This window comes from Harpegnathos saltator, unplaced genomic scaffold (genome assembly GCF_003227715.2).
Source record: "Harpegnathos saltator strain DR-91 unplaced genomic scaffold, Hsal_v8.6 scaffold91, whole genome shotgun sequence".
NCBI classification, from domain to species: Eukaryota; Metazoa; Arthropoda; class Insecta; order Hymenoptera; family Formicidae; genus Harpegnathos; species Harpegnathos saltator.
The window spans coordinates 552,501-685,000 of record NW_020230719.1 but is presented as its reverse complement, the minus strand read 5'-3'; the positions used below and the strand labels follow the sequence as shown (position 1 = coordinate 685,000).

At 48.2% G+C, this 132,500-nt stretch overlaps 3 protein-coding genes across 9 annotated transcripts; 1 reads left to right on the top strand and 2 right to left on the bottom strand.

The window, feature by feature from the left end:
- Positions 1–61,787: 61,787 nt before the first annotated feature.
- LOC105189617 (sodium-coupled monocarboxylate transporter 1) lies at positions 61,788–83,668 on the bottom strand. 5 transcript variants are annotated; one of them, XM_011151850.2, is made up of 15 exons: positions 83,058–83,667; positions 72,449–72,641; positions 71,785–71,944; positions 71,303–71,368; positions 71,138–71,189; positions 70,933–71,000; positions 67,546–67,700; positions 67,322–67,462; positions 66,334–66,558; positions 65,877–66,060; positions 65,707–65,793; positions 65,453–65,622; positions 65,066–65,224; positions 63,496–63,619; positions 61,788–61,849 (listed from the first exon to the last, which is right to left on the bottom strand). In XM_011151850.2, the coding sequence occupies exons 2-15, from the start codon at positions 72,634–72,636 to the stop codon at positions 61,814–61,816; spliced, it is 1,815 nt and encodes a 604-aa protein (XP_011150152.1). In that variant the 5' UTR covers positions 72,637–72,641; positions 83,058–83,667; the 3' UTR covers positions 61,788–61,813. The 5 variants fall into 5 exon arrangements, with proteins under 5 accessions (XP_011150152.1, XP_025163356.1, XP_019699955.1 ...); XM_025307571.1 differs by lacking the exon at positions 83,058–83,667 and adding an exon at positions 77,365–77,869; XM_019844396.2 differs by lacking the exon at positions 83,058–83,667 and adding an exon at positions 77,618–77,869.
- Positions 83,669–87,935: 4,267 nt separating this feature from the next.
- On the bottom strand, positions 87,936–95,392 carry LOC105189632 (manganese-transporting ATPase 13A1). The gene is made up of 18 exons (XM_011151871.3): positions 95,068–95,392; positions 94,271–94,536; positions 93,948–94,176; positions 93,689–93,842; positions 93,455–93,607; positions 93,036–93,218; positions 92,821–92,958; positions 92,617–92,737; positions 92,373–92,527; positions 92,114–92,289; positions 91,771–92,010; positions 91,436–91,651; positions 91,019–91,208; positions 90,546–90,794; positions 90,144–90,483; positions 89,710–89,890; positions 89,475–89,618; positions 87,936–89,391 (listed from the first exon to the last, which is right to left on the bottom strand). The coding sequence occupies exons 1-18, from the start codon at positions 95,329–95,331 to the stop codon at positions 89,284–89,286; spliced, it is 3,507 nt and encodes a 1,168-aa protein (XP_011150173.1). The 5' UTR covers positions 95,332–95,392; the 3' UTR covers positions 87,936–89,283.
- A 121-nt stretch (positions 95,393–95,513) lies between these two features.
- On the top strand, positions 95,514–112,322 carry spz5 (spatzle 5 Toll-1 receptor). Of its 3 annotated transcripts, none has more exons than XM_011151884.3 (8): positions 95,514–95,669; positions 97,539–98,735; positions 99,470–99,624; positions 105,016–105,105; positions 106,092–106,214; positions 106,289–106,441; positions 108,776–109,024; positions 109,969–112,322. In XM_011151884.3, exons 2-8 carry the CDS (start codon positions 98,706–98,708, stop codon positions 110,138–110,140), a joined length of 972 nt encoding a protein of 323 aa, XP_011150186.1. In that variant the 5' UTR covers positions 95,514–95,669; positions 97,539–98,705; the 3' UTR covers positions 110,141–112,322. The 3 variants fall into 3 exon arrangements, with proteins under 3 accessions (XP_011150186.1, XP_025163355.1, XP_025163354.1); XM_025307570.1 differs by having other exon boundaries at positions 95,630–95,669; positions 97,401–98,735; XM_025307569.1 differs by lacking the exons at positions 95,514–95,669; positions 97,539–98,735 and having other exon boundaries at positions 98,758–99,624.
- Positions 112,323–132,500: the final 20,178 nt, after the last annotated feature.

Here is a 132,500-nt window from a genome sequence, read left to right as displayed (position 1 = left end):
TCTGACTTATTTTATCCAGGAGAACGGGAGAAAAAGGAACGGAGGGGAGCCGAGTGGGAGGAGAGGCAGAGAGAGAGAGAGAGAGAGAGAGAGAGAGAGAGAGAGAGAGAGAGAGACTGTGTACTCGGACTTAAAAAAGAGACAACGAGAGAGCGGCGGGGCTGTGGGCCGCGAGTGCCGTTCGCAATATACGACGCGACACAGCGCGAATTGTTGGCGCGATTTAATTTGATTCCACTTAATTGGTTAACAGTTTGTTTAACAACTTGATAGGTTAGCCCAACACATTTGCAAGCGCGCGTACGCGTGTGAATGTCGAAACGCGCGTAGAGAGAGAGAGAGAGAGAGAGAGAGAGAGAGAGAGAGAGAGAGCGAGAGGAGAAAAGAATAAGCGACAGCGAGCGAGCGAGCGCGAGAAGTCGCAGCTTCTAAATCGCAAGCCCGCGTCCGCCCGATCGTCGAGTAAGGGCTCGAATCGAAGGATTTCCCATTTGTCCAAATCGACGCGACGCAACGCGCTGACGAGCCCTCTGAGGGTGCGCGAGGGTGCGGGCGATACCACGCGTGCCGGGGTATCGAGTGCGCGTTTTATATAGAAAAGCGTTTAAGGCATAGTTGAAAATCATGGAACGAGAACGCGGAGGACGCGAAGTGAGCGAGTGAGTGAGTGAGCGGGAGAGAGAGGGAGGGAGGGAGAGAGGGAGAGAGAGGGAGAGAGAGAGAGAGAGAGAGAGAGTGACAGGGAGAGGGGCGCGAAAGAAGCGACAGAGACAGCTGCGAAAAGGTGCGACGAGGGCAAGGAAGAGAAGAGAGGCTCTCTTTTATTAAACGAAAAATTGGATCGTGCTTGTCGGAATGCAATATTTCGACGGATTCATTTGGTGGAAACATTTCTTCCTCGAGAAAAAAATTCAATCAAATCCAGAAGGTGAGAGCCAGCCAGCCAGCCAGCCAGCCAGCCAGCCAACGCGCGAGCGAGCGAGCGAGAGCGAGAGCGGCGGCGGAAGCAAGGGGGTCGGAGACGTAGGAGACGGCGCGCGGGAGGGGGAGGGGGATAGTGGCGGTGCAAACACGCGAACGGTAGTTGGGAAGTAAGACAGACAGAGAGAGAGAGAGAGAGAGAGAGAGAGAGAGAGAGAGAGAGAGAGAGAGAGAGAGAGAGAGAGAGAGAGAGAAGGAGAGAGAGAGAAGAGAGAGAGAGGATACAGAGTTGCCGGATGCCAAAAAATTAAGTGCTCGCAAAATCAGATGGCCTCCCGCTCGTTGAAGCGCGCGCGATCCAAAATTGACCGGTCTCGTGGCGGCCGGAGCGCGTCGTGGAGAAAAGCGCGTGTGCGCGCCGATCGAAGGTCGCGCCGAAGGTCGCGTCGGATTTTTCCGACGAAGGAGAAACCGATTCGACACGCATTCTCTCCCTTCCCCCCGCCTCCGGCTCTGCGGTACATATTATCTCTGCCGTTGATCCCGCAGCGCTTCGCGAAGAAAGAGTCCCCGTAATTCGCGCGTGTAATAACAACGAGGCGCGCGATAGGGCGTCAGAGGGGGGAAGACGAAGGGGCGGCGACGGAGCCGCTGGTCCGTCGCTCGCTCGCTCGCTCGCTCGCGAGAGAGAGAGAGAGAGAGAGAGAGAGAGAGAGAGAGAGAGAGAGAGAGAGAGAGACAAGGTCGCGACGGAGCTAACCGAGAGACGCGGGTAAGACAGATGCCTGCAGTATCAACGTAAGAATCCTACTGGGTCACGTTTTCATCAACGACGAGGCGGCGCGCGCGGGGAGCGAGAGGGAGGGAGGGGGGAGGTGCGCGGAGCTGCTGCGGGCCATTGTTTTTCGACACACTTTCTCTCACCCCACGCCCTCGCCGAGACAATGCGTGTGCCCGCTCCTTAACTCTTCCATCCCCTCGGCAGAGTCCTCCGCTCCGCTCCCCTCCTGCCCGCCCCTGCGACCCTCCCTCATCCCGCCAGTCCCTCCCTCATTAAGTAAATCACCATCGTCGCGGCTCGTTCCCGGAGCCAAAGTGAAAATTCCCCCATGGACCGGGCGCAGGGTGAGAGCCGCCACCCCCGGCTGCGCCGAAGGGACGCCCTGGGCCCTTTGTGCAGCCGGAAATCCGAGCCGGAGAGATTAAAACATTGAGATACGCGAGAACGACGCCTTTTTCGTAGCGTTCGCGCGCGCGCGCGCGAATGCAATCCGGTTTGTCTCTGCTTCACTCGCTCGTGTCCTTTTAGTCGCGAAATGCTCCAGGACGCGTTTTCCATTGCGACACACGACGACGGGGTGCGCGCGCGCGATTGTCGAGCTGCGGAATACGCGCGGGAAGAGGCCGCGATAGAGTACCGCGAGCGAGTGGTCGTCGCTGAATTCGAAACGAGGATCGCGTTATCGAGCGCGCGTTTCTTTCCGACGCGATTGCGAGTCGCATCGTACGCGAAAACGCGAGGGCTGGCGGGGAGAAAGCCGCGGGCTTCGGTAAAAAGTCGCGATCCTCGAACCGGCGCCAACTAGTACGGATCAATTTGTTCCTTGATTTATGCTCCTTTAAGAATCCCTCGACCGCCGCCGCCGCCGCCGCCGCCGCTGCCGCCGCCGCGGTCGCACAATTTACGACACGTCGCGATAGCATGTTGCATGACTCCGAGATTAACGTCACGCTCTTCATTCATCACGGCCGACTGTGCCTCCGTCGGATTCTCTTTCTTCTCATATCGATATATAGGATTGCAGCATTTCGATGTCCCCCCTTCTGCTTCAGCGTTCTCCCGCCGCCGCCCCTCTTTGTCATCGATGTCGCGGCAGATCGATTTCCACGGTCAGGTGAAACGTTCTCGCGTGTCGCACGGCGTGTTTCGGCCTTTAGACCCTCCGTCGAGGCCTCCATAGGGCTCGCGCGCAGAGAGAGAGAGAGAGAGAGAGAGAGTGATACGCGCGTTAGTAGTCGTGCAGGTACCTCCCGTACGTGTGTGATTTTACGTGCAACGTTTACGCGCGCGCCCGCCCGCGTGTAGGGCCGAGAGGGTTGACTGGCTCCCCGGTCGATCAATAGCACCCCCACGTTTGCGTCCCTAGGTGAATGCATGCGATAGGCACCCCATTGCTATGCCACCCCGAAAGCCACTTTATATTTTAGTGGGAATGTTCTACAACCCTTCGAAAGACACTCTTGAACCGCGGCAGGCGCGAGCGCGAGCGCGCTCGCAAGCGCGCGAGAATGCGAGCGAGCGAACGAACGAACGAACGAACGAGCGAGCGAGCGAGCGAGCGAGCGAGCGAACGAACGAACGAGCGAGTGAGCGAGCGCGTCTCCTCGCCGCGCGCGCCGAACCACCAAGGTCGCCCTCGGCTCGTATTTAATTCCGCTAATTAACGCGCACTCGCGCTCGCGCTCGCGCGTGCCCGCGAGTGTTCGGTGACTCAGTGAAAGCCGAAGAACCGCTCGATAGTCGCGATGCAGCGTATCGGGCTTGTTTTATCGTGCACGGCTCATGGCAACAAGATCGAAGATTATACGCGGTTAACCGAAAAAGAGGTCTATGCCGCCGTCGGGACGCCGCGGTCTCCCGCTCTCTCCTCCTCCCTCCCTCCCTCCCTCCTTCTCCGCCTCTCTCTCTCTCTCTTACTCGCGCGCGCGTCTTTAATTAGCTACGCGCGTTTGGATTTCCCCGTAACGGAAGTGTACTCTTAATTAACATTCGCGACGCCGGCCGCCGCGAGCTGCGCGATGCTCCGTTTCTGCGATTGCAACGAAATCGAGCGGACTGCGCGCGCGATCGAAGGGAGCCGAGGAACACGGCGACGAGAAAACGGGACTCGCGTCTCGTCCTCGTCATGGACGCCCGCCTGGCGTTACGTGTGACCAGACCGCTTCCACGTTCCGTTCCTGCGTATGACGTCGCTGCTCCTTGAGAATTGGACGTGTTATATCTATTTTCGCTCTGTATCCGCAGGATGTGCTTGCCGTATCTTGGACGCACGTTCGACGTTACGTGCGACCGTCCGCTGGCTCTAAGCTGCGTCTTGCTCACACGAACTTGTCTTGTGCATAACGCTGCTTCGACCGGACAGGCATATTTAGCGTTCGTTCGTCGTGGCCTCCAGGACCTCGTTCGAGATGTGGCCGTCTGATTCGAAGTCCCGTTTCTCTCGCACGAACGTCGCGTTTCTCCGCCATTTGAGAATCAGAAAGGCGGAACGGGCGTCGGAGGCCCCGCTTTAAGGCCTGTTTCGAAATCGGTTTGGGAAATTTTGGCTTTGACTATAAAATTGATAAGCCTTAAAGCAGCTTTCCACACAGCACAGCGTCCAAAGGGCGTCCTAAAGATATCCTGAGAAGACGCCTACGTCCTTAGGATAGCCCAAAGATGTACTCTGGAGGTTTCGTGCCATGTGTGGATTAGATATGTTCCGTAATTCATCAGCTGATCAGTCACGCAAGACAACGAGTAATAACATGTCCAGATGTTTCTTTACTTAACGCTGTAAAATTAATGGCTAAAATCAAGTTTGCAAACGAAAACTGGCTGTGACGTCTCCAAGCGCGATCAGCTGGTCAATTGCGAAACGTATTCAAGGTCTGCCAACCTCATGACCAGAACCAAAGTTTCCGAAGCCGATTTCGAAGCAGACCTTTAGACGCATGTCCGACGTTGCGTGCGACCGCGCGGTTCGAAAGGTGGTTTTTCTCGTACAAACGTCGCGAGTAACGTTCCTTCGGCTGAAGAATCAGAAAGGCCGAACGGGCCTTGGAGACCCCGCTTTAAGGCCTGTTTCGAAATCGGTTTGAGAAGTTTTGGCTTTGACTATAAAATTGATAGGCCTTAGAACAACTTCCCACACAGCACAGGACGTCCAAAGGACGTCCTAGAGATATCCTGAGAACACCCCTACGTCCTTAGGACATTCCAAGGATATCTCCTGGAAGGTTTTGTGCCCTGTGGGTTAGACATGTTCCGTAACTCATCAGCTGATCAGTCACGCAAGATAATAAGTAATAAAAAGTCTATCCATCTCTCTCCACCTAATGTTGCAAAATTAATAGCTAAAACCAAGTTTGCAAACGGAAGCAGTACATGACTGTGACGTCCCCAGGCGCGATCAGCCGGTTAATCGCGGAACGTATCCAAAGCCTGCCAACCTCATGACCGGAACCAAAGTTTCCGAAGCTGATTTCAAAACAGACCTTTAGACGCATGTCCGACGTTGCGTGCGACCGCGCGGTTTTTCTCGTACAAACATCGCGAGTAACGTTCCTTCGGCTGGAGAATCAGAAAGGCCGAACGGGCCTTGGAGACCCCGCTTTAAGGCCTGTTTCGAAATCGGTTTGAGAAGTTTTGGCTTTGACTATAAAATTGATAGGCCTTAGAGCAACCTCCCATACAGCACAGCGTCCAAAGAATGTCCTTAGGACATCCCAAGTATATCTCCTGGAAGGTTTTATGCCCTGTAGGTTAGACATGTTCCGTAACTCATCAGCTGATCAATCACGCAATAAGTAATAAAAAGTCCATCCATCTCTCTCCACCTAATGTTGCAAAATTAATAGCTAAAACCAAGTTTGCAAACGGAAGCAGTACGTGACTGTGACGTCCCCAGGCGCGATCAGTTGGTCAATTGTCGAACGTACTCAAGGCCGGCCAACTTCATGACCAGAACCAAAGCGGTTCGCGAGTTAGTTTTTCGCGAGCAACACCGCTAATTCGGCAATCAGACAGGCAGAACAGATGTATCGAGCGTCGTGCGGCTCATAATGCGGCTCGCGCATCGTAAGTCGCCGCCGAGAGTCTCGACGTGTTGTCGTGTCCGCCGCTCGGAGGACATTGCGTATTCCCGCGGCGTTTTCCGCCAGATCGGCGGCAGGCTGCGATAATATTTCGGATAATCCCCGGACATTCTTCGGAGGATACACCGCGACCCGAGATCCTCTCGGAATCGAAGCGCATCGATTGCCGACGCGATCGCGCGCTCGAGAGCTCGCAGTGTGTGTGTGTGTGTGTGTGTGTGTGTGTGTGTGTGTGTTTGTGCGTGCGTGCGTGCGTGTGAGTGAACACGTGTGCTCGCGCGCGCATGTGTGAGCGTGTGAGTGTGCAGGCTTACCCCTTTAAATGACTTAGCAGACAATTTGCCCATTAACTCGGGCAACCTCTACCCGTAATGGAAGCCATTGTTCGACCTATCTTGTCAGTAATACACGCCGTGGCAACGTATGCGTTCACGTCGCGTGCATGTATTACAGGTAGCTGCCGTATGCACGCGTCGGGGACGTCGAGACGCTCGTGATATCGGGTAGACCATATTGTGCGTCAAGATGAGATCGTTCTATTAGGATTACATTAATTAATCTAATATATTACGCTCGATAGTCTCTTAGAAACTTCCCCGGGCGAGTCTACCGCGACGGCGTCGGCGAAGACGAAGACGACGACGACGACGACGACGACGACGACGACGACGACGACGCGCGTCACGCGTTGGCGTGTTGCTTCGCCTTCTTCCAAACACGGCGGAAACCGCCGGCGTGCCCGTCGCTCTACGTCGTCCTGTAACCGTACCGTGAATTGTTCTCATGACCGGTCGGGAGAGAGAGAGAGAGAGAGAGAGAGAGAGGAGGGGGAGGAGAGGTAGCGGTGTAGGTAAGAGAGTTTGACGGCGGCCAGAGAAACTCGGTCGTCGCGCGGACTCGTGATCTAAATATCAGCGTAGATAAGAAAATGAGTCTTCCTACCGCGGAATGATAAGAGGCTATCTCTACGCCGGCTTGCGCCGAGACACCGTCGTGCCCCCCTTCCCCCTATCCGGCGAGGTATCTGGGTCAAACGTTTTACGTCTTTTTGATCGAGCGCTTACTCACGCGATAACAGGATCAAGGCGCTACCGGTGGTGCGAAATCGTCCTATCGCGATTAGGCCAGCAACTGCAACAGGAGGTGGCGCAGGACTAACAATGAGCTAGCTGGCTAGCCGATGACTCCGTGGAAACGTGTGTGTGTGTGAGAGAGAGAGAGAGAGAGAGAGAGAGAGAGAGAGAGAGAGAGAGAGAGAGAGAGAGAGAGAGAGAGTGAGACATAGAACGTGTGAGGCGAGGAGAAACAGAGAGCACGCGTCGTCCTTAAATCTTCGTCGCGGATGGGAAAGATACGGAAATGGTGTGTAATTAAAATTGCATCGGAGAAAAATCGATTTCACGAGCGCTAGCGAGAGAGCCGGTGAAAGGTGTGTGTACGTGCGCGCCTCTCGTTTTTACATTTATTCGTCGTATCTTACGGGATAATTCAATCGGTCGGGTTTTCGTACGGCCGACGGAAATCAACGCTATCGACGCTGTCGATGCATTTCGTGTTAATCGGTCGCGTCTCTAAAATTAGCGATCGATATCCGCGGGGCTGCGAGCGGGCGCTCGCGCACAGGTTTTTTGTCCTCAAAGACACTTCCGAGGGGCATCGCGAGAGGCTTCGGCGGTTATTTAAGAAGAAGACTCGGCCCGCTCGGGCGCGCGCGGACACGATTTCTTTGTGGCGCGGCCGGTTTGGACAAAGCGGTTTAAGAATTTAATTGAACGCGGTAGGAAAAGCCGTGGAACTTTGATTTTCGATCGTCCCGACTGAAACGTCCCCGCTGCGGGGGGTCGCGGGGGGAGGAAAGGGTCGCCGAGAAGTTCACGAATCAAGATTCTTCGCGCAGCGTTTATTGGATCGTGACAAGAGAGGAGAAGGAGAGAGACGCCGAGGGGAGCGCGAGAGGGAACGAAAGAAAGAGACACGGGGGGACAGAGAGAGCGAGAGAGAGAGAGAGAGAGTGAGTGAGTGAGGGGGGAGAGAGGGAGGCGGCAGGAGGCAGAGGGCACTCGCACTCTATAAGAGAGGAGGTCTCATTAAAAGTCGAGTATTAATATTTTAACGGACGCTCGTCACTTAAACTTGGTTGCGGTGCCCAACCGACCTTTCGCCGTCCGTCGCGGAAAATGCCGTCGCACTCGTGTCCGAAATCCGGTTCGAAATCGCGGCAATTTTCGTGAACAGCCGAAACGAAGCGCGATAAAAAGAAGAAGAGGAAGAGGAAGATGAAGACGAAGAAGAAGAAGAAGAAGAAGAAGAAGAAGAAGAAGAAGAAGAAGAAGAAGACGACGAAAAGAAGCGGCGGAGCAAATGTTGAGATACCCGACGAGGCGGTTTCGGCTCGCCGAAAAGCGGACACCCGATCGAGCTCGGCGAAATATTTAAACTTGAATCGCGCGAAGCGATGAAAAAAAATATCGCCAACTAGAAACTCGCTCGTCCCTCTATCCCTCTCTCTCTCTCTCTCTCTCTCTCTCTCTCTCTCTCTCACTCTGTCTCTCTCTAATATGTTACGGTTACTTTTTATTCATCATCGGTCGTTGCGTTTCGACCCGCGTCGTCTCGCGTTTAAAAAGCGTTCGTATCCAGTCGCTATATTCCCTTACATACGCGGGATCATACATATATACATATATACAGATATTTCATTTGAGTAATGAAAAAGTTTCGACGAACACGGACGTTGCACATGACAGAGTTAATTGCTTGGATACTCGTTCCTCCTCTCGCGGGAGAGAGAGAGAGAGAGAGAGAGAGAGAGAGAGAGAGAGAGAGAGAGAGCGGCTCGCGCGCGCTTGTCCAACGTCCAGTTTCGAATAACAGACCGGCCATTCTTGCGCGGCGGTTGAGCGCCCCTGCACACCCTCTCCATATTACATCCGGGATTAATATTAAATTTCACACGATGATTGCAATTTCATTACCCTCCCACCGGCGGCTTGCCGGCTTCTTCTACTGTCGCCGTTCGTGCAGCCGTGTAATAAATTGCCCCCTTGCAAAAATCGCGATTCAAATTGCCGTACCTGAACGAACGGACGAACGAACGAACGAACAGCCGTTCGTTCGGTCGGTGGGGCCCGCAGGTGTCTCTATTGTTGCCGGTGGGATAGCGATAGCGGGATAGTTCGGCCCGATAACGATCTCTCTCCGGCAAGTATCGAAATGACGAGACGACGTAATAGTGACGCGGTGACGCGGCCCTCCGCGTCGGCGGAGGGGAGGAAGAAAGGGTTCAAGTTTGCGAGAGCCGCAAAAGCGACGCGCGCGCTGCTGGCGCTCGCTTGAACCGCGCGCGCGCGCGATAAAAGGAGCGCGCGTAATAAATATTTGAAGTAATTCCCTATATGTTACGCGAGGAGAGGATCAATCGTAATTTAAATTAATTTATTATGCATTCCACCCCTCGCGCTCTATGCTAATTTATTATACATTCAAAGTTCCGATGTAATATGTACGTACGCCGGAGAGAGCGAAATCGTAACTGCGAAGCGCGGAGGGGGAGGGGGGAAGAGGATAGCGGCGGGGAAGGGGGGAAAATGCTTTGATATCGCTAGTTGTGATATTCCATCGGTATTTCAGCGAAACAACTTTGCGCTTGATTCGACGCGTCACATTTTTTCGTTTCTTTTTTTCCCCTCTTTTTCCATCGCTCCTCTTCTTTTTCCAAACTGTTTATCGCGAAATATCGAGGAATCCGGCGAGGGGCCGAGCAGCGCGCGCGGCGGGGCGGGGGGAGGGGGGAGGGGGGAGCGGCAGGGTGGCGGATCGGGCGAGCGGGAGGGGAGAGCGGAAAAACATTTCGCGCGTAATACAAACGAAATTAGCGCTCGTCGGAATTAAAAGGGTCTTTAATTAAACATTTATGCGCGTTCTTTCGCGCAAACCGCTATCTTCTGTTTTTCAGCAAATACCGACTAATAAAGATGGCCGGAGCAACGCGCGAGCGAACGCTCACGCTCGCGCGGATCGTGTAGCTCAATAAAGGTTTTTATTTTGCGATACGTGCGGATATTTATTGAGTAAACATGCAAATACATTTTTCACATTTTTTATTAACAAAGATATTTTTTCTATTAATTAAACGTACCATATGCGGAATTAAATGGTGTTTGAAGGATATGTTGTACACACGATGTAATAGAAATTACGACTGTTTGAGAGAGAGAGAGAGAGAGAGAGAGAGATAGAGACAGACAGAGAGAGAGAGAGAGAGAGAGAGAGAGAGAGAGAGAGAGAGAGAGAGACGTGCGAACGCAAAAATGTACGTACACGGTATCGCGGATTTATTGGAATCTATTTTTCTTTTTTCCCCTCTATTTTCTCTATTTTCCCCCCGTCCGTTTGTCCACGTGTGTCGTGTGTGGTGTGTGTGTGTTGTGCATTTGCGAACATGTGTATCTGTGCGTGAGTGATACTCACTTCGGCTCGCAGGATCCAGGCGATCCAGACGATCGAACGGCGCCGCCGCCACCGCCGCCGCCGCCGCTGCCACCGCCGCCGCCGCCGCCGCCGCCGTGAGTGATTCCCGTCTGTCACGTCTCTCGCCTGGCTCGATGGGCTGCGCTCTCGCCGATTCAACGGCCGCGAGTGCGACAGTTCGGCAAGTGTGTTCGGCGAAGTGCGTCGAGGAGAGGTCCGAGAGAGTGCCCCTCGCACTCTCCGCTTAGCCGGCCGTGAAGCTTGCTGACGCCGATGATCTATGCCGCGAGATTATCTATAGGGCGTTTGTGCATACGTCGATTATTCGCGACATCGCGCCATTCCCGACGATCGGGGATCGCGGATCGGAGTCTCGTGTGTCAACGACGAAGCACTTTTTCCTTCCCGCCGCGAAAGCTCAAAGAGAGTCTCCCCCTCTCTCTGTCTCTCTCTCTCTCTCTCTCTCTCTCTCTCTCTCCTTTCGGAAGCGTGCGAATCTCGCGCACAACTTTCCGCGAGAAGCACACTTCGTTCGTTCGTTTGTGAGATGAAACTCGACTCGAGTCTGCTGTCAGAGTTCGTCTCGAGGTGTGTGATCAAGGTGGTCGAGCACCTCGTGGTCGCACGGACAACACACCGGCAACGCACTCTCTCTCTCTCTTTCTCTCTTTCTCTCACGTGACTCCACGCTGGCTGAGGAAGCGTGTTACGCGCGAACTTTCCGGGCTATTGAAACGTTCGTCTACGAGCAGCGCGTGCCTTCACACAGCTGGCCGTGAAGGACCTGTCTGATAAATATTCAGAGTTTCGACCGATGTGATCTCTCTCTCTCTCTCTCTCTCTCTCTCTCTCTTTCTACCTCGCTGCCTCTCTCTGGCCGGCGCGTGCTGACGGAATTCGCGCCTGCTGCGGACGACCGCGCGGTCGGAGAGCCGCGAATCGACTGCGAGGAGCCGCGGTAGGTCAGCTAGGCGCCATCTAGCGAGACCCGCCGGCAAACTGAAGGCTTTTTAAGCGCCCAGAGAGCTTGGGAGGAGGAGGTGGGGCAGGCTCGTGGGAAGTCGTCGGGGGATGCGAGAGCGGGATATACGCTGACACAAGTTCGAAATCTTCTCTTTTTCACTCGTCCCGATGCCTGTGCTTGCTAACGCGAGAAGGAGGGGGAGTGAGAGAGGAGGAGGAGGAGGAGGAGGAGGAGGAGGAGGAACGGTTGCCGGTCGAAAGGCGACGTAAGGAATTGGTTTGCGGCGAAACGCGTGTACGGAGCAGGGAAGCGGAATCTCTCCCGACGAGACGAGTCCGTTGGAACCCGCCGGGACGTCATCGATGTCATCGTCATCGCGCGCGATGACACCGTCGGTCGTCAGCGGTCCCTCCTTGCTCGCTCCTGCTGCCAAGGAGAGCTGCAAAGTCTCTCGCGAGTCCCTCCGCGAGAGAACCCAGCGGACTGGGTGGCGCGTCTGACTCGCTTTACGCGCGGCATCTCCGGCGAAGAGGACGACAGGGAGATGAAAAAAAGGCAGCGCGACTCGCCGCGTAACGATGGCAGCCAATGACTCAGCGGGAGCAGCTCGCGCCCGACAGTCATCCAGCTGCGCTCTCTCGCGAGAGCGCTCGCTCGGCGAGAGCGCGAGAGCGCGCGGCTTCCTCACGCCGCGGTCCGCAAGGACGTGTAGCTCGGGGTCCGGCTCCGCGGGATAAGACGATAAGTGACGTCACGCGGATGCATTAATAGATTCCATCGTGGGTGCAGGAGCAGCGGGACGGCGGCGGGGAGGGAGGGGGGGCGCGGAGCTAGATGGGACACGAGGCCAAGCAGGTGAACGGGGTCGCCAATCGCGGCCAACATCGCGGACGGTGTTTCGTCTCGCTCCTCCCTGCTTTAGCTCGCGGAGGTGTGGTTTGCACCTGCGCTTGCGCCGGTCGCCCCGCCTCTCCGCACCTGCGGCTTTTCCTCGCTTCCGCGTACTCTTTCCGCGGGCAGGCAGGACGAAACGGGAAACGGATATCTAAGGACGCGCGCCGCGCACGGACTGAGCCCCGTGAGCTCGCGAACGGCTCGGGACAGGGCGGCCTTTCTCTCTCTCTCTCTCTCTCTCTCTCTCTCTCTCTCTCTCTCTCTCTCTCTCTCTCTCTCTCTCTCTCTCTCTCTCTCTCTCTCGCCGCTGCACGTGCTGGTCTCGGCTGAAATCTTGCGATCTCTCGCTTCTTCCGCCTCCTCGTCCACCTGGATCCGCGATCGCAGCCGCCAGCTGCGTGGGTCAGGTCCGCATGGCTGGTGGTGGACCTGTGTACACTCGAGAGAACGACACGCAACCCCAATAGGGACCGTCCGGTCCAACCCGCCTTCGATAACTCTCTCTCTCTCCTCTCGCGGTGGATGAGATTAGTACTAGTCTACCTGGTAGCTCCAGGACGGGTTTAAGTAACTCGTTTAGGCCAAACTGAGAGCGCGGTGGTGCAGTCAGCTGAGGCTAGATCCTCGTTAGAATGAGACCATCTCGTGACAGCGAGCGGTTGGTCGGTCGAGCGGGGTCCAACAACCAGCCGATGAGCGAAGACCGAAGGTCGAGCCGTTTATCGCAAGGACGGCCGAGAGAGCGCTCGGCGAGACACGAATCCGGTCGGGTGGACTCGCGAGAGCGTCGGGCTAGTTCTTGTAAAATGAGAGACAAGGGGCACCAGCCAGTGGCGATTTTTGCTCATACTCAGGCCCCCCTCCTCCCTTGCCGCTGCTGCTCCTCCGAGGACGACATCGTCGACGTTGAAAAGATCGGCGGGCCGACGCGACGGGGAGAATTAATTAACCAGGAAGCCGCGCACGGCACTTTGATGTTCGACGGGCTTCCGGTGAGCCCACGTAAGGTCCAAGGTAATCGACTTTGCTCGCTCGAGTTGTACCTAACCTCTCGCGCGATGCTGGCTTATCTGCTGGCGCTCGCTCGGACCGAGTCTCGCGCGCGCGCGCGCGCGCGACAGCGCGTCCTTTTCCCTCCTCCTTTCCGCTCGCGCTCTCAATCGCGCGCCGAGAGACCTCGAGCACCGCTCTCGTGAACGTCCTCCGCGTCAACGCTCCGGAATTGCCAGCGTCCACGTTTTCGCGCCACCGGACGTGCCGAGGGTCCACCTTCTCCCCCTTCCCTCACCCCCGGATCTGAATGCGCATCGCGTCAACACGTCGCCGAACATGCCCAGCTCGAGCGCGCCGGGTAACCGGCGCGGAAACGGTCCTCTTGTTTGCTCTATCGATTACGAGAAATGTGCATGTAAGAAGGAGACGCCAGGAGAAGCCAGTCGAGGCGCGCGACACGCGACGGTGCACTGATCTGATCCACCAGCTGCCCTCCGACCCCCCTGCCGTCATCGCCGCCACGGAGGGCAGATCGCCGCGAATTTCAACGGGAGAGCGCGACGCGGGCGGGGACGGAGGAACCGGCGGCTCCAACTCTTTCAAGGTTAAGCTTCCCGGAACCGCGCGCGGCTTCCGAAGGCGAGGCTGTCGCGCGAGAAAAGCGCGGCGAACGCTGCTGAGAGCCGCCGAGATTAAATGCAACGCGCGGCCGAAGTCCGGCCCGGCCGAAAATCGCGGAGAGCGATTCCGCGATATCCTCTAGGGGAGAGGGGGGGACAGAGGCGACGGTGAAGGGCTCGATCGCGAGACCGATGTCGTCGCCGTCGCCGTCGCCGTCGCCGCCGCCGCCGCCGCCGCCGCCGCCGCGAAGTCGGCGACGGGGGAAAGAACAATGGCAGATATAACGAGGAGGAGCGGCGAAATAACACGCGGAAAACTCCCCGCCGGAAATCCGGCTTTCCTCCGGGGACGAAATAATTACCCCGTGCAAATATTCGTAGGCGCTTACGTAGGGTATCCCTCTTCTCGGTGCGCCCGCTTGCCCCCCTCCCTCTCCGGCACTCTGCTCACACTCTCTCACTCTCGCTCTCGCTCTCGTTCTCGTTCTCGCTCTCGCTCTCGCTGCCGCGCTCTCACTTCCAGCAAACTGGCTTGGTCAAGATTTACATAAGAATAACCTGGAACAACAATCCCTCGAACAATTACCTCCGTATTTAGCCGGCCATCGTTCCCCTGCGCGACACGCGGACGGTGTATTATTCTAATAAGCCGAGCCGTGCCGTTCAACAATGATATTCAGCACGTGGGTGCACGTGGAGGAGCAGGGGTGGAGTTATTTTTCGAGCGGGTGTCGCCGCCTCGGCTAAGCCGCGCAACTCTCGCAGTCGTCGCGGCGTCGCGCGCGCCGAAAGTAACGTAAGGTGCAGCGGCCGGCGAAGAAGAGCACCGCGTGCTCGAGCAGGTGTATCTCGACGTGTAAGTCGACGAAGCGACGCGCCTTGTCGTTCGGCTTTTCCCTTTCTCTTTCTCTCCATCTCTCTCGTGCGTTTACCTTTAACCCCTTGCGGGCGGCAAACAAATGAGAAGCGCCAGTGGGGATGGGCGATGCTAAAAAATACATCGATGTTTGAAATATCAATTAATAAAAAAAAGAGATTGAAATAACATTGGTAACTTTCTCCGAAAAGAAAAAATCAATTTACCGATTAATCGATTAAAGTAAACATTTTAATTGGTCAGCGGCAGATCGAACACTGCTAGGGGTGCCTTCGGAAACATCACTCGGATGCTCACCTTGCTTACATGTTCTTAAATTCACAACGGAGCCGGAGTGATTCAATTCTGATTTAATTCAAGACTGAATGTTAAGCAAAGATGGAATGCCGCTCGGAGTATTACTAGAAATTCTCCTGAAGGATCTTGCACACTGGACGCGATTAACGACGTGCTATGAGCGATATCTAATAAGAGTTCTGTTTTAAGAAGAAGCTTTCATTTCTTCTTTAAGATAGAACTCTCACTGGGTATCGCTCATTGTTCGACGCTAATCGCGTTAGTGTGCGAGGCCTTAAACTCGGCATCTCATTTGATGTATTTTCCATGTGATAAGAGAACTAATCTTGATGAGTGCCCTCATTTGGCCATTCGACAACGTTCCGAAACTTATCAATAAAAACCGGACAAGCCTATTGTCCATGACTGTATAATAGATGTAATAAACTTTAAATCTTAAGAAATTATTCAATTCCAACCTATTTTTACGAGAATAATTACAAGAATAATTACGAGAATAATTGATTGTGGTTGGCCAATTTCTTAAGACTTAAAACTTACTACACCTATTGTAGATCCGGACTTAACGTTGATGAATTTTTTGTTCACCGTATCTGAAAGACGATATTCGAAAAATTCTCTATTTAAACAAAAAATAAAAATCGGTTGCCGATGTTGAGAAAACATCCATCAAACATCGATTAATTGAGTAAAAATAAAATCATCCGGAAACATGGATCAATTGAAAACAAACTATCGGTTCTTTCGATTAATCGATGAAAATCGCCCATCCCTAGACGCCAGTGCGGAGTTTAATCAGTCGTATTTTGTTCGCTCGTTAATAAATTTTTCATAAAATGATATACTTTTCTTTGTCGCTTTCTTCCAATATTCAAGCCTCTAATGTATAATCTTGTTTTATGTGGAAAGTATAGCCGATCTGCCGGGAGTCAGAGAGACAGAGACAGAGACAGAGAGAGAGAGAGAGAGAGAGAGAGAGAGAGAGAGAGAGAGGAAGAATTCTCGTCCGCGAAAGGTTAACCCGTTACCGATACGGAGTGTCTTTTGTGAAACGACCAGTACAATGAGGCGTCAGGCAGAAGCCGGTCGACACTCTTCACTTGTTCAATTGTTAACGCGCAAGATCTTTATGTAAAGATTTCGATCATAAAGATGCGAAGGGCGGGAGGAAGGTGGGAGGAAGTATCGGCGAGCGAGCAACGCGAGTGGATTGGCGATGATCGCCAAAGTGAAAATCGCGGTAGCGATAAGCGCGTTCGTGAACGCGCGATTCACGCGCGTTTGAATTCCGAGAGGCTGCGACGAGTGTCCTGCGACGCCAAGCTGCGCGAGGCCCGGCATCGGCCGCAAAAAGTCAATTAACTCCACGCCCACTCGTCTCGCTCGTTCCCCGTCATTAATTAGCGAATCGTGACGTCGCGTCGTCTAACGAGCCGCGTCCTCGGCGCATTTTAAGACCGTATCACACCGTAGCGACTCGCGGCTGCGACTGCGACTGCAATTGCGATTGCGATTTCTTGTTTTCCAATCACACTTGCGATTGGCGATCGCGGCTGCGGCTAAATATTGTCACACGTCACAATCCCAAAGGAGGGGTTTACATTCTACGAGATCTACTAAATAATAGTCTATCTCTTTATTAAATTGTTTCGATATTTAAAAAGAAATATGTAACACATAAAACAACACCAGACATAACCTTATTCTAGTGATTTCACCGACTTCTACATACTATTAAATCAATGTGATTATGACGAGCGGGTCACGTGATTATACGGAGTTTTGTGATTGGTTGCGACTGCGGCTGCGACTCGAAAAATGGACAGCCGTCCAGACGATAGTCGCGAGTCGCAGCTTTCTGATTGGTCGAGGAAGAGTCTCAATCCGCAGCCGCAGTCGCGAGTCGCTAGTGTGATACGGCTATTACGCGTCGAATAAATGAATAGCGCGCGCGCGCGCGAGGAGACGCTCGGCGTCAACATTCGGCGGGATTTCAGCGCAGCGCGGCGCGACGCACACGAAATATGTACCGAATAAAGAAAAATTGACCGGGATATATCGCAAAAAACGCCAGAGGGACTCACTTTGACGGGCGCGCTGCGCGGCGCGGCGCGGCGCGGCGCGGCGCGGCGCGGCGCGTCGCGCGTCGTCGCCGAAGGCTGGATGATGCGAGCAAACTCGCGCGGTGTTATATTTCAATCACGTTTGTACCGACTTTGATTATTCGCGATTCGACCGGCCGACAGTAACGCGTGGCCTAACGAACGATCTGTCCGATGCGATTGATCGGGTTATCGAATCATTTTCCCGTATTCCTCTGCAGCGTGCGAGAGCGCCCGCGCGCCATCTCTCCGTCCCTCTCGCGCGCTCGCGCCATTTTTCGCACGCCATAAAAGCTCTCTTTGCGGATGCGCTGATATTTGCGAATTGTGTCGTGTGTGCGTCCGTTAAATTGCGGCTTCATTTGCTCACGTAGGAGCGCGCCGTCTGCCCGGCGCGGCTTCTCGCCTCGAGCGAACGGCCGCGTTGTTCGACGCGGACAGATGAGCTTACCTGTTTGCGAAATTCCTCCTCCGTCTCATTGGCGCGTGCTTTTAATCTCGGCCGGACCTAAAGAGCAAGCACCAATGAGCGCAATCGTCGGAGAAAAACCGTGCCTCGCGTGGTCGCGCGCGTTCGCGTTGCTTCTCTTCTCTTCGGCCGTTGTCTTCAAAATATCGCACTCTCGCGCGCGAGTAATCGAAAAGGAGAGAGAGAGAGAGAGAGAGAGAGAGAGGGGAGAAGGAGAAGAAAATAGAAGAAGAAGAGAGAGAGAGAGAGAGAGAGAGAGAGAGATTGGGACGCTTTAAAGACGCGGAAGAACGCAAGCCCGGCTCTCGTCGAGTCGGCGATGACGACGCGGTAAATCACCGACGGCAAAATCCCGCGGGAGGAGGATTTTGTTTTCACCGGGGGGAGGTGGCCGGCAAATATCGATTTCATTTGCATCTCCCTGTACGACTGTATTTTCTGTGTCAACCGTATAGATTTCCCCGGCACGGCTGAATGCGCATCAGCCGTCCATTGTGCGGCGCAACCCTAAAGAGCGGCGGCCGCGGCGCGCGCTCCGCGCCGCCGAATAATCGTCACGGCCTCGCGTCGTCCAAGTTGGATCACGTCGATTAATCGCGCGGTAATTAATCAACGCGGCGAGGGCGCGACAGAAGTCGTCCCATTTTGCGCTGATTACTCGGAGCGCCGCGAGCTGCTGCTGCTGCTGCCGCCGCCGCTGCGAGCAGGTGCGGCGCTCCGGCGCGCGAGCTTTCCTCCCTCTCGAGAAGGGGAGGGGGGCATCCTCGAGAGGGATTCTTCGTCGACGTGAAGAAAAAAGAAGGAAAGGAAAAAACACACGTTTCGCTGCCGACTTGGAACGAAGAATTTTGGTCACCGCTACTCGTAAAATATCGTTTCCTCACTCTCTCTCTCTCTCTCTCTCTCTCTCTCTCTCTCTCTCGTTCCTCTTCCTCTTTTTCTTTCACGGACGTAACTCGCGGAATCTCGGGAAATCTCCGCCGCGCCGCCTCACTCGCGGCGCATTAAAGCGTTTTCCAAATCTCGGCGAGTCTCAAAGCGGCTGCTAAGCCGATAGTCGCTGTCGGCTCTTCTTTCGCGGACCGCCGGGAACAATGGAGCCTGCCTACCTGCGTTACACGTCCGAGCACGGTCCGGTTACGGGAGTTAAAATCAAGTTAAAACCCTCTCCCGCTCCGCTTTTTGTTCCTACTTACGTCCCTTCGCGTTCGCTCCGCTCCGCTACGCTCGCGTATTTATTCACGTAGTCATTCGTACACGTATGTGCGCGCATATCGGCCCGAGCTTCCTCCGTTAATGGCACCGTTTTCGGAATCCGCCGTATCGCGGAAGAATGGGAGCTCCGGCTTTTCGCTTCGCTTCGCGACGAACGAAACGCCGTCGGACGCCGTCGCCGAGTCGGACGGGACGTTGCCGAGAAATATAAATCGATCCGTCGACCGATGACGATCGAGAGAAAGTGGAATCACGTTTTCCGAGATGTCTCGACGACAACGACACGAGGACGAGTCGCGCTCTCCCTCTTCGCCCCTCCCTCCCTACCTCCCTCACGCCAAGTCGCAGATCGAGGCGACGGGAGATTCTCGTCGCGACGGTCTCGCCGGCTAACATTTTCGCAGTTAAATACCTGCGCCGCGCCCGACCATTGCCTTCCGTTCTCCTACGGAGGGATGTTACACGCGAGAAGAAAGAGAGGGAGAGTAAGAGGGACGGAAGGGAGGAAAGGAGCGAGAAAGTGAGACAAAAAGAGGGTCCGCGAGTATATAGATTCGACATGCACGCGAGCGAGTTTTTTAATCTTTCAATGGGCCTCCTACGCTCCGGAAAGCTCCGCTCTTCCTACCGCTCCGCTATCACCCTCTTCCACCGCCCCCCTGCTCTTTCCCAACCCCTCCCTCCCCCCCCGCCCCGCCGACGCCCGCTGCTGCCCTGGCCACTCGATTCTCTGCACAAACCCCTCTCGAACCTTCATCCCACTTCAACCCTACCACCCGCTGCCCGCTCGACTGCCTGTCTCTCGATATATTTACATATTTTCGTGATATTTCGCGACGTTAATCCCTGAGCCTTCCTATCCTCCTCCCCCCTCTCGCCCACCCCCTTGCTCCAGCGAGCGCGAATTAAATGTGAAAACTCGCCTCCGGCTATTTTCTCTCTCTCTCTCTCCCTCGCTCTCTTTCCCTTCTCCTCTCTCTCTCCCTCTCCCGCTCCCCCCCCTCCCACTACCAGGGCTTTATTGTCAAATTCGCGCTCGGCAACGGCTTCCTCTCACTCGCTCGGCGATTTTCTCTCGACGTTTTTTTTTTTTTTTTTTCGTCGGTACTTGGTTGTCGTTGTTATTGTGTCGTTGCACCGTGTCGTTTTGCGCGCTCTCTCTCTCTCTCTCTCGCCTTTTTCTCTTTCTTCCCTGATCGGTGTCGGCGAGATCGGTCGGTGACGCACGCGGCGCAGCAAGGAGGGCACTTGGTCGGACGATTCTCCGAGCGCTCCGAGGCTGTTCTCTCGCCCGAACTGTATCGCGACGAACTCCACCTTCTGCCTCGTCCTCGTCCTCCTCGTCGTGGTCTTCGTCGTCGAAATTTTTTAGGGAGCGCCAACGCGACCCAAAGGGATTCAAAGGCGCGGAAATTGTGTCAGCCGTTATGAAATATGCAGGCGCGTGCGCGCGCGCGCGGGCGCGACGCGGCTGATCCTCCGTTTTACCTTCCTTCGTGTGGATGAAGCAACGAGAGGCTGATACCGCAAGCCGAAGAACATCTCTTCATAGCCGGAACTCGCGTCAGATTCCTTACATGAAGCATGAGCTCCCACTGGGGCCGGCCTCTGAGATACCGAACGCGCGCGTATATAAGATGCGCCCCGCGCCGGGCCGACGCGAACGACTCTGAAAAAATCCAGCCGGGACGCGTAATATGTATATTTGAAAATGACGCGGACACGCTCGCGCGTCAAATTACGCGCGCGGCGGAAAGCGAGCAGACCGGCCGCGTATAATACCGTTAACCCTTTGAGGCACGTATTTTCCAGAAAATCCGAATCACTTGAAAATTTATATACGGGGGTTTCTGGGATCGCTGATGATGAATGCGTTATCAGATTCTCGAAATTACCAAGATAGCAGATCCAAGATGGCGGATGTAAGAATGAAAAATCGCGGTAATTTCGGTGACAGTGGATATTGTGGGGTTTTTGGAGTCGCTGATTACGAATCCGTTATCAGATTTTCAAAATTCAAGACAGCAGATCCAAGATGGTGGCCACAAATATGAAAAATCGCGATAATTTCGGTGACAAAGAATTTTGGACCTCAGATTCGTAATCAACGACCTCGAAAACTAATCAGAGTACAATTTTAGCTAATTTAATAAAAATTCTATGATCCGCCATTTTGAATCCGCCATCTTGGAAAATTAATTTTGGAATTTGGACCTCAGATTTGTAATCAGCGACCTAAAAAACCCCCAAATCTTGATCTTGAGCAAAAAATTCCCTCATAGTTTGTGGAAAATGATTTCTTCTGCAAAAATGTGTATTTTTCACATTTTTTTTATTTGTAATAAATGGACAACTTATGCGAAACACTTTTCAACCTTTCATGTATGTTCCCATATCATATAAGAAGCTAAAAAACGCAAAAAACTCGACAAGAATCCCTCAAATATGAAAGATTTCATGAAAATGTGGGAATAAATAGGTGCTAAGTATACTTACCACTATGTCTCAAAAGGTTAATCGAACTCGAAATGGGCGAGACGCGGGAACGCGACGGCTGCTCGGCGGACTCGCACTAATTTTTTCGGGACGTCCGAGGGCTATCGGAACGAAAGCCGGCAATCTGTCCTGCGATCCATCTAGCTTTCTCTCTCTCTCTCTCTCTCTCTCTCTCTCTCTCTCTCTCTCTCTCTCTCTCTCTCTCTCACTTTATCTCTATCTCTTTCACCCTCTCCCTCGCTATCTTTCTCTCTCTCTCTCTCTCTCTCTCTCTCTCTCTCTCCATCTTGCCCCTACCTTAAGAGAGGATCTGATACGGCGGTGGATTTGGAGGAGCGTGCGCGGTCAAAGAGCGATTTTGAAGGGTTTACTGCGGAGGATCCAACCTGGGACGCAATCCCGCAAACACAGGAGCGAAATCGATTCTCTCGAAGCGAACAACCCGTGGAAGACATCACTCTCTCTCTCTCTCTCTCTCTCTCTTTCCCTCGCTTGTCCACGCTCTCTCTCTCTCTCCTTCAGCACGCTCGATTTACGAGCGATTCGACACCGAGGAGACGGACGAGCGGGACAACGAGATAAGATTAGACATGGTAGGAAAGCCATCCTGCTTCCCGACGAGCTGCTCTCTCTCTCTCTCTCTCTCTCTCTCTCTCTCTCTCTCTCTCGCGCGCGCAGAGTACGTAAGCGTCCCGTCGACGAGACGCTGGACCGAGCTTAATTACTTTGGAGATACGTCGACGTTACTTTTGCGTGTGCACGTAGCGGATCGCGGAGCGACACTTCGGTACACAGTTGAAAAAGGAACGAACGAAGAAGGATTCTCTCGCTGCGCAACCCCTTTTCCAAGCCCCGGAGCGGCTGCGGGGGATGGTCGATTGGCCAGCTCGAGCTTCACTTGTACCGCAAAAGTCCACCGATGTGCCGCGATGTGCCCTTTCGCATCGCAGAGACGACCGGAGAGGCCAACGAGAGAACGAGTCGAGGCTTCGCAGCGCGACTCAAGGCTCGCGCGAGCCCGAAGCCGAAGCCGAAGCCGAAGCCGTCCCAAAAGGTCCTCGGCGGAGCAGCCACTTTGCAGCTGCGCGGCCGGCCGCGGAGGAGAGGGAGTTGTTCTTTCTCTCGTCAAAGTCTCGGCCTCCGCCAGGACCCGTCCGCCAGGACTCTCCGTCGCGGTGACGCCGCGGCGCGAAATTATTCGATAGAGGCGTCGCGCGCGCCCTTAATCGCGCGCTTTATGGCGGCCGATCGCGGAGGGCGGAGAAGGGGAGAGGGGACCCGGCGCGATCGCGTCGCGCCGGAAACCGCTTCCTCTTTAGCGTCGGCCGCGCGATACCATCTCGGCGCGCCGCACTCACGAGGATCTAATACGCCCGGAGTCCCTAATCTGATCCCCGGGAACGCCGGGAACGAACCGTTCGCAGTTATTACGCGCGGCTACGTCCTCGATAGGGAGGCCGCACACATACCCGCGCGCGCGCACACACATACGTGCGCGCACACACTCGGCCGTTATGGATACAAGCGCGTGGATGATAGTTGGAGAGATCGAGATCGTCCCTCCGGGCGCGCCGGTTGCGACGGGCGGCGGGGGGGAGGAGAAATAGAAGGTGGCGCAGGTGGGTGAAGGAGCGGCGGGGCGGGAGAGGGGGAAGGAGGTGGAGGGCCGCGGAGGAGAAGGAGCAGGACGTCTATTCCGTAAGCGCGCAATTTCTCACACGAGCCTCGAACCTCTATTACACACCTGCGATTCTCTCTCTCTCTCTCTCTCTCTCTCTCCTCTCTCTCTCTCTCTCTCTCTCTTTCTCGATGTGTGCCAACACCGTCGTGAAAGCATCTCGCGCCCGCGATTGGCCGGCCGTTCGTTCTCGCGGCGCGGATGATTGTCGGTCCGACTGCGAGAATGCAGCTGCGATTTACGGTCGAGCGACAGCGCCGCGCGCGCGCGCGCGGACTCCTCGGAGCTTCTTCGGACGCTCCGCCGTGGGCGCCCCGCGAAAAATTCATTCCGCGCCGGCGAAAGCGGCTGCGGCGCTTTATGCGCGTCGTGATGCCGACGGCGGCGGCGGCGGCGGCGGGCGGCAACGGTGGATACAAAATACGGAATGTGATACACGCGGGATATACCGTGTGGCTATCGAATCGAGCTTTTCCCTCCCTGGCGCCCCGGCCCCTCCCCCCTCCGCCGGCCGCCACGGTACGCACTCCGGAATTACGAGGTCCAATTTCGGACGGAGCGCGGTCGATCGAAAGGTCGCAGAGCGCGGAAAGAGAGATATCCTCCCCGGTTGCTCGGCCGTGTGTTGGCTCGGCTCGTGCACTCCTCTCCGAAGGTTGTTGCAACTCGCACGGTTACATGTATATAGGTATGTGTATGTGTGTATGTGTGTGTGTGTGTGTGTGTGCGCGAGCGCAAGGAAGGCATAAACCGAGACAATAGCCGCCTCAGGGTATTCGAGATGACCGCCATTAGGAGAGCGCGTCCCTCATCTCCCTCTCGTTGCTCCGTTCCTTGTCGAGAAGGTTCGCTCCGGACGACGACGACGACGACGACGACGACGACGACAAACTCGGCAACGACGGAATTTCACGCGTGCGCCGGCATTATGCACCCGCGAGAAAAGCCAAGCGACGTCTAATCGCGTTACTCCATTATGTCGCACGCCGGCATTCGGAAATGCAGGTACAGAGGAGGCGCCTGTGATCAGCTTAGCGTGTGGCTTAGCGCGCGGAAATTCGAAGACGCCGATTGGGAGGAAGCGCCCTTCGGCGATCGCGCGCGCTTCAACTACGCTGAGCCACGGAATTTCGGACGGCGAGGACGGCTGTCGGACGCGCGACATTTCTTTCTCGCGCGGATCCAAGGGCTTCCTCCCCCTCGCCGCCTCTTCTTTTCTCGTCCGGTCTCTTCCGCTGCTCCTGCGGCTCGGCAGGCTCGAAACGCGCGGCTGCAGCCCCCGATCGAAATCCGAAACGCCGGGGAATCCCGAACGCGGAGAGAACACACTGCGCAACTTTCGGCTATCTGCGGTGATATCGGAATCGGAATCTGGAATTTCCGCGGGAAGTTGGCGCTGGACTGCGAGCATTATTCTCACGCGCGATAATCGTGAGCTTTGCGACGAGGAGGAGAGCGACAGTGTGTGCGTGTGTGTGCGAGAGAGAGAGAGAGAGAGAGAGAGAGAGAGAGAGAGAGAGTGAGAGGAGGGGGGGGAAGGCGAGATTTCCGAGGTATTCGAGGCGCGAACGATAAAGGAGGAGTTTCGGGCCGAAGCCGGAGGGCGAGGGAGGTTTCCGCGCGAGGATATATGGAGAGAAAGAAGGGGGAGGAGAGGGTGGCGTACGTGGCCTCTACGAGTGAGTAATAAGCACCTGCCCGCCTTGGAACCAGCGACTTGATTCATTTCGCGGTAAGTACAGAGCGCGCCGAACGCGCCCAGGCCGGCGAACGCCTTAGGCCGAGTTCACCGGGAAAGAGAGACGGAGAAAGAGGAAGAGAGAGAGAGAGAGAGAGAGAGAGAGGGGGGGGAGAGACCCTCCTGTTCTTCTTCTTGTCCGCCTTGCCCATAATACCTACGCATTCCCGATCCGACAGGCCCACGTTTTCTCGCTAGCGATTTCGTCTCAGCTCTCTCTCTCTCTCTCTCTCTCTCTCTCTCTCCCGTTTGTTCACGTTCGCCATTACACGTCTCCATCATCCCCTCGGCGTTGCCGTTCTCGCATGAGCCACGAGAGAAGAGATACCGGAAGTGTCGGCGGTCGAGCCGAGCCGAGCCAGGGACAGCGGCGGGGAGGGGCGAGGGGGGGAGATGGCGCGCTCCGATGGTCGCGCTTATCAGTCTCGTACTCGGGGCGTGCTTGGAACCGCGGGGAAATTCCGCGGGGGAGAGATACGCGCGCGAGGCACTAAACACCCCCGCAGGAGGAGCGGGGAGGGGGTGGCGCGTCGTTGGACGATTTCGTCGGTATAAAGAGAAAGGCCGCCGGGCCGTAACGTCTCATAACGGAAGAGAGAAAAAGGGATGTTCCTCGCCGTCCGAGGCGCGCGCGAAACGGCGCAAGGCGGCGGCGAGAGGGGCGGGAGAGGGTGGAGAAGCATATCGCGGGTTTTGCAAAATTCAGCTGCGCCGCCGAGGCCTCGTTTCACGCGCAGTAAACGCGCTTCCAAAGTGCACTTTCCGCGACCGCCCCCGCCGAAACTCGGGAATATTTCACGATTTCGCGAAACGATCGGCGGGCGCGATAGCGCGGCGGCGCGGGCGGCGGAGTCTTCGCCGTAAACTCGGTGAGTAAACAGTCGGATCCATAACGCTCATCCCGCCGTTTACTACTCGGCCCATTATAGCTCGCGGCCGCCCGGCCGCTAACAGCGCTCGCGGAAAAACCGCGACGCGGCCGCGCGCGTTTCCTCGCGCGTGAGATCGCGCAAAATAATGCAGCGAGCGGGAATATGTAAACGATATTAATCGCGCGAATTGCTATCGCGTGCTCCCTGTGCATCCTCGCCCCAGGGCGAAAGCTCGCCGCAGTCTAAGTGAGAGAGAGAGAGAGAGAGAGAAGAGAGAGAGAGAGAGAGAGAGAGAGAGAGGGGGAGAGTTCAGCGGATAGCGAAAACACGCGGCGGGAAGGACGGGCGTCTTTCGCTCGAGCTTACTGCTCGGCTTTCGCGACGGTGCACAGTGGGGGGGGGGGGCCAGATGACATTCTTTGGTTCAAAATTCTCTAGAGACTTGAACTTCCAACCGACCATCGACACCATGATGATGAGGGGTTGAATAAATTCCGAAGAGATCTGTCTTGCCAAAATAAAAAAAATTTTTTTTCTCGAATTATTAGCCCCAAAAGAGGCAAGATTAATCGCGAGAGAAACTTGTGAAATATTCGACATAGATGATATGTATCATTATTCGACACTTATTTCTATGTAATAGCGTATTCAGCGGATTGAAATTGTGAAACCAATCAACAGACACTTTGAGATTTATCGATCTTGAACCAGAAACCCATTAACCCAAAACTCATATGCCCAAAATGCGAAAACATCAAATATAGATTCGTTAAGCGCGGAAAACCGAGGGACTTGGAGACTTAAGCCCATCAACCTAGGAATCTATCAATCCGAAAACTTTTTAGCTCGTGGATGCATGAAGCCGTATATATTAACCCTTTAACGCCCGACTTTTTTATTTAAGTGTTTTAAGAATAAAATTTGAGTTTTTTTGAACTGAGACTATAAGTAGTGATGACCAAAAAAGATATCAGAATTTTATATTGGTTTCTTTATCGTTCGTTTTTTGTTTATTAAATATGACTTGGTAAATATGACTTGGATCCTAAAAGCATACACGAAATGAACAACCTATACAGAGAAAAATGAAGGGTAATCTATACGACGTAACTCTGATAGTCAGCTTGACATTTTTCAGCTGAAACTGTACTATATTTGTGAGTGAAGTTTGTCATTCAGAGCGTCAAGCTTACTATTTCAGAAGAATATCTTGTAGATCACCATTTAGATAGTCAATCGTCCCTTCATTTTTCCGCATAAAAGACTGTAAGTCACCAGGTTTCACGCAAATAGATTGATTTCTTGATTTTCGTGTTCACCATATTGGATTCGCCATTTTGAATTCCTGTATTCTTTTAATTTCACATTTCGCATCTGAGAAAGCTTCCAAATGTATAAAATTCTAACAGATACCAATCTATTCATTTATAGTGCACTTCTAGATGTCAGTAACAATGCCTGACTATGCCTACTTGGAATTTGACGAAACTGAGCTATTGTTAAAACTGAGCTAAAAACAAACTAAACCGAATCTACATACAATCTATATACCATTTTTTAGAAGAAGAATTCACCTTTACGGTGATGCAAAGAAAACGAAAATGTCTTCTTTTTTGACTAAGTTACGGATTCTTAAATACGTTTCTGGTAACTATAGTTGCCAGTAGGCGTTAAAGTGTTAAAAGCCCCAAATAGTCCAAAAATCCAATCTAGCCATAGCTCGAGAATCTAATAATACTCAATGTTGAATATTCAGCTATAAAACATTAAGTTCGAGCCTCGAAACTTTTAAAACAAACTCTAAACCCATGAACCCTGAACCGACAATTTTTTCAAAATTTCGACTAGACAGATCTCTTTGGAATTTATTCAGGATCAACCCCTTATCCATTGGTGTCGATGATCCGTTGGAAATTCAGGTCTCTAGAGAATTTTCAACCAAAACATGTCATCTGGCCGCACTGTGCGCGGTGGCGAGTTTCAATCGACTAGAGCGATCTTGCGCCTGCACTGATAGAAAAATATAGTTGAATTAACTATAATCTCACTATATTTTATAGTTCATTTTGGCGTCAACCATATTTTTATAGTTCGTGGAACCTGCAAAATATAGTAGAATAAACACAAATATATAGTCAATGACTGTCTTAAATAATTGTTTAGTTACTTTTACCAGATATATGATAATTTCTCATTCACAAATATAGTGAGATCTTTAATATTCGTATAGTTACATCTATCATCATTTGGCAAATATTCTGGTAATAAAGAGTTACTTTACCTACCATTTTATATTTGCATCCATATAATAATTTTAGTTTAACTTACTATAATTCTTAGTAAAAGTATTATATGATTTGTTATACTATGTCTATATCGTAATTATTACCGATATTATGGTAACACTTACTATAAATATGATATTTCGGACTATAATTTAGTTACTATATCATTATAGTTCCAAATATCATATACTTTTCTCTCAGTGTGTGAACAAGGCGGGACACGTTGGGCTCATTTTTCAATTCCCGGCGAAAAGATTCGTGGCGGGGAGGCCCGCATGAAGATCACTCGAGGTCGAGCGACTCGGTTTCACTGGGAGCTCGCCGCGAGATATTTAGAGGGTAACTAACTAACTATTCTCTCGATTCCTCGGGGTGAAATTTCACTCGAGGAGCGGAGCGGCCGGCCGAGTCACTCCAGGTCGAGCGATTCGGTTTGAGCGAAATTTTGCCGGTGGGAAAGGACGGCGGCCATTTTCTCGCCTCTTTTGTCCACAAATGAAGTAAGATTCGCTCGAAGGCTGTGCTGGTAAATCAACGCGGCCGGTGTCAGTCTTCAGTTTGCGAGCAATGCGGGCGAGAAGTGGAGGATATAAAAACTGGGGCGACGTACAGGACGCTGCTTTTCGCGACTCGCTACTTTCCACGCTTGCAGCCGCGTCATCGAACAGGCTCGCTGGCGGTAGAATACGCAAGAAATGCTTACCATATTCTGCATAAGACTGTCGTAACGCGTGCGTAACAGCCCACTGTGCGAAGAGCATTCTTACACTGACAGCATTTCCCCCATTATGGCATCTGCAGCTTCTCGCTTCTTATCGATTAAGGCATAAAGCAGGTACTTTGTGCCAGCAGAGTGACTGTACTCGGATTCGAGCGAGAATATCATATTCTGTCGGCGGCTCAGAACAGTGCACGTTAAACGATAATATAGCATGAATAACAATATATTAGGTGTACAAATGAATATAATCCAAACTTTTTCAAGCGGCTGAGAAAGTTAAGTTTCAAATAATCAAATTTTCCCGCTCTTTTGCGATTATGTAGCGTTGACATATAGTTGTTGGAAATTACATTTGGTATGGCGGAAGGCTGGACATAACCTCAAAAATTATTCAGCTCAGTTCGGTCAAAAGTGGCAGATAAGGTGCATATCCGATACTGTATTCTTTATGAATTCCAATGAGGACAAAATGCTGCAAATCGTTTTGTTTCTTTCTCGGTGAAGATGTTATATCGTACGATGTGTGTGTATTTTGCAGGGTTGGGAAAGTTACTTTTTAAAAGTAACTCGTTACCGTTACCATTACTTTCGGTAAAAAGTAACTCGTTACCGTTACTCGTTACTGATCTTAAAAAATAACGCGTTACCGTTACTTGAAAGTAACGATATTTTATTTCGTTACTTTCCGTTACTTTTTTTTGTTGTAAATCCAAGATTATAAGAAAGGTGCTAAGACAAGATATAAATCGGACATAAGACGATTAGAAATATATATATATATATATTTAAATATTTTTATTATTTTATATTATTAAGTATTGTATTTAATGAAAAGTTTCTTAATTAGTGGATATAAATTTAATATTTGGACATTAGTGCCTGTTGACTTTAAAAATCTTTGCCATTCATCATAGGCAGATTTCTCATTTGATGTTTGCTATTTAAAATTAAAAAAGTCATCGTTATTATTGTGCTTATCAGACATCAAAAAAATTTTAATTGAAGGAATTCCTTATAAATCTTTTAAATACGTTTGCGCAAGTTTTCACTTATCTTCAGCTAACCAACTCAATTTGGGATGCAAACAGCTGGCAATTATCAATTCTTCTTTTTCGAATGTAGTACAAAACCTAAAGTTGAATCAATAAAATTAAATATGAACATATTGATTTTTCTTTTTGATCAGATGAATATTGTTTGATGAACATATGTATTAACCAAATTACACCAACTTAACTTTCTTTTAAACCTTTCTAACTAAGGCCAATGGATGACAATATGTGAGTCCATCTTTATTGGTTCTCATTAAATTCAGCATAAAACAAAAAATGCATAGAAATTAAATACAATTAAGTTTAATTTTATAAAAATTAAAAAGTAACGATTGAAGTAACGGACGTTTTGTTACTCATTACAAAAAAAATGTATCGCCGCTACTTTTTCGTTACTGACACCAAAAAGTAACGGCGTTACCTAATCGTTACTCAAAAAAGTAACGATACCAGTAACGGCGTTACAAGTAACGCGTTACTTCCCAACCCTGGTATTTTGGTATTTGGACGATTTTGTTTAAAAGCGGCGGTTTCAGTCTGAGTGACAAAGAACGTCCTGCAGGTCGTCCTCGAAAGTGCGGCAACGATGATTTGGAGCAACTGCTCGCTGAGAATTCAGCACAAACGCAAAAAGAGCTCGCAGAGCAGTTAGTAACGCAATAAACTATTTCCAAACACCTACGCGAGATGGGAAGATTCAGAAAGAAGGGAAATGGACTCCGCACAAACTCACCGAAGCCAACAAGAATCAACGAGCGACAGTGTGTCTTTCTTTTCTCAATGAGCGGCGTAGAAAGTCTTTCTTGTGGAAAATTGTTACGAGCGATGAGCAGTGAATACTCTGCGACAATCCGATACGCAGAAAGCCATGGATAAATCCCGGCGAACCATCGATGTCGGTCGCAAAACGCTTCGGAAAGAAGATTCTGCTCTGCATTTGGTGGGATATGAAGGGTGTGATTTATTATGAGCTATTAAAACCGAATGAAACAATTACCGCGGGCCGCATACCAACGGCAATTAATCCGTTTGAGTGAAGAATTAGAACGAAAACGCCCGTATAGTGACAACGGAGAATGTCCTGTTCGCGAAGTTGTTGCATGATAACGCTGAGCCACACATTGCTTCTACGACAAAAGACAAATCGTAATGAGTCTTAGCTGGGACGTCTTGCAGCATCCGGCGCGGCGTATTTACCAGACATCGCTCCTACCGATTGCTATTTGTTCCGATCGATGCAACATGCCTTGTCCGATACGCACTTGAAATCAGTGGATGTGATCCGAAAATGGCTTGACGACTTTATCGTGTCCGAAGACGCAACGTTTGTCCGACACGGAATTCATTTCAGCTGGCTGAAAGATGGCTTAAAGTGATAGAAAACAACGGCGAATATTTGGTTGACAAATTTGTTTTATTTTCTTTTAGAATAAACCGAGTTAAGCTGAAACTTTGGTTTGGATTGGTAGTCATTTGTACACCTAATAACAATTATCACACGTGGCGAATGAATGAAGTACACAGGGCAATGTTTTTAGGAATAAGTTGAGTAAAGACTGACAAATAAATATCACCGGAGTCTGAGTTTAGAGTAATATAAAAAAAAGATATAGCAGATTTTTAAGAAACGAAGCAAGGACCAATTTTCCCAACGATGAATTCCCATGGAACCTCTCCCGCGAATACTGCGAGAGAAACTCTCTCGACGACTTCGCGTCAGCACCTTGTAAGAAACAATTATCACCGTGTTTGAACCGGGAAAAGAGAAAAGGGCGGCAAAAAAGTCACCCTCCTCCGAGGAATAACTACCCTCTACATTTCTTCCAAGGAGAAATTTCACTCGGTAAGTAGAGTGACTGGATGGATCGCTTAAATCGAGTGACTGGTTCACCTCATTTGGAGAGGTGAATAATTACGCTTCCATCGCGAAGCGTCGAGTGATATTTTCATTCGAAATTGAAGAGCGAGTCTACGCGATCGTTTCTTTGGGCCAGACTCACCCTGATCGACTGAAACACTCGCTGGTTTTCGATGAGATCCCACCGCGAGGCATGCAAAGGATATCGCGAGGAAGTCCGCGCGCGACCGCCGGCGCTTCCTTCCGCGGCCCGGCAGGCGAGCGCTTAATCGAGCAGCCGGGAATCCCGGCCGCGAAATCTTTCCGCGACATCGAGCACGTTTGTTTTATCAGGCTCGTAATGAGGGAGAACGAGGGTTAAACTCTCGCTACAGAAGGAGGCATGAAACGGCCGTCGGACAAAAGCCGCCGGGCGATAATTGGTTCCGGGTGAATAAGGATGCGGCGGGCGGCGGCGGCGGCGGGAGGTGCGCAAACACGAAAGAAGAAGAGCGGAAGCGGCGAAGGTCAGGAGGAGGATCCGCGGAGGTGGGGGGGCGGAGGGCACCGAATTAACCATTCCATTGGCGGCTGTACGACGGTATTTTTGCCGAATATTTTTGAATTTTCGGCAGGCGGCGTCAAATATTTGACTGTTTGCCTTCCATTGCCAAGATCCCTGTTGACACGGCGCGATCGATCGCGATGTCACTTTTGTCTTTCGCCAAATTATTCACGAGCTGCCGTCGATTCGAGTCACGGCACAGTTCCGCTCGCTCGCTCGCTCGCTCGCTCGCTCGCTCGCTCGCGCGCGCGCGCGCCTATCTATCGCCGCAGGATCGATGTATCGATCTCTCTGTCTCTCTCTCCCTCCCTCCCTCTCCCCCCCCTCTCTCTCTCTCTTTCTCTCTCACAATCGAGGGACCTGATTGTCGCTGCGGGAATTCGCGGAACGTCGTTCTCTCCCTCTTCTCTCGCTCCGGTCACTCACACACACACACACTCTCTCTCCCTCTCTCTCTCTCTCTCTCCCTCCGTTCCCCGAACGCCATGGAAGTCGTCCGAAAATTGATAGGGATCGATCGGCGCTAGCGGCTACATTGTCTAACGAGAAGGAGACAATCTCATCGGCCAAACAACGGTCTATGCGAGATCTAATGACGACGGTTGACTTATTCAAGCGGGATCGATCAGCGGCGCAAGTTCGTTTATCCGCGGTGCTTGGAAAAGACACGACCATTCGCGAAATTCTTCCTCCAGAGGAGCAGAGGAGGGAGAGAAGGAGAGTAGGGAAGAGGGGTACGAGGGAGAGAGACCTCTTCTCGGCGGCCCCAGCGGCTTCGCCGAAATTTCCAAGAGCGCGAACGCGAACGCGAACGCGCGCGGTCGTTTTTAACGGAGCTGCCTCCTCGCAAGCACGAGGCGAGGCGAGGCGAGGCGAGGCGAGGAGGAGGAGGAGCGCGGGCTAATCGGGAGTTTATGCCTTTATTCGACGAAAATAAAGGGATATCCTGCTCGCGCGCTCGCGAGAATATTCGGCGGCATGGAACATTTAACGGCGCGGCACTCCGGCAGGCCGCAGTAAAAACGACGCGGCGCCGCACGCCGGTGCGACTGACAGGAAGAAAGAGGGCTGCCGCGCGCGCGCGCGGGAGGAGGGCGCAAGAAGGGTGAGAGATAGAGGCGGAGAACGCGACCTCTCCACGGCATAGCATTTGTACTCCGCCGCCACCGAACGCCGCTGTATATTTCCCCGCGCCGCGGCGAATTTCACCTGGTTTATATTTTCTGTCGTTCCCGGCGCATCGCGTAATTTTCGCCCTCCCTCCCTCCCTCCCTCGCCCTCGCCCTCCTGCCGCAGCCTCCTCCGCCCGCCCGCTCGTTCCCACCCCCCGCGGATTTTTGCAGGGACAAGCCAGCGTCTCCGCCTTCGCCTCCGCCAGCGATTTCGCGCGGCGTCGTCTTATTCCTCGGTCATCCTCGCCGCGACACTGCGCTGACCAGCTGATCGAGTCCTGTGCGAAGGATCACCGCACCTGCGAAAGATGGCCGACGAAGCAAGTAACCGATTACATCGATTCTTCGGTAATCCCGCGAATCCTGTCCCGAGCTCCCCGCGCAGTCGACGAACATCGACATGCCGCTGTCGCTCTTGATCTCGCGATTCCGCTTTGCGCCGGCTTCGCTTCGCCGCTCATGACGATAACAATGGGGCTGTCGACGGCGCGCGCGGGGGGTGACTCTCGGCGTCGGCAAGAATCGGCGCGGATGCGCAACTTTTTGCCCCGCTCCCGCGCGAATATACAAATACGCTTGCCCGTAAATTCTCGCTATTGCGGGAGAAACGGTGAGTACCCGCGCGGCTGGAGGGCGGGCGAGCGTCCAGGCGGCGGGGGCGGGGAGCGGGGGCGGTAGGGTGCTGCGGGGACACGGCAGCCGCAGGAGCGCGCAGGCGGGAGGGACTCGTGCGTAAACGCTCTTTTATTTTATCGCTTTTCCTCCGTGTCACGTACACGCCGCGCGAGACCCTTCGAAATGCGCGATGCGACGCGACGCGACGCGACGCGACGCGACGCGATGCGATGCGCAGCCGCCCCCCTCCCCTCCCCCGCGTCTGACGTGTGACCGTTTGTTAATTAGCGTCAGCGCGTACGTTCGCGACGAACCGGAAACGGAACGGCGCGCGATCGATTCGGCGGAGGGCGCAGGGGGACCGAAGGGTGCGATCGTACTCCGATCGCGGCGGCGTCTTCGATCATCAAGCTGCCGGATCCGCGGGCATCAGGTTAGGCGGAAAGAATAGCGCCGGATAGGGGGAGGGGGACGGCCCTCGGTGGGGTATCAGCGGTCACGTAGCGGGTTTTGACGTTGTACCGACACTACGACGTCGCCGAAAAAGAAGCAAGAACGCCCGGGTCGACCGCGCGGGCGACCGAGGGAAAACGAGAACGAGGGAGGTAACGCGATTACGTCAGGTACACGAGACGGAGGGCGGGTGGAGAGGAGGGGGGGGGGGAAGTTCGTGAAACTCGTACGTGGCGCGACGCAAAGTGGTCGGAAACGAGGTTATCATTTTCTCCGGGAAGAGCCGTCAGCTGGACTGGCGGAGGGAGATGAGAGAGAGAGAGAGAGAGAGAGAGAGAGAGAGAGAGAAGGAGAGAGCGCGTTAGACACCGCGAAAGTTGACGGGAAAAACGTTTGATGGACGAATATTCGAAGTTTTGACGGGGCCGTCGGCCCGATCTCCATGAATTACGAATGAATTCGACCCTCTTCCCCCACCGCCTTCCCCCTTCTCCACAGGCTCGCCTTCCTCCTCGCCACCGAGTGCCGCCTTTCGTGTGTTGCCGTTTACTCGTCTTTCCGCGAAAACTCCGGCTATCGGGCAAAGTTATTTGTTCTATCCCTACGAGGCGTCTCCTCCTCCAAGTTCCCTCCTGCGAAGTGAAAACGACGAGACTTGTCCGGCCACCGTCGCCATAAACGAGTGACTGACGGTGCGCGAAACCATTGTGTCCGGAGGTGAGGTCCATCGGATAAATATTTCAGCAAAGAGCACAGAAAGAGAGAGAGAGAGAGAGAGAGAGAGAGAGAGAGAGAGGGCGAAACGCGAGACACATCTCGCCTCTGCGAGCATCGCGATGCTCCGTGAGAAAATGGATGTGAGTAGAGGGCGAGCGAGTGGAAGGAAGAGGAAAGGAAGGAGGAGAGATCGGCAAAGTCGGACGAGGCCCGATATCAATCCGTATAATTAAAAAGCCGAGTTGAATTGGCCCAAGGCCAATCAGAGGCGACCGACCGACGATGATCGGCCCGTCGCTGACCGCGTACTTGTTTTCGTTTTTCTCTCTTGTCTTCGCGATGACTTCTTGGCCTCTCCCGCCAGCCAAACTCCCGTCCGCTCATTCGTCGGGGGATCTCGCCGGCTCGCGCGCTCGCTCGGGCTTACTTTTAATAAGTAATCGCCGCCGCTGCCGCCCGTCGTTGGCGCGCACATAGCGCCGATTAATAATTCATACGGGAGGGATTATTATGGGTGGGCCGGCGCGAAGTGATTAGCATATAGGTAAATTAAGAGTGCGCCCAATTATTATAATTACGTAATTATGACAATTAACGGCCCAACACTCTGGCCGTTCTTTCGCGGCTCGCGTTCGACACGTCGCGCGGCGCGGCGTCGCCGAGGTTCAAGAGGTGACTTCCTCCTCCTTCTCCGACGACGACGACGACGACGACGACGACGACGACGACGACGAGTTTGCGGTTCGGATTCACAAGGCTGCTTCGCGCTTGGATATTTTGCGGAAACGGAAACGCCGCTTCCGGGGACACGCGCGACTTGCCACACGCGATTTGCATCGCGTATTAATCTTCCTTTTTTCGCCGTTCCGCATTATTAAGATATTTTTCATTGGAAATCGCGCGTCGCGTATTTCGCCGCGTCTCTACTTGAGCAGAATTATTGCGCGAGCGCGAGAGCGAATCGTTAATCGCGATTGAAAATTGCGCCCGCGCAGCGCCGACGACCCGTCTTAATTATTTATTTCGAAAACGTTACATCAAACAGGAGCGAGAAATTAAATACCGTTTGCAGCGGTGCCGGGTTTGCGCGTTTACCGCTTCCTCATTTCATTTCATTTCATTTTGCGTATTCCGACCATTTTTTGGCCGAATATTTTTTATGATCGGCCGACTGCCATCATTAACTTTTTCAAATAAATTAACGCACAAAATTCAATACCCACCGCCGCCGCCGCCGCCTGATTCTCTGCGTTCGCCTGTTCCATCCCACCCCCGCTCCCTCCCCCTTTCCCTGCCCCGGCCCCTGCCACAGCCCGTATGCTGCTTTACATAATATCGCTGTAAAACGGGGGAAAAACGCACTTCGCGATTATCCCGATGATTCGAAATTGCAGCCACGCTCGCTGACCTTTTAAATATATATATTTTTTGCCTACCAAAGATATATTATATTTTTAAAAATAATAACTGGGGAGAGAAAGAGAGGGATAATTATCGGATAAAATGCACGTAGCAACGCACGTTGCGTAAACCAAACCTTGCTCGCGTCTGCCGGCGGATCTCCCTTGTGTGTGTGTGTGTGTGTGTGTGTATGTATGTGTGCGTGTGTGTGTGAGTGTGTATGTGCGTGTGTGGCGATACACAAAAGGATAATCGCCGCGACAGACGCGAAATTCATCTCGCACAGGCGGCGCGTATCGCGGCAAAACGCGTCAAATTTTTCGCGAACCGCAACGGGATTTCCTCAGGGCGAAACCTACTATGAGGGGCAAGGGGAAGGGAGGAGAGACAGAAAGAGACCTAAAATCCGCGAATCGCGGCCGACGACGACGACGACGCGCGACAGAGAAAATCCGGGCCGCGCCGCGGGGAAGTGGCCGCTAATTGAAATTACAGCATCGTCGAACATAGTTCGTCGAGCACGATTCGACAAATTCGATCTCGCGTTCGCGCCGACCGCGCGATTGCTCTCTGCGGGACGCGACGCGACGCGACGCGACGCGACGCGACGCGGTGCGACGCGACGCGACGCGGCGCGGCGCGGCGCGGCGCGGCTCGTCGCGCCGCCTAAATCGAGAAGGATCGTAATCAGCCGAATAGAGCGTGCGCGAAATATAGGCGCTGATAGATCAAACAAACGTCGGATTGGATTATTTTTATCGTTGTTAATGGCGATGGCTCGGCCGGGTTTCATTTCACAAAGCCCGGCGCTAAAATCAATTCCCTTCTCCTCCGGCCCCCCCGGCCCCCACGCCGCCCCCGCTCGATACACGCGATACCGAGGACGCGTACGCGTATACACTCGTGCGTGCGTGCGTGCGTGCGTGCGTGCGTGCGAGTATCCGCGCCGCTCGCTCTCCCGTGTGTGATACGGAAAAAATCTATTTCCTACAAACTCTCGGGGGGTGAAAAAAATCCCCGCTCTCTTAGACGACGCGCCTCGCTGACCGAGTTCCTTCGAGTGTCCTCCGCGTGATTTCTCGCGAGCGGTAAGGACGTTCTCTTCAAAGAGGCGAGGGGAGGGCCGAAAGCTGCGAAGCCTGCCAGGTGATTCGCAATTATAATCGCAAACTCGATGTATCCGTTGATGACACGTCATGCCAAGGTCACCCACCGCCGGAAGGAATCCGAGGAGGGCGAAATATCGCAGAGGTGTCTTTGAGATGTGTAAAAGGACGAATTTTTCACGGCTGTTCAATTCATTACGGCTAAATCTTGTACGCGACATCGAAAGCTCGATCGCGCTTGAAAGGCGCGATCTCCGACTAATTCGTTGAACTCGAGAGTGGCTGCGGCTGCTCTGTGCGCACCTCGCAAAGATTCGTGAGGCAGCTTTCTCTCTCTCTCTCTCTCTCTCTCTCTCTCTCTCTCTCTCTCTCTCTCTCTCTCTCTCTCTCTCTCTCTCTCTCTCTCGCTCGCTCGTTCACACCCTCGACGTCGGGCCCGAAGAGCTCCGCGCCGCCTCCATCCATCCGGACGTATTGTGAGGAATCTTCTCGCACACGAGAGGGAGAGCGCCAGCATTGAGACAGCATTTGCGTTTTGGTACGCACGAACGCTGTAAGCCAACTTCAATCGGAAGAAAAGCAGCGTGCGAGCGCGAAAGGTGAATGCGGACGGATGATGTGAAATGAATCGGGCAAACGGACAGACGTGACAGACATAATTCCCCAGTAAGCAGTACTTAGAGGGAGGGCGGCGGCGAGCCCACCCGCGCATCGAGGGGGGACACCTGTCGATTCCCATCGGGAAATATTGGACTGTCTTATGCTCGCGTTCGCGTTCGCGTTTGCGCTCGCATTCGCTCGCAGTCGGCGTTCGAAAAATTCCCCGCGGCCGGAGGAAAAGGAAAGAACGAGAGCGCGCGGGAGAGAGAGAGAGAGAGAGAGAGAGAGAGAGAGAGAGAGAGAGAGGGAGGGAAAGAGGTAAAAAAGAGCTCTCGCCTTTACGCATCGAATCGTCCAATTCGTCCGCCGCGCCGCCGTTGCTTCTTCAAGGAGCGGAATCAGACGGGATCTCCTTGTACGCTCGGGTACTTCAGCTCGCTCTCGAAGGATACGTTTGACGACACGCAGTGCGAGCGAGACAATGAGGAGATCGCGCTCCTTCGGACCCGTCCGGATGTTTCTCTCTCCCCTCCTCTCTCTCTCTCTCTCTCTCTCTCTCTCTCTCTCTCTGTCTGTCGGCGTCTATCCTCATTTTTCATCCTGCGTCCTGCGTGTTTATGTATGTTTCGCGCACTAATTCCGCGTTAGCTGCCGCGAACGCATCCTGGCGTACAAGGCGCTCGCTTTCTCTTCATATTTATATCGCAGTTATTCGGCCGGGTTCTCGAGTCGCCGAAGCGTGAAGACGTGAAGCCGCGCGGAACCGCAAGAACGAGCCATCTTCGCGCGATCGATCCCCCCTCGCGATGTGTCTCGCGCGCCGGCATGTGGAAGTTTAAATGATCATTTGGACTCGCTCTCGGGAGCGCGGGAAAAGCTGCGAGAAAGTCGCGAGTTGTGTCCGCGCGATCCGATAAAACCGTCAACTGCGAGAAATACGAAGGCGCAGCACGCGCGGAGGATGAGAGAGAGCGAGAGAGAGAGAGAGAGAGAGAGAGAGGAGGGGGGGAGGACGCCGCGCTATTGGCGTAGCCTTAATTAAATGCCGTACCATGGATAATTAGCAATGGGTTTCGCTACTTTTGCCCACACGCGGCACACCCGGCGAGATCCACTTTGTAGACAATCGAGGTCGTGAGAACGCCGAGGCAGTCATTCAAATACGAACGGCCGCTCGCTTATGACTCGAGCCGCTAATTATATTTGCAATTAACCCCGAAGCGCGCGGCCGCGCGCGGATTCTCGAGCAGGGTTACGGAAGGCGAAGGAGACGGACGAGGAGCGAACTTAAGGAGGAGAAAGAGCGAGAGAGAGAGAGAGAGAGAGAGAGAGAGAGAGAGAAGCAGTGGAGAAAAAGGAAGAGGGGGGAGGAGGAGGAGGAGAAGAAGAAGTAAAAATGTATACGCGTGCAGAGGAAGGAGGGAGGGCCCGGCCGAGAGAATACGCAAGACGAGAAAAAGGAAAGAAGAAAAGTGCGGGGAGGCTAAGAAGGGGCAAAGGTGCGCGAAGAAACGGGAAAAAATGGCCGCTCGATCACCACGTATGTCCAATGTTTCTCAATCGCGCGTTCCTTCAGAGCGTCGCTCGCTCTTCACTGAGCGGTCTTCCGGTCCGGCCGGGTTTTCGCGCGATTTCTTCGTACTCCTCGAACTGGAGCTTTTCGTGTAGATCGCTGGAAAATATGAGGCTCCCATCGCGCCGCTGTAGCGGTTTTCCGGGTTGCAAGGGATGAAGTGGATGGCACGTGAAGAAGAACGTAGGACGCGGCGGGATGCAAACGAATCGAGCAGTCAAAGTTGCCTGAGCAGAAAATTGTTAAGGTTATTCTCACGAAGCATGAGGCCCCGATAAGGCTGAAAGTAGGATGTCCTAAAAAGAGATTCCTCATTATTACCACATCAGGCCTCGGGATGGATACTTTAGGGATACTTTAGATTTTACGAAATAAGACTTTGATGAAGAAAACTGATGACGACCTTAGAAAGATTTATTAGGAATTCCTTAAATTTAATAAATAAGGCTTTGACAGGGAAAGTTGAGAAGGGCCTTGGAAGGATTTTTTAGGAGTGTCTTAGATTTAATAAGTAAGACTTTGATAGGGAAAACTAATAAGAATCTTAAAAGGATCTTTTAAGGGTGCTTTGGATATACAAGATCAAGTTTTGTTATAGAAAATTAATAACGTCTGAAGCGTATAATAAAATTATTATAATTTAGTATTGTTTTAGTGGGTACCTCTATTTGGTTCTTTCAAAGATTTTTTAATTAAACCGCAATTAAAATCAAATTTTATTAGTTTAATTAGTTGCCGTATTCATTAGTCTCTTCCAAGGATTTTTCTAATATTGTCTTCGCTTTGAAATCGCTACAGCAAATTTTAATAAAAACAGTAGCAAGATTTTTATTTGTAAAGAATGCTATATTTTTAAAATAAAAAATTCTCGCTGTATACTAACAAGGTTATAAAGAAACAAAGAAATTACAAATTTCTAAATTTCTTGGAATAAACTTGGAAAAGAACGAATATTTTTACTCAAACAGTAATAAAAATATTTCTTTATAAGGCACTATTATCACATTGCCTTATACGGACACGTTAAACCATTCGTAGGGCCCTTGCCTTTCTATCCCTAATAAAGCCCGATTAATGTTAGAGAAAAATAATCAGGCCTTTACCAGAGTCCTATTAATTTTTCTACTCCTGGTGAGGACATAAACAGCCGCCATTTTACATGATTGCTTGATTTGCTTGCTGCTTACGTTTCTCTACGTGCCATCCGCTTAGGATCCGACTGTGATCCGCGAGGGAACCCTCCACCTTCGACCGCAAGACAATGAGAATCTCATATTCAGTCTCCTTCCGGTGATTTCCTTCTCCTTTCCACGAACGAAAGTCTACGGCGGATCGACATTGGAGTCGATCCATTCGATTCCATTCGTCCGTATAAAATCCGGCGCACAGCTCGATTATTTCGATCAGCAGGTCGCGGGCGCTCGCGCTCGCGAGCGCGTAAGGCCGAACAACGACCAGAACTGGATGATAACGAAAAGTCGATGGATTTATGAGAATGCCCAGAGGCTGCCGGGAGGGTGGGCAAGGGCGGCAAGGGTCACGCGGGGTCACGGCGGACCGCAACGACAGGCTAACACGATTAACTAAAAAAATATTTCATCGCGCAAAAAGCTCATAAATGAATTTTTCGCTCTTGGTCGGGTCGATCCTCTGTGAAAGCGCGCGGGCCGTGCACGTGTGTGTGTGTGTGTGTGTGTGTGTGTGTGTGTGTGTGTGTGTGTGTGTGTGTGTGTGTGTGTGTGGGTATGTGAGTATGCGCGTGTGTATGCGCGCCCATAATTTGCATAATTGACGTCGGTTCGGTTCCGGCATAATGAAATATCCGAATGTCTTTTTCGACGTTGCCTTTCAGTCAATCACGCCGCGGCCCGGCAATTTTATTCGACACTAATTAAACCTGTATTTGAGTTCATTTTTTACGCGCGCTTGAAAGCCAGACAGTATAAATCTTTGGACGGTTCCGGGGGATCAGTTTGCCATTAAATCGATTTGCGACTTCCGCCCGTCGCGCCGCGCCGTCGCTCGTATTCGAGATAGATCGAGCTGAAATAACCGCCGATCGAAGATGACAATCACACACATATACGCGCACGCAATCGCATACTCCTCCGGCGACGTGTCGTCCGATTAATTCTCCGAGTAATTAGAAATCGCTAATTACGCGCTGACCGACGACGCTGCGGCGGCGGCGGCGGCGGCCGCGCGGTCTCTCTTTCTGCGCGACCCTCTCCGCGAGGCGTCGTATAATGAGAGGCCGCGCGCTGTCCCGAGACTCTCTCCAACTCTCGAAATCGCGCGACGCCAAGAGACACGTGTTATTACTTCCTAATTGGGCCATTATTCGCGAAACTAAAGCCACGGGGACTCGTCGCGCGGCGGACGTCGTCGACGATGACGACTGTTGCAGCCGCGGACGCACCGCGCGTCGACTATTTATTCTAAAGCCGTCGGCCGCGCTGCGAGAATCGTCGAAGACTCAAGAGTGTATCGCTTCCTGATCCCTTATTTGCACATCAGAGAGCGAGAGAGAAAGAGAGAGAGCGAGAGAGAGCGAGAGAGAGAGAGAGAGAGAGAGCTCTGGCTGGTATCGGTTGTCATGTCGTAACGGGAAATTCTAACACATGAAAATACAGACGGGGGCGGGTGGAGGCGCAGCGGGGGAAGCTTCAAAGGAGGAGGACAGCTCGCCAAACACAAGGACGACGACGCCGATGACTGCAGCAGTAGCAGCAGCAGCGCGGGAGCGAGTTCGGAGTCCTGTTTACACGCGTGTTCGCAAATATAGCCACAGGTATCGGAGCCAACCGAAGCGAAGAATTGATAAATTAGTTATTCCGTCAGAGAGTCGGCCCTCGCCACGGCGCTGTTTCCGCCGTGGCCGTGCGTTTGATCCTGAGCTACCGAATAATCGTGTCCGTTTATATCGAGCGCACGACCACCTGAGCTCTCTCTCTCTCTCGTCCCTCTTCCGTCCTACCTTCTCCTCCCCCCGATATCCGCTCGCGAGTCAAACGCGCCGCTCCTCCGGGGGATCGCAGCTTTGCGCGCGAATTCGCGCGCGAGCCGATTCCGGCGAAAATGTACTCGTTTGGAAAATTGATCAGCGAAGACACAGGGAATGCGGGAAGCATCGAGCAAGCGAGGACAATCGACATCGTCGGCCAGCGGATCGCCGTGGCGTCCGCAGCGGCATCGCGGCGAGACGCTTTCGAGACGCGCGCGCGGTCGCACGAGATCCTTCGCGCTCTTCGACCTCTCTCTCTCTCTCTCTCTCGCTCGCTCGCTCGCTCGCGACGAACGCCGGGATTTACGCGGCCGCCTCGCAAACGGCGAAACGGAGTCTGCATGCGAGCGGACAACGGCGCGACGCAGCGCGGCGCGGAGGCAACGCGTTGGCGGTCGATAACACGTCGCTGCTGCCGCTGCTGCTGCTGCTGCTGCTGCTGCGACTCGAGCCGTGACGAGGCTGCGACATCGGGATTGTGATTAGGGGCTGGTCGGCAAACAATGCCTAATTACATAATTATTGTGCCGCGGGCCGTAATTAAGACACATTACTCCGCTCGCTTGGTAATTCATTACGCTTAATGCCTTCCCTGCCTCCGCCGTTTCATCGCGGATGACAGTCGCGACGGTTCCGCTAAATACCGTTACCGTGAAATATCACTCCGGGTCCGCCGCCGCCGCCGCCGCAGCTCGGCGGTCTAGATCGCCGCTGATCTAGACGCGCTTTCGATCGTTTCGTTACATCATTCGCGTGGAAAGAGCGCGGCATCCATCATCCGTCGTGCCGTCGCGCCTCTCTCTCTCTCTCTCTCTCTCTCTCTCTCTCTCTCTCTCTCGTTTGCGCCGCGTACTCTTCGTCACGTGTGAACCCGCAAATTAGACGGGCCATTCGGAAGTGCCAACGCTGTCGATGGTGCTGGCGCCCGGCCGTACGAGATGAGGTGTTTGCTTCTTTTCCATGAAATCGTGCAGATATTTTTCTCGTCTTCGCGCGTGTGAAAGAGCAGCGAGCTTGGATCAGCGACGATTCGACATTTCGCCAGATATCGCGCGTTTTTCACTCACAGCTCGACGTGAAAGTCAGCTATTAGGTTGAGCCACGAGAATTTGTGCCGTCTCTCTATATAGGTCTTTCCACTGCCAAACGAAAATTTATTTAACAGAGAACCTGCCGGTGTATAACATTCTTACGGGAATTTATTATTTATCCCTATTGATTAAAACGGCACGAACTTACCTAACCTTGTGACTTAACCTAACCTTGATAATGTTTGCATCGAATATAATTGGAAGAATACAAACAGGAGGAAACGATACGAATAAACTGCCGGATACTGCTCGGCCATTCGAATAATCGCCGGAAGACTCGAGTGGCCGGAATTAACGGCTCTAAAGAGAAATGGCGGCTAAGGGTGACGTGCCATGACACATATTTTCCGCGTAACGCGTAACCAATCAGAAGCGTTGAGTCAAAATTAAACGTACCGTATTATTACGCCATCTTAGCTTGTTTTATGCGCGTAGTAAAACACAGCTGAGTAAAAGTGTCTAAAAATTGCCGGAAAGCAGTCGTGAGGTGATGTGTCAAGTGCCTCCGCTAAAGTAAGTACACGAAAATAGTATAATGTGATTTTCCGTGGAAAGCAATTTCGAAAGATCTGTCACTTTTGACTATTTTCGACTGAATTCGTTTCTAAATGATTACTAACCTACGAAGTGACATTGTACCTTATAATGTGATAAAATGAGATATTTTCGGGTAGTAATATAAAATGTTTTAATTTTGTACAATGAAAACATAATAAAAGATGATAAACAGGTATAATATTATAAAATTATATGGTTTTATATAATATAATGTAATATAATATAGAGTGGTGTCATTTGGTGCGCATAATCAGTGGCGTAAATTGAGACTTACAATTTCAGTGGGCGTAATTCGGGACATTTGTAGTTCACACTTAATTCTTTCCTATAAATAAATAATCTTGTTTATTTCTAATTTGTATGTGTGTTTTCGCTAATTTACAAAATAATAACTTTTAATAAGATTCATAGTCTTATACCTGATACCACTTTACCTTTTTAAAAGTAAATTCTAGAAAACTAGTCTTTGCTTAAAGCGGCGTAATTCGGTATATTTATCTTATGCATTTTCTAGAGATCGCGTATCGCGTTTCAGCGTTTGCGCGATTTTGATGGAACGTACATACATATGTGTGCTGAACTTGTTGCACCAGATACACCTTTCCGTGAATTTCGTCAGAAAAGGAGAGATTCATGTTTGACTGGCCTTGATCATGGAAGGATTTGTAAGTATAATAACTTGTCACATAATGTACAGTATTGTATCGACTATAAAATCGATAAAATTATGCTTGCAAAAATTTTACAAATTTATAAATTTCTCATCGTAGAAATATAATTCTTCAACATGGTTATCGCTTGCGCCACATCATTTGCGATTTTCGATCATAAATACTGGGTGAACCCAATATCTTTTTTTACACACTGATCGTTTTTCACGGTTATGCATCAAAAAATATGAAGCCTATTTTTTAATATTTTCCTTACTTTTACTTGTAATAATCTACGATTGATCTCTTTATGACCAAACATTTTATAATTATGTAACATATACAGGATGTCTGAGAAATTTTCAGCCTGCTAGTTTGTACAGGTAGAACAGGTGAAATTGAACAATAAAGTCACATAAAATTTTCCAAGAATCGCAGTAGTTAATAATTAAGTTATTAATTAATACGTCTGGGCTAATGAGATCGCGGAAAACGGCAGGCCGGACTCGACAGAAGGATACATGCAGGCCGCAAAATAAGGTAATCATCTTTTGTTTATGATCGTCGTGTACGACAATGATTCGACGGACACGTTTTCAGTCGCATGAAATTGTTTGACGCAGTCGTGCTTCTCCGCGACGAAGAATGAAATTTACTCCAGAGGAGTGTGACACTGATATGATCATTACTTAGCGAGCGAAAATGTGCATGCCGCAGTTCGCATCTATGCGGAACGATTTCCCGAGCGTGCAAGACTTCTGCCGAGGAAAATTATTTTACGTACAGTGCAAAAGTTACGTGAGACTGGGTTTAGTGCATAACTATAGAGCACAGCTGGTGCATTTTGCCGTTAAAGACGAGAAAAGGATCTTGTATGTCGACCCGCCTCGTGCAATCAGCTGATTGTCTTTGCTACTCAGTATTCAGAAGTAAGTCATTTTTGTCTCGTCTATTGTCTTTATACTTCTGTCGAGTCCGGTCTACCGTTTCCCGTGCGCTCATTGGCCCAAATGTTTTAATTAACAACTCAATAACTATTACGATTCTTGGAAAATTTTATATGATTTTATTATTTACTTCTACCTGTACAAATTGATTGGTCCCAAATTTCTCAGACACCCTATATAATAAACATTTATCAGACTATGTTTTTTTAATTTTCAAACAGTGTACGCAATTTGCGTTGCGATATTCAGCACAACCCACATTTTATGTTACGTATTTAAATGCTATATTACGCAAAATTATGCGTTCCGATTTCCAAATTTGCGTTCCGATATTCAGCACAATCTACACTTTATGTCACATATTTATATGCTATATTACGCAAAATTCAATTTCCTTATGTCCTATGATGCATATTACAAGTTGGCGTAACCGATGAACAGCGATACTTATCATTTCTGTCGGAACATTTCAATAGAATAAACAAATATAATTGGTTATGGTCGGTACGCAACTTGCTTTTTACGCTTCCACGGACACATTTGAATTGGAATTTCGCGTCCCAGAAAACGCTTAACGCTTCTGATTGGTTATGCGGTTATGCGTTACGCGGACTATGAGACGCCAGCCTAAAGTGAGAAGCACATCACACTTTTGCATAAAGGCATAATACACAACACATAAGAAAATGAACCAATCAGAGTCTTTAATTTTCAGCATGGCAATAGAAATAAAGATCCTAATTGGTTGATTTCTTTGCGCATGTGTATTATGCCTTTATGCAAAAGTGTGTGCTTCCCGCTTAACTCTCTCTCCCTCTCTCTCTCTCTCTCTCTCTCTCTCTCTCTCTCGCTCGCTCAATATTGGCTCCAGGCGCCCGTTAAGGCGAATCCCCCAACGCCGTTGTTCGATGCATTTTGTGAATAAGACCTTAAGTTAAAGGATCTGATTTGTGTGCTCCAGAAATTCTAGAATGAGTTCAAAGAGTTTGAATTTATTTTTGAAGGCAGCAGAGTGTACATCCAAAAAAAAGTTATTTCAGAACTAGCGGAAGCATTTAAATTTTTTAGAAGATTTTATTCTCATATATGGCTTCAAGAGGATTCCTCCAAGATCAAGAGGAAAATATTATAAACACATTATTCTCAAAGTTAGAGGGATTATGTGATTGCACATATAATGCAAATCTTATTGATTTTAATATAAATTTCCTCTTACACACAGATTATTTAATCATTTTTTAAGAGGATTATTATTTACTCTTAGTATACTTTATTCTTACTGATTATACGTTCCTTTATAGGGAAAGGAGAGAAAATTATTATGAAACTGTCTGGAAAAAGTTCTAGTTAGATTTTTCTTACTTTCTGCTGAAAAAGTAGGAAAAAACGTAAATTTGTAGTTTCAAGTACTTTAAATAGCATTTAATGTGGTGTACAACGTGATACGATAAATCGATATATGTATGTACTTGCGCTGAAGCCAGTATGTCTTTAAGTTGATTCTCTCCAAAAATTCTTGAACTTTGTTCATGACGAAACAACCAGAAGAAACAGCACCAACTGAATAACGATCTCTCTTTTTTTTTCCTTTGCTCTAGACGTTGTTCATAAAATAAATGTGGCGACGATCGTCATATGCACAGGGAGAGAGAGAGAGAGAGAGAGAGAGAGAGAGAGAGAGAGAGAGAGAAGCGTCATTTATTGAGCGCTCTGGGACAAGTCCCCTTAAGGGCGTAGACAGAAATTACAAATAAGAAACATAAGTTAAAATTACAAAAAAGGAAAGAAAAAAGTCGTTAAAAAAAGCAACAATATACAAAACGAGAAATCGATTACAAAACCTCAGAATAAAATAAAAATAAAATAAAACAAACGTAAACATTACTCAGACAGGGTTAAGGATAATATAAGTGTGTATACGCATACATGATTATTCGCATGTCAAGAATATGCTCAAGATTTCTCAATTTCAAGGCAGCCGAGAAAGATGTCGGCAGCGTCGTCTTAGTATTCGCATACGTGTGGCGGGCTCACACTTGGCTCCCTAGGAGGAATTCATATAGGACCACTTTAAGTGATTGGACAGAATTTGAGTTCCTGACCACTATAGGTAAACTGTTCCAGAGTGATGCAGCGGTAGCTCTGAAGGAACGCTTAAATATTACCGGTCTGCACTGAGGAACCTGCAACAGGTCAGATGCCGCTCTCGTCCGCCTTCCCGAAACCTCTGCTCGTGAAGCGATCTCCTTAAACAGTTCTTGTGGATATTGTAAATTAATTAGTGAGAAGATGGCGCATCCCACAAAGTATGAGCGACGAAGCCCGACCCTGAGCCAGCGGAGCTTTATGTAATATGGCGAGATATGAGAACCCTTCGGTATAGAAAAGATGAATCTGATGACATGCATTCAACTGCTTTTTGTAGCTGGAACGTTTGCTCGGCGGACATATCAGTTAGTGCCACACAACAATAGTCGATATGCGGGAGGACTAAGGATGTCATTAGTTTTTGTTTGAGCTTGTCCGGATGCAAGTCTTCGCACAGTTTGAGCTGAAAGAGGGTTGAGTGGATTTTCTTAGTCACATTATTGACATGTTGGCCCTATGATACAGCGCTTGACAGAGTCACTCCCAGATAATTGACACTGTCGACGAGTTCAGCGGGCTTTTTCCGTCAACCAGTATATTAGGTAGAGTAGCAGATAGAGATCTGAGATAAGAATCTTCTGGACCCCATGATCATGGCCTTGGTTTTTACGGAGTTGAATAACAGGAAGTTCAACTTGGCCCATGGGATAATCTGTTCAATCTCGTTATTTACTGTGCGAATACCGTTTGCAATATCGCTGGTATGGCAATGCAGATATATTAGCAGTAGGTCGTCCGCCTATATATTGTACTTGCATCGTGTGATTGATTTACCAAGGTCGCTGATGTAAAGTATGAACAGCAAGAGCCCTGGGGTACTACTGCGATCAAAAAATAAGGTGAATTTGTTCATAAAATGAAAAATCTTTATTTATTCTTCCAAGTCAATTTCATCGCCTTCAAAGTACTCCCCGTCCGACACAATGCACTTGTGCCAAGGTTTTTCCAATCCTCGAAACAGTCAGAGAAGTCTTTTTCCGGGATGGCCTTCAATACTTTCTTCGATTCGGCTTTTATCTCCTCAATCGAGTCGAAACGGTGTCCCCGGAGCGGTCTTTTGAGTTTGTTGAACAGCCAGAAGTCGCACGGTGCTAAATCAGGCGAATCGGTGGTTGTGGAACGATATGGGTCGAATTTTTGGTCGAAATGTTCTCGAAGAACCAATGCGGTGTGGGACGGTGCATTATCGTGATGCAAAAACCAAGAATTGTCTGCCCATAATTCTGGCCTCTTGAGGCGAATAGCTTCACGCAAACGACGCATAACACTCAAATAATATTCCTTGTTAACAGTTTGATTTCCTTGACGTGGCTTTCAACATCATGGTAGATGTTGATGGTCGTCCGGGCCGCTGTTCGTCTTGAACTCGTTCTCGGCCTTCTTTGAAGTCTTTGCACCACTTGTAAACATTTTTTTGCGACATAGCTTTATCACCAAAGGTCTTCTGCAACATCCTCAACGTTTCCGCGGCAGAATATTCATTCCGTAAACAAAATTTCATGCAAATTCTTTGCTCAACAAAATCAGACATAGTAAAAATCGAAAAACTCACTTTTGTATGTTTACAAAAGCACGTATAGCTCTGCAACAATTGAATATATTGACACGAAACTCTGCATAGATGTCAAAGACAGTGCTACCAACCCACAAAAAAATAATTTCATGATTTTATTGTACCCGCGAAGTTTAAATGAAAAATTCACATCTTTTGATCACCGTAGTACGCCCGAAGTCGTGAATGCTGGAGAGGAGATCTCACCGCTGACCGGATCGCGAACTGAGTGAGATCTTCCTGACAGATACGATTCAAACCAGCTTACTGAGTTTGTTGAGAATTTTAGATTTCTTAGTTTAGTAGAGAGAGAGAGAGAGAGAGAGAGAGAGAGAGAGAGAGAGAGAGAGAGAGAGAGAGAGAGAGAGAGAGAGAGAGAGAGTATCTCTGTGTGAGTAGATGGAAGAAGAAAAACATCGACAAGCGTTCTTTTTGATATAAGAGAAAAATTCTCGTAATTGATACAAGATGATACAAGAGGAAATCCTCTTGAAATAAGAGGAAAACGGTTGGAATAATATCTAATAAATTTCAGATGAATGCTTCACTTTGGTCGCTTTATCGAAAGAGGGATCCTTTTCCTATGAAAGGCTTCGCTTAGAATACGAGACTACGCGAGAAAATCACTTTACAAATGAAATACCTCTTTTCGGGGGTGTATGTCCACACATGTGAAAAATCCATTGTCACATAACTTGTTAACCAGTCCGTTAGAGGCTTCACTGCGAGTGCAGCCGCAGTGAAAGAGGAAACCTTCCCAACCGCTGAAGGACGCCAGCCTAACGTGTCGCGGCGGTCCGCGCTCGTCGAAGTCGCACGATCGAGATCGAGTCGGGTCGAGTCGAATCGAATCGCGGCGAATCGAGAAGCGAGGCTTCGGCGGGAGATTCGGCCGATAAATCACACACGGCGCGCGATCGTCGAGCGCGCCCCGGGCGATGCATAGAGACTCGCGCCGCGCCGGAACGAATCCGGTGGATTACATCGCCGATATAATTGTATGGAAATAAAAAGCCGGCTATCGCTTATCGCGAGGCGTATCTTCGCCCGCGGAAGGGGGAGGAGAAGAAGGCCTCCTTTGTGGAGGTGGATGAAGAATGGGGGAAGGGGCGGGAGGCGGAAAGGGGGCGCGAGGGATTTATGCCTCGGCTAACGTTACTCTTAACCGCAGCTTATTATGGAAATTTCCTTAAATTGCGGGTTGGAGAGAACGGCCGGGAACAATGCAAACAGAAAACGGATAATTATTGGACTGTGAATTGCACGCGCGCGCGCGCGCGCGGCGAGGCGCGGCGCGTCGTTGTTCCGGGGAAAGTCAACAGTTGCCAATCAAGTCGCAAATATTCGACGAGAAATGATAAATAAGGCGAACGACCGCGGCTGCTCCGCGGATTTATTTCGAGGTGGCCTCCCGCGCCCTCACTCGCGCCCTCGTTCGCCTTACTGCGATCCAAGACAAGGAGAGACAAAGGAGGGAAACGGGAAAGTAAGTGGAGTCAACGTTACAAGTCGCTTTTCCTCTCGGTTACACGTTGACATCGCTCGTCGTCGCGTTACGTTTCATTCTCGCCGTCTCGCGGCGAGAGACGAGGGGGGAGACGCTTACTTGGCGAAGTGCCTCGCTTCCGCGGGACCACCGTTCTGTATTATAACGGCATAATGGAACAAGTCTGCGCGCGCGCGCGCGCGCGAGAGAGAGACGTAAGGAAGCGAATAACCGCGGCGTGTCCCGCGCTGAGGGTGATTCTTCGCGAGCGACGCGGCGCGGCGGGGTGAGATTAACAAACGACCCTCGCGTTCGATTCGCGCCGGGCGGGCGGCCGGCGCGGCGGTTTGTTTAATCAGCAGGTGCGAGCGAAGCTTTCCGGAAGGAGGCAAACAGTAGCCGCTATTAATTGAAGGAGCATCTGCAGGGCGATACGCGATTAGAGTTACAAGCGCCGCGGCAAATATTGTCTCTTCTAATCTGATAGTGCCGGGGCGGGCGCGGGCGCGAGCGCGCACTATCTTGGAATTAGCGTGGGCGAGGAATCGAATTCTTAGAGAGTTAATTGGATCCTCCTCGGGGATTTGGCGCCAAGACAAACGGGGACGGGCCCCCCGTGTAACCCTTCCTTTTGTTTAACTAAGCGACACAATGGATACACTCCGCGCTGCGCCGTCGCCGTCGCCGGAGCCGTCGTCGGCGCCCCCTCCCCCTCCCCCCCTGCTCTCCACCCCCGCTATAACTAATAGTATCTTAACAACGCCCAGACTGCGAAACGAGGCCGGATTCGCACCCCGATATACCCCCCTCCCCTCCCCCTCCTTTCCCCGAGTCCCTCGAGCCACCCCCGAGTTGTATTCTTCAGTCAGTCTCGAAGAAACCCGAACTCACGCTCTCTCTCTCTCTCTCTCTCTCTCGGTTTCGGACATTCTCGCAGAGTCGACTCCACGAGGATGCGAAACTCGTCTTATCGCACCGCGAAGAGGGAGGGTGGGGGAGAATTGATTCCGTCGTGCGAACGTATAGTCCGCGTTACGCTCTTTCGCGAGATGACGTCACAAACAGAGGCGAAAGCATCGGCGAGACAAATGAGCGGGATTTGAATAAAAAGGAAGAACAGAGAGAACGAGCGAGACGGGGAAGATAGATAGAGAGAGAGAGAGAGAGAGAGAGAGAGAGAGAGAGAGAGAGAGAGAGAGCTCGATAGAGAGAAAGAGAGAGACCCCCGCGCGTCGATCGATTCAATTAAATTATTCGTATCCATCGTGCCGGTTCACCCCTCCCTCCGCGCGCGCGCGCGGGCGCGGGCGCTCGCGTCCCCACCAATCCCGTCGTTGGTCAGGGTAACAAACCGAGGCAATTAACAATCAATCACAGGTGTCTCTCGCGTCATTGAAATGACGTCAAACATTGTATTTGTGTAATTGTCCATTTATTCCAGTCTCTCGGCTGTCACCTGACAAATTGCGAGCCTCCAGTTCGCCTCGCCCTCCCTCCATCCCTCCCTCCCTCCCGCCCGTCCCCCCCCATCCTCCCGCCGCCCGATTCTATCCTCCCTCCCTCTCGAAACCCTTTCACCCCATCACGAGCACGAGCTCGGACCGTCGCGATGCCGCGCGCGCTCGACGCATTTTCCTGTCAATCGCGAACGAATTGTCGCCGGTTATATTAATTAGCGGCGGCCCTCCGGGAATCGTTACCTACTGGATAATTGCGATCGTCGGGCCCGATCGATGTAACGTCCTTCCAGGCGTGTACCGCGATTCGGTGCGAGCGATTCGTACTCGCGACGAACAACGGGACAGGAGGAGCAGGATGGACGAGTCGCCGCGGGAAAAGGACGAAAAGAAAGAGAGAGAGAGAGAGAGAGAGAGAGAGAGAGAGAGAGAGAGAGAGAGAGAGAGAGAGAGAGAGAGAGAGAGAGAGAGAGAGACATACAAGGGCTCACCGATTTCGTTGGGCTCGTCGTCGCGACCTGCTGCGGAAAAATCGTCAACCGGCGACGGCGACGACGAGGGGCGAGGAAGCGCGCGACGAAGCGGAAGCAAAGAGCCGGCGAAGGCGAGTCGTCGACGAGCCGAATCTCGAGGAGCGCGCAAACCGCCGCTAAATCAAACGCGCTGCGCGAAATCGGAGCGGCCGGCCGGTGTAACGCCGCTCAGGCTGCGCGTCGGTGTTTGATTGAGACGTCACTCAAACGTGTATGTTGACTGATAGCCCCATTAACACTCCGACGCACTATCTATGTTTGCCGGCGCGCCGGGCGGGCCCGCCCCCGCTGTCCTCCCTCCCCCTCCCCCCCTCCCCCTCCCCCTGCCCCCCGGCTACCGCGTACTCGCGCGATCAAACTCTCGCAGCGATTTCGCAAATATTTCATCGGCGCCTTTATTATTTCACGGCGTCACGCGCTTGCGATCGCGCGCGGCCGGTACATATTTCGCGAGCCATCCGACACGGAGCGGGCTCGAAAAATTCGAGCTCCCGCGAAGAATTCGATCGACACGCGAGCGATACTTTGCTCCGCCGCGCCGGCGGTGTCCGTCGTTCATAATTTCACAAAGAGTCGACCGGCGCAAAAGTTGGCGTAAAAAGTAGCGGCGGCGGCGACGGCGACGATGACGATGTCGTCGACGCTGTCGTCGACGACGACAACGACGACCACATCTGAGCGAAATACCGACATCGGCAGGTATCTCGTAATCGGCAACATAACCGAGGAAAAGTTCGGCGACAGTTCCTGACGAGTGTATCCGTCGTCGTGCTCGATCCATTAGTGTAATTGCAATTTATTTAGTAATTACTTTAATTAGTGAGCACCCACCCGTGCTTCAAGAGGTTCGCCGGAGTTGCATCAACGGGAAGAGAGCGAGAGGAAGGGAGAAAGAGAAAGAGAGAGAGAGAGAGAGAGAGAGAGAGGGAGGGAGAGAGAGAGAGAGAGAGAGTGAATGAGTGAGATAGATAGAAACGAGAGGGACGCCCGAACGCGACGGGAGAGAGAGAGAGAGAGAGAGAGAGAGAGAGAGAGAGAGAGAGAAAGTGGAGGAGGGCGGAAGGGAGGGCTACTACGGTGGTAGGGTACTAACGGAATTAATTAATGAATTAGCCTTAAGGGATAAGGCGTAAAAACAAGCGGAGAATCGGGTTGAGGCGGCGCGGACGAGCGCCCGATTAAAATAAGTGAACTAAGTAAGCGAGTAACTAGCTAAGTGACGACTAACTGCCGTCGCGTCGAAAAAGAAGAGCGGGGCAGCCGGATTCTCCGTGAGAATTAATGTCTCGCGACTCACCGTCTCACTCCCCTCCCTCCCTCCCTCCCTCTCACCCTCCCGGCCGCTCTCGCTCTCGCCCTACGAAATCTCCTTTCTTACCCGAGTCGCTTCCGTACAGGCGGCCGACCTGATGCAAATTAAACTACATTCGGAAATCCTTTATCGCGTCGCCGCGTGCGCCGCCTTTTCTCTCTCTCTCTCTCTCTCTCTCTCTCTCTCTCTCTCTCTCTCTCTCTCTCTCTCTCTCTCTCTCTCTCTCTCTCGCACCGAACGACGAATATTCCGGAGCGGCGGTGAATGGCATCGAAACCTACCTTCCATGCTCCTGCCGAAATTGCGTTATCGATAGTGATATCAAATAATTCTCTTAGTCTCGAATAAAAACGGTATAAAATCGGTATAAAATATCGATGCAACGAGTAAATAATAATTATACCAAGGCGCGCAGAATGAACGAACGTCCCGAAATGTTGCTTCAACAACATTATGCGCGCTATACCGTAACGTATCTCGGGATTCTCTCCCTTCGTCGGTCCTTCAACTTCGAATTTGCAGAATCAACGTAGAAGCGATATTTCGACTCGGGACGTTGCTTGTATTAAATTAGACTGCATTATATTGGATTCTATTGGAATACATTAAGCAGCGTTGAGAAAAGCGCGTCTAGTTTGTATGAAAAAATTCATATCAAACCGTATTGGACCGATATTTACAGTTTTAATATTACTTGACGAATAATTCCGTTCCACATCAGTTTCTGATTATTCGTCAATACGTGCGCGCGCATACGAGCCTGCAAATAATTATATTCTCAATGAGCGAATTTAAATCATTCACAGCTGTGAATATTAATCTTAGATTATATTATATTATATTGCACTTTATTCCATTCTATTTTCTAGTTTTGTATTTTACATATAAAACACATTATGCATATAAAAAGCTTTGTACTATATTTTTGATATCATATTATATTTTATTATAATATATCATGGCCTCGTACTACATTGCACCGAAAGAGGTAAAGGTAAAAATTAATTTAAATGTCAGATTTTTCTCTTTTCTTTGTTTCTTTCACTTTTTCACTTATTATATCGAAAACTGAACACGTCAAGGAAAATTTTTTGAATTTGGGTCAGAATTTGTGCTATCTCCTTGCTAAAATTTGGAGATAGTCGGGAAGCCTTCAGATTTCCTGCCAGAAATTTGAAGTTGCTACCTTCTTGCTCTTATCCTCCTGATACAAAAATGCGAAAAAAATTAGGAAACTACGATAACTGATTTTATAGATTTGTATCAAGAGAACGAAAAAGTGGTATGAAAAGAATCTACAAATTCTTCTTTAATAAGAAGCAATTTTGAATTAAAGATTACGATGTAGTAAGAGAGAGAGAGAGAGAGAGAGAGAGAGAGAGAGAGAGAGAGAGAGAGAGAGAGAGAGAGAGAGAGAGAGATAATAATGCAGCCGCTTTGTATAATAAAATAATATTTATTAGTTTACATATTACAGAGTGGTAAGAATAAGAGTACAACAACATTATACACATTGTTATACATAACCTAACATCTACATGCTGAAAAATTAAGCGTCCGTACAATAATATTACTGGTGTTATGCGATAATGTAAACGCATAGCCTAATGCTAAGAGTAATATTTTATATAGTTTATTTATCATTATTACTATAATATACACTATTATATACCACAATGTATATTACGTTGTTACCTCGCTGCTGCAGTATATATAGTATTTATAGCATACATACATCGTTATTATATACACTACAGAATAATACTACATAATGTTTAACAAAATTATTACTTACAAATATCACAACAATTACATACATGCAATATAAAACAAGAACAAAGTGTGCGATACAAAATATAAAATATAGTAAATCCACACGCGCGTTACGACGAATACAGCTATGAAAATATATCACCGCAAGGGGTGCACAAATATACAATATAAATTTATTTGCCCATTTATCCGCATTAATAGTTTAATATTTGCTTACCGCACACATACCTCATCTACGGTCGAGTAACCGACATAATTGACACATTGCTTGCCGGAGGTGAAAATAAAAATCAAACGGAGAAACAGAAAGTGCCGAGGTGAGCAAATATTGAATAATTCCGAAACGACAATGCCTTCGCCTCGCGCGCGCGCGCGTCCGCGCCAGCGAGGGGGAGGACGACGGGGGGAGCGTCGGCGACAAATATGTCGTCGGATCGGATAATCTTATCGCGTATACTTCGGTCACTCTAATTCGCTTGCAAAGATAATGTTTGACAGTCGCCCATGGGAAGGGGGAGAAGCGAGACCGCCGAGGATGCGTGATTTGCGCGGAGACGATCGCGTCTCCCGTTTATTACCGCGAGAGCTCTTCTCTTCGAGCCGATCGACGGCGAGAGCGGCGATTCGTCCGATACGATCAAAGAGTGTACGCGCGTACCTTTAAATAATACTGGATAATGGCCAGTTGAGTCCGGCTCTAGCGATAATTTCGGCGCGCCGGCTAATAGCTTCGCGCGCTACCAGGGCCGTCTCGTTCCCTCTCGCCGCAATGGCTGGCGCGGACGCTCTCCGCCTGTTTTTTCTATAAACCTGGTCTCCAGCTACAAATCAGTTTCACGTGACTCGCGCGGTCCGCCCGGCGACACACTCGTGCGAAAATAATGCCACTAATGGAGAAAAATCGCCCGAGTGTGATAACGGGATGCCTTCCGTATCCGCTAATGCGCTACACGTTGTGCTACAACTACCCGCGCAATTAAACGAAACATGTCGTCGGGATGCTGCGTGAAAAAGCAAAAAAAAAAGGGAGCAGAGACGAGAGGGTAGGGAGGGACGAAAAAGAGAAGCGAGAGAGAGAGAGAGAGAGAGAGAGGGAGAGAGAGAGAGGAAAACGAACGGACGTTGTCATTAGAGAATCTTCCTCGCCGGCTAGGCGCAGCCAGTCGTAACGCGAAACACAAAGGTGTTGACGGCCGTCGACAAACGTAACAGAACGCGCTGGAAACAACGAGAGCGCGAGCGCGAGCGCGAGCGCGAGCGTCGACCACAGCGGGACAAGTGAATTAATTAACGACGGCTGATAATCGCGACAACTTGCAACTCGCGGAGGAGATCGCCGGCCGGCCGCCTGCCTCGGCGACGGGACGCGATCCGGCTGGCGATCGCGCTGACCTGATTTTCCGCGGGATTAATCCGCGTGATTCACTCTCGGAATCGTTCTGCTCCGGCCTCTCGACTCACGGCAGGCTTTATTTTCCCGCCCCCTCCGACCACCCCTCGCCCTCGCCGCCCTCGTTCGCAGCATCGCGCGCATCAACGTACGCGGCGATCCATATAACGAGGCTGGCGGGGTGGACGGGGGAGGGGGGTCGAGCCGACGCAGCTTCGAGGGATCTTCGGGATCCTTCGAATTGGAGGGAATCGAGAGACTGTGAAATTTTCATTCGAGCTACGCCGGAATGTCGCCGCTGACCACTCGGCGGGAATTCACTCCCGGCGTCGTCTAATAACTCGAGTAGAAGAGGGACGCTCCTCCGGCAGATACGACTATAACAAGGAATAATTAAATCACAAGGACAAACGGCTTGCCTCCCCCTCTCCTCCCCCCTGCCGCACTCTCTTTCGCTGTCTCGCTCCTCGCGGAGAGTGTTTTCCACCGCCCGGAAATATCTCGCGATCTTGGACGTCCGTCCCGAGAAGGACGCGACGCGTTCCTCGAAACGACGAAACGGTCGAAAGTGCTTACCGCTAATTTTAAGGAGGAGCTCTCGATACGTCGCGGAGCGAATCAAAAGTGAGAAACAAGTATCTCCTTTTTCTTTATGTTGACGGAGTATACAAGGGAGAGATGCGCAGCGCGGGCAAAAGTGTGAAGCACGTTCGGTGGGGAAAGATGCAGCTGCGATCTTTTCGGTAAAGTTTTAGGCGCTCTATAACATTAGCAGGGGGAGACACCTGTGAACGTTCCATCGGAAGATTATTTTCGATCGCGATCACAATGGCGCGCTAGTGTAGCCGCTCGCTCGCTCGCTCGCTCGCGTCCGCCGCACCGTATCGCGGCCCGCTCCCGTAAAAAAGAGTACACGGACACTTAATTAATACCCGAGACACACGTAAATTTTATTCCGCCGAGGGTCGAAGCGCGCAAAAACGAAACGCGGGAGTGCAGTTAATTAATTATTCCCTTATTACGCTACACCCTACGCTAGGACGTACGGACGGACGAACGGACGGACGGACGAAGAGGGCGCGGCGAGGGTTTGGGAGGAGAAGACCGAGGCTGCAGTCGTCTCATTTCTGACTACCTAGCGAAAATTTCACTAAAGTGCTGCTCATGTGGAAATGACATAATTCGCGTGCGGCAAGGGCAATTGGCAGTAATTAAAGTGGGGCGGCGGGAGGGAGGGAGAGAGACAGGGAGAGCGCGCGCGTGAGAGAGAGAGAGAGAGAGAGAGAGAGAGAGCGAGCGCACGTGAGAGGACGGGTGGAAGGCCGGAGGGCAGCGGGGCATGAATGAAATTAAGGCGGGTAGCGAAGATGACCGTTTACATGGGTCCACGTCTGCTCGAGTCCGCTCTCTCTCTCTCTCTCTCTCTCTCTCTCTCTCTCTCTCTCTCTCTCTCTCTCTCTCTCTCTGTGCCACGACAATAAAATGAATTTGCATACGGGACAACTCGCCCCCGGACGAATGTCCCGTGTCTGCCTCTCTCGGGCGGAACATTTTCCTCGGACGGACGGCCGGACGGAGTCATCGGCGCGCTCGGAAAGAGCCTGAATTGCCGTGTATTAAGAATTTATTAGTCGACGTTTCCCGAATCCCTCGCGCGACGACGAATCTCCCCGCGGCAACGCTCACGAATTTCGCCTCCCTCCCCCTCCCGGCTTTCGCCCCCGGCACGGCGAGCAAAGGCGACCGAGCTCTCATTAACCCGTCGAGGACACTGTCGCTTTACGACAGTCGCGATCGACTGAAAAATATACACGCATGGACGCACTCTCTCTCTCTCTCTCTCTCTCTCTCTCTCTCTCTTTCCGCGTGCTAATTTCTCCACCCGCGCCGGTTGTCGCCGATAAGCCCGTCGTTGGAGCTCGCGCGGCCCCGGCGGGATGAAATGGTAACGCATAACGGCGCGGCGAGCGACGTCGTATCGGGGCGTTCTGGACTTCAGACGCTCTCAAACTGAAACGGACAAAGGCGAGGCGCAAAAACTGCCGCGCGCGCGCGCGCGCTGGCGAGCCGGCGGGAAAATGAGGCGAAGTGCGAAACGCGTCGCAGCATTTTTGCGGCCGACGACCGCTCGTTGCTATACGCGCTCGTTCTCCCGCTCCCTTCCTCCCTCCCTCCCTTCCTCCCTGCCCCTTCTTTGCTCCCTCCTCATTTTTCCTGCTCCCCTCCCCCCCTCTCTCTCTCTCTCTCTCTCTCTCTCTCTCGTTCTTTCGCTCGCTCGCGCTATAACGTATTTGCGAGATCCGCCGCGTTGATGGACATATAATGCGACGTGTGATTGTAGGCCCGCCAATCGCGGCCGATTGTGCCCCTGAAGGCCCGCTAACTATCTCAAACTAGCCCCATTCAAGCCTCGCGACCTCTCTCTATCCGCCTCTATCCGTCTATATCCGCCTCTGTAGCGCGCCACCTCAGCCACTCTCTACCCCTTTCGCTCCTCTCCGAGCCCCCGGGTCCCTTCTCCGACCCTCCGTCACCGCCACCACCACCACCGCCGCCGCCGCCGCCGCCGCCGCCGCCGCCGCCGCCGCTGCCGCCGTCGCTACCACCGCCGTCGCCGCCGCCGCCGCCGCCACCCACGCGTTTCCGCGCTTCAACGTTAGCGCGCGACTCTACGCGCGCGTCTCCGCACGATTTCTCCACGTTATGTGTGTATGTGTATAATATATGTGTGCGTGTGTGCATGTAGTGCGCGTGTGTGTGCGTGTGTGTGTGTGTATAATATAAGCCACGTAGGACGTATGTGGAAATTCCGAATCTATCAGCCGCCCAGACGAATGCAAATGGCGCATGAAGCGCGCTTAATAAAGCCCGCGCACGCAACTTGCGAATCGCAATTTTCTTTAGGACGTGCCGCCCCGTCACGATCGCGCGGCCGCGCCCGCCGGCGGAAAAATTCTGCACGGGCTCGCGCGACGCGCATCGACGCGGGGATTCATCGGGATATTAAATAAATGCTTCGTCACTTAGCGGCGTCCCGGCGAATTCGTGTCGCGAATGCGTACGTGGCGGGCGCTCGCGCGCGACTTTCAACGACTCAATACCCGGTTTGATCGCGCTCGCGAGCCCGTTTTTTCGGCCGCGCGGGAATGTTCGCGATCGCGCGAATCGCGAGCTGAACGATCAAGCCCGCAAAAATTCGGCCGGGAAGCGGCCGCGGACAAGTCATCGCGACGAGCGCAGGCAGTTTATTGCGGCCGCTGCTTGCTCTGAACAAAGGCTGCTATTCAGAGACAACGTGTGAAACCGGAACAATCTTGCTTTGTTCCTGGTTTGGTTAGTCCTTCGATAGTCCAGCCCGTGGACTGACGATAAACTGGGGCTGCGCTGTTCAGAAATATTTTTCCGAGATGATTGAAATTTGCCATCCGGACCGAGGGAATTAAATTCTTTAAGCGGTGTTCATAGCAGGATCTTACATATTTAATCGTCCTAAATTTTTCCTCAGATACTTCGCAGCCAGTGAAATTCAATCACCATCAGGGAATTGTCGAAACGCGACTTTTCAGGCTCGTGTTTGCATCTTGAGTTTGCTCTTTTATCTTTTAATCTGTGACAGTAAAATTATTCTCAACTGATACATCAAATAAAATGAAGCGAAGTACGGAGGCTAATTCGACCACAGAGGAGAAAAGTTTCCCCGTGGATTCGGTATTGAAAAGAAAGAACAGATGTACATACACGAACACAGGACATAAGGCCGAAGAAGAATGTTGGCAGGAAATTCTTGATGATACCAACAAATATGTCAGGACATGTACACACGCCTGTAGCAGTTTTAAAAGGTTAAACCGACCTCAGACTACCCCAACAGGTAGCTTAAGTTTAAGCTGGGTGTAACGCAAGACTGAGTTACAAAAATGTGTCTTTGAATACAAAAGTGTCACTAGGCTCTTCTTCTTCTTCTGTCGTTGGACTATGACTAAACCAAGCTCGTTTGATCTCCTCGAGTGGCACTTGAGATATATCTACAGCGCGATAAGTCGTATCGTCTAAATTGCCGTGTACAGCACGTCACGCGTATACTGACGTGTATAAAAAATATCACTTTGTGCCTTGTCGTAAGGCTGGCCGCGATCGCTCGGCACGCACGTTGCGTTCGATCGCGTCCCTGGGCGTCCCGCGGCTCCGAGGATCACGTAGTTGTTCTCTACGTGCCCGTCTATATCTCGCCGCCGTAAATGCGCAAACTGATAAAAAGCAGCCGCGGGAAGGGCGACGACGAAGTTCTCGGCTGGATCGGGTAATCTCGTGATTCGGGCTGCTTTGTCATAGCGTAGGCTATCATCGGCCGGTCACAACGGTACATTCGCGAGCGTCTGCTCTCTTGTCTGCGGCAATAGCGAGTTCTCTTAAAATTCCCGGAGCCGAAATTCTCCGGTCGAACGCAGCGCTGAGATGAGATGTGCTCGCTGCTTGCGAACTGTGGTCGCGATAACGAATTGAAATTAATCTTATACAGGGTGGGGAAAGAAGGTCGGACTTCCTGAATAACCTTGAAAATATGCAGGATAGAAAAAAGATTAAATATAGAAGCTGTAAGGTTTTAAGTGACGCATCACGTAGAAATTTTTGTACCTTGGACTTTGGACAGCGTTATCGAGGGAAGATCGTAACAAAACTTTTGTCAACGTGATAATTTTGAAATTTCCAGAGGTCAGGTTAGCAAAAATCAAAGGACTGTATTGTAACGGCATATTGTTGAGACCAAATGGAGTAAAAGAAAGTCCAGTGCCACTTTTCCTTCCGACAAATAATTGCCGAGGTATCGTAAGCCAAACGTTGATAAAGTTACCAAGCTTTCCTTAAATATCTCAAAAAATACTAGGCAGGTGAAAAAATGTTTCAGGCAAAAGTTGCTGAAATTAATTGGTAGAAAAAGACGATGTGATAAAAAATGGGGGTTTCCATTTAAAAGATTCAAGGTGATCTTCCGGTGACCTTGATGACGCTACTCAAGGTCATCTTGGTAGAGCTATGTGATGCGTTACTTGAAACCCTACAACTTTTGTATTTAACATTTTTTCCATCTTGCATATTTTTAAAGCTATTCAGAATGTTGAGGCGTTTTTCGACCCTGTATACATATTACTATTATCTTTTTCTGGGAAAATAAACAAAAATGTGAATAACGTTTGTAATTTTCGAGAGAAATTAACTGTTTTTATATATATATACTCAATGTATAGGGTGTCCGGAATCTTTTGGAAATGAAAAATTGTGAAGGTTGATCAGATCAAACTGAGAAGAAAAGTCAAGTAACATTTTGCAACAATCGCAATAGTTATTAAGTTATTAATGATAGAAAATGATCACATCTAGAAACTATTTTAATTTATAATTGAAAATATTTGAAAATTTACATACTTATTGCAAAATGATAGATGACTTTTTTTTCAAAATGACTTAATCTACAATTATATGACGGCTATTGTCTAGCGAGAGGTTCAATATTAAGGGTTCAAAGTTCAATATACTCATATCCGTCGCTAGACATAATAGTCATGTAATTGTAGATCAGATTGGAATCGTAGATCATCCTGAACATAAAGGTCCTTTATTATTTTGCAGATAAGCACACAAATCAAGTTATCAATTAAAAGAGCCTCCAGATGTGGCCATTTCCAACTAGATTTCTAGATGTGGATGGACATTAATAACTTAATAACTATTGCGATTTTTGCGAGATTGGGGGTACTTGACTTTTCTTCTCAGGTTGATCTGATTAATCTTCACAATTTTTCGTTTCCAAAAGATCCCGGACACCCTGCGTATGAAGCACTCGGTATGAGTGAGCGCTGCTGTAACGTTGCTGACATGATAATGTCTTGGGCATTTTTTGCTGCTACTTTTCTGCCCGGGCGAGCAAAATATGTTATAATTTCGCGAAGATTCAACTCTGAGCGTAGTTTTAGCGATTCAGTGAGACGACCACATCTCTTCTGTCAGCGCGATGGGAAAATACTTGTAACTGTACCATGACAGGGTGCGACTTCCGGCCGCCTTCGAGGTCCTTCAGGAACAGATCCGCCGACACGCGCGAGTCGCTCGTCCGGAGCCATTCGTCCAGCGTGCTCGAATGTTTCTGCTGCGGTAACCACCTGCGAAGCGACAGTGACGTTCATTTCCCCGTGGAAGTTTCAGAGTCGCCGGGCGCCGCACAATGGGGATAAATAGAAATTTACCGTTCAAAAATCGCTAGAGACCACAATTTTATAGCAATCGAGATGCGTTTTTTTTTTTTAATTAAACGTTGATCAATGTAAAAAAAAACTGTCGAGCCCGATTTTTGAAAACATTCTTTTAAATTTTGCAGTATTAAAAGGAATTTGTAAGAAATTATCAAGTTTTGCGAGCCTCTGTTACAAATGGAAGAAACTTTCCATTTTTTCGCTGCGCAGTACAGTGTACTAAGGTTTTCAGCATCGCTGATTACGAATCTGATACAAAACTCAGAATTTGGCAGTTAACAATTGCTAATCTCCTGTCAACATAAATAAAATCATTGTTTTAACGCAGTATGTGCGTTGCGATAGATAGAGTATACAAAGCCGTTCAACATAAGTGTGAAGTCCGATATGAAGTATGATAAAAATAACAAATTTAACGGAAAAAATAATTTGTTTATAACAGAATTGTTCTCACGAAAATCAAATATGTAGCTTTGATCTGATGTTTTCAAATCATCAAGCATCAGGTTTTCAAAACAATAATTTTCTAAATACATTGTTTAAACAATTTTGTTACAAACAAATTATTTTTGCAACTTTTTCTCGCCGAATTTGTTCTTTATACTACTTACTAAGAAGACAAGATTGAAGAATTATCCAGCCAGTGAAGGCAAAATTAAAATAAAAAGTTGTCCGACCAATGAAGGCGAGATCAAATATATTTTCTAAAATACATTAATTCCCATCGTTTTTTAATAAATTTTCTGCTGCGGCATCTATAGTTTTGATTTTTTGTAATTTGTTTTGTAGGGATGTGCGAATCAAGAATTTTTCTGTCGAATCGAATCGAATCGAATCTCATTTTTTAAATTCGAATTCGAATCGAATCAAATCCATGAAATTTCATTCGAATTCGAATCAAATCGAATCGAACCATTAAAAAATTTAACATGAATATTAAACGTGCAAATAATGATGGAAGATTTTAATATGAAAGGGAATATTAATATTGTAATATTATCTTAAAATAAAATATATATTTAAATATTTATAATAATTTATAATTCAGTTATTAATTACAAGTTAGGTTAATTACAGTAATTAAACATTATTAATTAATAATTAATTAAAAATAAGTTAAGGGTTCAAATATACAGGCCCAGATGGCCTGGTTTTATAACTGATACGCACAAACGCTAATATATTTCATTCGTATTCGAATCTTCGCGATTCGAGATTTTCGGATTATTCGGATTCGAATCACAGGGATTCGGATTCGAATCACAGGGATTCGGATTCGAATCACAGGGATTCGGATTCGAATCACAGAGATTCGGATTCGAATAGTTCGCACATCTCTATTGTTTTGTATTTTACCTGTGAATCACCGGCGAGAGCAGGCTCCTGTCGACGCACGAGGGGTCGTTCGCACCTGTTATCCAGGTAACCAAAGCGCCCACCAGCAGCACCACCAGCGTGCCGAGAGGAGCGAACCAATGATACGACAATCGGTACAACGGGAACACGTCCGCCTCGCTGAAAAACAATGGAAACGGCGGTTGATGCAGAGCGACTCGAACCGTTCTCGAGGAAGACTGCGCCTGACGCAGCCGCCATATCGTATGCTAATCGGTCTGTTTTATCGCCCCTCGGGATTTAGCGAAACGTCCCTCGTGCTTTCTTCTTTCTTATTCGCGTGAAGGGCGTTAGCTCCTCGGCTCGGAGGGAACTCGGCGGAGCCGAGTGAAAGCGGATCTTGCTTACTCGTGTTGTTGCTCGAACATCAGCGCAAAGTCGTGACTGACGTTTCCGCAGTGCTCGTAAGGTATCGGCAGCTTCCTCGGCCTCAACACATCTGAACCGATGGCTGCGTTCGCCCCGAAGCTCGCCCAGCCGGACACCGCGAATCCGGCGATGGTACCGATGAAGGCACCCTGAAAAAGTAACGAAGTAGCTGTAGAAAAGCTCTCGTTCGCTCTCCTCCCGAGAGAGCTCGGCTGATATCTCGTCGAGCGTACCTCGGAGTTTGCCCATGGGAACAAGATTCCCAAGGTGAAGACGCCGAAGGACGTCCCGGCGGCGACGGCGGCCAGGCTGTTGGTCACCTGGCGCACGATAAAAGGTTACCAGCAGCGCGCTAACGTTTGTGAATAGCAAGGCAAACGCGAGATACGGTTCAGACACTCACGGACAAGACCCCGCCGAGCTTCTCGACCAGGAACACGAAACTCAGCGCGAGCAGGCCGAGCAGGACGACGAGCAGTTTGACGAAAATGCCGGAGCACTGTTCGCTAGGCTTCATCTTGAAGCAACCCTTCACGAAATCTTCCAGAATCACGACGGACGTCGAGTTGAGGCCCACCGACAACGAACTGCGGCAGAAAACAAGACCGGATCCTGACTCGCTTGATCGAAAATCAACACTCGCCCTCGGCAAAATCAGCTGCCGTAATCGATGACTGATAATTGCATAATATTGTATTAATTCGCATCACGAGGGTATAAATAAGAAATAGACAAGCGATAAATAAGATAAAATATGTGATATTTTACGCGATAATGACACGATAATGACACGACCTGGCCAGTAATAATAATATGCAATTGATAAATCGACAACAACCGGTCGCCCGTCAACGCCGTACCTGAGCGCCGCGCCAAAAATCCCGGCGATGAAGAGGCCGGGTATCCCGTGCAGATGGCGAGCTATCTCCATGACATAAGCCGGCAGCAGTTGATCGTCGGCCGTAATTAAGCCGGAAACTCTTGGATCGCATTTTGGCGGCGACCACCAAGCGAGGAGGACCAGGCCGCACCAGCAGCACAGCGAGATAAACACCATTATGCCGAAGGTAAATAACGCGATGGACCTGCAATCGTAATGTCGTCGCCAAGGATCCGCGCGAGAGAGGGAGAGAGAGAGAGAGAGAGAGAGAGAGAGAGAGAGAGAGGAGAGAGAGAGGAGGAGGAGAGAGAGAGAGAGAGAGAGAGAGGCGACATTTCTCACGGCGTGCGCGCTGACGGAAAAGACGAAGCTGAATCTCGCGAGAATCACGGTTTCTTTCGTGTCTCGGTCTTTTGCTTTTTGCTACTCGAAGAAAAAGAGTAGCGATCGGCGTACAGTATATAATTGTTATCATCCTTCCTCTTCCGGATGTACGAAAATGATCGCTAACCCTTTGCACTCGGAATGCCAGCACAGCTGGCATAGACATTTATTCCGGCAACTCGGAGTGCCAGCTGCGCTGGCATGAAACATATCTAACTTTTTCAGGCTACAATAGGTGAAATTTCGTCCCACGCAAATTTGTGGTCTTGTGAAAAAACTTAACCACACTGACACACACCGACAATTTTATAGGTGTTTGTTCACATCATCAGTAGTGACAACATTGTGATAAAACAGAGCAAAGCAGAGCAGCGACGAAGTACGTGTCACATTTGGAAAAATTATAAGATGCAAAATAAAAAAAAAATGTTGTCAGCAAATTTATGTACGGATGATACAATTATCGAGTTGGTGGGAGGAAATGTGGAAATATTTCGAGCGCAAAGGATTGATATATCCTCGCGGCCGGAAGCACGTCAGCGGCGCGACGGCGAGAACGCGTTGGAACGGCGCGATCGGCGTACCACTGGGACATCCTGGTGCTCTCCAACGACCTGTATCGCTGCACCATGGTCTGATTGACGGAGATGTACGCGGTGCAGTAGAGCCAAGAGCCGAACAGCACCGTCCACACGGTGTGCCTGGTGTAGGGCGACGGGTCGAAGCTGCAACGTAGGGGAAGGTGAGGCAGATCTCGAAGGACACGTGCGCGTGCACGGCTTCCGCGAAATCCTGTCGCGACTCTTACTTGAGGAACTGCACGCGATTGAGTTCGCTGGCCCTGCTCCAGACTTCGGACACTCCCCCGATGTGATAGGTACCCAGGGCGGTCACCGAGATCACCGCCGCCACCATCACGCCGACCTGCAGGGCGTCCGTCCAGACCACCGCCCGAATGCCGCCCTGCTCGAAAGGCCGCCAGTGAAATCGACGGAAATCCACGCGCGCGTGTTTTTAAACCGGGAACGACCTCCGGGGTCGGACGCAAGTGCGGACGCGGATGGGAAATGGATGGAGCGCTACCGCTGTCCAGCAGGAAAATCGCTGTCCCGGGGATTGCGAAGGAACGGACTCTTCTCCGTCGGAGACGAGAAGTCGGATGACGGGGAACACCGGCGGGCGATTTAAAAACGGGCGATTGTTCCGAGCGGCGTAATTACGGAAGATTGCGGAGATTGCCGGCGATTACATCGATCACGCTCCTCGCTCCTCGTCAAGCCGCCGAAACAGAAGGAAGCGAGACGCGACCCGGACGTCGCCGCGCGATTATTTATTTCCGCGATAATGGGACGGAATGGCTTTTCGAGTGCTTAGAGATAACAGGCCGGCGGGCGGGCGGGCGGCGCGCTCGCGCACGCGGCGCATAATAAACAAATTTGTAAAGAGCCACTCAACCACGATAAATTCTCATTAATACGAGATCCAACAAATTGCTCGGATAATTACAGGCGCGCGATCCCGCGATTAATCACTTCAGCGCCGGCTTTGTGATCCGCCGCTACGATAACAACCGCTCGACGTTCTCCGCGCCATTGTTTCCCCCGCGCCATTGTCGGAGGGGGGCTTTCAGTTTCCGTCCATAAACATTTCCAGTACCTAAGGCTCTCGCGTGAGATTCTTCGCGGCATTGTCCACCGAAAATTGTTTCCTACGGCAGACCGTGTCCGAGGAACTCCAGCCATCCCGCGGGAATTCGGCGAACGAGCCTCCCTCGGAAAATTAGCTTAGCCCTCCCTCACCCCCCCCCCCACCCACCCCACCGACGAGACCGTTTTCGTCGCTCACCAGCCTGGCACCCGCGCCACGCGTCCCTCGCTTATTAACGTTCACGAGCGCGAGACACGTGTGCGTGTTGCAATCGTTGGCGCGATCGCGGTTCTTCGATCGTTTTCTCATCATTCCCTTTGTAATTGTTCTCTCTTCCTCTCGCCCTCCCCTCCCTTCACGCTTCCTTGACGTCACGTCAAGACGGACGTGACGTCAAGGAAGCGTGAATTCGAGGTTGCTTATTTCTCGCAACCTGACACCGTACAATTAATTGACAGCTGAAGCGCACAAATGTGTAAAACACGAATTACGAAGCGTCGTTGACGTGCGAAGGAGACGTGAAGAGTTTGCCAATTACTTGGATTAACCCCTGAAGGCTACCCCCGATGACTGACTAAAGTTTCACCCCATGCGAGTTTTTGATCTTGTTAAAGAAACGTAACCGCACTGACAACAGTAATTTTATAATTTTCAATTTTAATTTCAACTTTAGTTTTACGGCTGTTTAATTTATTCGCACCATCAGTAGTGACAACATTATGACAAAACAGATGTCAATTGTCGCATATATTAGATTGGTGCAAAAATAATTGCGGTTGTTATCAGGTTTTTTTTAAGTTTGGCACCGATTCTTCTAGTTATTTTTTGTTATAGTCATGTGTTACATCATTCTAAACAATGAGATTGGCATTACTGATTTGAGTTATTTATGTTTATTGTTTTCATTCTTTAGTATTGTTGTTGGATATGACCTCTTAAATCAGTCATGGAAAAAAAGAAAATTCGCGCGATTTTGTTGTATGAGTTTAAAGTGAGACGTAAAGCAACGGAAACTGCTCGAAATGTCAAATTTGTTTTTGACGAAGAGTCAATTAGTGAACGTACAGCAACAACAGCTGGTTCCAAAAATTTCGGAAACGAAAGCTTTGAAGACGAGGAGGATCGTGGACGTCCTTCAACTGTAGACAATAATGACTTAAGAACCATTATTGAAGCGGATCCACGTAAAACAATTCGAGAAGTGGCAGAATAACTCAATGTTCATCACTCAACAGTTGTTCGACATTTGAGTGACAGTTGAAAAAACAAAAAAGCTGGGTAAGCTAATGTACCGAATTACGTCACTTTAAGCAAAAAGAATTAATTTTTAAGAGTTTACTTTTAAAACAGTAACTTGATGTTAGGTAAGACTATCAATCTTATTAAAAGTTATTATTTTGTTGTTTAGCGCAAACACATATACAAATTAGAAATAAACAAGATTATTTATTTATATAAAGGACTTAAGTGTGAACTGCAAATGTCTCGAATTACGCTCATTGAAATTGTAGGTCTCAATTTACGCCATCGATTATGCATCAAATGACGTCACTCTATATTATATTATATTATATTATATTATATAAAAACGATATAACTTTATAATATTATACTGTTTTATCATCTTTCATTATATTTTTATTTATTATCTTTTATTATATATTTTTATTCTACAAAATTAAAACATTTTATATTACTATCTCATTTTATCACATCATAAGATACAATGTCACTTCAAAGGTCAGAGTAATCATTTAGAAGCAAATTCAGTCGAAAATAGTCAAAAGTGGCAGATCTTTGATACGGGCTTTTGAAATTGCTTTCCACGGAAAATCACATTATACTATTTTCGTATACTTACTTTAGCGGAGCCACTTGACACATCACCTCACGACTGCTTTCCGGCAATTTTTAGATACCTTTACTCAGTGCTGTGTTTTATTACGCGCATAGAACAAGCTAAGGTGACGTAATTCGGATCAGTGGCGTATTCGGTATGTTTAATACCTTAAATGGGTGCTGTATGAACTAAACAAACTGGAGGTGTAATTTTTCTTCGAAGTCTTCGTATTCGAAGCTTCGAATTTCGAAATTTCGAGCATTCGAAGGTGTTCGGGAATCAAACGATACTTTTGTTAGCCACGGAATATAGAATATATAGTACGTGCAAAAACAAAGAACGCAGCCTCGGAAACAACCGCTTCTTCGAATATATCGAAGCTTCGAGGAGAGATATTTTCGAAGACTGGTCTTCGGAGCTTCGGCATAAAAAACTCGAACTTCGAAGTTTCGAAGTTGACTTCGAAGCTTCGAATCATTCGAATTCGGAACTTCGAAGCTGCCGAAGAGTAACAGCCCTAAAACAAACATCAATTATAAAAACCGCAATTATTTTTGCACCGATCCAATACTTGGCTACAAACCTAACAAGAGACGTTAGCTCGGGGTGTGATATTTGGTGGTAGCTTTTAGGGGTTAACAAGGACAATTGTCCTGCGCGCCCAGCGATCGGATCTCTTATCAGGCGGACGCGAGACTATCGGCTTACCAGAACGGTATAGAAGACGCAGACGGTGCAGACGATCGTCCCGATCAAGTGTATGTCGATGCCGCTCACTAAAATTGAACAATGACGAGTTGACAGAGAGAGAGAGAGAGAGAGAGAGAGAGAGAGAGAGAGAGAGAGAGAGAGAGAGAGAGAGAGAGAGAGCGGCTCGAGTGCCGCGCGAATAGCAAACTCCCCGGCGACATACCTTGATTCAATGCCAGCGCGGGGACGTAGACGACGATCGACTGGTAGAGTACCTGAAATCAGTCGGCTGTCTTTATTCACGCGCGAGTCCGCCCGGGATGGACCACGAAGGCGTCTCTCGCGCCATGACCCGAGCCGAGGCGGCCGAGGCCTCTGCGAAACTCACCACGTCGAAGACGAAAATGAAAGAAATGAGAATCCGCACGGCTCGACTGAATCTGATTTCCAAGTACTAAAAGAGGAGGAACGATACACTGTGTGAAGCTGGGCGCTGTTAAACGCCGTACATCGCCGTTCTCTAGATTTCCTGGAGTGGAGTCTCCTCGCGCCGGCGACGAGGCTAAAAAGCGCCGCTTCGTGCTTCTCGCAGCGAAGCGAGAAAACGTCGGTGAGCCGCGAGAGTGGAGTCTCGAGCTCGAGCTTAGAGCGGGTCCTGACTGAGATTTCAATCGATTAGAACACGCGACTGAGCGGGTTCACTCTTTGCTTCCGAGTACCCGCACTCGGCGACTCCGAGCGAAGAAGTCGCCGGAGAATCCCATAAATTCGAGAACTCCGCTGAAATTCCATCCCAAGAAATCTAGAGAGTGCGTCGACTCGCGAGCGCCCGCGGAGAGTCGATCTTGCGAGCTCGACTCGCTCACGCACCTCGTAAACGGAGCTAAGTCTCAGGGTGGTGAAGACCGGCAAGTAGACGGTGGCGACCACGAGGCCGGAGAAGAAGATCGATATGATCGTGATCCAATATTGCGTGCCGAAGTTGTAGATCTCCGCCGGGGTGCCGAGAATCGTCACGCCTGATATGAAGCTACAGTTACGATCGGAATTGATTAAATATCCTGCATGGCTAATCGAGATCGGGCTCGAGAACCGAACGACTCGAACGAGCAACAATCGCGTGCGGTGATGTCAATCGCGTTGACGCAAAATAGAAACAGCTTAGAACGAGCGCCGCGGACGCTTGGAAACGATCCGTCCTCTTCTCTCTCTCTCTCTCTCTCTCTCTCTCTCTCTCTCTCTCTCTCTCTCTCTCTCTCTCTCTCTCTTCCTCTTGCATGGAAGAGAGAGAAAGAGAGAGAGAGAGGGGGGGAAAGCGGAATTTTGCGGAAAATCTAAGAGGGTGAGGGATCTGAGAAGGGAGGGAAGGCAATCGTCAACAGATCGCGTCCTTCCTCGGCCGCTTCAAAATTCCTCGCGTCTCCAAGCGTCTCTCGGCCGTTCGTTTCTTCCTCGCTTGCTTCCACTTCGCTTCGCTTTCGTCTCTCCGGTCGTTTCACTCGCGCTTAATAGTCTGAAATGCCGCCGTACTCACCTGGCAACGAGAGACGCGGACACGGGGAAGAGGCCTAGGCTCTTCCCACCGAGCAGGTAGTCCTGCGTGCTCGACTTTTGCGCCCTTCTGAAGTGCCATAAGCCGGCCGCGGCGGACACGAGGAGCATAAACGCGAACACCAGCCAATCGATCCAATGGAAGTATCCTCTCTCCGATACGGCCGCCATCTTTCCTGCAAGCAAGGAAGGTGAGATCACCTTCACGCAAGAACAATCCGAGAGTCGTTTCCTTCGACCTCTGACAGTCATGACGAAATGCCGATTTATAGGATTCGGACACGCACGCGGAAAAGCCGAAGGCAACACGTAAGCAATAAGCGAGTTGAGCAATCGCAGTCGAATATTTTTGGGCCGCAGAAGCAACATGATGTCGATCGGTCAGTTTCCTTACGGCTTACGTCTTGCTTCAGTCTTCAGTTTTTCTGTGTGCCCGCGCTCTTAAGTTCATGACATGAAGTGGAATAACGTAAGCGACAAGACGTAAGCAGCGAGCTAATCAAGCGATCATGAGTGAAACGCAAACCGTGACTGCTTACGCCCTCAGCTTGCATTGCTTAATTCGCTCATTGCTTCCCGAGCAAAAAATTCTTGGGGCCATCCTGATGGAGCATAAGGCCCCGACAAGGCTGAAAGTAGGACACCCTAGAAAGAGGTACCTCATTATTACCGCTTACAGGCTCCGAGATGGATCTTTTGGGGATACCTTAGATTTTACGAAATAAGGTTTTGATAAGGAAAAACTGACGAGGGAGGATTAGAAGGATTTTTCAAAGATGCCTTAGATTTAATAAATAAAGCTTTGATAGGAAAAGCTGAGAAAGGCATTAGAAGGGTTTTTTAGGGATGTCTTAGATTTAATAAGTAAACTTTTGATAGCGAAAGCTGAGAAAGGCCTTAGAAGGATCTTTTAGAGGTGCCTTAGATTTAATGAATAAGGCTTCGATCTGGGAAAACTGATAAGAAGAAAACTTAGAAGGATCTTTTAAAGATGCTTTAGACATACAAAGTTTTGTTATAGAAAATTAATAAAATCTGAAGCGTGTAATAAAATTGTCATAGTTTAGTATTGTTTTAGTAAGTACGCTCTGTCTCTGGTTTTTTAAGGATTTTTTAATTATACCAATTAAAAACAAATTAAATTAAACAATTAAAAATAAATTTCATTAGTTATATTAGTTGCCATATTCATTAGTCTCTTCCAAGGATTTTTCTAGTATTGCCTTCGTTTTGAAATGCAGCAAACTGCAATAGAAACAGTAGCAGGAATTTTATGTATAAAGAATGCTATATTTTATTGTAAAGTATGCTATATTTTTTAAATAAAAAATTCTTGTTATATTCTAACAAGGTTATAAAGAAATAAAGAGATTACAGTCTAAATTTCTTGGAATGAAAAGAACGGATATTTTTACTCAAGCAATAATAAAAATATTTCCTTATAGGGTCCTATTGATATTGCCTTATAAGGACCCGTTACACCATTTTTTAGACATCTCGTAGGGCCCTTGTTGTCCTTTCTATCCCTACAGGGACTCGATTAATACGAAGGAAAAATAATCAGACCCTTATCAGAGCCCTATTAATTTTTCTACTCGGCTTGCGTTTTCCTACGTGCCAGCCGCTTTACCTCCGCTCGTCCAGCGGTCGAAAGTCTTCCCGGCCTTCGCGATCTAACGAGGAGTGCGCCCGAACAGACATTATTTAGAGCTATTCACGGAACTGAATGCTAATGTCGACAAGCGCAATCACGCCGTCCTTAAGCGGTGGCCGCGCGCTGCGGAACAGAAATCGTAAAGTCCCCAAGTCGTAAGGTCGTAAGTAAATTGATCAATCGCAGTCAATTACTCTCCTCGCGCTTGAAGAGTGATCGGCTGGGATTGGTCAATTTTCTTACAACCTTAGGACTTTAGGACTTTGCGACTTCTATTGTAGGCTTTAAACGCCCGAGGTGCATTCAGGCAGACGCTATAAGCCCGAACGCTACCAACGTTGCTCGCGGAGCCGATGCTAAGGGTGTCGATAGCGTTTGCGTGATAGCAAGCTCCGTGGCGTAGCGTCGACGTTATAGCGTCTGTCCTTCGCCCCCCCCCCCCGCGGTTGCAACACCCTCCGGACATTTTCTTCAACGCAATCGTAGCGAGGTAATAAATACGTCGCTCGACAATCGCCTGCGGTTCTGGGCGTTCACGGGGCTCGCAAACGCTAACGCTAACCCCGAGTGCGTTCGGGAGAACGCTATTAGCGTTACCGAAACTGCCCGTGGAGTCAATAGCGCGATAACGATAGCGAGCTCCGCGAATAATAGCGTTACCGCGTTATAGCGTCGTTTTCGCCGTTAAACACCTTCTCGGTTTTAACGTTTCGAGAATTTATCGCAGCGCCATATTGTCTCCGTTGCGTAAATAAATAATAGTAAAATAATAAGCACAACGTATACCGGTATCGTTCGACCAGGTTTGGGAAATAACTCGTTACTTGTAACGAAGTTACAGTTATTTTTTTTGGTAGCTATAACTTAACTTCGTTCCGTTTTTTTCCATCTGTAACTGTAACTTGACTTGGCTACATTTGTTTGATAACTAGTAACTGATTTAATAGTTACTTTATATATTTCAAACTTTAGTTTCTGGCAGACTAGCGCGATAACGTGACGTGCGATGCTTGATATCCAATAAGCGTACAGTTATATTCTGGTTGCATTTGGAAGACGCGCTATTGCGTCATCTGTCTTCATCGTTCATTAGATGTAAAACAAGGATAAAATGACGCAATAGCGCTGATAATCTCCTCTCCGAACGCAACCTGTATTTCTTTCAAAAAAACTTGTACGCCTATTGGACATTTCCGTCGCCGGTCCTTATTTGTTAACATAACTTGCGTTCAGCGTAAAGTGCGCTGCGTGGTTTCGGTTATATAAAAAATTTAAGCAATAGATAAAATATCTCAATCTTCGGAGAAGGATTGTAAAATGCCATGGCCAGCATATGCAGAAATATTCGAGTTACAGCAAAAACTTGAAAACGAGAACAACTGGACATTTCTCTGCTCAGTTGTTATTAATAATCTTAAAAAAATAAATATAAATTGCTCATTTGAATTAACGAATCTAATTCTAATAAAAATTATATACGATATGAGGAATATGATAATCAACAAACTACTTTTATGCAAAATTGAAGGAATTTACACAATTACGAAACTTAAAATAATGGCACAATTATTGTAAAAAAAAGTAACGACTCGTGACTTTCTAAATAACTATAACTGCAGCATGTTATTTTTGAAGGTCAGTATCTTGTAATTGTAACTAGTTACTTTTTCAATGAAAAAAAAAACTATAACTGTAACTGGATTACTTTTACAAAGTAATTTTCCAACTCTACATTTGACGATCATGTGCAAACAACAATAGCGTAGCGTTAGCGTTACTGCGATGTAACGTCGTTTCCGCAGCGTTTAAACGCCTTTTTGGCTATAACGTTTCAAGGATTTATTATAACGCAATTATCAACATCAACATAAATAAGAGTAAAGCGCTTTGAGCGCTCACGGAGCTTCCAAACGCTAGCCAATGTTTTAAGCAAGCTTCTTAACTCGCCAGCAAATTCGCTGGTCAAAACTTCTTCTAAACGTTCGATTTTTATTCGCTAGAGTCTAAAATTTAGGAGACGCGGCGTCTGGCTCAAAGTCGAACATGTCCAACTTCGTCGCAGCGACTATTGGACGTCGCGCGTCTTCTAAATTTTAGACGCTAGCGAATAAAAATCGTACGTCCAGAGGAAGCTTTTACCAGCAAATTCCCAATTTTAGACGCTAGCGAATAGAGATCTATTGTTTAGAAGAAGTTCTCACCAGCGAATTCGCCGGCGAATTAAAAAGCTTGCTCAAAATGAATGAAAGGCCAAAGTGAAATAAAAACCCTTGCCGAGATCGGTTTCGGAAACGTTTTAGTTATAACGTTTAGTTATAAGTGTAGATATAACGTTTTAATTACAAGTTTTAGTTATAACGTTGGTAGGCCTTCTAAGGATCACGCTTGGACGTCAACAGTTATATACTGTTTCTGTTTACAAATCTGGCTTTAGCTACTAATTTTGTGGTATTAGATAGAGAAGTGGATAGACATTTTCTTACGTATTATCTTGAATCTTCTGATCGTAACGTCGATCGCATCTAATTAATTTCGTACTTCAGTTAGTTTCAGGCCTACCAACCTTACAACTAAAACCAAATTTCCTGAAACTGGTTTCGGAGCAGGCCTAAAAGCAGCACCGTGTGAATTACCCTTTAGTCAGCCATGATAGCGTTTCTTGGCATCTAACTCCGTGAACAGCCTGCAGCGCTAAAAGGCGCCAATAGCGAGCGCACCCTGTCACTGTACTCGACGATTACCGAATAGTAGCGCTACGTCATACTTATTCTTCAGATAAAAAATCTCCAGGGTGTTCGAACTGAGCTTAAGCTGAGCTGGAAACAACGCTACAACATGGCAACCCTAAAAGCGAGAGTCTCGCGAGAGAGAGACAGACTATCAATATCTGCCACTATCTCTCTCTCTCTCTCTCTCTCTCTTGGCTTCTGCTGTTCTACTTTCTACTTCTCTGCCAAGGGGTGAATTCTCCCTAAATATTCGTATTCACACCTAGGCAAAAAAGCAGAAAGCAGAAAGGTAGCAGCCGCGATCAGAACTCGCGCTGATGGTCTGTCTCTCTTGCAAGAGTTTTTCTCCCTGTCATTCTCTTGACTTCTGCCAAAGTGTGAATCCGCCCTAACTGAGCTTGCTATCGCTACCGTTGTCGGCTTCGCGCACAATCTCGACAATGTTACACACTATACGAAACTAGAGTTGCGCCGATTATCGGCTGATCTCTCTCTCTCTCGCTCTCGCTCTCTTACCGGATGGTATCCGAAGAAGCCGGAAACGCCGGCGATCGGCGGGCCGACAGCCTCGATCGCCGCGCGATTTCGGAGCGCGCGCCGGAAGTACGTAGGAAGTGCGTACGCTTGTAAAACAGCGCTACAGTCGCTCAATTACAGCGCGTGTCGGGGCTGTTGTTCGGCGCCGTTGCAACCACGATGACGAGACGAGCGAGATCACCTTCGGGCCGCGCGCGTGCAGGTATTAATTACTAAGGACTTAATGACTCACGTCGCTCTCAATAATCGCCGCATCCGAACGGACCAACTTTTCACGCACGCACCAGCGCGATCGGCGTGTGTGCGGGTCACGACACACCGCGTTGTTATACGCTATATTATCGCGCACCACGTTATTATATGCCGCGGAAGGATACGCGTGCTTAGTCGGTCGCACGTCTCTGACGCTCGCGAGAGCGAGAAGGAGAACCCGTTCCGCCGTCTCGCTCGCCGAGACGGCCGATCTCTCTAAAGCCGGCAGCACACGGTGCTTGTTTTCGCGCCGGATTGCTCGCTGGGATGAAAATACTGCGTTCTGATTGGTGCATTTCCGAAGATGAATGGAAATGCACCGATCAGAACGCAGTATTTTTATCCAGCGAGTAATTCAGCACAGAAACAAGCACCGTGTGCCGCTGACTTTAGATCGCCGACGAATCGTGCCACCTGATGACTCACGTCTCTCCTCACCCCCCCCCCTCCCTCTCTCACTCTCTCAGTATCTCTCGGGTTACAAGATTGCTGCGCCGATATTTTTAATACGCGAGTCCTCCGGCAAGGACTATCAGCTGGCGCGTCGCCAGGGATGTTTCGCGCATCGGTTTTTTATTAGCCCGTTCGCGTCAGCAATCACGTCGAGAGACTGTCAGCGTCGACATAAACGCGCGGCTAATTAAGCGCGCAGATGGAAGCCGCACGCGGAACGAGGATTTATACCGCCGTGCGCGCGCGCGCGCGCGCGTCATCGTCAATTGATCGGGAAGGATACTGGCGCGACGTACCGCGACGTTCGACGACGCGTCGCGAAGCGCATTCTGATCGTCGACGTTCGCTTCTCGCGACGACATCGCGACCACGCGCTGACCCATGGATTCCTCCGCACGCACGTACTCGTCATTTATTCTCGTTAACACTGAATGACAATCGCGGCGACATTCCGCCGGCCGGCCGGCGCGGCGGCCATCGCTGAAGCATCGTGCTCGTCTTTCGGCAAATGCTATGGGCTACAGCGAGCAATTCCAACCTGGAAATCCTTCAGCGTTTCCAATCAAAGGTACTACGTGCAATCGTGGACGCATCATGGTTTGTTTCCAACGAGCAGATACATTCGTACCTACATGTATGTGCACAGTTCGAGAACAGGCATCAAGACAGCAAGTACAAAATATCTGTCGCGACGCAACAATCATCCAAACCTGCTAGCGGAAAATTGCTCCATGATGGGACTGCAATCGCCTGAAAAGTCTAACACCTCGGGACTTATCTAATTAGACACGACCCTGGTCGCGGCGTCGCACAGTGCGGCCAGGTGACATTTTTTGGTTGAAAATTCTCTAGAGACCTGAATTTCCAACCGATCATCGACACCAATGGATGAGGTTGAACCTGAATAAATTCCAAAGAGATCTATCTAGCCGAAATTTTGAAAAAAAACTATCGGTTCAGGGTTCATGGGTTTAGGGTTTGTCTTAAAACTTAATGTTTTATAGCTGAATATTCAATGTCGAGTATTATTAGGTTCTCGAGCTATGGCTAGATTGAGTTCTTGAACTCAATCTGAGGCTCTTGATATATACCGCTTCATGCATCCACGAGCTGAAAAGTTCTCGGATTGATAGATTCCTAGGTTGATTGACCATGGGCTTAAGACTCCAAATCCCTCGGTTTTGTGCTTAACAGGTCTATATTTGATGTTTTTGTATTTTGGGCATATGAGTTTTGGGTTAATGGATTTCCGGTTCAAGATCGATAAATCTCGAGGTGTTTGTTGATTGGTTTCATAGTTTCAATCCGCTGAATACGCTATTAGATAGAAATAAGTATCGAATAATGAGTATTTCACAAGTTTCTCGCGTTTAACGATAATTTTTCCTCTTTTGGAGCTAGTAATTCGAGAAAAAATTTTTTTCTTTTTATTTTGGCAAGACAGATCTCTTCGGAATTTAATCAGGATCAACCTCATCCATTGGTGTCGGTGCTCGGTTCGGTGGAAATTCAGGTCTCTAGAGAATTTTGAGCCAAAGAATGTCATCCGGCCCCACTGTGTGCGTCGATTTAACTGTCTTGATCAATACTATGATCGTCTGTACAGTATTGAAACTTTATTGTAGATTACCAAATCCTGACCCTTAAATGTATACGAATCACCCGCTTATTACCATATTGATAGACCGCGGTGATCTTACCAGCAGATAAAAAAAATCTTTCGGCAAAGATTCGCGAGATCGAGCCGGCGACAAAAGGACACGTCGATCGCCCCTCCCCCGAAGAGGCGACGATCGCCGGAGGAGGAGGAGGAGGAGGAGGAGGAAGAAAACGCTAGAGGCGCGAGGCGGAAAAAACCGCGCGTCGGATATAAAAAGAACGGTTGCAACGGAGGAATCGCTTCGCGATAAAACAAGATCACTCGGGTTAAAAATATCGCGAGGAACAAAGGAAGGAGCGTGTCCCCTCCCGAGGGTGTGCTCCTCCGTGCAAAAGACCGACCGACGACGCGATGCAGTTCCATTGTCGTCGACGTCGACGCCGTCGTCGTGGTCGACCAAAGACGCGCCCGTGCGGAGCTGCGAGCTTAAGGTTCCGTTATTTTCCAATCAATCTCGCCGAGGTCAATTGCTCGTGGGTCGCGTGAGAGCGAGTTAACAGGCGGAAACTGGTCCTCGCGAGCCCGGGCGAGCCGACCGCGAGGACACGTCGAGTCTCGTTGCGGAAGTGAAGCTCGCGGGGCGAAATCAGCGCGTCATACGCAAATGAAATCGTCGCCGCCTTCGGTCGTCTTTACGGCTGCCAGATGCAAACTGATGATTTCCGGGACATTTTTTAGGCGACGGTTGAAAAATAGGTCGTTAGAGAACTTTATTTGAATTTGAGAGATGGAGGGGTAAGGCCCAGTTGCACCGACATTATTTTGGTCTTAAGTGAGACTTAAACATAAGTCTATCTTTATCTTTCTTAATAAATAAAAGACAGAGATGTATTTAAGTCTCACTTGAAACCAAAATAGTTGCTGTTGCAACTGGCCTAAGAAGGGGGTTAAGAGATGTCGTTGTGTACTTGCAATAAATAAATGCGCGAATTAGGTATCGGCAGAAAGAAGTTTAGACATAATAACCCGTGTAATTGAATTCTTTTCCTTGTTTCTTTTTTTTTTATACTACAGAAATGGCTTACTTGACATCAATTTTCTCAGGTGGCACGTCACAAATTTTTTCACTTTATAAATCGCGCTGACTGCTCTCAGATTTCTCTCTAGTACCAATTAGAAACATGAGTATTATGCTTATAATTTTGTTGAAATTCTGATTTTCCAGGACAGAAGACTTAAGTTCCGGGACACGGCTCAAAAATTCGGACAAGCTTAAAAATTCCGGGACAATCCCGAAAATCCCATCTGGCCATCTGGCAACCCTAGTCGTCTTGCCGCTCCTCCTCCTCCTCTTCTTCCTCTTCTTCTTTGACACGACTTGGACTTGGGGGACGAGATTCTTGAAAAGCACGGTATCTCCCCGGAGCGCGACATTATCTCCCGAATTACGGCCGTTCGGACGGTTCTCCGTTATCGCTTACATGCGCGTCTATTGTGACACCGGTCAAAACGACGAGATGACGAGATGATGTGTTATCGGGTGGCATAAAGTTGAAGATGCTTGCATTTCATAATGCTTGCGTTTCATAATCGCAGTTCGCTGCAACCGATAACGCGAGCGGAAAAGTCCGTCGCTTCCCGGAGAGGTAAATTAAACAGCTCGCACCGAGTCCGGCAGAACACTCGGCGATTGCTTCCTCCTCCCTCCCCTCCCCCTGCCCCTCCTCCATCTCGCATCTTCCCTCCGCTTCCTCGCTTCTTCCCCGTAACGTCCCCTCGACGTTACGTGCAGCCTGCAGCACGACGAGTAATTTCGACGGGCGACCGCGTCTCGCTCTGCATTACCGACGGCGCGCGCGGGGCTACGTCGCGTCGACGGACGATACGGCGTGTTTCCATTTGTTATTTAGTTATATAAACGGTCGTCTTTTATATTTAGTACGGCCGCCGCGCCGCGCGCGACGACTCGCTCTCTCCCACACAGGCGCGTCCAAAAGATGACTGTTATCGGGAAACATGCACACATTACTCCGAAAATATGCACATGTTACTGATACGCATTATCAGTAACATCGACCATCGATAAGAACGCTGGATTTTCACCGGAAACTTTCTTTCTTTTCCATCGGTGGGAAAGCGATTTTACTTTTCGCCGGAAAAGCCGCCTCGATAATCTGCCTTCCCGCGAACCGACCATGAGCACGCTCTTCGGCTTCGAATTCGAGTCATTTAACCTTGACCTTGACACGCAGCCGGGAGGGTCGCTTTGTTCGTCAATCACGTCGAAAATCCGACGATCGACGCTGCAAACTTGGACTTTGAGCATCCCGCTCGCGCGAGGATGCTCGGCGGGTCACCTTGCTCTCAGCGATTACGCGCGACGTAACCGGCCGGTTTTGCATTCGCGGAAACCCGCCCGGCCTTACGTCTGTTTCTCGTCGCTAAACTAATATACGAGGAACTGGAAAAGAAATGCTAAAAATAGAAAAATGATACTGGAATAATAAGAGAAAAATAACAGGAAAAAGAGGAAATAATAAAAAGAAGGTGCACAGTCGGGAGCTGGTGGGGAAGAGAGAGAGAGAGAGAGAGAGAGAGAGAGAGAGAGAGAGAGAGAACCTGCGCGAGAGAGGGAGTGCAGGCGGTTCGGCGATGAGAAACAAACCTCTTGCTATTTTTACAAAGTACCCCGCGACAGAGAGCAGATCGCGCAGGTGCGAGTCCGAAACCGCGAGAATTTCACCGCTAAGGGAGCGCCCCCCCCCGCCCCCCGCCGGCGTCCGATCACGTCCAGCCGGTTTCGACGACCGCTCCGACGACATTCGTCGTAAAAATTTGTTGCTGAAAACCCCCGAGAGAGCGGCCACACATCCCTTCTTTTCGCCTAGTGCACACTAGTGCGGTGCAAGTTAGAGCGAGAGAAAATACATCCGTCTCGCTCCAACTTATCGCACTAGTTGAGAAGCACTTCGGAGAAGAGCGAACCTTTTAGCCCCGCTTCTTCCTAGTGCCCCGAAAATAATGAGGCCGCTTGGCTTCATTAGACGCCGGCTGCTCACGAGAGGAGTTCGATGCGCGCGGCGTTCGTGACCTCGATATGTGATTAATAACCGTGAGCGGCTCCCTATCTCTCTCTTCGATCTGACTTGGATATTTCCTCTAACAAATTCTGCACGCGTGACGCGCACGAGATGCGCGCGCCGCGTCCCTGCGCGCGCACTTTTGAAAAACGGTCTTTTTCAAAACAAACATGCAACATTCCTTCCTTGTTCCCTCCCTCCCTCCCTCTCTCTCTCTCTCTCTCTCTCTCTCTCTCTCTCTCTCTCTCTCTCTCTCTTTGTCCATGGATCTGTCTATCTCAACATACCTTTTTCCTTGATCCTGGAGTCTGAGATGCCGTGCCGTAATTCCGGGGATTAAAACTGCGAGACGTGCCCCGCGTCGGATTCGCGAGAGCCACCTCGTCGACGATCGACTTGCTGACGGCAGCAGCTACGGGGAGAAACACACTGAATCGATTCTTCCGAGCGCGAAACGAAACAAAATTCAGCGAAAAAACAGCGGAATCTACGTCGCCCCACTGCTCCTCTCTCTCTCTCTCTCTCTCTCTCTCTCTCTCTCTCTCTCTCTCTCTCTCTCTCTCTCTCTCTCTCTCTCTCTCTCTCTCCTCACGCGGGGAACTGCAGTCACATGGCGCGAAAATAAAGCGTGCGTCACGTTCGCGTAGAAGCGAACTCGCCAGGCGGTTCTCGGCCTACACCGACATATGCCGTCGTTATCGTTAACGTTCGCGGAGCGTGAGGCTCACATACGGCGAAGGTGCGCCGCGTTTACCGGCGTTTATCGCGTCGGAGGAGCGGAAGCGGCTCGCGTTGCGAAGCGCGTGTGAAATACACGCACGCGATGTGTTCGCGAACAGTGGCGACGATCGACTGAGCGCCGCGTCGACGACCACGATGACGATGATGAGACGATCCTGACTCGCCGGACAAATCAGTGCCCGTGCCTTTCGCCGAGAAAAGCCGAGATTAATAGGCAATGGCCGGCCGCGCGCACAGCTTCGCCCGAGTCGATTGTATCGATCGATTGTATCGACACGTCCGCGTCGCGGCCAATCGTAACACGCGGCGCGTGCGCCGCACAGTGGGAACAAATAGAATTTTACTGTTCAAAAATCACACAATTTTGTAGCAATGTTTTTTTAGCAATCTTTTCATAGCAATCGGGATGCGTCTTTCCTTTTTTAATTTTTTAAATTAAACGTTGATCAATGTAGAGGAAAACTGTCGAGCCCGATTTTTGAAAACATTCTTTCAAATTTTGCAGTATTAAGAGGAATTTGTAAGAAATTATCAAGTCTCCTGTCAACATAAACAAAATCATTGTTTTAACACAGTATATACGTTGCAATAGAGTATGCGAACAAAGTTTAACATAAATGTGAAGCCTGATATGAAGTATGATGAAAAATAACAAATTCAGCGGAAAAAAGTTGCCAAGTAATTTGCTTACAACAGAATTGTTCTCACGAAAACCAAATATGTAGCCTGGACCTGATGTTTTCGAATCATCAAGCATCAGGTTTTCAAAACAATCATTTTCTAAATACATTGTTTAAACAAATTTTTTATAAACAAATTAATTTTTGCAACTTCTCTTCGCTGAATTTGTTACTTTTCATCGTACTTCATATCAGAGACTTCACATTTATGTTGAACTTTGCTTGTATGCTCTATTGCAACGTATATACTGTGTTAAAACAATGATTTTGTTTATATTGACAGGAGATTAGCAATTGTTAACTGCCAAATTCTGATTTTTATATCACATTCGTAATCAGCGATGCTGGAAACCTTAGAAAACCTTAGAAAACACTGTACTGCGCAGCGAAAAGATGGAAAGTTTTTCCAGAAACGACCGACCGGCCTTGTTCAAGATAATTCACTGTGGCGCCATTTGTTGTAGAGTATCGCGAAGTGCTGGAGTGTGCTGGACACTATGGCTTATATTCTGAACTCTCTTTTATCGTCAAAATTATAAACTATAAAAGTGGCCTATGAGCCTCTTAATTGCTTGCAAGCCAACTTTAGAGTCACTTTTAGTGATAAAAGAGGAATTCAGGATATGGATTTTAGCATTTTATTGGCATTACGAGAACGTTAGTTTTTGTTAGAGTGAAAATTATCATAATGAGGGCAAAGTAGCTCAAGCGATACGAAGCGGTATTAGTTTCGTATAACTGATATATTAATATATGCTCATGCATGTATGAAAATAGTTTAGAAAGTCAAAGTCATTCGTTCGGAAATAAATGGGACGGTACAAAGAAGTGGGCAATGCTAACGGTTTATTCGAAAGGGATTTAAGCTGTACGACATCGAGAGAGAGAGAGAGAGAGAGAGAGAGAGAGAGAGAACAAAATGATTGTCCGTCTGTTTGAACGTTACGCCAAATTCAAGGTCAGCTTCGTAATAGGGATGAACGTTGGGATAAACACTACCAGACGATGTTTACATGAATTGAAGATAAAATATCTCGTTCCGTGATTCAAAAAGTTCTCTCACACAAAAACATGTCACAAAACGACTGGCGTAGACTCGGGAAATTTTAATAAAAAAAGAACAACATAATCGTTACGGATGAAGTTTCTTTTCGAACCTGGACGCCTGCACAAGGAATAGTAGAATCATCCAATGGACCCATAATTAGGGATCCCAGGCAGAACAAAAACTCATGATGACATCGAAATGACGTCAAAATGATGAGGAAAACTCATTGTTTCGTCATGATTCGGTCATTTTGATGTTATCATGATTTTCCTTTCCGCCTGGATTCCCATACAGCACAGAAGTTGCAGCAATATTGCTACAACGTTGCAGCAGCATTGCAACATTGTGGCAACGTTGCAGCAACATTTTTTTCAACTTCATGTGCTGTACGGGTTTCTGTAAGCGTGATTTTGGCTCGCCTCTATTTGTTTACCGGTAATAATCTAGGTGCTGAAAAATGTTCAATATTTATCAGAAGTGTTCACTGACGTCTGCTGAGAAATTTTACAAGAAGGATAGAGGCAATTGGGAGCTTCGGGGAAATAATGAGCCCAAACATCGAAGTCGCTTTTGCATATAGAGTGGAAATGGCATCGTCACAATGGATTGGCCTGCATCGTCTCTTGATGCGAATCCAATTGAGAATCCTGTGATCCTGTGACGTAAAGAATGAACCAAGAGGGAAAAAATCTTTATTCTCAAGCTACTGTCGAGCAGGATCAGAAGACTATGGCGCTCTCTCCCAGGCGGAACAGAGAATCATGATGACATCAAAGTGACGTTAAAATGATAAGGAAAACTCATTTTTCCATCATGATTCGATCATTTTCTCGTCATTTTGATATTATCGTGATCTTCTGTTCTGCCTGGGCTACTGCGTAAATATGAAATAGGAAAATTGAAACTCCAGTCGAAAGCGTACCAAGCAATAATTGACAATGGAGTCGACTGAACTTATTACTGACAAGGAAAGGTAGGGAAACCGGAAATTCAAAACAAAATTACGAAATTTTGTGTGGAAGTAAAGTAAGTTCATCCGTAATGCAAAACTATTTTTTGTTCGTGCGGAATTTCAGTCTGAGAGGATGAAACCACCCTTCGAAAAAGAAAAATCCTTTTTATTTTTAGCATATATATATATATATATATATCTTTTAAAATACAAGACATATGCAAAAAATGGTTTATATGAAAGTTGTAGTGTATTTCATACTCTTTGCAACTGTGTATTCAGATTTTGCAAAATTGAGGAGGAGGGCGGAGGGGGTTTCAAAAATTTTTCAACTTTGCAAAAGGAAAACAGAAAACAGAAAGGCAGCATCCAATCAAAAGTCGCGCTAATCTGCCTGTCTCGCTCTTGAGAGAGATAGAAGAGAGACAGACTGCCAGCGCGACTTCCGATTGGATTCTGTCTTTCTGCTTTCTTTCCCAGGTGCGAATCCTCCTTTAGACTACCCCTACGGGTGGTTTAAATTTAAGCCGGGTGTAACACAGGACTAAATCACAAAAAGGTGTCTTTGAATACAAAAATGTCGCTAGTCTCTTCTTATACTGTCATTGGAGTACGACTAAACCAAGCTCGTTTCGAACAGAAAATAAACATCGAAGTGACATAAACGTCGAATAACCGATTCGTGATGAAAAAATAAGTTTTCCTCGTCATCTTGACGTCACTTTGATCATGATTTTCTGTTCGGCCTGGGCCTTTGCTTTTTAGGATACTTTCGACGCGCTGCCGTATACTTTTTCGTGGAACAGACTGTGTGTTTCACTCTGTGAAATTACGGCCACTGGGATGATGATGTCCATGCTAATGAGACGACACGCCGAATCCCGACTTAATTAATTTGACAAGCACCAATTCGCGGAAGCGTGTATCGGAATATCGTTATCGGCCTTAACTGGCTCAGAGAGTGCCAATAATATTTCGACACGCTCGTGAGCAACCGTTTGTTTATTTTCAGTTATTGTTGTCGAAGCGTGTTTTTGCGCAGAAACCGTGTGAAACGGGATTGGACAACGACTGATTCTCGATATATTTATCTTTTGCATTCTTTCGCGTAAGCGGTGATAAACGCTCTCGTTGCGCGAAATATCGCGCTCGCAAAGAACCGGCCGTTAGAATTGTCCATGGACGATTCTTAACAATGTATAAAGGAAGAAAGGGAGAAATTTCTTACTTGTTTTCACAACAACAATGTCTAGTCTTCCGTGTCGACTGCTCTATCGACCGAGTCGGTCAGTTTAGTCAGAATCTGCCGATAGCCTCCTTCTCGGGATATCTCTGTATATTCTTTTTTAGATATTCGTAATCATTCGGAACCTCCACGAGCGAGAAGCAAAGGATGACTCTCACATTTTTTGCGACATCTTGCAAGTTCGGCAGTTGATTACAACACACACAGGCGAAAACAAAATCTTCCGATTTCAACGTCGACAATCGTAAGTGAAAAGTGATGACCTTCATCAATACCCTTTCCAGGCCGCTAATGATCCCCTCCATCGGTGCGTAAACATTGCTGATACGACTTTCCTCAGTGCGCGTGAAACTTGCTGATCACTTGCTGATCACTTGCTGCTCGATATATATTTAAATGCTAATTAAACGTATAACGTCAACGGGGCTGATGACTCCAGTAAGCCTATTCTGTACTGCATGATGTGTCGTTTTTGCCATATATTATAAACGGGGCGAGTCGGCTTTCGATCATCATTCTGAACGTTTTATTAGTCATCCTTATAAATGTACAATATAATATTTAACTATACAATTAATGACCAAGTACACGTTCACAATGACCTAAGATACGAGGACAAATCAACGTCCCTTCGAGCGCGGATCACCCAACAGGCTGTGCGTGACCGCGAGGGACAGAGACCAGAATCGACCGGTGCAACCGAACGCACACGCACGTAACGAAAATCACAAGTAAAACACAACTCTACAGGTAGATTTCATCCGGCAAAGGCGAGATGTGTGCCGCGAAGGTGTGTCCCGTACCGTTGGCGATCGACGCCGTCGAAGTGGAATGCAATTGTTGAAACGTATGAAACTGCTGGATATGTACGCACACAGAGTCGTGAAGAGTCGGATAAACGATTAGAAAAGTGGTTCGCACAATCGCACATCGTGAACAAATGTAGGATCGTTGCCGCATCGTCGTCGCTGCGAAATGACGCGGTTCCACTTGTACGCGATTCGCACCAAGCGGTGGTCGCGTACAAGCTGTCGTGATGCGACGTTTGCCATACGTGAGAATCTGTATGCGAACGTCGCATCGTGAAACGAAATTCGTCATCTACATTTTATATACACGAATACACGCGTCTCCCCTCCCTCTCTTTCTCCTTCTCTCCTTCTGCTCTTTCGAGTGCTGCTTCATGAGACTAATATTCGTTGTCGATACGCTGACAGGATTATTAAATTCCCGGGAAAATAAGACCAACGGATGGCCGACGGGGATTTTCGTCCGAGTCGAGTGACCAAAGAATATATTTTCCGCGCCGTCGTCGTTAGATACGCTAATATGCCAAGGCAAATACTGATTTGGCAATTATTACCGTACACAGTGTCAACATCGACAATAAATAGCGACCGTTTTAGAGCGCAGTCTCTTGTTCCACGGAGAAGAGGTTGACAATGTTGATGAAGAGTGAGCAATTTTCCATCCTTTAGGCGAGCCGATCGAGGTGGCCGATCGTAAAACCGTTCTGCGCACATTTATATTTTCCGCATCATATTTCTCTTCGCCTCGTATACGAAACAAAAAGTATTCTGATCTCTCCGATGTGAAATATCAAATGCGATTGCGGACAATAAGTCGTGTATATCGTATGTGTATGCGTTTGTGTGTTTGTGTGTGTGTGTGTTTTGTACATGTATGTTTGTTTTTGCATGCACGAACAAGTGTACGTGTTATTCACAGGAATATCATCGATCCTTAAATATAAAAATTGTCAGCCCTTAACGTGGAACAAGACCAGTAACAAAAGTTACATAGAAAAATCTTTGATACAGTCTGTCATCGATTAAAGATAGTTTCATCACAGCTTGTGTTGCCTTCCCTCACCGAACAACCACAGGCAGACTCTGTCGACGATGTAAGCGAAAGCAAAATCCGCGATTAATACCTGCACCAGCGTCGCACGGAACTGCAACATGCAACAGAGAAAAGGTAAACTTGAGGTGAACGCGTTCGGGGGTGGCGCTCGTCTCACACGACGCAGTCGCTTACCTGGCTTGGAAAGTCCACGATCTCAAAGTGCATCGCCATGTCGGGCAGAAATCCACAGGCCAGCAACAGAATGACGATGGAGTTGCTTAACAAGCTTATCATTAGAGCCTTGTTCTGTCGCAGACTCTCCATGAATGGCAGACCCTGACGGAACACAAAATCGCTCGTCAACGGTATCGTATGACGCACATATCGACATCGATGCGCACGATAAAATATGCGCGGATCGACTCACCCGATAATTAATGGCAAAGGTGGAAACCTGAAGAGACATCGCGATTATATATACAGTGCTGTTTATTAAATTCTTCTCAAAAGGCTCCTCATCGTCGCTGCTAGCTGAATGCATAGCCGCAGCCGCTGAATCCAGTTTTTCGCTGGAATTGCCATGCAACATGGCTGCCAATTTGTGGTCCCTGTGAAACAGTCAGTAGCGAATATAGACGAATTTGTGATTATACCTTCTCAGTAGGGTTTTGGAGATGATTACAAAAAGACAGTTGCAGTCATATCATCTATATGCTATCTGCGTCTCGAAGAAAGAAAATGTGTCAAGATAAACAAAGATAAATTGCCAGTAGCATTTTCTAATCAAATCCTCACGACGTCTCGTAGAGACTATTCGTATAAACTTATATAATAAACAAGTAACTGATTTGTACAACTCACGTCTGAGAAGACAAAGCGGTGGCCTCTCTCACCAAGTAAACGAGGCTGACGAAGTGCACAGTGAACTGCAGTAACACGGTCGCGATGGTGTAAAGATTAAAGATATTTGGCAGCGGTCTCTGGTGCGACAGAGTCTTTAGGGGTTTCGAGCGCGAGATGAAGAGGAAACACGCCGCCAATAGCACACCCTGAAGAGTCGCCTGCATGTCACTGAACTTGATCCCGTCCAAATACAGCACCGACTGACTGTAGGCGAGTATCAGCGCGTTCAACGCCAAGATCTTGAACATCTGCAGGGTGGTGACCAAGGTGCAACGTCCTTGCTTGATCACGTGGCAGACTGCAAAAGCAAATCGTCCCTTGTCCCACACCGAGGTAACGAGTGCCTTGCGAGAGACTTACTGCATTGGATGGAGGACATCTTGCTGGTAAAGGGCGCCGCGATGGAGGCGTCGCCGAGCTTCACGGTCGTGGGCATCTCCTGCGACTCGTTCTCGATATCCTTCAGGATCTTCTGCAGCTTCGTGCGAGTGTTTACCAACGGTGTTTTCGAATTCGCTCTCGGCCCGTTTATAAGCGACATGTCGTTCCGCGAATCTTCCCGCTTGTCGGGAAGCATCTTTCTGGGTGGACTGGAGAGGATCGCGACACCTATTCAGAGAGAAAGAGAGAGAGAGAGAGAGAGAGAAACAGAAAAAAAATAGCATTCGGGATCGGTTCCTGACAGGACGGCCTGATGCTAACACATTGCTGACCGGTCATCGGTTATCTCGCGTTTTGAAAATAGGCCGAACAAGGCCAGGCTGTAGATCATGTTGAAAGCAGCCGGGTCGACGATGTGGTAACAATGCACTTTTCCGTCGCGCTTAACTCACCCACTTGCGCGTGCTTCAAGGCACCGACGTCGTTCGTTCCATCTCCGCACATCAACGTCGTGTAGCCGAGAGATCGCAGGGATACGATGATGAATTCCTTCTGCTTCGGTGCGCATCGCGCGAAGATCACGATGTGCGGCAGCAACTTCCGAAGGAGCTCGTGTTGCTTCTCCTTCAGATATGCTAAACCCTGAAGGACGATTGTTATCAGTGCGCTGGCCGTTAATATTTATGTATTCAACATCGTCTAAGGAATCATATTGAATATAAACGACATGAAGAGCGATAACGATTTTCCTTCGTTTCCTCGCTGCGCGACTACGTTTTCCCTTTTCTTTCCTTCCCTTCCCTCGAATCTTATCTGTATCATAATCGGAGCGAGTGATTGTGGTTGTAAAACCACTACTAAATACGCACCTCGCCAGTCACACAGAGCGCGTAATCGTGCCAGATCTCCTTGCGCGGCGCGACGTTGCTCGTGCACAGAGGAAGCTGCTTCGTTTTGTCTATATTTTCCCATTGCCATTCGTCGCCATCCTCGCTCAATATGAGCGTGTTGGGCTTCTTCGTGAAGTGCAGCTCGCGGCTCACGTGACAAGCCGTCAGCGGATTATCGCCAGTTATCATCACCACCTGAGAAACAGGCCCGTTCAAAATTGCTCGTCATTACTTGACAACCGCATCGCATCGTAAGCGAGATTCCTCAACTACAGTACAGTTGAGATGAAAGTCGCTTAATCAGATATACGAACCGAATGCGAGGAATTGACGATCTCCTTAATGACGGCCTTCGAGTCGGGTTTGAGGGGGCAACTGATAATGACGAAGCCTGCAAACGTGAGATTGTTCTCCAGCTTCTCGCGAGTCAACTCCCTCAGGTCCTGGGAGGATAATGTGCCAGGGAGCTTCCGGTATCCCAAAGCGAGCACCCTCGCGCCACGACGTGAGAGGGACAGGTATGTGGACTCGTAGTTTTTCGGTATGGAGGATAACTGCGGGAGAAAGATAACAGCAGACCCATTATGTCGCTCGACTTGATAGCTGTGAGAAGAGAAGAATAACCGTAAAACGATGGACAATAGTTGCCTCACTCACCATGTGCTTCAGGGTCTCCGGCGCGCCTTTCACCGTAGTCATGTAATGCGTCTCTGAAGCTCCGGAAACGTTATATCCGACCACAACGCTCATTCTCTTCAAAGCCGGCGAGAAATGGTATCTCTGCACGATCTTCAACACCGGGGATTTGCCCTTCTTCGGGATCACAGAGTCACCTGAATCAGATACATTGATAACGTAACGTAACGGTATACGAAATACGAAACGTAATGTAACGCATCGACGAGTCGATACAAACTTTTCGTAAGACACCAGTTGATGGCCTTGAGAGTGGCTTTTTCCAATGGGTCACCGACGATGCCATCGTCTAACTGGACGAGGGAATGGCACGTGGCTAGTACTTGAACGCTCTCCAGAGGTGCATCCGAGAGTTGAATCACGTCCGAGTTACCGCTTAAAAAGGCAAGTTGTGTTAACAGAAAAACAGAGAGCTTTCGATAGGGATTATGAGCAAGAACTACCTCACTGCTATGTCCACTTACTCGATTCCCGCGATACCCTCGACCACCAGGTTATCGCTGGTGAGTGTACCAGTCTTGTCGAAGCAGCAAATATCGACCTTGCCGGCGAAGGGGATCCGGAAGGGTTCGGTACAGAAGACACCTGCAAAAGCACAAGGCGATAGTGACACATATGAGGTCAAGACCGAGTTCTCTTTATCGAAATTAGAGATTTGTCATAAATACCTAACTTGGACAGAGCCATCAGAGACGCATTAACAGCCAGTGACAATTCTATCGGCAGTTCCGGTGGTATCACGGAAGTTAATATCAGTGTGCATTCCAAGAACAGTTTGTACTTGTTTCTTGTGGGATCCTCGCTGCCTGAAACCGACGAAATCCACGTGATACAATCCACCAATTTGCAACTTCAATATCCAACAGCAGCATTAAAGAACTACCTTTTATCCAGACGTACACGGCAGCGGCGACCGCGAAGATCAGCAAGAACAAGATGAAGCCAAAGGTCTCGAGGTTGTTGGCCGTGACTCGTTTAACACCGAACAATATCGTCCTCAAGAGTTTGCCTTGCGACGTGGAGAAGCCAGTGCGCAGCACATAAGCGATACATCCGTTGTCGGCCGCTGAAACAATATCGTCCTGCTCGAGAGAAAACGTAATGGAAAGCGAAATCTGTATTTAACAATGCTGTCAAGACATCATTTGAATAATGTATTAATTCACCTTGATCTATATAAAAATATATCAAGTAATATATCTCGAAACAATGACGGAAAGCAAAATCTGCTTTTAATAATGCTGTCCTAGTATTATTAATAATTGATCCTACTGTAAGTGATAACACATTATCGAGCAATACCTCGAAGACCGGGAGTGTTCTTGCTGGGAGGCGTATGCTGTACGACCCTCGTGCCACCGAAGAGCACATGCAGCTTGTCGTCACCTTCGATGTCCAGAATTCGATTTCCATCCATGTCTTCTATGGGCTCCTTCATTTGCGGAACAGATTCACCTACGCATTTTCGCAGTTGCTACAGTCGTACGCTCGACTCACGCCAAGACTTAAAGACGCTAGTTGGCTTATTTCAAGTACCTGTCAGCATGCTCTCGTCGACCACGCAAGGACCTCGCAACAGCAGCATGTCACATGGCACCAGATTATCCTGACGAGGCCTCGTGATGGAAACGATGTCTCCAGGCACCAGCTGATCTGAAAATAACAAGCGCCATCGCCTATTTCTGTACACCTAAAAGAGACAGAGAGAACAAGCGTGGATGAATTGCTCGCGTGATGGGGAGAACTGAGAGAGAGAGAGCAAGCGCTACTCGCAACAAAGATTCGTCATTCGTACCATGATCATGTACGGCTTGTTGCCCATTTTGCGAATCTCGGCCATGTTCCTCAACTGTTGCTGCACTAGCGTGCACTCGAACATGATGAGCATGATCAGCGTGAAGATGCTGTAATACCAGTACTTATCCAAGCACCAGAGCGCCACGCAGAAGACTTGAAAGACGAAGAACGGCGCGATCGCGCGCTCCTTGAAGAGTTCCCAGAATTCAGGCACGATCATGTTCAAGCTGGAGAGAAATCGTTTTTCTTTTTTAAGTTTCTTTTACGTGTATCACTCGAGGACATTCGATTAGATCGAATAAACAGTTGCGCACGACGTACATGTTTTTGCCATATTTCTCCTCAGCCATTGCAATTTCCTCTTCATCGAGATATCCTTTCCAGTCGCAGTAATACTTGACTGAATGATTAGTGGGAAACTGCAGACCTATGAATGACTTCTTTGACGAGTCCCAAAGATACTTGGTCTTTTGAAAGATGAACCATGGCTCCTGTTGATCCTTGTGATGCAGCTTGATCAGCTCGGTGCTTCCATTATTCGGTGTTGGCACTACCTTGACTATCTTGGCTTTGTAAGGATTTTTTTCCTGGAATGCCATTCATGAAGTAGTAAAATGAAGATCAATCGTCTTCGCTATGTAAGGCCAATATTAGACCACCTATCGGAGTCTTAATTAACGTGCGTCTTCTGGCAAAGTCGATTAAACTTTCAAAGTCCAGATTTTGCTCTGAATACAGCTGAAACTCGTGCTAATGTTCAATCGATGGAATGCTTAATTTGACAGAAACGAGCGGGAAGGCTTAGGCTAAGGAAACCGAAAGCGAACAATGGAGACAAAGCAGCGGGGAAAATCGTGATCCGCCCACGCATTTACAATTCCCTGCCTCCGATAATTAATCCGACGCCAGGCAGAAAACGCGAAGAAAACGCGGAGACATAACAGCGACTAACAGTACAACGCGCCGTTCGAGTATTCCCGCCGAAGGCACGTGACCAGCCTAGCAGAAGACCGGCTCGAATGGCTGCCACGTTACGAGACATATTGCGATCACACACGTAGAAGACCACGTGTCCATTGTTCAAACAAATGGAGTCCGGCGGGCGGAATGGCACTCACCGAGCTGCAGTTAACGAACGTATGGATGTGCACGGACCATTGACAGCACAGACACAGGAGGATCTGCAGCATGCCGATAGCCGCGATGCCGACCAGGCCCGCGTCGTAGTAGTCGTCGATGCCGTAGACGAAGATCCAGCAGCTGATCCACAAGGACTGCATTATCACGAACGGCATGATGTAGCCGTTGAACATCCATTTGCGCGGATTATGCATGCTGACCGACTGCACGAGCTCGTCCACCCGAGGCGAAGTCGCCACCATGATTACGCCGTTAGTAAGTCGTCACGACGAGAGCGAGAAACGTCCTAACGTCCGACGGCTCTTAAGCACCATTCACATCGACGGAGACCCGTGCGTGGAGCCTCTCCACCAGCGATCGCAGCTTCGCTTGTTAACCTCGGTTGTTAACCAGACGCGACACGAACAACGCGCAACGCTCGCGTTGGCACCTGCGTTGGCAAGATATCCAGGATGAACGGCGACGGGGTTATGTGTGTCGCGCTGGAATCCGGCCGTAGACGCTGAGAAGCGTGCCAGCAATGTCAACACGGCAGGAACGGCGGAACTGGTTCGAACTGGTGTCTCTCGAGCGCCTTCAAGTGAGTGTCACAAGTACTACCGTGACTGATAGCCAATATGGCTGCGGAAGCGCCATATTCGAACGTCGCGGTCGGAACTGCCCTTCACGGAAATTCATTATTGGCCGCGATAAGTTGGCCGGTGATAATAAGTAATTTTATCACTCGTGCGAGTAATTTCATAAACGTCAATCTTCAGCATGTGAAGCCAATGTCAGACTAGCTATCGGAGATTAATGTCCGTTTTCTAGCAAAGTCGATTGAGAACCTTCATCAAAGTCCAGATTTTTGTCTGAATAGAGTTGAAGCTTAAGTTAATGCTTGATCGACGTTGACAGAAATGAGCACAAAGGCTTAAGAACAACTGAATGGTGGAGTGATAGAGTCACTCGTACGAGTAATAAAATTATTTATTATCACCGGTCGGTTTATTACAGCTAGCAATAAATTTCTGTTAAGGTGTCAACACTTGGCGGACGGTGAAGCTATCGAACTCGCTGAGAAATTACATCGTGTACTTGCAATCGGTAGAAAACACAACCGTGTGTGTACACATTATACGCATATACCTGGAAGGTAGCCCTCGGCCAAGTATTGAACTTCAAGTTCGCTTTTGAATGCGAATAAAGTTTCCTCGCCTGAAGGATCGATAAGATGAATTCAGCCGAGTCAAAAGCGACCAACTTGATGATAAGGAATTGCAGGCCTATTCCGAAGTCGATTTCGGAAACTTTGGCTTTAATTATAAGTTAATTATAAGTTGGTTGACCTTAAACTAACTTAGATACGTAATTGATCAGCTGATCACGCTGGGATATCACAGCTGTATACCATTTCTGTTTACAAACTTGGTTCTGTTATTAATTCTGCAATATTAGACAGAGAAATAGATAGATTTTTTATTACTTATTACCTTGACAATGGATCAGCTGATCAATTACGGAACGTATCTGAATTACGTAATTTAAGGGGACTGGAGAGTCAGATTACTGAAAAATCGTGCTTGTTTTTGATAATATTCCGTGACGAACTGAATAAATGTGCAAGAATGAAAATTTTAGATATGTTTATATAACATACGAAGGGTAGAAAAATTTTGTTTCTTAACAAATACTCATATAAATATGCGTTCACTTAAATTTTAAACGCGTTTTTCTCGAAATTTTATTGTTCAACTTTTTGCAATGATTTCTCCGAAACTGAGCTTCTTATCAATTTGAAATTTTAAAGCAATAATATTTGTTCATCTGGCTCTCAGATGAACCATGGACAATTCCGTCAAAATATTTCACTTCGAGATATTAAATTTTTTATTGTAAAAGAACCGAAAAATTTGGATTTTTTCCTAATAATACCTGCCATTTTGTTAATTTTGTTCGATTTTTTTTTTGTAGTGGTTCACCGGATAACGATAAGCCTCCTCAAGATTTCTAGCTAAAATTCGCTCTGATCGGATCCACCGAGAGCCGAGATATTACCGCAAAAGCGATGACTTGAAAAAAAAAAATGAGACTATATTTCAGCTATATATATCGTATATTTATATGAGTATTTGTGAATAAACAAAATTTTTCTACTCTTCGTATGTTGTATAAATATACCTAAAATTTTCATTCTTGTACATTTATTCAGTTCGTCAGAAAATATTATCAAAAACAACCACGATTTTTCAGCAATCTGACTCTCCGGTCCCCTTGAGGTCTACCGACCTTGTAACTAGAGCCAAAGTTTCCGAAACCTATATCGGAACAGGGTCTGCGTCAAGGCGTTCTCCACGGTGATTTCTCCCCCCTCCCTTGTGGATAACAATTCGATACAATTGCTCGGAACTGAATCGAACTGGACATTGAAGACTAACGATTGCGAATTCGGGGTTACAACTCGTTACAGTCGCTCGAGCTCGCCTCGTCGCCCAATCGCTCGCGTCCCAAGCTGAAATCAATCTCCAACACTCATGCCCGGCACAGCGAAGGATTTGCGCCGAAAGGAAGTGAAATCGAAACGCATGGATAAAACATGGGCTGAAATCGAGTTTGCAAAGTCCGCTCTGCATATGAACGTCCGTGTCGTAAAATATTCGTCCGACAATTTCCGAGCGGTGGGTTTCAACACGCATATTTCTTCCTCCGAGCAGCGTCGGTAGTAGCGGCAACGGTCGCGCAATCAAGATGTATCGGTGTCATCCGGGTAATCCGGAGAAAAACTCAGCCTCGCGCTGTCATAAGGTCGACGCGAATCCCCCTCGCGCGTGTATGTCCCAGTGAAAGTATGCGTCCGCCTACCCCACCCTGAGGCTCAGCGCGGAACTCGTGCACGCCGCGTGTCCGAGGAAGAAGGGGTCCTTCCCATCACGCATACGTATACCCACGTTGCTAGGTAGAGACTCGCGGCGTCAGCCGTAGGACCGAATCGCGCCAGTGTCTGGACCCAACGTGGACACTTTCGAGTCACGTCGGCCAAAAGCGGCGAGACGTTGACACGTGGTGATCGAGCGCGCGCTGGCAGTCCGTCGTAGTCGCGCCCGCACAGCGGAGTCGTCGTCGTCGTCATCGTCGTCGTCGTCGTGGTAACACCGGACACCCGGCCACCCGGAGGAGAACACGAAGAACCGAAGGACCCGGGCAGCCATTGAGATCCCGTGCCGAGATCCTCCTGGCTTCCTCGGCTGGCGCGACCGAGTCGATGCGGACGGGAATCGGATCGCTCAGCGATCGGAGCGGAGTTACACCGGCTGCCGTTTCTTACGGAACTCGGAGGGAGGGTGTCGGCTCTCCCGCTCATCCCTCGCCTTCACCGTCCTCGCGTGGTCTTCAAGGGTGGTGGCGGCGGTCTCGCTACTCGGCTCCCGCGAGATCGTTCCTCGGGCCTGCTGATATCGCGATCGGGACGATCGGCCGGCACGCGATGCCAATTAAGTGACTTTGCGGTCTCCTTCCTGCCGAGACACCTGCCGCAAGAGAAAGAGGGAGAGAGAGAGAGAGAGAGAGAGAGAAAGGCAGGTAGAGAAAAGGTCCCGTCGCACGCAGGGCTGGTGAATCAAATAACGATCGATCGGAAATGGCGATCGCGTGGCACCTAATGACAATCGTAAGTGCATCTTGATTCGAATTAATGCTAAGAACATAACGGATCTCGCGTCCCTCGGGGAGTCGTCGCTCGCGGAGGAGCCGTATTTAAACCTGATGTAACGTCCTCTGTCGCGCGTTAACGCGCAACTACGCTTGCGCGTGCGCGCGCGCGCGCGAGCTTTGTAGATCTTTTTCATCGCGGTTTTCGTTGACTCATCAGCATCGCTGATGTACGACCGACACTTCGTTTCTTCTTCTTCTATCCGGAGGTTGGGGATTACGTGTAGCCGCGCTGAATCAGAGCCGACTAACAGCATCGCAAAAAGCGCGCGATGCAGGAAGGAATCCTGATAAGCGATCGATTACGGCGACTCTCTCTCGGCGTATTTCATAATAATAAACGGTCCCGCGCGCTGCAGGATAAGAGGCCGCTCCGCTCGGCCGTGATGAGTCCCGACGACGAGCGTCTCGTGAGTTCCGCGCGCGGACTTTCACACGCCACGAGGAGGACACCCGCGCGCGCGGAAGTCTAGTAGACGAAGGGAAACGAAGTCGAGCGGGTGATGGGAAGGAGGGAAGGAAAGAAACAATGCAATTTCGCGCGGTCTCTTTCGCGAGTTACGACGACGACGACGACGACGACGACGACTCTCTTATGATAGCCTAATGATAAAATTCACGTGTGTGTGTGTGTTTCTCTGTGTGTGCATGTGTACACGCGTGTGTGCCTCGCGCGCGCTCGCGCGACGACAGTTGTTCCCGATGGTCATCCGGGGCGAGCCCTGCACGGAGTACGGGTGTCCAGGACGGCCGCCGTACGAGCCCTTCGTCCCTGCGCCCCCGGGACACACCCCCAACTGCGCGGCACCGGGGCAGACTTTCTGCGAGTCTCCGGACCATTATCCACGGCAAGTGCACTCGAAATCTTCCCCGAGACCGCGTCAGCGGTAGGTAGTGGCGGCGGCGGCGGCGGCGACGGCGGCGGCGGCGGCGGCGCAACAAGTGGAAATTGGACGCGCGGACGCAGACGGCGATCGTCGGCGAGGATTCGCGACGGGGTCGGGTCGCGACCCATTTCCAATTGTTGATATTCCTTTCGGCGAGTCCGCGTCGTCTCTTCCGTCTTCCTCCGCGCATACGAATGACCAAAGACGAGCGCGGGTGTGCTCGCGAGCGTGAGCGCGCGCGCGCGCGCGCTCGAGAGAGAGAGAGAGAGGGGGGGGGAGAGAGAGAGACGGATCACACGGCAGGGAAAGTTCCGCCTAGATTCTCCGCGTCGCGCCAAGAGAGTGAGAATCCGTTTCTCGAAAGCATCGCGTGCGTTTGCGTTAGCGGGCTTGCACAACCGACTATACCGAGAATTCTCGCCCATAAAAAGAGATCCTTCACCAGGGTTTAGCCGGAGAAACGAGGGGCAAAGAGAGAGAAAGACAGAAGGAGAGAGAGAGAGAGAGAGAGAGAGAGAGACAGAGAGAGAGAGAGAGAGAGAGAGAGAGAGAGAAACCGGTAGCAGGTCACTTGGTCGTTCGCCATTTTGTCGTCGTTGGACATTTGTTCGTAGACATCTGTCCTTCGGACATGATTTTCGTGATTTTCATCATTTACGACACTTGCTCGCCCGATATACAGGGTGTTTCAAAAGCGGAGGTCAGTCGCTCGAGAGATGATCGGGCAGCCGAAGACGAGGAACAAAGTTGATGATATGGACGTAGATCCGGAAACGCATTGTTTCAAGTGATCGCCTTTCTTACGTTGAAATTTCAAGTTGCTCTGCTTTCGAATTTTTTGGTCGACATTGAAGGAAGAAATGGTTTTTATATGAATTCTAGAACATAAAGTCAAAAGTTGTAGGGGCTGCTTCAGTAGGATGCACCCTAGGATGCATCATGTGGAGCCACAGCCCAATCTCAACATCCTTTAGTAGAGATCAAGATCTCTTCGTCACACCTGTGGCTATTTGAAATTTTGACATAAAAATGGCGATAACCTGAGAACAACATATTTTCCGGTCTTCGTTTGTATCAACTTTTTTTCTCTGGGCCTCCAACCACCTCCCGAGCGATTGACCTCCACTTTCCAAGCCTGTATTACACCGTTTCAGTTCTTTCGGTCGTAACGTTTCTCATTGCGCTGCTATCTTGCTTATCTGTTGCTACCTTAGGTTGAATCAGCGTCTCGCTCATGCTTGTTCGGTTAAGAGGCTGGATTCCCATTGTTCCTCTAGCCGGCGACAGACAGGACTCTGTGAATCCTCCTCGTCGAAACATTCCTCGATGTTTTTGCATCAGACCATTCACAGTATCTCATCGTCATCACATTTCGATCGTTTCTGTCCGAAAAATTTGACAGAATATTAACAGACTTTTATCTACCGCTATCTAGAGACGGACAGTGAGAATCCAGCCTTATATGGTTAACCCGAGCGGGTCAGTCCTACGCCATTTTCCAAATAACCACGTAATGCATTGGAGTGGTCGATAAACGATAATGAGTGCGCGAGAAACGGTAGGACGAGTTCTACAGGCAGAGTCTGTTCTAAGACATTTGTGTCTATTGGCAATCTCTTTGCAAGGGCGGTCGACAATGGAGACGTTCAGTTTGACTACACCAAAGAAAGTTGACGTACCAGAGCGCGCGATGCGATTGGACGAGCTTCGCAGCCAATTGAATGGCTTCTCGCCAGTTTCCAAAACAGCAAGTTTCGGCGAGGTTCAACACATGTGGCAAAGTGTGGCAAAACTGTGGCAGAACGTTTTCATGTATTTTGTGGTCAAAGTGTGACTGACCATTTTACTATCTTTCTGGTTGATATCACATTACACCTTTCGCAGCAAAACAGGATAGCTTTTCCAAGTTTCTGGCACGTAGCAAATAGGTGTCAAATATAGAATAGATAAGCAACGTCCTACATGCCAATTAGAGCTGCAGTCAGAGACCCAGTAGGCATCGGTAAAAAATACTGAAGTTTCAGTAGCTGAACTTTTGTTACGTACCGACAATCACGGCTAACCGATTTTAAATGAAGAAAAAGATTATAATATATTATTACACAAAAAGTGTGTAAAAAGAAATATTTGTCAATTTCAATAAGTTTGCGAAGAATATGATTATATTACGGGGAATTTAAATTATTTGTTACTTTCTGAATTTCTTTCTGTATTGTCAATCGTAATAATTGTTGAAACATTAAACTTCTAAATCCGCAATGCAGAAAAAGGTCACTCTCAGTATGCAAATTTCGGTATCGACATTCCAGAACATAATTCAGGACCACTAGCGTTGTTATTTATTTGCACATAGTGCACGTAGTTTCTCTTTGCTTTTTTCATTTAATAAAATGATGGAACTGTCCATGAAATTCCATCACAGGCATGCATTTCTTCACTATACGTTTTATCCGATAAGGTGTTCTACAACTTATGTTCATTGTTTCGATATTCATACGTAGCAGCAAGAAATTGTTGGAGAAAGTAGCTCGATAGTCACCGAAGTATTCCTTCAGATCTCTGATCGACCCGTAAGAACGTGACAATTAATACAGGAATAATAATCACTAAGCGTTCACCGAACCATCTCCGCTGAACGCAACCGGTATTTTTGAACGGTTTCAAAGTCGCGCGCAAATAGCAAAGGACCAATCCGTTTTAGCGTCCATAGCGATACACGGTAGAAGCGCATCTATCAAAATACGCTACATCTCTGAGCGATGAACCTTGGATCAACTTTGGATACCAAACGATCGCCAAAAGTCGCCTCTCACACCTTTCTCGAACTGTCTTATAGGAAATTGGCGCAACGTGTCATTGATCAGTGATACGACCGTTCTCGGACCATCCAGTAAGCTCTTGCATCTGATCGGTACGTATCTTCTATTGAAAATAACACACCGATCAGATACAAGAGGTCAAGGGCCGCTGATAGGACCGAGAATGCTCATCATGGTGTACGATGAAATATCCGAATAGAGATATTCGGATGTCGATGAATGTACGTATACAAACGTCTCACGAGGAGGTGGCATGTGCTGTGCTCCGAGAACCGAGAAACCGGCTCGTTAGAACGCTTTTGTCGTTGGCACCTACCATGGCATGTACCATCAAATGTACCGGCAAATGGCGTTACAAGCCGATTTCCTAAATTTCCTGCGCGTTTTCGCGCTCACCTTCCCGAAGACACGAAGAGTTACGTAAAGTGAGCGGGGCCCGACGCCACGGCACAATGTAAAAGCGTCCGTGAAATCATTGCTCAGCGTACCATGGACCGTGGCCTTGACGCGGTCATACGCGCTGGTTGGATAATTATCGGACCCGTTACCTCGTTACGCCAAACTCGAATATCGATCGCCGAATGACGACGCTTCCTCGTTGTTAATGAGGAAAACGAGAGGCCTTCGCCTCTCGTTGCACGGAGAGGAAGGCGGAAGAATATCAAGCCGCGTCGGTTATCGGTAACCGGTACGGATCGCGTACTATCGCGTTTTTATTAAGTTACACACAAAAATATAATTAATCGCTCTTGAAAATTGCTCGTGCGATCAACGAGGGAGGGGGGGAATTAAAATAATAGATGCATTCGTCTCTCTCCCCCTTTCTCTCTCTTTCTCTCTTCCTCTCTCTCTCTCTCTCTCTCTCTCTCTCTCTCTCTCTCTCTCTCTCTCTCTCCTCTCTCTCCTCTCTCTTCTCTCCTCTCCTCCTCTCTCTCTCCTCTCCTCTCTCTCTCCTCTCTCTCTCTCTCTCTCTCTCCCTCTCTCTCTCCCTCTCTCTCTCTCTCTCTCTCTCTCTCTCTCTCTCTCTCTCTCTCTCTCTCTTTCTCTCTCTCTCTCTCGAGCAGAATTTCTTTATATCGTAGCAGTACTGCGCTTAGATGATTTCAAATAAGCTAAGCACAGATAAGATAAAAGTTCCTAACGCAAACGCACTTTTTACGTATAAAAGGAAATACTTCAACGTCCTACACATTTACAACAACGTGGACTAAATCATTTATCAACGTCATCTAGATAAATTTGCAGATAAAAGTAATATATGTTTCCATTATACAATTAGAGATAAATTGGCGCTAAAATTCTTCATCTACATGACTTTATCTGGTTAAAAACTATCTTTAATCTAGATTATCTAGATTAAAAGGATAAGATAAGAGTTTCTAACGCACCAACTCAAACGCATTTTTTACGTACAAAAGGATAGAATATTTCAGTGTCCTACACATTTACATTCAATGGCGTCTAAATTATCTATCAACGTCATCTAGATAATTTTGCGGATGAAAGTAATATATGTTTCTATTAAGCAATTAAAGATAAATTGGCGCCAAAATTCTTCATCTGAATGATCATCCACATGACTTTATCTAGATTCAAGCAAACATGCAATCTTATGCTAGATTCATCTCCCGCGTTGGACTCGCGTTTCTCGCCCACAACATTCCGCGGAAATTTCGATTTTCATACACCGTACTTTATTTACCGTGTGTCACTTACCGTGTCTCTCTCGTTATTTATCTTTGATAATCCGATTGTCGATCAAACTTTCGTACAATCAATCGTGAAGCGATCAATGTGTCAGGGCGGCAAGAGTCAACGAGGCTCCAATCAACCGGAACGCTACAGGCTGTATTCGATAGTCGAGTCTTACGTGCGAAAGATCGTCTTTGGTTCACGTTCAGATACTTCGTAACCAATGACATGGTCTGTATAGTCCCAAGATAAACCGAAGATGATATCAAATACAAGATCCGACTACGAATAGAGACCGACGACGCGTTCGCGTGCAATAATTCATCGCGTCGGCCGAAGAAGTTCGCGCGCGCGCGGTGCCGGCCGACGGAGCTGTCAAGTTGGGGACAATCACAGAAGCGTCACAGAAGCGACCCGGCGGTCAATTAGTACGTCAAAAGTATCGAATCAGCGGGTTGCTGTGTTGCGCAACGTCACGTTGCGCTTGTGTGCGTGTTGGCGTTACGCACACGCACGGCGGGCATTCGCGCGAAACATCGCGCGCGTTGCTTCGCCGCGACAAACAAACGCTCCGCCTCGCCAAACACACTCGCTTGAGCAAGCTAACGCGGAGTTGCGCAAGGCGACTCGATTGGAAACGCACCTGCGTAAATAGCGTTTTTGTCAGTCCGCTAGGCAAATCTCGGTCGTGCTCCTCGATCGCTCGCCCGCCGGCGAATGCCCCGCGCTGGTCAAAGGTCTCGGCCCGGCGAGACTCATTACGCCTCTTTTTATCGCGCGCATTGTATTCCGTTACAACGCTCTTTTTCTTTTTTCTATTCTTGTCTCATTGTCTTTGCAGCCGGCTCATCAAGTTTCTCGTGGACAAATGCAGCTACGACTTTAGCAGCGCGTTGCGGGACGAGTCCCGCGACGACTTCAACTCGTACAGGTAGAGCTATTTTATCGGCGCCTCTTCTGCGCAAATTTCGTAAAGGTATAACGCCGTAAAATCGCTGGGAGAAATCGACGGTGTGCGAGTTCCGCCGCGCCGCGCCGCGCCGCGTCGCGATATGCCAATCCTTTTAGTCGAGCTCGCAAAGTCAGAGTTATCAACTGAAACCGAGAGGACTCGGTCGCCTCGATGTTTCAACCCTTAAGTTGACGAGCAAGTTATTGGTTTAACGCCCTTTAACGCCTGACTTTTTTGTAAGTGTCTTAAGAGTAAGAATTAGAATTTTGTTTTAACTGAGACCTATAAGTAGTGATAACCAAAAAAAATATCAGAATTTTATATCTACGAGAAACTACCTTTCCAAGCGGAAACTACTCGCAGAAGCGAAAAATACGCCTGATCGGTTAACTTTTTTAGTTTTTAGTTTTAATAATTTTATATTATGCCTAATGATTTCGAGGAAGAATTCCTCGAAACATAAAACTCATATTCAGAACTTGATCTTTCTTTACCCGGAATGAATCATCGAGAGATGCAGAAGGGAATTTTACAGGTTTTGCAAATTACTTTTGTCCTGCTTTGCTTCCCTTTTAAGCTGCACAATTGACAACGTCTTTTACCGTTTTCTTTAGACAGACATGTGCTTGTTGTAACATTCCTTCCTGATGTCTTCGGTCATCTTCAGTTTCTTGTTGTCAAAGTGAACTGGCCGCTCCATGTTATCATTAAAACTGAGCTCAAAACAGACTAAATCCCGAATCTACGCACAATCTATATACCATGTTTTACAAGAAGAATTCATCTTTACAATGGTGCAAAGAAAACGGAAATATCTCCTCTTTTATTTACAAGTTATGGATTCTTAAATGCGTTTCTGGTGACTATAGTTACCAGTAGGTATAGTTAAAGGGTTAAGTCAAGCGCTAAGTTGATCGCCCGCCCATTTGAGTGTCGCTGCTATCTTCTTTGCTGCCATGTTCAAGTTCTCCTCCGGATTACAATCAGGGCTATGATTACCCACGACAAGACGGCACTCGGTTGTTCCAGCCGACCGGACAGCCAGCCCCGATATACGGACCCCCGGCCAACAGTAGCTACAATCACGGGTAAGACCGCGAGTCGGTGTGAAAGTTCAGCTTCCGTATGGAAGCCCTAGATCAGACTTTGGGTCGGATTGCAGCTACAAATACTCCGCGCCGTCGCCGCCGCAGTCACAGAGGAACCCGTTGCTGCCGGACGTGGCGTTCAAGTACCACCGCAATATCCAACGACAGGCCGAGCACACTTATTCGCAGGAGGCGTTCGGCCCGAATCAATCGTGGTTGACGAATAGGTAATCGTTGAAACGAGGCGTTCGGTTTTTTCAAATTTTATGTTATATCTAACCCCTTCACTGCCGCTCTATATTTTCCTCGACCTCGACACGTCCCAACATGTCAAACGCAAGATTCTCGAAAATTAATGAAAATTTATACGGGGACTTTGATGGGGGGTTTTGATGATACTGACGACGAATTTCGACGAGTGAAATTTAAACATTCTTTGTCACAAACCTAAAGTGACTAAAATAGCAAATTTGAAGTTTGCGCATACACACACGCGCACACATTTTTTATCAAATAAGAAAGATACATTTGAATGTGCAGCTAAGAGATATCTCATTAAAAATTATACTGAGAATGTAATGTCAAACTCGCCAATTAACAAATTAGTTGTGAGAATTTCGCTTCTGTTCAGTTGAATTCAGTTGACTTATCTTGTCTTAATCTATAATCTTGCAATATCTGAACATGATAATAATGTAACAAGAAATATAAAAAGATATAAACACATGTAGAAACAAAACACGTAAAATACGAAACAATCAAAAATAATTTTTAAAATAATTTTTTTTATTTGATCCCTTGTTCGTTATCTCTAGTAATTTTTATTTATCTTGCATTAACTTTGAAAACGACAAGGGTGAAAGAATTGCAGAAATAAGATATATTATATACTTATATAATAAATATATATATAAATCTAAAAGAATATAAAAAACAAAAATTAAGAAAAAGAAAGTACGAAGACAAATAATATTATATATAATATTATATATAATATTAAAACTAAAAAACCAAAAATGTAAAATATTATGCACAAAATTTTCTTGACAATCTCCTAGTTGTATATTTCTCGCTTATATATTTTATTATTAAAATATACTATTATCTACAAGAATAAGAGGACTTTAGCGTTTTAAATAACACAAATTCAAAATCATTCGATAAATGATTGCAAATTTTAATAATTTCTATTTCCATACTCGCCATTTGACTCTACAGACCTCAAAATAATTCAACGCTCAAAAAATAGTCGAAAATCTGTGTTTTTCATTTACTCGCGAGTAAAAGTTTGAAGATTTAATAAATCGAAATATTTCAAGTTCACAAAAATACAGAAAATTAAAAATTTTTTTACCAGAATATCTCTTTAGAAGTAAACACGACTTCAAAATTATATTCAGCAAACTCAGAAACCCTCAATGTTTCGATCATAAATTTATCGTAAAATTTTGATGCAACAAGATATCATGACGTGAATATTCGAAAAAATTCGGAAAATTCTCGTTTTTCTGACAGCCATATCTTGTTCTGCGGCAACATTTTGCAATATAATAATAATTCACGATGTAAAACTGTATTTCCGCGGCAGCAAAATCCAAAATGATGTAAATCCTTGTCTCATCGGCGATGAAGGGGTTAAAATTGTCTCAAACTCAATCTCAAGATATCATATTGCTGATGCAACGGTTCTCACAGCATCTTGAGATGAATTCACGACGATCTTAATTATAAAATCTTAATCATAAAATAAAATAAGACTGCGAGTAAAACGGTCTAATGCCCGGTTTCTTCACACCTCCCAATAGCTATCTTCCATATATATAAATATATGCGTCAGATAACTAAAAGTTCGTTTTCTTCACTGAAACCTCTGGTTACTGGTATCTAGCAGATAGCTGCTATTCTTCATGCTACTAGCTTTTGACACAAAATGTGTTAGAAATTTGCTATAAATCACCATATCACTGCCAACGACATATTCTTTTCCGGGCTAGTATTAACAAATTAAAGTAATTTCCGCAGTATTAACAATCGGTCTTCAATTGCATGTAATAATTCGAACACTATATTCTTTTTCAAGTAAAATCGTTCGAAAAATTCTGTGTCACTCCACACTTGAAAATTGTTCGGTTTATTTCTTATTGTACAGGGTCTTCTTTTCACAAATTCCTCATCGTCGTCATTGTCATCAGATTCAAAAATATTAATATTCATTCAGTGACAAATCCATGTTGTGTTTTCATAAAAACAACAACACCAACAGCAGATTACGCATTATTGTAATTTTTTAATTATGTCAGGACATTGGAATTAATATCCGCCAGGTATCCGCTACTTCAGGTATACCGGATAAGATTTATCTGTCGGATACAAACTTTACAAAGGTAAAGAAAACCGATTCTGGCAGGTCTCATCTCATGAATAAAGTTATCGACGACTTATCCAGAGGTGAAGAAATTGGGCATAAGCCGCGCTTGAGAATATCGCACGGATGACTCGAGCGCGTTAACTCGATCTAAATTGGATATCCGTTTTACGGTGTTTCGTGTGTTGCATGACAGGTACTCGCGGAGCGACAAGATGGCGCCTCGAACTTACCGCGTGAATCCGCTGTTGAGCTACGCGAAATCAAAGTCGAGCGACCGCGTGAAGAGGCAGTCGAATGCAGACACTGTCGTGCTGTGCCCCACACAGGCGCAGTATATCGTGCCTAGAGCGGCCCTAAACAATCAAGGCAACTGGATGTACATTGTCAATCTCTCAGACCAGGATAACAAGTACACGCAGCTCGTCAAGAGCGAGAAATGCTTGTAAGTGGCAAGATCTCCCGGCGAGAGTCTTCAAGTGTGCGACGCTGGCAGCTCGACTTTACGACTCGACTCGACGCTCCCGAATAGAATTCCAGTCTCCTTTTGGCGTTGGGGATTAAGGCCTGCGGATCATAGAATTTGATGAGTTCGTTAATTTCGATCTTGGCTCGCTTTATCTCGATTGTTCCAATTTTTCCAATTTTTAATCCTCAATTTACAATTTACCTGGTCTCTTGATGATACTTTTATATGCTTTGAGAAAGGGCCGAAAGCCCAGTCAGAAGTACCAAATTCTCGAACTATCGAGTTACCTTACAATTTTCACAAGTAGCGTGCAAGAGACATATCCCTGACTATATTCTCAGATGACTTTCCTTCTCGCAAAACTCTGTCCGCAAAATTCTAGTTTTTGAGTTTCAAGAAGAAGCGGTTTGCTTGATAGAAGTTACAAGAGTGGCGTGACGTTAGACGCAGGCGCATGCGCGTCGACAGTTAATAGTTACGCCTCGCTTACTTTCGCCTTTCCTACATGCGAGCCATAATAGGTTCGATTGTTACTTCTCATACCTCAAGGATGAAACTTCAAACGAAATCTTGAGAAAAGGAAACTCGTCTCAGAATCTAATCGGGAATATTTTCTGAAAGATAAGCGGTGGACTGAATGACTCTGTGTACAGCACCAAAGTTGCAGCATCACTGCGATATCGCAGCATGTTGCAACGTTGCAGCAATGTTGCTGTACGGGCATTTCCTTGTCGACGCAAAATCTGACCAGCAAAATCTCGATCAGTATCGTTCGAGCTGCCTTGAGACTTGCGCTCCTAGGTTTCGAAGGAGTTGCCTTCCGAACTTCAAGATCGGAGACTCTCGCAGATCCCTCGACGACCCTCCCTCGAGAGATCGACGACGAAGAGCGCTCACGATTCCGCTCCGTCTGTTTTCAGGAACGACGAATGCAACGGCATATGTTCCCTTCCTATGGGCTACCGCAGCAGGTGTCAACAGCAGTTCGTGCAGAAGAGGCTGGTCGCGCTCGAGGGCAGCGGCAATCGCCTGTATACGGACGTATTCTGGTTCCCGCACAGTTGCACGTGCGAGATCGCGCCGAATTATTGAGCGACCGGAGAGGATCGGGAGTATCACGGGCGAAGTGCGTCGAGATCGCGCGCTCGCTCCCAAGGGTAAACCACTAGACGCACTTGCGGCCAATTAATCGAAGCGTTTTCCCCGCGCGATCAGGACGCGACGCGCGCGTCGCGTCCCTGCGTACCGATAATGTAGCGTTCTGTGAGCGGGACGTACCCTCGCGAGAATTGCGCGCGCGCGCGACGAGGCGCGACGAGGCGCGGCTCGCGTGCGCTTTACCAGCGGTGTGTTAAAAGGCGGACACGAGCGCGCGTTATCAACGTAGCTGCCGTAGTGTGCGTCGCGCGAAATATATCGTCCATCGCGGCGTCCCGGCGTAAATCCGCTCTCGTTACGGACGATATCGAAGCTGCGAGACGCGCCGGCACGGCTCGAACGTTTCCGTCGACGATAAACCGCCGCCGTCGGCGAGATGATCCTCCGGCGGGAGAGGAAGAGCGAGAAAGAGAGGGAGCACAGCCGTATCTCGCTTCCGCTCGCGTATAGCGGCCCGTTCGTCGTTAAATACGGCGCACGGAGAGCGGAGAGCCTTTTTACCTTATTGAGCGGAGAGGAGAGCAGAAGCGCGCCCCCGAGGATCGCCTGGATCGTCGATTGCGAGAACGATTGCGCGCGATTGCGGCTTCGCCTTGATATCGCAGATTGTCAGTTTCCAGTCCGTTTCTTTTTGATTATTATTATTATTATTATTATTATTATTATTATTACGTTCTTTGTTCACGTAAGAAGGTAGGAAGTTTTCACTCGGGAGTGCGCCCCGATGAACGAGCGAGTTGCCCAATGAGACTCAAGAGGGACGGAGCGAGAGTCTCGTACGTTGCGTGATGAAGCTCGGAGGTGAATATTATTTTTTATGTAAGCTATTTATATAAACGATCATACGTAAAACGAAGACAAGACGGAGTCCCGAGGAGTTGAACGGCCCACTACCGACGACGATTCCCCCCTGTATTATTACTGTTACGTAAGGACCAAGCGGATGAACGCGCGCGCGATTATCCTGGTCGCGAGAGGACGAAATAATCCATCGCGAGAGCGCTTGTCCAGATAAATCGTCGTTCCGCGAGTTCCGTGCGATAAGCGTTTCGCACAATCGCCTCGCTCCCGAGGATCGGTCCTCCCGTTATGGCGGAATGTCGCGTGAAGCACGACATCGCGCGCGCGTTTCTAATCGTGGCGCCTTATCGGCGCAAGGTGGATGTCCTAGATGCTCGCAGGAATGCGGGAGCGGCGGCGGCGGCGGCGGCGGCGGAGGGAGCCGGGACGTAAAATAAAGGATCCCAGGACCATCGGTTGGCAAAGGACGGAAGACGGGGGTGTGAGGCCCGTGCGACGGGTGACACAAGGGTGAGGACGAGCGGGATAAAGCCCGCGGCGAGGGGGGGGGGACGCTGGAGGTCAGACACGCGCGAGTGTACCGCGGAAATGTTGCGGGGCAACGCGCGCGCAGCACCCTTTTCGCGGCGTTCCCCGTCGCCGTCGCCCCGTCATTGTCGCCGACGTCCTCTCGTCTCTTCGGGGTGAAACGTTTTCGTATCGTTCGTGCCGCCTGATTCTCTCCTCTGCGCGACCGCGCGACGATCGGCCGCTCGACTCGCGCCCGACGTTCCCGTCGACCTGTCCGGGCGGTCGACGCTGCTGAAAAAGCGCGTTTCCGCGAGCAGCAGGAGGACAGCGGAGAGAAGAGGGGAGAAAGAGAGAAAAAGAAAGAGAGAGAGAAAGAAAGAGAGAGAGAGAGAGAGAGAGAGAGAGACGTTTCACGCGCCCTGGATTCGTGCTCCCGCTATAGATTCCGTTCCGCTCGGAGAGTAGCGCTCCTTCTCTCTCTTTCTCTCTCTCTCTCTCTCTCTCTCTTCCTCTCTCCCTCCGCCGCACGCACCCACGTACGTACGCCGCGCTCGAGAGCCGCCCCCGTACCCTCCGCAGCTCCCCTCGGCATCCCTCGGCGTTTCCAACGGAAAGAGGGGTGAATCGTAGGCGCGCGCGCGCGCGTAAGTGCAGCGCGCGTGTGCGCGCGCGGTGCGCGTTGCACCTATACGGCTCACACGGCATGCACTTGTACCTTACGCGCGTTTCCCTCCACTCGTGCGTGACAGAAGTGTCGGTACACACGAGGTGGATGGTAGAGGCTACTCCAAGGGTTTCCGTTTATATGCACGCGTGTAAGCGTGTGTGAGGCGAGGGGGAGGGGGCGGGGGAGGGGGCCCCGGCAGGGCCACGCGGCGGGGGCTTGCGAGGTGGAAGCGAGGTCGTCCTGCGAGCGAGCGCGCGTACATGTCGCGAGGCGAAGGATCGCGCGTGCATTAATCGAGGAAATTCTGCGAGGAGGGCCTGCCGGCTCGCCGAACACGCTCGGCAGCACACGTCGTTTCGGCGCTGTCACGAGGAGGTGATGACGCATCGAAACCGCCGCCGTCGCGTTTCCTCGGCCGAAGGAGGACGACAAAGCCGAGTCGCTTCCAAGTTGAATGATTTTTCAGTCGCGCGGGGAAAATTCTTCCGCCGGAGAATTCTCGCGCGCGCGCGCGCGCTGCGAGTGAATGCGTTCATTCCGAGTCGAACGGTGAGTTCAATGCGCTCCAGCGTGACACGGGAATTCAGCCTAATCGATTGAAGCGTTCGCTCGCATGGCTGAAGAATCCGCTCATCTGAGCTGGGCGAGACGCGCGCGTTCGTGTAAACGGCGCGGCTCTTCGAAACGGCGTGGTCGATGGCCCCCGCGCGAGGGAACTTGCCGCTGGAAAATTCGCGGAAGTCGAGTCCTCTCCCGTCCCCCGCACCCGCTGTGTTTGCGAGGAAGATGTCTGCTGAAGAAGAAGAAGATGCCGAAGTCGACGTTTGAAGCTCGACGTACCGGCCGAATTCCCCCGACGGAGCTCCGAGTCGCTGCTCCAAGTCGAGAGAGAGAGAGAGAGAGAGAGAGAGAGAGAGAGAGAGAGAGAGAGAGAGACTTGTCGCGTCTCATATGCGTTTCTCCGCTCTGCGTCCATGTGCGAGCGGATATCTTCATTCAACGACGAAGAGCGAGGCTGACGCAGCATCTGCTCCCGGCGACGAAGATCGCGCCGCCGATCGAAAGCGCTCCGTCCGGCTTCGCTCCGCGTTTGAACGAGGCGTTCGCACGAGGCCTCGCGGACTGCGCTGCGTGTCTCTCTTGCGGTTTCGCGCGACATTTCATCAGTTTCGAGTGCGCGATCGCGCACGCTTAGAATCTAAGGGTTTCAGCTGAGGAAAAAGCGGGCCGCGCCGCGGGCGCATCAGCCAGCCAGCGGCCGCGCCGTTTCAGCGGCGATAATCGAGCGGCGATCGCCGCGCGGTTGGCCTCTCGCATCTGGAGCCTTCTCGAGATTAAATCGAGATTCCGGGTCGCTTCACGGCGTCCAGATGTCACGCTTCGGCAAGAGGAAGCCCACCTTTGATCCCTGCCAGCCGCAAGATGACGAGCGCGCCGCGCCGTCAGGAGGAGAGCCGCCGGCCCGTACATCGCGTCGCTCTCATGATCGAATTCATGAAAATCGCGAGCCGACCAGCGCAACGTCCACGTCCACGTCCTCTGAACGTGGAGGAGCCTCGCCCGCGTCGCATTAAATCCCGTTTGACCCATTTCCGCTTCTGTGATGTGTCCTAAACGCGACGCGCGGTCAGATAGGTCAAGTTCGCGACGCGGCCTCTCCCGCCTTGCCTCGCCTCCCTCACCTCCTCGTCCTGCGCGAACCCTTTCCTCCTGGCCTGGCCCGGAAATATTCCAGGCTCCTGCGGCCACTTTGCCTCGGATTATCTCGCTCCCTCTCCCTCTCCCTCTCCCTCTCTCGGTCCTTATCCTTTCGCTGCAAACAGTTCTCTCTCTCTCTCTCTCTCTCTCTCCCCCTCCCTCCCTCTTTCTCCCTCGCCCTCTATCCCACTTCGCGTCGTAGTTATTACATTTTTCGGCAAGAGCGCGAGACGGGAATCGCGAGTTCCTCCTGAAAATAAATCGATCGGCGATCGGAAATTGGCGAAGTCAGCGGTCGCGAGGTCGCAGGAGCCCGCGGGCGGCCGCAAGTCGGTCGCGAGGTCGGTCGGTCGGTCGGTCGGTCGGTATGAACGGCGCAGATGATGCAGTCAGCGAGAGAACACACATCGCCCGTCACACGGAGTCGAGAGTTTATCGTGTGTGAAAAAAAAATGTGTGTGTAAGGTCAGCGCTGACGGCACACGGCGACTTTACCTATGATATTTTTTTTCTCCCGAGCGAACTCGCATTGAAAAAAAGCGACCTTGGCTACTCGGTAACAATTTTTTTTAATGTGACGTAAGTTCATCGGTTGGTGGACGACGGCGACGGTGGCGGCGGCGGCGGTGGCGGTGGCGTTTAATGCACCGTTGCACCGCTCGCTACCCCGCGCGCGCTCCCGGGAGCGCTCTGCGTCATCGAATCGCCGCGTGACATTATTTACCGCGGGAGTGGAGCGTGTGCCGAGTGTGCGTGTGACGCGTGCGTGTGTGTTGAACGAACAGCCGCGTTTTCCATTGCGTTCGAGGGAAGAAAAAATAATAAATAAAAAAACAGCGCGCACGCACACGAGCCGCGCGCGCGTATCGCGGCGTAGAAAATTCGAAGCGCGGCGAGGGAGATTTCTCGTTCCTCGCGCTGCGCGCTGCTTCGAGAGAGACAGGGAGCGTGAAGGGGCAAGGGGGAGAGAGAGAGAGAGAGAGAGAGAGAATTTCTTCTCCCTTTTTTTAAGGGATTACAGCTTCGTTTCCGTTTCCGCGACGAGATCGTGACTACATACTGCCGGAGGGTTTGGAACTTTTTTTTTCTCTCTCCACTCGAGATTCCTTCCATCCCCGGCGGCCGGGAGTTTTACAGTAATCTCTGTGCCAAAAGTCGATTGTACTCCCCGTCTCGCTCTCTCGCGACACATCCTCTCTCTCCCGCTCTTCTTCCTTCATCTGTCTTTCTCTCTCTCTCTCTCGGTCGCTCGCGCGCTACGCGTCGAGCCGGTCGACCGGCAGCTTCGAGCGCCGGGATAAAGTCACGAGCAGTAATTATGAACGATAGCAGGGGAGAGAGAGGATATAATTGTGATTGATGGAGAGATGAGAAGGGAGGTGTGCAGGGGGTGACTTCCTTTTAATCTCGAAGCTAACCCTTTCGTTCATCCATTGCCGCTTCTGGCCGAGCGACGCGCTGCGACGCGATTTTATTACCTCGAGCTGCCGCCGCCGCCGCCGCCGCCGCCGCCGCCGCCGTTGATGTCTTCGCGGACGCGCAGGAGGACGTGGATTTAACCCCTCTTCGTCCCTTTCCCCCTGGCCGCTGTTTCGGCAGATCGCAGCGAAGAAAAATCGTAGAAGCCGCCGTCGAAAAACGCCGGCGAGAGCGCACGCGTGTACTGAAACGTCTCTCTCTCTCTCTCTCTCTCTCTCTCTCTCTCTCTCTCTTCTCTCTCTCTCCTCTCTCTCTCTCTCTCTCTCTCTCTCTCTTTAATCGGGCCACCAACTACCACCGCGAACCGTCTCCCGCGACGACATCAGGCCGAGTCTCATCTCACGGCTTGGAAACAGATTTAAAGGGCCAACGCGGGAAACGGAAAGCACCTCTCACAGGTGGTGAAACGAGGGGGCGAAACGAGGGGGCGGTTGAAGCGTCGAGGATGCTCGGCGGCGAAACGGCTCGGTTAAACGTTCGATCAAGCGTGTGCGAGTTGCCGAAAGAGAAGAACAGCTCAATTAATAATTTTCGTCATCTTGCGCGGCATATAAGAGCGCGGCGGCTGGGAAAGGGAGGAAGAGGACGGGGGAGGGGGCGGGGCGACAAGCGCGAAAATAAAGCCTACGGCCCACGGCCGAGACGGACGCGCCGAATCGTCGTTATAAAACACGAAAGAAAGCCTCTCTTGCCTCGCGCTGCGAGGAAGCCCGGCGTGTCCGCTCGTATACGCGCATTATCCCCGATGTCTGCCTCTTCGGGTGCGCGCGTGCATGCGTGCGTGCGTGCGTGCATACGTGCGTGCGTGCGTGCGTGCATGCGTGCGTGCGTGCGTGCGTGCGTGCGTGCGTGCGTGCGTGCGTGCGTGCGTGCGTGCGTGCGTGCGTGCGCACGTGCATCCGTGGTGTGCGTTTCTCTCCTCCTCTCCTCTCTTCTCCTCTTCTCTACGCTCCTTTCTCCGTCGCCGTCTCTACGCACTCTCTCTCTCTCTCTCTCTCTCTCTCTCTCTCTCTCTCTCTCTCTCTCTCTCTCTCTCTCTCTCTCTCTCTCTCTCTCTCTCTCTCTCTCTCTCTCTCTCTCTCTCTCTCTCTCTCTCGCCCTCTCTCTCTCTCTCTCTCTCCTCTCTCTCTCTCTCTCTCTCTCTCTCTCTCTCTCTCTCTCTCTCGCCCTCCTCTCTCTCGCCCTCTCTCTCTCTCTCTCTCTCTCTCTCTCTCTCTCGACTCCATCAGCAGTCTACGCACCGCCGAGCGAGTGAGTGAGCGAGCGAGCGAGCAAGCGGGAGTCTGCGATCAATGCGTGGCACTGCCACCGGTCGTCATGGCAACGAAGCGCGCCACGCACAGTGAACGATCCGCGTCGATCGTGCGTAAGTGCGTACTCTGGCCGCGCGCGGTCGCTCCTTCGTTCGTTCGTTCGTACGTTCGTCCGTCCGTATGTTCGTTCGTTCGTTCGTACGTTCGTTCGTTCGTTCGTTCGTTCGTTCGTTCGTCGCGAGTATGAGCAGCGCGCGAGCGTATACCACGCATACCGTGCGCACACGCCCAAATGAGAGAACTGCCTCCTGCGACGACCGCGACGATGACGACGACGACGACGACGACGACGACGATGACGACGACGACGACATGCCGCGCGATGAGACTCCGCGAAAGACCGCGTGTGCAGAGGACGATCGATGCCCCGCAAACTTTAGCGGCGTACCGCGAGCACGTGACACACATGAGTCTTCCGTGCGATATCGCGCGTTTTTCGGCCTTCTCTCTCTCTCTCCTCCTCTCTCTTCTCTCTCTCTCTCTCTCTCTCTCTCTCTCTCTCTTGCAATTTATGTATCAATAATAAATATCTACTGTACTATATGTTAAACTGCCTACTTATATATATACAGGGAGTCCGAGATCTTTTGGAAACGAAAAATCGTGAAGAGTAATCAGATGAAACTGAGAAGAAGAGTCGAGTGTTATTTTATAAAAATCGCAACAGTTATTAAGTTATTAATATGATTGAAAATGACCACGTCTAGGGGCTCCTTTAACTGACAACTTGAAAATTTGCGTACTTATTTGCAAAATGGTAAAGGACTTTTTCGTTCAGAATGACTGGAAAAATTGTGAAGATGAAACTGATTAAACTGAGAAGAAAAGTCAATTTTGCAAAAATCGCGATAGTTATTAATGATTGAAAATGACCACATCGAGAGGCTCTTTTAATTGATAGCTTGAAAATTTGTGTATTCATTTGCAAAATGGTAAAGGACTTTTTTGTTCAGAATGACCTGACCTACAATTATTATTATTATTAAGACGGCTATTGTGCCTAGCGACCGGTTCAAAGTTCAAGATACTCATATCTACCGCTAGACATGGCCGTCGTGTAATTGTAGATTAGGTTATTCTAAACAAAAACATTCTTTTGCAAATTTTCAAGTTATTAATTAAAAGGGCCTTTAGATGTGCTTCATTTTCAATCATTAATAACTATTGTGATTTTTGCAAAATAGTACTTTCTTCTCAGTTTGATCTAATTAATCACAATTTTTCGTTTCCAAAAGATCCCGGACACCCTGTATATATATATATATATATATATATATATATACACATATATATTTTGACGTGCCGATCTCTCGTTTCCAGCTTTGCCACAAATTTCTACTTTCCATTTCCCCATTCACCAGCCGCGCGTCACGCGGTGTTGCGTGTGACGGTGACGATTTTTCTTTCTGTCTCCACATAAACAAAGTTCGTCTCACACAATCGCGCGGGAGCAAATACAATGTGGCCTGTGGGGAGAATTCCCCAAATAATCGGTGGCAGCGGGTGTGTGAGCCCACTGCCGCTGACTGCCGCGTTCATTTTCATTCACTCATTGTGCAAAAGCTCAACTGACTCAACCGGCGAATCGCCCAAAGATATGAAAGAAGAACGTGCGAGATTCGAGCCTCTTACTTTGTCTGCTCGGTTTTTTATCGACTGTAGACCGCCATAACGCAGCCGTAACATTCGGCTACTAGTTTCTGCTAATCCAAATACAAATTCTTTTCCAGGCATGAACGCGAAGCTACCACCGCGACAAACGTACAAAGCTATCGCGAGGGATCGTTCCCTCTACTTGAATAAATAATAAATCAATATTGCGCATTGAGCAATTAAAGCATCCTAATAACCCAGTTGCGCGCAACGTTGAGACTGTTATGCCGGTCACTGTGCAACCGATTTGTCAGATGCACTGGGGAGGGGGGAGGAGAATTATATTTAATATTTAAGTATAATCCCTTAACGCGACGCAATAGTGTCATAATGGCGGTCATCGGTGATCACGACGGCACTCGAGGTGTTGACAACCGAGCTACCGCTCACGAAGACCGGCCGGCCGATTTCCAGCCCGATAAACCGGAAGACAGATTTACAAATGAGCGGGAGGGAGGGGGCTGTACCGTAATTGTAGTTCGGACGGCGAGTCGAAACGGCCGTCTAAATGGGAAACGTCCGATTCGCGCGTGTCGGAGGAAACGAAATTTCCCGATAATTACATTCAACTCCTTTTTATCATATCCCTTTAGCGAGCGCCGACGGGCTCGCTACGTATCTTCGTCGGACACGAGAACGAGGATCACGGGGCTTGATCCTGCGAGCTCGCTCGCGCGGCCGGCCGGCCGGCCGGGCGAGACTCGCGTAGACGTAGACACGCTCGAAATTAGTTGTCGAACGACTCCTTTTTTTTCGCGGATTTCCCGCGGCCTATCGTGTCAACGCAGCTGTACGGTATTTCCCGGCGGCTTGTTGCCTCTATCGCTGCCGACTTTTCCCGGCCTATTCTCGCGGATCCGGCGGATCCCATTGACGTCTTCTATGACGAATAATCCTTCCCGACACGGAGATCGACGATGCTTGTTATTTTAACAAGCGAGAACTGCGAGCGAGCCTAACGGCGCTTCCATCCGCCCGTAGCCGCGGCGTCGACATCACCGAAACGGAAGGCGGAAGGCGATCGATACTTATACTCCCGGCCTCGGGAAGGCCGGGACCGTGCGAAGGCCAACGATCGAAAAGGACAATGCGGAGAAATTGTCCCGATGGATCGCAGCCGCAGCCACGCGCGCGCGCGCGCGAGCGAGCGGGGATGACGGCGTCATGACGCGGCAGATGTTTCTAACGAGCTGCGGCGCGAGAGAGAAAGTATCGATCGTGATATCGTTACGATTAGTCGTCCGTCATAATGGAGATAAGGTCCTGTAACGGCTTCGCCGCGGAAGTTAAGCCCGCTACTTCACGCTACACAATCTGCAGGGTCCGATTTGCAGGGACCCTGCAGATCGGTCGGTGTGTCGGCTTGTCGGAACCACTGATGCTCCGATATCGGGCGATTGGTCGGGACGACCGCACGATCTCCCGACTCCTCCTCCTCCCCCCCCCCACTCCAACACTCTGCAAGTTTGATCGTGTTTTATCGTGCGTAGGACGATCGGGCCGATTTTTCTTGGCATTTCTTGCATTTGCCTTGCGACTGTGACGTCGCTAAAAACACGTCTCTGCACAGCGGTCGAGCCAGATAAACCAAAATAGATTGGATCGTGAGAGCAGCGCCGATTTATCCCCCCCTCCTAATCACCCCGCAAATCGGATCCTGCAGATTGTAGCGTGAGTAGAGCGGGTTTCACAGCGATCGCGAAACTCGCGCAAACGTCGCTCTCTCGGTTGAGTTTGCGCGTCTTCGTATCCTTGTCGCGCCGGAATTTTCGCTCCGTCTTCGGCCCGAACTCTGTCTGATTCTAGAATCGAGGATCTCTATAAACTTCGCTGTAGACGACCAAATTTAACTTGTACGGGGATTTAATGTGCACAACAATCGAAATATCTCCCACCCGACGCTTTCAGACGGCAGGAAACGCACAATTTAGCGCTTGTAAGTTCCTCGGAGGATCTCTCCAGGCAGATCTCGCTAGGTTAGAAAGAGGTTATGGAACACCCAAGTCGAAAATGTTCGTTCGAAAACAGGTTTTCTCCAGAGATTTTAAACTATTTCGTTCAAACAGTATATGGAATTAATAATATATGGAAGGTCAGAATCGAGGATAGAAAAATCGAGGATAGAAAAAAGGCGCAGGACGAGGTCGGCTCTCACGCAAGAAACAGTTGTGTCAAGTCCTTTCAACTGGCCCAGACACGAGCAGGAAGGCCATTTTGTTTTCAAATGTCAAATAAACGTCCCGAACAGTCCGGGGACCAAAAGTCTTAGTCCAAAAGTCTCAAACGAGGCCTATTCATAAGCCCACCTTTGATCTTTCCTCAATAAAGGCCTATCTAGTGAAAAATCGCATATACCTGTTGAGCAGGTCATCGCACTACGACTGCGGCCGAGAAGATAGATCTCTCCTGTGGAACATCCAGTCTAGGAAGAAAAATAATTTCGCCGTTGCAGACAAATCACTGCGTCCATAAACATAAACAACTTCACACGACTTGTCCAAAACAATAGCTTCGCTGTTGTAGCGAAACCATTGTACGAATTCACCGTGAAAAACCATGACAGGAATGTATTAGTGCAAGTTTGTCAGGTTGCTAATCAACCAAAATACGAAGGAAGAAGAAAGATCAGTGACCCTCGTTGTGGTCAGGTCACTTCCAAAGCCAAGCCTTGTTTGTGCACATTGTAATGCTCAACGTTATGCTCTAATGCTGTTTGCAGCTGACGAGACACATCGATGCTTTGTTACAGTAAATCCAAGATCAATAAATAATTTAGTCACCAGTGTTGGGCAATTTCTGCACGAGCACATAAGTAGATTTTAGCTCGGCGGTCGCAACGTGCGGAAGCGAAACTTCGGGCCCGTCAGCCGGGCGCCGATCAACTTTTGTCGATTTCAAGCCGAAATTGAAAGAGCCGCGCAGGTAAGAGGCGCGCGGATTTCCCGTTGCGAGAGAGTCCTCCTCCGGAAACGACCAGCGAATGTTCCGCTATCCCGATTATTGGCCTATCGCACAGAAGGACGGAAAAAAAGAGCATTTAAACCCTTTCGGGGTTGGGGGGGTAATTCAGTGGCAGGCCACTACATCGAAGATGGCACGCGTTAGGGAGGAACAGAGGGGGCTTGCACGACCCCCAATTCGCTCCAACACCTAGAGTCACCCCTGCACCCTCGCACTCTGGGGTTCTCCGCGCATGGGCCCGCCGATTCTCCGCCCGTGGCCGGGCTAACACGAGCGCGCAAGGTGTTTCGCTAGGTGTTAATAAGCGATTTCGAGTGAATTCTGCGACCCCAATGCAAATTATCTCGCACGCGGAAAACAACGCTCGCGCCTCCCCCTCTCGTCCCTCTCGTCCGTTTGCCACCCATCCCTTGCCCCTTTTCCCTCCTCCGTTCGAACGCTCCGACTGAACACGGAGCGGTGCTCGCTGTTCGAATTCGCGTGAAATTTTACGATACGATTGAAAAGCGCGAGTGAGGGCCAACGACCGCAGCCAGTGAGAATAATTTTCCCACGGAGGAAATACCTTTTCCTTTTCTTCTCTCTTTCTTTGCTTCTTTCTTCCCCCCCCTCTCTCTCTCTCTCTCTCTCTCTCTCTCCCTCCCTTTCTTTCCCTTTTTCTCTCTTTCTCCCTTATTCTCGCGGCGACGTAAATTCTCGCAACGGCGGTAACACGAGGGACGATCTTTCATTTACCGATGCCCACGTAATGCCCAACAATGGACGCGTGTCACGACGCTGCAGCTGCTTTCGCCACTGTGTTTGACGCAACGCGCGCGCGGCACACATGGCGCGAGATTGAGCCGCGAGATCGAAGAGACGGGGGGACATACCCCGCCGCTCGCCGCCGCGATGATACGATTCGAGAAACGATTTGTGAGCCGCTCCAGGCGGAAATCTCGCGAGAGAGATCCTCGAGTATCCGGAGTGCGCGGATCATCCCGAATCATTTTTATCGAGGTGACGAAGAGAAACTTAACCTGACCGACGTAATGCTGCGATGGATTTTCAGCTGAGAAAGCGGTGTAGTCGGTACTTTGTACTATACTTGTACGTTGCCAGCAGTTTGGCAACTGTCGTGAATTTTTCTGCCGTCATCGCGATCGCCATTTTTTTTCCGGTTTTTGTACTTTTATCGCTTTAAGGTAGTTGGTCTTATATATGGTGAACTTTTTTGCTGAAAAAAGAATAATTAATACGAAGAAGCCTGATAAATCTGTGTGTGTGTGTGTGTGTGTGTTAAATGTATATAAATATTATTATAAATTGTATCATTATTATATTAATTGTAAATATTATATGTATATAAGTATTATTTATGATGTACACTATTGCAAGAGAGAATATTGATCAAACTTGCAAAATATTCGGAAACCTATGCTCTTGTTTGGAACGTTACGCATTTGTGTATAAATATCGTATGTATCGATAGACACAAACTAATGAACTCTATTAGAAGAAGAAAAGATAGGTCATACATGTCAAACTGTCAGAAATGTGTACTTTCCATATAGATTCCACTTCTCAAAAGCTAGACAGTCAACGATTTTGTCTATTTACACCATCATTTCTACAACTGTTTTCTACCGCCCCTTGTTTTTCATTAAAACCGCAAAAGTAATTTGGTCACGCTGGAATTCAAAATGTGATATCGGTTCCATACAAATAACTGATTATCTTAACTTTAGTCAATCTTTTTATAACTCTACACTCTCTATTGACATGTTAAAGTGTTAAAAGGTTCCTAAGAAAATGGAGCCTTTACGGATCACCCATCGTAAAAAAGGAAAATGAAACGTTACAAGAAGGTATGATCCCGCGTAGAAAATTCTCGAGGTCTCTCACAACAATCGGAAACCCCGCTCTTCTCTATTATTATTTAAAATCGCCTTTTTCAAACATTTCTACCTACAACCTGATTCTCCTTGAACCTAACCTAAAGTAGATTATGGGAAATTTTGACTGTTTTTCAATGATGAGATTTTACAACCGCTTTTGCAGTTTCGGAGATCTTTGTTTGAGATTGTGCTCGGTTGTGCCGGAGAGAAATATCGGGATCTTAAGAAATTTCTATACATTTTGTTCACATTCCATAGTTATTCGTCATCAAAGATGCCGGTGACAAAGGTGCTCTTTTCGAATCTGATTCTATTGCCAATGGTACTCGCGCCCAAAAAACTTCCCCATAAAAATATTGGCAGTTACGTGGCGAAACTCATAAATTTCATGGCCCGAAGGTGTAAAACTACAAGATGTAGATGATATAATAGAAAAACCATTTTTTTTTAATGCTGACTGAGTTACATGGTTCATAAATTTCATGACCCGAAGATATAAAGACACAAGATACAGATGATACAATGGAATAAACACTCTTATTCTTTAATTTTTAATCAACCTATATTGTTAAATAAGTACCTAAAATTTTTTTCCTTAACATTGCAGAAATGATCACTTCTTCATCACTGATAACCATGTCAATGAGATTTTAATATTGAAAATAAAAATTGAGTCATCAGAGGTCATGTCGAGATTGTAGAAGATGCGGGAATGATTTTTTCTTTCTAAAGTTGATATTCGATTTGCATAAGAAAAAATTTACCAATGAAGAATCAGACAAATCATCTCTGCAGAGATTAACCATTTTAGAGACAAAATTTCAAATTACTTTTTAGTAGTATAGAAAAGTGAATTCATCGTTCTGAACAATGTATTAAAATAAACGTTGATTATATATAAAAATAAAAATAATTTCATTTTATCATCTTTTATATCCTTGGGTCAAAAGCTTTAGGGTTTTACCACGTCCAGAGGGACAAACGTCGTAATCCTCACTATCCGTCATTGGAAAAAATATCATTTTATGTCATTTTTATGAACATTATTCTGTACAATAGAGATGTGCGAATTATTCGAATTCGAATAGGAATCAACTACATTATCGTTTGCGTGTATCAGCTACAAAACAGGCCACCGGGACCTATGTTTGAACCCTTAACTTGTAATTAACTTAACTTATAATTAATAACTTAATTATAAATTACTTTAAATATTTAAATATATATTTTACTTTAAGATAATATTACAATATCAATATTCCCTTTCATATTAAAATCTTCCATCATTATTTGCATGTTTAATAGTCGTGTTAAATTTTTTAATGATTCGATTCGATTTCATTCGATTCGATTTGAATTCGAATGAAATTTCATAGATTCGATTCGATTCGAATTCGAATTTAAAAAATGAGATTCGATTCGACTCGACATAAAAATTCTTGACTCGCACATCTCTACTTCACAAATAAATTTTTTCAAGTTATATATTCATATATAAGTTAAGTTTTACCGTAGGTGGTTAAGGAATCACTGAAATAGTGTTAATTTTATAATATTGACCAGATATGTGTGATAATACCGATACTAATAGCGATAATATTAATATCAATTTCAAAAGGTCTCTCAAATCGTTATCAATATTAATTAATAGTAAACAATGGACAATAGAAAATTGGTCAGCACAAGAATCATTAAGAGATAGAATATAAAAAAACCTATAGTGTCTGGCGATAAAGCTGATATTGACGAATAGAGCGGATTAGGAAGCGAAACTAAATAGGAAAGTCCTGTATCGTTTTGTAGATTTCGTAATAGTTATTAAAGAAATAAATAAAAAATATTAACGAATAAGTACGCAAGAAATGGTAAGACGAGCTCTGTAATAATACTCTCAATATACAGAGTGTCCGGAATCTTTTGGAAACGGAAAATTGTAAAGATTAATTAGATCAAACTGAGAAGAAAAGTCATGTGCCATTTTGCAAAAATGGCATTAATTATTATTAATTATTGATTAATAATAATTATTATTATATAATAATAATATAAATAATAATAATTATTATTATTAATAATAATATTAATAACAATAATATAAATAATAATTATTATTATTATTATTTATATTATTATTATTATTATTAATTATTATTTATTATTAATCTATCGCTAGATAAATCGTTAAAAAAATCAATAAAATTTCTGACATAAAATTGACCATTAACTTGAAAAAACTGACCGCACTACTCTACACACAAAGTTTCGTCGACGGTGGTACGAGTCTGTTGACAGTCTCAAGACAACCTGACAATGATGATCGATAATGGCAGCCGGTTTGTGACGATGAAATGTTAAAGTGTATGAAAACCGTTTCTCGCAAACGAGCATACACCTTCAGCATTGCGTCATTAATTCTCAGACACCCAATATATGGAGCCACCTACTTTGCCGATAAACTGATTTATTTTGTCATCATTGTGTCCCGCAGGCAGGAGCATCTGCTCTGAAAGATCCTATGTGAGAAAAGCTGCTCTTCTTGCGAGAAGAAAAGAAAAAGAGACAGACAGACAGACAGACAGAGAGAGAGAGAGAGAGAGAGAGAGAGAGAGAGAGAGAGAGAGAGAGAGAGAGAGAGAGAGAGAGAGAGACAGATTTTCAGAATTGCTTTTTTTCAGGCGACACGTTTGGCAAGGACGCGCGATCTCGTTAGTTAGGGTCGAAGGTGATTTATCAAGCGACCGCGTCATTACGCGCAGAGAGGGACACGCCGGTTGCGCACCGCGCAATCCGTCGTCGTCGTCGTCGTCGTCGTCGTCGTCATCGTCGTTGTCGTCCTGCCACCGAAGAAGAATACGTATTAATTTATATCTGCATGCGACCACTATTGTCATGTTAATCGGACCTCTGCACATTAGCCGAGAGCTTTTCGTTCAAGCGTACGTACGTGCGTGCGTGCGTGCGTGCGTGCGTGCGTGCGTGCGTGCGTACGTGCGTACGTGCGTGCGTGCATGCGTGCGTGAGTACGGCTGGGAAGCAGCGAGCCACACGCACGAAAGTCGAGAGACAGCTAGTGGGGATATGGGAAACTCGGGCAGAAGGGCTTTCCTGGGTGAACTTGGCCCTAGGCACTGCGACTCTCGACGGCTGGCTGATTCGGCGAGAGAGATCGCTTCGATCGCGCGCGACCTCGTGCGCGAACCGCAGAGAGAGAGAGAGAGAGAGAGAGAGAGAGAGAGAGAGAGAGAGAGACAGAACTGTACGCGGTGGCGGTGTGTCATCAATGCGCCGTTTCCACTTCCGGTTCGCGCATTTTCGCGTCGAAAATGCACGGTGGAGCTTGAACAGTCATGATTGTCGATTGACAAGCGCGAAGAGCATTCTCTCGGTCGACCGAGTTTCCGCACGTCGATTTGGTACTGTAGCTTGCGCCGAATTTCTTTCGCCGAAAATTTAACGCGAGGCATCATCTCTGTCGCCTCCCGATGTGTGCATTCTGGCTTCATACATACTTATGTATCTTTTGCGACTTTGTTATATGACCAAAAATCAACCTATAATGGGAAAGAAAGGTCAAATCAACGGATTAAGACAGCGATATGTGAACATACGTGATATCTTTGCTCTCTCGGGTTTTATTGACAGGTAAGATTCAATCGAAAGCATGCTTCGTGTTGTATGTCATTGTGTATCATGAACGCTGTCGACACTGGAATTTGTGGACAATTTTCTCCATTTTAGCCACAAAATAGATTGGATATTGAAAAATATTTCATCAGTCAGCTCATTTTGTTCTTGACTTATATTGTCAAAATCATGTTTCTGAATAACTTATAAAAAATCCTAGCTGCGCTCGTTGTTTATTAATCCTTTGTCCTATAATATCGTGCGAGCCAAACATAAGAAACACGAGTCAGACTCGTGGTATGTAACCGGACTAAATATTTATATAAAGAAACACCAGCAAGATTCATTGTGTTTTGCGGGTCAAATTTTTACATGTTTTGGTTAATGTTCTGCGTCTGCGGTTTGCGCGATTTGTGACTTGCGATTTATGTAGACTGGGCATTACAGATGCAACTTTATCACCGACTTTGACACGTGCTGTTGCGACTTAAATCATAGTGCAAGGAGTTAAAACGTAATTATCAAATAAAATTTTAATAATTCAAATTCATCGTCCTTACATATCGCTTTGAGATCCCAAAGCTTGCGGCAATAAATCTTTTAATAAGCAATAATCGACAATTATAACCTTTACTTAGAAATTTCTATTTATTGGCGTTTCAATATTTCGCCTTATCAAATATAGGTTTATATCCTCAAACGGATCCTAAAAAGGCGCAGAATGTGAATTCGAATACGTAACAGAATATACAGAGTGTACCAGAACAATCTTTACAGAGCTCGTGGAGACAGAGCTGGTTAAGACAAACATAAAAATCCCATGCCGTTTTGCAATATTCGCAATAATTATCGAGTTATTAATGATAGAAATCTGAATAATAGACGCGCGCCAAAATGAACACTCAAAAATGTTTCACTGGTCCAGAATTCCAAACGTTACAATTAAAATTTTTCGCTGATTTTTGTATCTGCTAGAAAATTGTCTGTGATTAGAATTTACAACATTGTAGCGATATCTGCAGGAAAATTTAGGTCCCGTAGCTAAATGTGAATCACTGCGTTAAATAAAAATAATAATAATAATTTGACTGGGTGCTACGAAGAGATTTTCTTGCTAAATTTGACAAAGTCAGTCAGTCATAAATTCTCTCTGTCATTTATATTGGTTAGATGCAAAACATACGCAATATCGTAGTCATTTAGCCATTTTAGCTCATTTTTTGTACTTAGATAACTTTCGTTATGACTACCATTTTTCCCAGTGAATGATTGGAGAAGTATTCCAGCCAATAACACGCCGTTACGTGTGTTTCTATAGTCCCATTGGGCCCAAGCGGCTGCATTGCTCCTCCAATCATTCACCGCGGTTAGCGGTTAGCGATGAACAGACTCACTCGTCAGATTTCTATAATTAATAATTCGATAACTATCGCAAATATCGCAAAACGGTATGGGACTTTTATGTTTTAATCTGGTCTATGTCTCCACGAACCTCTGTGAAAATTACTTTGGCACACTGTATAAAGAGATATTCCAATTTAGAGTGTCCGGGATCTTTTGGAAACAAGAATTGTGAAAATTAATCAGACCAAACTGAGAAGAAAAGTCATATACCATTTTGCAAAAATCGCAACAGTTATCTAGCGATAGATACGAATATATTGAACTTTGATCCCTGAATCTTGAACTTGTCGTTAGACACGATAGTCGTCATATAATTGTAGATTAGGTCTGTTAAATTGGAACGAAACTTTTTTTCTGAACAAAGAAGTTCCTTACCATTTTGCAGATAAATACGCAGATATTCAAGTTATCAATTAAAAGACTCTCTAGATGTGGTCATTTTCAATCAATAATAACTTAATAACTATAACTAATCTTCACTATATTTCGTTTCCAATAGATCCCGGACATCCTATACAGGGTGCACGATTTATCTGAAGACATTGAAATATCTCGAAAACTATGCATTGGATAAAAAAAGTGGTTAATGAAAGTTGTTAGTCTCGAAGGGGGACATCCAATGATACCAAACTCGACCTCCCACTCCACCCCCTGGAGGTGGGGGTTGGGGACAACTTTGAAATCTTAAATGGAAACCCCCATTTTTTATTGCAGATACGGATTCTACGCCACAAAATACGTAAATTTTGTCCGAAACTTTTTTTTTGATTCGTGATAGATGGCGCTATAATTGCAAAAAATTATGTTTTCCGCAATTCTCCAGAAATGATCATTGGATTGAGAAATAAAAAATACCTGTTCAATATTTTTAAAGAACATAATAAAAGTTATTCCCCCCCATCCTCTCGGGGTAGGGTGGGTGATAACGTTCAAATCTCAAATGAGGACCCACATTTGGGGACCGCATTGGGACCGCATTGCACTGCCTTTTATAATAAGCCTTAGTTCGCCATACACCCACAGTGGCGCATCGAGCAGTTCCCTCTTCGATTCGGGTTCTCATTTGAGATTTGAACGTTACCACCCACTCTACCCCGAGAGGATGGGGGGGAATAACTTTTATTATATTCTATAAAAATATTGAACAGGTATTTTTTATTTCTCAATCCAATGATCATTTCTGGAGAATTGCGGAAAATATAATTTTTTGCGATTACAGCGCCATCTATCACGAATCAAAAAAAAGGTTTCAGACAAAATTTATTTTGTGGCGTAGAATCCGTATCTGCAATAAAAAATGGGGGTTTCCATTTAAGATTTCAAAGTTGCCCCCAATCCCCACCCCCAGGGGGTGGGGTGGGAGGTCGAGTTTGGTATCATTGGATGTCGCCCTTCGAGACTAACAACTTTCATTAACCACTCTTTTTTATCCAATGCATAGTTCTCGAGATATTTCAATGTCTTCAGATAAATCGTGCACCCTGTATATGTACATGCCGCGTGATCTTTCGAGAACGAAAAATTGCGAAGATTAATCAGATCACATTGAGAAGAAAAGTCACGTATTATTTTGCAAAAATCGCAATAATTATTAATGATTGAAAATAATTACATGTAAAGGCTCTTTTAATTGATAACTTGAAAATTGGAATATTTATTCGCAAGATGATAAAGGACTTTTCTGTTTAGCAAATAAGTACGCAAACTTTCAAGTTATCAATTAAAAGAGCTTCTAAATGTGATTATCTTCGATCATTAATAACTTAATAACTTGATAAAAAAATATATATATAAATCTTATTTTAAGTATAAACTTTGCTAAGGGTTTTTGTCCATCTTTTCGGTATCTATAGAAGTTCACAATAGGGAAAGCAATTCCAATTGACTCAGCTTTAACACGGGACGGAGTTTCTTTTTCGAAACATCTCCCCTCCAACTAAACTAACCTCATCCAATCAGATTTATCTATATCATCTATATCATTTATATTATCTATATTATCTATATTATCTATATACGAGTAATAAAATAAAATAGGATGAATAACTACAAATATTATTTATATAATTGCACTTTGTACATAGAAGAAAATTCGTATAATAAAAATCTTAATAAATATCGAGGAATATACGAGGGTGTTTGAAAGCTTATCATACAGACGAAAGTTGGAGATAGATTGGGTGTAGCCGAGAAGAAAAGTCATGTATCATAATGTCAAATTGGCAATAGTTATCGAGTTATTAATTGAAACCTGTGAGCCAATGAGCGCGTAGAGAGCGCTGGGCGGCCGCCTCTTATCGCTTGCGCTCGCTCGCTCACTCCTCATCGCGCGCGCTCGCCTCTTGTCGCTTACGGTTGCCCGTCGCCGCGCGCGCTCGCCTATCGACGCTCGTTGACTCCGCCTATACCAAATGTCTATGTGCTTACCGCGGCCGCCCAGCGCTCTTTACGCGCTTATTGGCTCACAGGTTTCAATTAATAACTCGATAACTATTGCCAATTTGACATTATGTTACATGACTTTTTTTCTCGGCTATACCCAATCTATCTCCAACTTTCGTCTGTATGATAAGCTTTCAAACACCCAGTATAAAAACAATGTACGTATATGCGCGGAGGAGGGGCTCGCCGCCCCTTTTATATAACGCATCTGTTTTTCCTGCATTGCAACTGTATTTTTTAACATTGTCGAAAAATTACATCGTATTTGTGAAAAGTTTTCCTTAAAAATTTTCAATAAACGATCAATTACGGTTAAAACTTTTTGAAGATTATTCGGTAAGACGGCTTCAACAATCTATGTCAAGATCAGAATTATGGAAGCCAACACGCTTAAACTGAATAATTACCAAAACTTTTTTCTTTGATGAATTCTTAATAAACAATGTGTGACGGTTAAATCTTGATGAAGGTTACTGAGGCCTTGGCAACAAAATCGGGATAATTGAATCATGCGTATTTCTAAATATTCCTCAGCTAAATAATATAAGTATATATTATATTTTCATTTTTATTTTCTTCTCTAATTTAATAGAAAATAAGGACAATCTTCCCTCTTTGCGAAAATCACTCACACATCCAATTACCATAAATTTAATGTCAAAAGATGTTACAAATAAAAAGATTATACTACAATACAAAAGATGTTATAAACGAAAGATTATACAAACATTATGTATCAATATTGATATTACATTACTTTCCCAGATTTGTCTATATACTGTGATTATATGTTTATATGATAGCAGATGAATATTTGTTTTATTCCTTAATTTAATCTAACCTAACCTTACCTTACCTTATCTAATCCATTGCAATATAGAATTGCTCTATTTTCCAATTTAAAACATTTGCGCAAAAAGAATTAGATAGCTAAGTAATAAAAGACATGATTCCAGTACGTTGCAACGTTGTTTGCAAAATTAATGTAATCTTATCAGCGATATATAACGTTGTTTATATACTTGTTTGGCATTACAAACTTCCATGTCGATGAAAATCCGCTTAAAAAGATTCATTTCAGGTGATTTGAAGTATTTTCATTAGAATTTACGGCAATGTATGGCAGCGCGTGTGTGGTTTCCGGAAAATTACGTCAAAATCACCCAAGCGGACGTTTACGAACAATTTTCAGTCTACGTTGCGCTGCGAATGAATGAAAGATTGAAATATTTTATTTTTACGTCGCAGACGTCTGCATCAGAGTATTACGCGTATCAAACGGCACTGAGACAGAGATTGCATCAGTGTGGATTCGTGTGTACAATCAGGACAGGTGCTGAGAGGAATTTCCATATTTTATCTTATCCTTATCTAGCCAATTTTAAAATCATCCGAGCATAGTACCGCGCGAATACGCGATGTGACAACTACGCGTCCGCTGGCAAGCGAGGAAACAATTTCTCTTCCGGTATATTTACCAGCGCTTCGCATGCAAATTTCGGTCGTCCCGCTCCTTATGCGACCTCTTATCGATTATTTCGAGTTGCAACGCGCGCAACATCTCGCCTCGCCAGCACGACGTCGCGCTCGTAATGACGATAATGTAGCGCCGCGATTCGCACGGAAGTCCAATCGATGACATCTGGCCTGACTAAGGCCGTCTCCAGAAAAACGATGAATGTGCCCGCAGCGAGAGAGCGCGTGTGCGGTGTGCCTGTTGGAGAGAGACAGAGAGAGAGAGAGAGAGACAGAGAGAGGGGAGAGAGAGAGACAGAGAGGGGGGGGGAGAGAGAGAGAGAGAGAGAGAGAGCAGGCCGATGAGGAAAAAAGAAGAAACGACGCCCGTATCTGTGCGTGCGTCTTGC

Bases quoted from the DNA above. Each gene is read 5' to 3' on its own strand.
- LOC105189632 (XM_011151871.3), bottom strand. From the start codon at position 95,331: ATGGTGGCGACTTCGCCTCGGGTGGACGAGCTCGTGCAGTCGGTCAGC. The intron at 94,537-95,067 runs GTGAGTGCCATT...ATGGCATTCCAG, and splicing joins CGTTCGTTAACTGCAGCTCG to GAAAAAAATCCTTACAAAGC. The intron at 92,959-93,035 runs GTAGTTCTTTAA...CGTCGGTTTCAG, and splicing joins CGTGTACGTCTGGATAAAAG to GCAGCGAGGATCCCACAAGA.
- spz5 (XM_025307569.1), top strand. From the start codon at position 99,383: ATGATAAAATTCACGTGTGTGTGTGTGTTTCTCTGTGTGTGCATGTGT. The intron at 105,106-106,091 runs GTAGAGCTATTT...GCCATGTTCAAG, and splicing joins GACGACTTCAACTCGTACAG to TTCTCCTCCGGATTACAATC. The intron at 106,215-106,288 runs GTAAGACCGCGA...GTCGGATTGCAG, and splicing joins AACAGTAGCTACAATCACGG to CTACAAATACTCCGCGCCGT.
- LOC105189617 (XM_011151850.2), bottom strand. From the start codon at position 72,636: ATGGCGGCCGTATCGGAGAGAGGATACTTCCATTGGATCGATTGGCTG. The intron at 66,061-66,333 runs GTACGGCGTTGA...TTTCTGCCGCAG, and splicing joins ATTTTTGGCGCGGCGCTCAG to TTCGTTGTCGGTGGGCCTCA. The intron at 65,623-65,706 runs GTACGCTCGACG...TTACTTTTTCAG, and splicing joins TCCCATGGGCAAACTCCGAG to GGTGCCTTCATCGGTACCAT.